Source organism: Harpegnathos saltator, unplaced genomic scaffold (genome assembly GCF_003227715.2).
Source record: "Harpegnathos saltator strain DR-91 unplaced genomic scaffold, Hsal_v8.6 scaffold111, whole genome shotgun sequence".
In the NCBI taxonomy this organism is placed as follows: Eukaryota; Metazoa; Arthropoda; class Insecta; order Hymenoptera; family Formicidae; genus Harpegnathos; species Harpegnathos saltator.
This window is the reverse complement of record NW_020229886.1, coordinates 767988-884691: the sequence shown is the minus strand read 5'-3', so window position 1 is coordinate 884691 and position 116704 is coordinate 767988. Positions and strand designations below refer to the sequence as shown.

General features: G+C 37.1%; 4 protein-coding genes and 2 long non-coding RNA genes across 13 annotated transcripts; 1 reads left to right on the top strand and 5 right to left on the bottom strand.

Moving 5' to 3' along the window:
• Positions 1–8503: 8503 nt before the first annotated feature.
• LOC105184292 (uncharacterized) lies at positions 8504–22588 on the bottom strand. Its single transcript, XR_849847.3, has 4 exons — positions 21776–22588; positions 13811–14247; positions 13301–13460; positions 8504–9100 (listed from the first exon to the last, which is right to left on the bottom strand). It is a non-coding gene; the product is annotated as an uncharacterized LOC105184292 (long non-coding RNA).
• A 1046-nt stretch (positions 22589–23634) lies between these two features.
• On the bottom strand, positions 23635–26129 carry LOC105184339 (uncharacterized). The gene is made up of 2 exons (XM_011143099.3): positions 25889–26129; positions 23635–25464 (listed from the first exon to the last, which is right to left on the bottom strand). The coding sequence occupies exon 2, from the start codon at positions 25411–25413 to the stop codon at positions 24871–24873; it is 543 nt and encodes a 180-aa protein (XP_011141401.2). The 5' UTR covers positions 25414–25464; positions 25889–26129; the 3' UTR covers positions 23635–24870.
• Positions 26130–32396: 6267 nt separating this feature from the next.
• LOC105182527 (uncharacterized) lies at positions 32397–34834 on the bottom strand. Its single transcript, XM_011140016.3, has 3 exons — positions 34721–34834; positions 32840–34654; positions 32397–32736 (listed from the first exon to the last, which is right to left on the bottom strand). Exons 1-2 carry the CDS (start codon positions 34832–34834, stop codon positions 33449–33451), a joined length of 1320 nt encoding a protein of 439 aa, XP_011138318.1. The 3' UTR covers positions 32397–32736; positions 32840–33448.
• Positions 34835–37169: 2335 nt separating this feature from the next.
• LOC112589106 (uncharacterized) lies at positions 37170–39965 on the top strand. Its single transcript, XM_025301134.1, has 2 exons — positions 37170–37812; positions 39472–39965. Exon 1 carries the CDS (start codon positions 37258–37260, stop codon positions 37798–37800), a length of 543 nt encoding a protein of 180 aa, XP_025156919.1. The 5' UTR covers positions 37170–37257; the 3' UTR covers positions 37801–37812; positions 39472–39965.
• Positions 39966–52834: 12869 nt separating this feature from the next.
• LOC112589107 (uncharacterized) lies at positions 52835–53460 on the bottom strand. The gene is made up of 2 exons (XR_003113283.1): positions 53295–53460; positions 52835–53219 (listed from the first exon to the last, which is right to left on the bottom strand). It is a non-coding gene; the product is annotated as an uncharacterized LOC112589107 (long non-coding RNA).
• Positions 53461–66970: 13510 nt separating this feature from the next.
• Positions 66971–104000, bottom strand: LOC105190868 (diacylglycerol kinase theta). 8 transcript variants are annotated; one of them, XM_025301104.1, is made up of 19 exons: positions 103618–104000; positions 102195–103196; positions 97742–97821; positions 96932–97034; positions 96549–96769; positions 91761–91932; positions 80125–80268; positions 78714–78842; positions 78494–78628; positions 76320–76437; positions 76033–76220; positions 75713–75925; positions 75488–75622; positions 75236–75410; positions 70507–70832; positions 69923–70250; positions 69664–69823; positions 68779–68886; positions 66971–67608 (listed from the first exon to the last, which is right to left on the bottom strand). In XM_025301104.1, the coding sequence occupies exons 2-19, from the start codon at positions 102328–102330 to the stop codon at positions 67495–67497; spliced, it is 2985 nt and encodes a 994-aa protein (XP_025156889.1). In that variant the 5' UTR covers positions 102331–103196; positions 103618–104000; the 3' UTR covers positions 66971–67494. The 8 variants fall into 8 exon arrangements, with proteins under 8 accessions (XP_025156889.1, XP_025156883.1, XP_025156893.1 ...); XM_025301098.1 differs by having other exon boundaries at positions 102195–103159; XM_025301108.1 differs by lacking the exon at positions 103618–104000 and adding an exon at positions 68247–68338 and having other exon boundaries at positions 102195–103309.
• Positions 104001–116704: the final 12704 nt, after the last annotated feature.

The window sequence follows — 116704 nt, the reverse complement described above, 5'->3', positions numbered from 1 at the left end:
TAGATGGATTTAGTTATCTGTATCTCGCGTTGTATAAGTCCGATCGGGTTCCACTAGATGGCGTTAGAAAGATGAGATTTCGTACTAAAAAAACTTTTTTGACAGTTTTGTGATTAGTTGACTCAGTTTTGTTTGAGCGCGCGTCAAAGATGGACACTAGCAAAGAGAAAATACGCTATATTTTATAGTTTTTCTTCGATAAAGGCGAAAACGCAAGCCAGGCGGCTGAAAATGTGAATAGTGTTTATGGTCCTGATATTGTAACAGCCAATCACGCGCAACTTTGGTTTCGTCAATTCCGTTCCGGTAATTTCGATGTCAAAGATGCACCACGCACTGGAAGGCCAATTGTCGAAAATATCGATAAAATCATGGACATTGTCGAGTCCGACCGTCATGTAAGCACTGTTTCGTTTGCCCAAGAGCTAAAGATTGCACAAAAAACCGTTTGGAACCATTTGAATAAGACTGGATACAAAAAGAAGCTCGATGTATAGGTGCCACACGAGTTAACGAAAAAAAACCTCATGGACCGAATTTCCATCTGCGAATCGCTGCTGAATCGCAACAAAATCGACCCATTTCTGAAGCGGTTGGTCACTGGTGATGAAAAGTGGATCACGACAATGTCAAGCGAAAACGGTCGTGGTCGAATCGCGGTGAGTCGGCGGAAACGGTGGCCAAGCCAGGATTGACGGCCAGGAAGGTTTTGCTGTGTGTTTGGTGGGATTGGCAGGGAATTATCTACTATGAACTGCTCCCCTACGGCAAAACTCTTAACTCGGAACTGTACTGTCAATAATTGGACCGTCTGAAGGAAGCAATCGCCCAGAAGCGGCCAGCTTTGGCCAATAGGAGAGGAATTGTGTTCCATCAGGACAACGCCAGGCCACACACACATCGATAGTAACTCGCCAGAAGCTCCGGGAGCTTGGTTGGGAGGTTCTTATGCATCCACCTTATAGTCCAGACCTGGTACCAAGTGATTACTATCTGTTCCTGTCCATGGCGAACAATTTTGCTGATGAAAAATTCGCTTCGAGAGGCTTGTGAAAATCGACTATCTCAATTTTTTGTCAATAGGGACGAGGGCTTCTATGAGAGAGGCATAATGAAATTACCTTCAAAATGGCAACAAGTTATCGAACAAAACGGCGCATATTTCACCTAAATCGGATCATTCTATGATAATTAAAGCCTTCAATTTCATGCAAAAATAATGGATTTCTTTTTACTACACCTGATACTTCAATGTGATATATCAATCTACAATATCGCAGAAATATTATAACAATTTTGCAGAATGATATATCTCCATTCCTCCGGCCACCCCTCCCCCTTCCACACCCTTTCACATATCTCCCCCAACCATCTTTGTACCTCCTGCCCCCCGTACTTCCACACCTCACTTGGAATTCCGTCTCCTCCTACCGCTTTCCCATCTTTTAATCTCTTTATCACCCTCCCTATCTCCTCTTGCTCCAGTCTTTCTTCCCCATCCTCCTCCCCTACTCTATTTATATCCCTCCTTATCCTTCCCTTCGCTCCTCCCAATATTCTCCTGAAATACTCCTCCCATTCTTCCATTTTTATCTCCTCATTCACTCCCGTCCTCCTCTTTCTTTCCCTATTTATCATCTTCCATACCTGCTGTTCTGTCCTAATCTCCCCTATCTCCTTCTCCCATTTCTCTTTTTGTTCCCTCTTCTTCTCCTCACATATCCTCTTGTACCTTTGTCTCACTTCCTTATATCTCTGTCCCTCTCCCCCCTTTCGTCTCCATTCCCTTAACTCCTCCCTCACTTTCTTTTTCGCCTCCCTACATTCTTCATCCCCCCTTTCTTTTTCTCTTTCCCTCTACCCAGTCCTCTCATCGTCTCCTTTATCTCTCCCTCCAAATTCCTCCATTCCTCCTGCACTCACTCTTCTCTTCCCCCTTCTCTCCTGAATTTTTTTCCAAATCCTTCTACTTCCTCCCTCGTCCATCTACTTTTTCCTCCTCTCCTCCCCCTCTCCCCCACTCTTCCCTTTCCCACCCCCCCTTTTCCTCTCTTTATCCATACCACTACCGGCTGATGGTCCGATTCCGCTCTCTCTCCCACTTCCATCCTTTCTACCCCTTCCACCGTCTCTATGTTCCCAATCACATAATCTATCACTGATATCCCCCTTCCTTCTACATATGCCCATTCCCCTTCCTCATCCCCCCTACATTTCCATTTAGAATCGACCATCCTCTCTCTCCTAAAAATTCGCATAACCTTCTCTCCTTCTTACATACTTTTCTATCCTTTGAGTTCCTACTCCCTTCTTCTCCTCCCTCCTCTTCGTCCCCTCCTACTATTTCCCCTCCCTCCCTCCCTGTTCTCACGTTCCAATCTCCCCCTATTACCATCTTTCCTTCTCCCTCTCCCTCCTCCATCTATCTCTTCATCCTCTCCATCTTTTCTTCTATATCTCGATTTATATATACCCCCACTACTCTCCACCATTCCCTCCTCACCTTCCTAACTATTATTCCTTCCACCTCTTCCTCTTCCTCTCTCCTCATCTCTATCCCCTCCCTTACTCCTACCACCATTCTCCCCATCGCTCTTCCCTTCCTGTTTCTTCTCCTCGCTTCCTGGCATTCCCACCTGTACCCTTTTGGCAACCTCCTTTTCATCCTTTCCCATCCCGTCCCATCTATCCATGTCTCACACAGTATCATCACATCCCATTCTTCTAGTTCCTCCCAAAAATCCCCATCTTTATTTCCCAACCCCGCCACGTTCCAGAAAGCCACCTTATATACTTTTCCCACTCTTCCCCCTCTCCTCTCCCACCTCCGTCCTTCCTCTCCCTTTGTCTCACCCCCTCCTAGTTTCCCACCCTTTCCCACCACTTCTCCTTTACTTCATCTCATTTCTGCATTCTCCCATTTACCCACATCCTCATATACCCTACCTGTACCTTCTTACCCTTCCTTCTCTCTACTTCTGCCTCTCTTTCTATCCTCCATTTTGTCTTCCTCTCTTCTGCTGTTAAATCATCTTCTATCCTTTCCTTTTTTTCTTTCAGTTTCTTCTTTGCCTCCATCACTTTCCTCTTCTCTTCTACACTTCCTAATTTTACTAGTACCATCCCGTCCCCTTTTTTCTCCTCCTTTCCTATCCTCTTCACTTCTCTCATTTCCACCTCTAGCTCCAACTTCCGCCATACCTCCTTCACTCCCTTCTCAACTCCTTTTTCCCCTATCTCCACCCCCCTTATCACTACATTCCTTCTCTTCTCTTCCCTTCCCCTTTTATCCTTATATCCAACTCTCTTATCTTTTCTCTCTCCTTCTCCCCTATTCCTCCTGCCTTTTCCCTTTCTCCTTTTCGTTCCTCCAATCTCCTCACCCTTTCCTCTATTTTCCTTATCTTTTCCTCCCGCTCCCCCCTCCTCCTCCTCCATTCTTCCCACTCTTTCCTCCTATCTTCTCTCTCTTTTCTCAGTTCCTCTCTTAATTCTCTAATCTCTCTTTCTCTCCTCTCTCCCTCCTTCTTCACTTCCTCCTTGAAACCTCTTACTTCTTCCATTAACTTCCATACCATTACTTTCACCTCCCCTTCTTTTATCCATCCTTCCCTCTTTTCTTCCCCTTCCTCTTTCTTTATCCCTCTCCTCCTCTCCCCCTCTGCCTCCACCTCCTGTCAACTTCCTGTATCCTTTGTATTCTTTTTCACTACTCTTTCCTCCTCCCTCTCTTGTCTTCCTTTTCCCCTCCCACATCAACTCTATCCCGTTTCCTATACTTCCCATGCTACTTGCACTGTCCCTTCTCAACCTTTCCGCATTTGTCGGTCTTCCCATCCTTTTTTCCATCTACCCTCCCCCCTCTGTTCCTCCCCTTCCTCCACCCTCCCTCTTCTTTCCTCCTCCATCCTCTCCCCCTTCCCCTCCTCCTCAATCACTACCTTCCTTTTCTTCAAGTTCTCCGCTTCCTTCTTTTAGTTCCCCTTTCCGCCATCAGTCCATGCCACCTCCTTCACTCGCTTACCTCTTTCTATCTTCCACACTCTCTCTGTTTCCTAACCTTATCTACCCACTCATTTCCTTAGCCCTCTATCACTTTTCCTCCACCTTCCCCTCCCCCACCCCTATTCTCCCTTTTCCCTGCTACTCCTCCACCACACCCCTCGCACCTCTCCACTCCTCCACCCTCACTGCCTCCCTTCGCAATCCTCACTCACTCTCTGCCCTGTCACACCCAGCACGCAATCCTTCGTCGCCGGAAACAGAAATCTCGAATAGTTAACAAGATATCATAAATTAAATGTTGGAAAAGTTACTAAGTTTTCCTTAAATATCTCAAAAAATATTAAGCAAATAAAAAGTTTCAGACAAAAGTTGTTCAAATTAATTGTTAGGAAAAGAAGATATAATAAAAAGTTGGGATTTTCATTTATAAAAATTGATAGTCAGTGAATATCTTGAAAGTGGCGCCATCTATTAACAAAATGCTATCGCTGTCTTATGTCCCCCTTCAAGTCAAACAACTTTTGTCTAAAACATTTTTTTATTTAACGCAGTGTTTCTAAAGCGTGGTCTATAATGGCCGTAAGCAATAAGAAGAAAGCGTGAACAGTAAGAAATGGACCAACCACAGTTGATTATTCTTGTCATAATCAACTGTGATTGGTTTATTTCTTACCGCTTACGCTTACTTCTTACTGCTTACTGCCATTGTAGACCACGCTTGAGATATTTTTGCGAGATTTATGCCTAGGACATTAAGTATTTTTGCAATATTGCTGTGATATTTATGTAATATTTCAGTAATATTCCTGCAATATTGCAGCAACATTTAAGAAATATTGTAGCAACATTCCTGCACGATTGCAGTAATATTTCGGCAATATTTTGCAATTTTTCTGCAGTATTGTGGCTATATTTCATAGGTATTCCTGCAAGATTGTGGCGATATTTCAACAATATTGTGGCAATAGTCCTGTGATATTGTGACAATATTCCTACAACATCATAACAATATTCCCGCAATATTTCTGCGAGACTTATGCCTAGGACATTAAATATTTCTGCAATATTGTTGTCATATTTATGCAATATTTTAGTAATATTCCTGCAACATTTCTGTAATATTCCTGCAATATTGCGGTGCTATGTGGGAATACATGATTTTTAAATGTGTACACATTTATTATATGTATTTATTATTTAAGTGTATTATTATTAAATGTATATATCTTTATTATTTTTATCATAATTATTCCAAGTATGTTATTGTTTTCTAAATCCAATATTTTCCGAATTCTGTCGTAAAGTATACATCGTATAAAATGACCTTAATATCATAACTCTCGTAACTCTCTATACATTGCGTGTCTTTCTATGTTCTATTCTTTATATCCGAGACGACATAACTTCCAAGAGACTTGAAAATACTCTAAAGATGTCCTCAGGACGTTGAACGTCCTCTGGACATCTTAGACTTTCTTTAGGATATCTCTTTAAAGTCCGTGTTTCTGGGATTTTTCTGTCTTCGCTTCTATCCATGTTTTATTTTTGTAGTTCCTTTTACTCTTTTTCTATCCTTTTTTTCTATATTTCTATCTAGTCTGTCTTCTTATCTTTTCTCTATTTCTGTCTTCCTATCCTTTCTCTATTCTCTTCTATCCTTCATCCTAACTTTCGAAAATGCAAATCTTTTTTTTTTTAATATTGTATTCCTTGTTATATTGCAACATATTTTTTATATTATAACATGTTTTATTTCTACATGTTATATTATGAGAAGATTATATGCATATAACAATTAATGCAATATTAAAAGAAACTAACGTTTTACATTTCTTTCTGACGGAAAAGACCACCACCTTCTCGCGGTTTCCGTTGAGCAACATTATGTACATAGACTATTAGTATAAGTGTAGAACTATTAGTGGAAAACTACATTTTTTATTACTTTTTACTACATGTAGTTGTTACACGCAAAGTAATACGTATATTAATAGAAGAAATATTTTTTATATAGCAAATATCATTTCATTTCATTTTATATTTAATTTTGTTTGAACAAACAATACGTAAGTGTTTCAATAACTACCAAAATTGTTTTTACGAAAATGACATATGTTGGCCAAGAGTGGATTTCTTTATTTCTTATTTCTGTTCCTTCTATCCTTCATATCTTTATTTCCTTTATATCGTTTAGGTAACGAATAAATATTTATATTGCATTTATATTGCAATTATATTGCATTCACCTTAAATTGCATTTTATATTTGATTTATGTAATAAGAGACAGTATGAAAAACAGGATATAGAAATGTGGCCATATAATCAAGCAATATAATCACTAGACTATGCTAGGAGGCACTACCGTTCTTGTATCGCGGTTGTTAAATAAGTTAATATTCCCGAGCACTGTGTATTTCAATAGAAAGTAACAGATGCTAACCGAAATCTAAAAATATTCGTTATTCCAAAACGCTTTTGGTGTATTTCTGAGTACGTTACGGATATTCTGCAGTGTGCCGGGCATTATTACTATTGTGTGTGACGGATTGCATAATTATATAACATTAATAATGCCCGGCATTTTTCACAGTATTTTTGAATGCAGTACTCAGAAATATAGCAAATACACGAAATATAGCAAATACACTTTCAAATACACGAAAATTCGGCGATTTCAGGCAAAATTCATTTATCTACTATTCATACAATATTCCTATAATGTCTACAATTTTAACAATGCATACTCTGAACGACATAAGAATTATTTTATAATGTTTCTAAATACGTGAGGTAAGCCTACGAGCGGCGAAATAACAAAAGAAGTCTATAGCACGAGATTCCCGCGGTCGGCGGAGTTAGCTATTGTTCTGTTCTTTGTAACTGCACTGCTGAACTGGTGCAATAAGCCAGAGTGAGAAAACCTATATTTGTCTCACTTTAACTTATTGTACCAGTTCAACAGTGCAGCTACAAAGAACAGACCATATATGTATCGCTCGGCGAAGACAGAGACAAGAGACGTCGTCTGCTCTTGCTAAAGCCGGACGCCGGCCGAAGCACCAAACGTTCACGGACACGGAGTCGCTCGTTGTGTGCGCTACCCCTCACGCGCTGTGCTATGCTACCGGATTGCGTTTCTGGCATCACTGCTGGCACGGGCTATATATGGTGAGAACTGTAACAAAAAAAATTGCTGTGACATTTTGCCTTTTACATATCTCATGTGCTTGTTTTGCAGACGCTGTAATGAAAATTATATTTCATTCTTGTTGTATATCTATGGAATCCAATATTCTAACGACAGTAATAATATACTGTTACTTGAGTATGTAGAGTAACTTTACCTAAAGCGCACGTCTTGTCCGGCCTCTCCAGACTCCGTCATGTACACAATACAGAACCACCATGCCGCTACGGAGCTAGTTCATAGTTCATAGTTCAATAAATGACTCCGAGCAGAACAGTTCTACTCCAACGCCAGTCATCGCCACGCTTGGAGCCTCATCAACCAGAACCAACTTTAACGCATATAAATACGTAACCACAGTATAAGCAGAGAGAAACCTGAGAGCGGCCATCAGGCCGGTTACGCTGGGACGCTTTTGCCGACGTGCCCCTGAGAAAATGTGTGCACACTACGTTCTGACGATAACGTACACGATTCTTGCTCACTCTACTTTTTTAAAGCAGAGAAAAGAAGGAGAAGTGTCATGTACTGCTTTTAGCCGAGCCCAATGCGAGCCGCGAGGCACCCTCTGTAGAACCGTGCACATGAACTACGATGCCACGACCAGAGCTGCCAGATTGTGTGTGACTTGATATGACTGATCCATAACCTTAAGAACAAGGTCAAGGTTGAAAACGTCATATCCGAACGTAAAATTTTTCAATCTTGACATTTTTAGGTCAAAAAAAAGTATGGATTATCTGTCCTAAAAAATTCCGGTTTGTCCTTAATAATAATCTTAACTCATGACCTTGAGAATAAGGGCAAGATCATGGCTGAATGTCCCTCGTTGACTTCTACATTCTTATTCTTATGCGTAACATTGCTCCCTAGCAGGTTCATTTTCGAAGATATTCGCGTTTTCAGCCTAAAACAGGCTTAGACCTTTATGTGACCTTCAGAAGTCAAATTTGGCAGTGTTCAAGGTCATATCCAAACGTAAAAATTTCCGCTCTTTTAATTTCTGGTGTCAAAAGTATGGGGTCCCATTTAAAAAAATTGACCTGACCTTGAAATGACCTTCAATGTCATTGTCAAGGTCAAATCCAAGGTCACCGTCAGATAGCCAGGAAAAAATCATAAAAACCCAGTACTTCTCATTTTTCTAGAACTCATATTTTTCAAGTTATTCTGCTCTTCCGGGACTTTTATAACACCCTATATATATATATATATATAACACCCTATATATAACACCCTATATATATATGTATTAAACACGTAAACATATATATTTTACAGTGATTATTAAACGAGAAAACAATTTTAATGATACTGTAACGCCGCAGCTGATTTCTTATATAGCGACGGGCCTGAGTGCACCACGATCGTCGCCCCGGCCGCTGAGCGCGGAGCGGTGCGAGGGGGACGGTAGGCGTCACCTACTGAATTTCGACCGAAATGTGCAGATCGTGGCCAGCTCTGGTGTAACCAATCAGAGGCGTTCCGCGCTTTCTATTACGCTGAATTGAATGTTTTTAGTGCACATGGAACATAAAACGGCAGCAACGTATCGCATACAACCAATGATATCTTGCTATTCTCTTAGAACATTCCAACAGAACATTCCAACAGAAATTCTAAATGTTACAATTCATTGGTTACGCGAATATGTACTACGCAAATTTTTTGTCCATGTGAACGATGAGATTTGAATGTCACGTAAAGTCATATATTTATAATACTACATTTCATATAATATACAAAATGATACATGTTCAGTTGGAATACTTATACCCACAGTAGCTACATTACTTTCGTCAAGATTTGTTGCATGTATGTTTTCATCATATTGCTTGAAGCATTAGTGTTCTAAAATTTTTTGATCCGCAAGCCAACAGCACACCGCAATATCCACATTTAATTTGCTGCAAAGAATAATAACTGCTGTTAAATAATGACAAACATTATTTTACTTTTATAAAGAGTATTTAAAATTTTATTTAATTGCATATTATATTTTACATTAGAAACTAGAACTAAAGAAAGATGCATAATAAACATAACCTATAAAATACATAAAACAAAATAAGAAAAAAGAAAGATATATAGAGAATTAAGATAAAATAAAATACAGAAAATGAAACAACTGTACAAATGTTTTTGTCGTAATTTTGACGAATAATAATATCTAAAGAATAACTTACAAATGCCTCCATGTCGGCTATACCGCTTTACGCGCAATAAACTCGCGTAATACGCAACTTTCTTGACAAGGGCGTAACAGAAAACGCGGAATGTCTCTGATTGGTTACACGATACGCATTACGCGGAAAATATCGGTCTATGGGATTGCAGCCTTATTCTAACATTTGTAGAATTATTTCTAAATGACAGCGTAGCGCAGCAGACTAGGCGCGGCACTGGTTCTCGCCAGGTTGCCTGTTCGCGCTTAGCTCTTGTTATTCTTTTTTTAATTTATGTTTTTTTATTCTTACGAATAAAAATATATATATTCCAGAAGAATAGGAAGATAAATTCATTATACAAATAACCTATATTCTATGACGGCGACCCAGGCCCATTCCTGGCGCGCCGTCTATGAATAAAATATAAACTTACATATCAAAAAACTTGGCATCGCTAGAGCGAATAATAATTATTAGGAGTACAAATAAGTTTCCGCTGTTTGACAAAAGATGGCTTCACCAGAAGCTTATGTTGAAATTGTCAGATGTAAAACGTAATATCGTAAGTTTGGACATCTGGTAACAACATAATCTTGAAGTATTAGTGACTCCGTATCAGCATCACATAATTTTTTTCGTGCGAAAATGTCAAGTTTTGTGCCGAATAAGCGTCATTTGCGGGAACTTTTGATTTACTTCTTTAATTTGAAGAAATCTGCAGCTGAGGTGCATCGATTGCTTGTAGAAGTATATACTTGTAGAAGCATATGAGACTGCTTTAAGTGAGAGAAGTTGTCGTGAGTGGTTTCAAAAGTTTAAAAACGGTGAGTTTGACGTGGAAGACAAAGAACGTAGTAGAAGGCCGAAAGTATACGAAGACACGGAATTGGAAGCATTATTGGAAGATTCGTGCCAAACGCAAGAAGAACTTGCACTTACTCAGTGCAAGTGACTCAACAAGCAATTTCACATCGTTTAAAATCGTTGGGAATGATTCAAAAACAAGGAAATTGGGTTCCATATGAACTGAAGCCGAGAGACGTTGAACGCCGATTTTGCATGTGTGAAATGCTGCTTGCCAGGCATAAAAGAAAGGGTTTTTTGCATCGTATAGTCACTGATGATGAAAAATGGATCCACTACGATAACCCAAAGAAGAGAAAATCATGGGGACTACCTGGCCATGCTTCAACATCGACAGCCAAACTGAATATTCATGGAAAAAAACTCATGCTGTGTATTTGGTGGGATCAGCTTGGTGTCGTGTATTATGAGTTGCTCAAACCGAGCGAAACCATTACTGGAGCTCTCTACCGAACATAATTAATGAGATTGAGCCGAGTACTCAAGGAAAAACGCGCCCATTACTACTCCAGACACAACAAAATTATTCTCTTACATGACAACGCTCGGCCATATGTTGCAAAACCGGTCAAAACCTATTTGGAAACACTTAATTGGGAAGTCCTACCCCACTCGCCGTATTCACCAGACATTGCCCCTTCCGATTATCACTTGTTCCGGTCGATGGCACATGGCCTGTCTAAGCAGCGCTTTACATCATATGAAGATACTAAAAATTGGGTCGATTCGTGGATAGCCTCAAAAGATAAAGAGTTCTTCCGACGAGGTATCCGAATGCTGCCAGAAAGATGGGGAAAAGTAGTGGCTAGTGATGAACAATACTTTGAATAAAACATAATGTACCGTTCTTTCACAATAAATTCCTAATTTTTGATAGAAAACGGCGTAAACTTATTTGTACTCCTAATAATTAAATTGATTCTTTCTTTCGACATCTTAGGATATTATTCGGTCGGCCTGGGTGGGCACTGGCCCTCCTGAAAATACGCTACCCCACTTTTTGGCCCACGCTAAAATTTTGAAAAATTTTAGCATAGTTATGCTGTCCTATTCTGTCTAAGTTTTCAGCGTTTTATATGAAATTATTTTTATAATTAAAATTCTATAATTAATTTTAAATTCTATCTTCATAGTTAATTTCTCCCAGAGACAAAGCGCGACGGTTAGAAACATTAACCTATTAACGCCCAAAAATCCTAAAACATTAGCCTTACTTTGCAATTGTATTTTATGTAGAGAAACATATTATATAAGGTTGGAGTAGCATTTCCTTATGTTTTCGGGGTTGTTTTACAAGATTCCGGCATCAGAATTTATTTAGATTTACAATAAAATCCAATATGGTGGAATTTTTGGAAAAAAAGTGAAAAATCGACAATTTTATTTTTTATAAGCTTGATTTTGTATCAAAAACGTTACTTTGATACAGATAAAAGTGTCACATCTTGTCACAAAAATGTTGAACTTTCAAGGTATGCATTGGTGAAAATGTGAATTCAAGATGGCTGTCTCAAAATGGTGGTTTGAGCGAAAAAAACTTAAAAAATAATGTATTTTTAGAATAACTTCGCAAAATCCTAATATTTAGCATCAATTTATTATCCACGGTACTGATTTTAAGATATTTGCTGACAACTAATTCATATTAGAGAATTTCAAAATGGCGGATCCAAGATGGTGACTAAAAGGCAAGAATAATTGTGAAAATTTCCCGATTTTCATGAATTTTCTTCTATTATTTTCATATTCATGAATTATTTTCGAGACGTACACACACACATATACAGGGTGGATAATTATAAAATTACAAACTTTATAAAAAACATAAAAAACATCGAGATAAGTACAACGGACGGGAATATAGAAATCAACTATGTAAAGTTTTGAGAAAAATTATTAAATAAATGAGCGAATAAATGCGCAATGGTCGGACATTGCGGGCCTGCTACTCCACAGCTTGGATCGGATTGACAGGCAACAACGGTGCGTACCGGTCCACTGTTGTTGTCTGCCAATCCGGCCCAAGCGTGCGGAATAGCATGCCTGCGATGCCCACAACATATGCTCACTGAGCGTTGAATGTTCAACATTTTTTAGACAAGATATGATACTAGTGTTTGTATCAAAGTAACGTTTTTGATACAAAATCAAGCTTATAAAAAATAAAATTGTCGATTTTTCACGTCTTTTTTCCAAAAATTCCACCATATTGGATTTTATTGTGAATCTAAACAAATTCTGATGCCGGAATCTTGTAAAACGACCCCGAAAACATAAGAAAATGCTATTCCAACCTTATATAATATGTTTCTCTACATAAAATATAGTTGCAAAATAAGGCTAATATTTTAGAACTTTTGGGCGTTAATGGGTTAAAATGAATGATAAAATAATATATAATATATAATAAAAATAGTTCACCCATATAAACGCTGGTCTACATGTGGCTCACCCGTATGAATAGTTCTGGCGCCGCTGATTTTATTGCATGTAATATTTTTTTATATTTTATTGAATGTCATATTTATGTTCAAGTCAATATTTTATTGGATATAACATTTTGAATGTCAAATATGATATAAATAATGTACAAATTTTCATTTTTATTTTGGCGCAACTTTTTGATATCACAACTTACAAAAAAATTGATTTAAAAGGGGATTCTCAACAGGTCTTAAAGGATAGCAACCTTTGACTTTGAGAGACCACCAGCTTGTACCACTAGGTACAAGTAACAATGTCTCTCCCTATAGTCGCCGTGCGCTCGAGATAGCACTAGAGATGTCGTTTCCGAACGACATCTCTTAACATTAGGGAGAGGAGAGTGTCGTGAGCGTGCAGCGTCAGGTAGCTCAGTGGTTTAGAGCAGTCACCCGGCAAGCGAAATACCCGGGTTCGATTCCCGGTCTAGCGAATACCGCGCTCTCGATATTTTTCTCTCTTCGGAACAAAAATAAGATGCAGGTCCCGAACGCACGGCATCCCGTCGCCACCTAGTACGCTCTTCTTCTTTCATAAAAATAAAGGTGATATTAAGGATTTTTTATTCAAAAACTATTTATTGAAATTACTTACACCTTTTTATATGATGAAATAGATGTTTAAAAAAGTAGAAGATAATTTTTGTAATGCAATATATATATATATATTTATATTTAGATATAGAAGCATGCTTCTAACCACTTCAGCAATGCAGGCACCAAATGGTGGAACATCTAGCTCCGACTATAGTAGTCTGAAACAAGCAAAACAAATTTGTTTATTTTACATCAAAACATAGCGACTATACCTAATATAATGTAAAAAAAAGTTGAAATTGATAAAATTGTAGCATACAGAGAAAAAGGTACGATTTTTCTATAAAAATCCATTTTGATCAAGCTATAAAAGTTATTTAAATTAAAAATATTGTTGCTATGACAAGTACAGTCGCTGAAAAAAACAATTTTTTAGAAACACACGTCAGGAGAACGCGATAGGTTAAGTAGTTTTTCAGCTCCGTTCCACCAGTTTAAAAAAAGTCGTTCTGAGAAAAACCTGTTTAAAGTTTTCGCTCAGGAAAAACATTAGTATTTAAATACTTACAGTTACTTTGAGCTAATCAGCAATTCCAAGGCCGTATAGTTATAGAAACCTTCCGATTCTTCGAAAAACTGCTGTTGTTCGATTTGCTGCAGTCTACGAGCAGCACGAGCTTCTTTGCTGCTGCTGATGCTGGCTCGCTCTAAGCGCTTGATTCGCGCGGCATCGTATGAATCGGCGTATTTTTTATATTGTGATCCAATTTTTATTTCCAAGACATCCATCAACTTTAGAATGGCAAAATAGCCTTCGTTGAATAAGCCCGCGGCAATATAAGCTGCGATTTCAACGGTTTTTATGCCTGATGCTGCACTCCTTATGAATGTTTGAAGGCTAAGTGTCAAACGATTGAGTTAAAACTCTCGTTTACGTTTTGCGTATGCCCTCTCTTCACTAGCTCAGGTTTCAACAAATCTTCATATACAGGGTGCACGATTTATCTGAAGACATTGAAATATCTCGAGAACTATGCATTGGATAAAAAAAAGTGGTTAATGAAAGTTGTTAGTCTCGAAGGAGGACATCCAATGATACCAAACTCGACCTCCCACCCCACCCCCTAGGGGTGGGGGTTGGGGGCAACTTTGAAATCTTAAATGGAAACCCCCATTTTTTATTGCAGATACGGATTCTACGCCATAAAATACGTAAATTTTGTCCGAAACTTTTTTTTTTATTCGTGATAGATGGCGCTGTAATCGCAAAAAATTATATTTTCCGCAATTCTCCAGAAATGATCATTGGGTTGAGAAATAAAAAATACCTGTTCAATATTTTTAAAGAACATAATAAAAGTTATCCCCCCCCATCCTCTCGGGGGGATATAGATAACTATCGATTTATATAAAAAAATGGGCTTTTTTAACCGGTTACACGAGAATCCTCTTTTAAACGGATTTTTGTACTATATGATTTTTTGTAATATATTCTTCATTAAAATTTTAACTTTTTGTAATACAGGGTGCGTATGGTATTTGAGGACAAATTGACATTAAAACTAATTTGTTCATATTTTTTGCAAAATTTATTATAATTCTATGAAATTTTTACACGACGTTAATTGACTCCTAGACTATACAATTACTCAATAAAATCCCCATTAACGGCAATAACGGACTCAATCCGAGGTCGGAAACAATTATATGCCCGAATCAAATGCTCTTTGTTCATTTTGATCATTATTGTTGTTATAGCATCCTTCAGTGATAAAATATTATTATGAAGATGTTTATTGGCCTCCCGCTCAACTACACCCCATACGTAATAATCCAGAGCATTAAGGTCTGGGGAGCTAGGTGGCCATAAGTTTGGGGTAATGTGGCCATAGAAATTTTCGGTCATCCAATCTTGTGTCGTCATGGCTTTGTGTGAAGGAGCACAGTCTTGCTGGAATATATATGGTCTGTCCCCACGTACACTATCAATCTAGGATTTCACAACTGTTTCTAAAACCTCGATGTAGGCGGCAGCATTCACCCAAAGCCCCTGACGAAAGAAGTGGGGTGGCATAACATGTCCTTCGTTGTTCACAACTCCTAAAACCATGACAGTTGCTGGAAACTTCGTGTGCATAACACGGGGAACCTCTGTAGGATGTGAGCATAACTACCTGTCACTTCTCCTATTGATTTTTTGGTCTTGGTCGAAATTTTTTTCGTCAGAAAAAAATCACAACATGTTAGGAACTTCAGGGTGCTTAAACTTGTTCAAAAGACGTTTTTCTCGGATAAGTCTCTATTCCCGAGTTTGTGCCGACATAAACTGTCCTCTGCGCATAACGTAGGACGTATAGCAGAGGTCTTCGTGGACAACTCGACGGATTAGGCTCTCAGAGACATTCAGGTCCCTCGCAATGGCCCTCATGGACTTTGAAGGGCTTTCGTCAACGATTTCTTGCACTTGTTGGACAAATTGTGTATTTTTAGTAGTGTCCGAACGTTCCTCATGTTTTTTGCGTTTTGCAATAGTTTCTACATCGCCAGCTAATGCTTCCAATTCACGACGAACCTTATCTACGAATGATCGGGCGCAATTGAGAAAATTGGAGATTTCTAAATCGGTTTCGCGCATATAGCGACGATAACTGCATGTCTCTTCATTTCTTGCGTTATTTTATAGTCCTCTATTCATGATCTGACAAGAAAAAAACAAACAAAATTGTTCTCCAGAAATTACATTCACATATATGAGTGTCCTCAAATACCGTACGCACCCTGTATATTTAACTAATAAACATTTTCACCTAGCGCATGTACTTGGCACCAGTTTTTTATTTTTTTTAGAAAGATAAGTTTTTTTAGGATTATATCACTCCTTTTTTTACCATATTATATACATATTATATACATTGGTATATATATTAATGCAGATTAATATTATCAATATTATTTTATCTATATAGGATATCTGTAAAGTCCGACCCCACCCCTGGATCTCGGAAACGGCCCTGGATATAGAAAAATATTTCAGACAAAAGTTGTAGGATATTGAGGAGGACATATGATAAAAATATGGACTTGACCTTGAGTGACTTTATCAAGGCCAGATCAATGCGATCGATGTTTTCTTAAATAGAACCTCCTATTTTTTATTGCATCTTTTTGTAGCCCTTGTCTAGACGTTTTCAAAACACTACCTATTTTTGTTTTTTGCGCAAGCCATTCCCAAGATATGAAGTTTCAAAGTTGACATACCGCCGGCATTCGCATTATCCAAGGTGTACGTACCGCGTGGAGATTGCACGGTCCGATTTACGCCTCTTCTGTGTGCGCGCGCGCGCGCGTGTGACAGTAGAGATAAGGACCCCACGATTTCAGTGCCCCCGGTGCTCATTTTGCAGTAACGGCAAGAAAATAACTAATATAAGGGGAAAGAGAAGAAGAATGATGGAGAGAGACAGTGAGAGAGAGAGAGAGAGAGAGAGAGAGAGAGAGAGAGAGAGAGAGAGAGAGAGAGAGAGAGAGAGAGAGAGAGAGAGAGAGAGAGGAGAGAATTTTGACTGAAGAAACACATACACACAAAATTGGCCCTTTTTAGGGCCACAACACACGCACACACACAGTGGAAAGAGTTTGGAGTCAAAAAATACTACGGGAGTGACGAACCGTGGGGTGCTTATCTCTACTGTGACACACACACGCACACATACATAAGAGGCATAAGTCGGACCGTGCAACCTCCACGCAGTACACCTTGGGTAATGCGAATGCCGGCGGTATGTCAACTTTGAAGCTTCATATCTTGGGAATGGCTTAAAAAAACAAAAATAGGCAGTATTTTGAAAATGTCTCGACAAGGACTACAAGAATATGTGATAAAAAATAGGAGGTTCCATTTAAGGAAACATCGATCACATTAACCTGGCCTTGATAAAATCACTCAAGGTCAAGTCCATATTTTTATCATGTATCCCTCTCAATATTCTACAACTTTTGTCTGAAACATTTTTCCATATTTAAAACCGTTTTCGAGATCCAGGGGTGGGATAGGATTTTACAAATATCCTGTATATACGATATAATATATAATTTATATATTATTTATATTTTATTTATAATATATAATTTATATTTTAATCAATCAAATTTTGAAATCTACAATATTGCAAATTTATATTATTAATATTAATTGCAATATTATAAATATTGATATTTATTTTATTAAAATATATAATTCACATATTATGTTATATAGAGAACAAACACTGAAACATTGAATATGAGTATAATAAAATTTAACTGCACATTAAATAGGAAACAATTAAAATATAGGGTTTTAAAATTTTTCTGGAATGAAAAATATAATACCCTTCTTTGAAAATATGGAAATCTTTTTCAGAAATATAGATATTCATGATTGAAAAGTCGCTTTTATCGAGTAAATCACTAGATATATAAATAACAAATTTTACAATTATTATCAATAAAAAGTTACAGAAAGAGATTAATTTTTACTTCACATTAGGCTTAATTGATAGCTTAGAGTTGAGTTATATGACGTATTTTTATTTTTGCTCTATGTATTCTAGAAGCTGAGATATTACGATGTATAGTTTCAATATGAAAATTTTTAAGTAAGAAATGTCGTCATTGGTTGTCCTTTTCGAATTTCTAACACAAGACAGTATCAGTAGCGCTTGCAATCGATAACGCGCGAAAAGTATATACTCTTACAGTCGATAATGCGCGAAAAACGTATATATAAAGAATCGCGTTTCAATTGTTTATTACATGTTATTCGTACAAGACATATTGCTATAAAAAACTACCTGTATTAGCTGAGTTTCGTAAAGCATTTATGTACTAACTAACATAACGTCAGCGCTTTCGAGAACTCAGCCAATTAAATAATAAAATAATTAACATACTTACGATATTATAATAATTTCGACTGTGTGCGTCTCAACAAATCCACAAATTCGATACATTGATAGTCACTAAACATATCAAGAGTAATAGACTATGAAACGCCATGACATACTATGATATGCAATAAACAATTAAAATGCGATTTTTTATGTACACTGGAGAGCAAAACGGTTTCGACAGTTTTTTTTTCTAGTGACATGGGTAATCCGTATAATTGTGAATTTGAGGATCACTACTTAACCAAACTGCACAAAATAAGCGCAATCATCCGCAAGCGTACACACTTTTCGTATGTATGTTATCGACTGCAAATGTACTAATACTATCTTATGTTAGGAATCATTATTTATCATTTATCACTTTATATATACAAGATATATATGCTATTGGATTGGAAGAAAATATCACCGATTAATTAAATCTGGAGACAAATCACATTTCCTTATTGTTACATGATCCTTATGAAGAAAGCGACGAAGAGTCCGAGTTGAGATCTATGATCATTGATGTAGACTTAGCTCATATAGCATTCGGTAATATTCAGAAGTATTACAGTCAGAAAAGATCGGCGGCTAAGAAAGAGTAGAAAACGATAGAGTCGCACGAGGAAGCCATGAAATCGGCAGAGAAAAAAATGAAGCAAACATTAAAAGAAGTTCAAACTATACACAGCATCATTAAGTTAAGAAAAGTGTACTGGAGAAGTGTACTGGAGGTGTACTTGAGAAATTTTATTGGTTTATTACATCTGAGAATTATTTAGGTAAATTTTTCCTCCCAACACATCAGTGTCAAAATTTAATTTACCGTAACCCAGTAAGCAAAATGCTAGCAGAATGCGCGCAGATTGGTGCCAATTTCGATCAGATCCCCACATCAAAACCATAGCCATTTGTGTCTTCATTAGGCTCGTGTTTTGTCGACAGGACCTGCGTGACAGGCCGTGCGAGCAAATTGTCGGCAGAAACCGCGTAAGTCCTGCTGCGAAACTACGTGCAGAGTCTGCGCGCAGAGTTTGCTCGGTTTCTACCGCCAATCTGCCGCCAATCAAATTACTGCAAGTCTTGCGCGGTTTTTGCTACAAATCTGTCGTCAAATATCCGACAACAGGATTTGGCGCATATTTGACTGCAGATTGATGACATAATTTGATATAACAGATTCTGCGTTAAATTTGTTGCCTATTTGCCATCAAACTATGATAGCAGGCTTTGCTCGAAATCTGCTCGCATAGGTTTGGCTATCTGGGTAACGTAAATATGCAATGATTGGCGGAAGAGATCAGCAGCGGAACGAGTTGATAGTGAAGAGATAGCAGAAGAGGACAGAAGATCTATTAGATAAATCGGAAAGTTCCGTCCGTTTAGCGACAAGTAGCTATAGCTAGAACTGTCGTTAACCTATAATGTCTAAACGAAGTTTAATAGTTAATTATTTTGACATCTGTCAATAACATTCTGTACATAAAAGTATATGTTTGCATCAATAACATTGTTTTTCATTGCATCGAAAATGTCGAAATTTGAGCCAAATAAGCGTCATTTGCTCGAAGTAATCTTTTGCTTCAATTGGAAGAAAACTGCAGCTGAAACTCATCGAATGCTTGTAGAAGTTTATGGTAATAATGCTCCTTCCGATAAAACATGCAGAAAATGGTTTCGACGCTTTAAAATTGGTGATTTTGATGTAGAGGACAAAGAGCGTTCTGGACGGCCAAGAGTATTCGAACACGAAGAATTGCAGGTATTGGTGGACGAAGACCCATGTCAAATACAAAAGCAACTTGCAGAAACATTAAATTGTGCTCAATCTGTCATTTCCGATCGTTTGAGAGCCTTAGGAAAGGTTTACAAGGAAGGAAAATGGATCCCGTATGAACTGAAACCAAGAGACATTGAAAGGCGAAAAACCACCTGCTGAAATTTTGCTCGCTAGGCAACACAGAAAGGGGTTTTCACATCGTACCATCACTGGAGATGAAAAATGGATTTATTTTGACAATTCTAAACGTCGGAAAACTATTTGCGATCCTGGCCAACCTTCAACATCGACGCCAAAGTGGAATATTCACGGAAAGAAGGTAATGCTGTATTTGGTGGGATCAGAAGGGTGTGCTGTACCATAAACTGTTGAAAAGTGGTCAAACAGTCACAGGGGATCTCTGCAGAGAACAAATGATCCGTTTGAGCCGAGCATTGCACGAGAAACGACGAGAATATGAAACGAGACAGCATAAAGTGATTTTGCTTCATGACAACGCTTGGCCTTACGTCACAAAATCTGTCAAGGAAACATTAGAAGCATTTCGCTGGGAAGTGTTACCCCATGCGGCTTATTCACCAGACTGTGCCCCTTCCGACTATTACTTGTTTCGGTCGATGGCACACGCACTTGCTGAGGAATGCTTCAATTCTTATGAAAACGTCGAAAAATAGGTTTCTGACTGGATAACCTCCAAAGATGAGTCATTCTTTCGCCGCGGAATTCGCTTACTGACCGAAAGATGGGGAAATGTCATCGCTAACGATGGACAATACTTTGATTGATGTACTGTTTTATTTCGTTTCTTAAATAAAGGCATACGTTTTGCAAGAAAATGGACGGAACTTTCCGATTGACCTAATACTTTCTGTGATGTAGATTTAGTAGAAATCTTTTGAATGGATGTGTTTTTCAACCCTAATTTTCCATTTGATTTGTGATGTAGTTTTTTTTTAACCAGTTATTAATATGTCTTTAAATTTTTCATAACATGGTGTTTCATTAAATTTCATGCTGCTTAATAAAGTCATAAATTTATGTATAAATTGTGGAACTGATCCAGGAAAACATTTGTCCAAAAAATTACTTATATTTCCGAAAGCTTTTTCCATTTCTTTCTGAATATTAACTTTATCAGACAATTTTTCCCACCGAAATGAACCACAGCCAAAGAATCATATTGTAAAACAAAATTTCAATATCACTATGCACTATTGGCACTAAAAGAAGAGATATGCATTTAGAATATGTTATTTTTCTAGTTAAGATTCAAGAAGGAACATATATTGCAATTAGAATTTTCCTCAATTGTTACCTCCCATATGAGCATCTCTGCTTGTATATTGTAAAGTTCCATTATGTGCCTTTTTTAGATCCACTTTTAATTCAGTGCTTGTTGTACAACGAGAAGCTAAGCTAAAATCCACTAAATAAACTTGATTGTAGGATTTAAATCTATTAACAAGTTTTCACCTTTATATCAGCATGCACATAACTTTACTAATATATCTATCAAGGAATTCATTAAAATATTGCCATGTAAATTATAACTTATCAAAATATAACAAGTTATGGGTATAAAATAAATATAAGCTTTAGTCATCTTACTATTCGCAAAGCTAGTTCATATACTGTATATTCTAGAAATTGTTTATTTACCTCAAAAATTTTCCACAAATCTGTTCTATATCAATCTATTACTAAAAATCGATATTTTGTATTTCTATATTCATGACTTCCAGAAGCAATGTATTTTTAAATTACATCATACATTACATCATCATATTACATTACATCATACATTAAATAATAAAATAAGGTAATTATGAAAAATACGGACCTTCTCATTAATTTCGCCGAAACTTTGCACAATTGTGTATTTTGATGCGTAGAACACGATTTTGAAAGAAAAAAGTGTCGCTCTCAAACGAATCGAAAGTTATGAAGTGATAAAAAATGGCTTAGTTTCCACCGAAAAATTACTTCGCATCTGTTGCGACGTAGAACCAAATTGTGGCAACCAACTTGTCCAATCCTCTAAATTCTGGTGATACTAAATGGCAACTCTGGACAGCACCAATTAGAGGGAGAGTGAGATTTCATTCCATATACTTACAAAAAACGAAAGAAAGAAACGGAGACGGTTATTGTACAAAGGCGAGATAAGACGCGAGTTGTCTGGCTGTGATAGAGTATTATTTAAGACTGTGTTAAATAAAGTATATGTTAATTACGTTTATTACGTTTATTACGATAAAAAGAGTCCGTATTATTCCGCACGGAGATCTTCGTATCTAGAGTAACCCTGACTGCACCGTACGTGGCAAGCACGTCGCTACAACGTAATGATATCACAGCGACATGCTTGCCATGTTCTTGCCACGTCTATGCAGACAGGGAAGGGACAGTACCCGAAAAATACGAAACGTAACGAACACGCCTTGTGGCGATATCTGCTATATACTTCGCATCTGTTGCGGCGTAAGACAAAATTTAAGCCGATGGAAACGCGTCACAATAAGATCGGGAGTAACATGAGCTTCACTCCCGCTTCGATCCATAAGTTTTATCGGAGTGGCAACGAATTGATATTCAAATTTAATCGATGGAAACGGTTGAAACTGATTGGAAGTACATAGTACTAACTTTTCTTAATCACTAGAGAAATTGGTGACGACTACAAAGTAACTTCATATAATTTAAAGTGCAAGCATTCCTTTATGAAACATGATTGCCATGACTTATCTCACATTATTAAAATTATTCAGGTAAGCAGTTACATTTATAGAAAATAAATGTCAACAACAAGATGTTCCGAACAAGAAATATATGGTCATTTAAGTTGGCTCTACTGAAATATCAATTCTTATTGGGTCTTCCTCATTTCTGCTCTGCTTCCACTGGAAACAGTACCCTAATTCGAACCTGCACCGAAGTAGAATTACGATGGAAACCAAACCAATGGTTGCGTCAGAGAGAAGAAGGAGAGGTGTCATAGGCTGGTATTCATAGTCAGGTCTTATATTTAAGACCGTCTTAAGTTCACTTTCAGATACTCTATAGCCAATGAAATGCTTTGTACAGAGTTTGAAAATAAACTTAAGACGGTCTTAAATATAAGATCCGACTATGAATACCGGCCATAGGCCGCTTTTAGCCGAGCCTAAAGTCACTAGATATATAAAGTACCACAATCGTCCTCCATTTTGGGGCCAAGGCAAGCGCGGGCATTCAAATCATATATTCGTTATAAACATTATTATGTGTATTATATATATAAAGCGATACATAGTTAAGTAATATATGCCATTATTTCTCATGAATATTCAAATTTAAAAGTTCTAAGCTATTTTGTTGAAAGAGATAATGATTTATAATGACTTTCTAACTTATGATATAGTGCATCTTTATAGCTAAGCCTTAAATAAAAATTCTGTTAAAGTAAAGTTTACTTGAAATTCATCGAAAAGAATAATTATTATCTATTTAGATCTCCAAAACATAGTGTACAAAAAAGCTTTATTTTGATCACTTATATCTCGTAAAGTATTGAAGAACTTAACATTTTCGTTCGGGACTTTTGTACTTACATTTTCATAAGAATAAACATTATATGCATAGTAGACGACAATTACTTAACATTCTGTAAATATGAATATAATTGTGCATGAGGAAAAAATCAATGATAATATTAAAATATATTTATTATTAATAATGTTTAACATTTGTAATAGCTGCTTTCATTCCAACACTTCGACTACTCTTATTAACTAAGGTAATAGTACTGTTATCTTTTTTCAATGAAAAGTGAGTTCTTGTTATCATAAATTTTTTTATAAGTTTATAAAATATATTATGATACTCCGGAATAGTTTTTGGACACAAGTGTAATAATTTATCTATAAACTCAGTAACATTTAAATTATTTGAGACTAAATGTATTTCATTGGATCGAAATAATAATTCGCACTTATACATTGTATTATACATTGTATTATACAGTTCCATGGTTGGAAAAAGTAATATATTTTCTTTATATTGTCGTAATTTAGTGAACGTACTTAGATTATTATTCGAATCATCTGCAGTGTTTGCAAGTGCATTAAAACAATGATCGCAATGCTTACAAGTTTTTTTAATTTTTGGTAATAAAGCACCTATTAAGTAATATAATGAGCTTTGTGTGTCATCGTTTAATCCAGATTCGTTTCCACTTAATGATCTAAATATTTCTTTATCCCATAAATTATTTTCCATATTCTCGAGATATTGTTCCTCAACAGACGTATGCTGAAAATCAACTTCTTTTATCTCTTTACAATATCGAATAAGATGTTCAGAGTCTTCAATGGAGTAATTGCCATGGTTAATGTGTGCATGAAATTGCGATAAACAAATCAGTCGTAATGCCTTTTTAAAATCATGTATATCGGGTACAACTTTTCTGCTTTGGATGACTGAAAATAAATATTCCAACGCATCCTACGTAAATCGTCCCAATAATAAATATTTAAAATTGTACCGATCTAAATATTCTGCTTGCAGATCTAAAACAGTCTACGTAAAAAGAATTAATCCGGTTTGAAAAGGTTTCCATGTTCCATTCTGTGTATTTCCAACAGTGATTCCTCGAATAATTTCTATAAAATCTTTCAAGAATGTTATATTATCGTCGTATATGTTTCCATTATAATGGGACAGTGCAAGTTTTTGATAGCGACTCGACATAAGTGTAAACCACTTATGCATAGTAGTGAGAAACCAGACAGTGGTACTATGTATATTTCTAATGTTACCTTTGTTTATATGGTAAGATATAGCTGCAGCAACACTATTATTTAATATTCCTACACTTAAGGCCACATTCATTTTATCGAAATGGGATGGGTATATAGCATTTTGTTTTAGATGCGGACACAGTTTTAACGTATCGTTTTAATCAAAGTTGTATATGTCGCGAATAGGAGTAATAGTTATTTCATTGTGCGGTAAATTGTATTGTTGAACTAATGTTGCATTTAAATAAAAAGTGTTTCCTGCTGTTAAAGAGCATGCAACATTTTTAAAGACGTGGACAGAATCTGGCATGATATATAATTTCTCTTTCTTATCACATGGATGTTGGATATAATTATTAACTGTGGTCCACTTTTTACCTGTAATATTCAAAATCTTCCACCAACTTCTGTTTAGCGCACTCATGGCGGAGATTACTACTTTAATGGTTAATCCAATAAAATGTGCTTTTTGAATAATTGTTTCAATCTCCTTAACCATTTCGTGTGGACAGAATGAATTTGCTGTAAATTTATAAGCAATTGTTTGTTTCCATTTAGTGGAAATACCGCATAGAATGAACACAAGACTATGTGTAGCTTGCTTGTTCGAACTATTAATTTCACCAGATAGTTTCATTGTGGATCGACCAATAACTGACGCACTGGAATTATCGTACTGCAAACCTGGCTTTATAGACATTTCATCAACCAACAATACTGCATGTCTCTCCTTCGGTTCAAATGTCTGTACCTGAAAATAAATTATGCTATAAACCAATATATATCTTACATTAAAGTTAGTTATGTATAGTAAATATATATACAGTAAAGACGTACACAATTACAAACTACATTCATAACCACATTCAAGCCTAATAAAAATATTTATACAACATAAAAATTACAGTGAACGAATGTCTTAGAATATTTATCATTTTATTAGATATCTTATGAATTTGTTCACTTTTGTGATTTTCGCTTTGCTCAAAGATCTTTCATTGACTCCCATATAAAATAAAAGTCCTAAAGATGTAAATATGTTCATAAAGCGTCAAAAGAATGTAAGACATTCTTTTGAATGTTTCTACATCTTTTAGACTATTATTTTAACTGGGTACAGTAATATATCATACAAACATTCAAATTCAACATATTAAACACATCCTCTAAAATACCTGACTTAAATATAAAGCCTTGTATACGGTGTTGCAGTGTACGAATACTTGGGTATGGTTTTGTCGGCGCACTTCCTCATATCCCTTCTGCCCACAAGCTATACAGGGTGTTATAAAAGTCACGGAAGAGCAGAATAACTTGAAAAATATGACTTCTAGAAAAAATACTAAGTATTGGGTTTTTATGATTTTTTCCTGGCTATCTGACGGTGACCTTGGATTTGACCTTGACAATGACCTTGAAGGTCATTTCAAGGTCAGGTCAATTTTTTTAAATAGGACTCCATACTTTTGACCCCAGAAATGAAAAGAGCGGAAAATTTTACGTTCGGATATGACCTTAAACACTGCCAAATTTGACCTCTGAAGGTCACATAAAGGTCTAAGCTTGTTTTAGGCTGAAAACGCGAATATCTTCGAAAATGCACCTGCTAGGGAGCAATGTTACGCATAAGAATAAGAATGTAGAGGTCAACGAGGGACATTCAGCCATGATCTTGCCCTTATTCTCAAGGTCATGAGTTAAGATTATTATTAAGGTCAAACCGGACTTTTTTAGGACTGAAAATCCATACTTTTGACCTAAAAGTGTCAAGAATGAAAAATTTTACGTTCGGATATGACGTTTTCTACCTTGATCTTGATCTCAAAATTATGCGTTTTACGTTACTTCTTCTGACCGTGAAGTCTACTGAAAGTAAAGCGTCTCGGAACACGGCCACTTAAGGCAAGGTGTCTCAAACCCGGCCACTTAACGCAAGGTGTCTCAAACCCGACCACTGAAGGCAAGGTGTCTTAAACCCGACCACTGAAGACAAGGTTCAGTTAGTCCCGGCCACCGAAGGCAAAGCATCTTGTAACTCGGCCTGAGATTACAAGAGATGTTCAAAATGTTCCCCATTGACCATTTGACAGTGTGCTAAGCGGACGTACAAATTGTCAGTCGCACTCCTTATCATTTCTGGAGGTATTGCAGCACATTCGTCTATGATCCGTTGTTGAAGCTCATCCAGGTTACGAGGTTTAGTGAAATAAACTTAATTTTTCATGTAGCCCCAAAGAAAGAAATCAAGTGGTGCAATATCGGGCGATCTCGGTGGCCATTCAATTGTTCCTCTTCTACCTATCCATCGATTAGGGAAAGTATCGTTTAAATAGTTCCGAACAATGCGTCCATAATGTGGCGGTGCCCCATCTTGCTGGAACTAAACATCATCAAAATTATTACCAACAATCTCCTGTATTGATGGAACAATTTGGTCTGGTAGAAGCTGCAGATAGGTTTCTAAGTTCAAATTCCCATTTATAAAAAAGGCCCAACCACTTGATTATCATAAAGACCTGCCCAAACATTCAATTTTTGAGGTCGCTGCGTATGTGCTTCAAGCATCCAATGAGGATTTTCGTTGTCCCAATATCTAAAATTATGATGGTTTACCTTACCAGTAATTTCAAAAGACGCTTCGTCTGAAAAAACGATATTATGCAAAAAGTTCGGTTGCTGATCAATTCTTTGTATCATAACTTCTGAAAATTGCACCCTGCGCTCAAAATAATCCTCATTCAACTCATGGTGGAGATGAATTTTGTAGGGGTGGAACTTAATGGTCTTTAGATTTTTGGAAATTGACAATACACTCCATTCGAAGCTGTTGAGATGCTTTTCTAATTGACAATCTGGGATTTTCAACAAATGATTGGGCTACTTCAAATTGTCGCTCTTCTGTCGTTTGGCACCTTGGCCTCCCAGACTTTTGGCGGTTTTAATCACTCCCCGTTTCTACAAATCGTCTGATGGTGTGAGATACTGTCGATATTGAAATATCCACACAGCACTGCAATATTGCAGCAATATTGAAGCAATATTATAATATCGTAGCAATATTACAAAATCACAAGACTATTATATAATATTCCAGCAATATTATCACAATATTACAGAGTGATATATCAGATTACAATATCACTGGAATCCCAGACAGCACATATGTCCAAAACTGGAACATAAGACGTCTTTAAGACGTCTTTAAGACGACTTAAAGATGTCTTATTTTCAGACATCTTTAAGTCGTCTTAAAGACGTCTTAAAGACGTCTTATGTCCCAGTTTTGAACATTGTGCTGTCTGGGATATTACTGCAATGTTACAATGTGACTATCGTATGGCAACATAATGATAATATTACAACAATATTGCGAGATGATAAATCTCATTGCAATATCACAGAAATATTGCCGCTATATTCTAGCATGATAGACCGCTACGTAATATTTCTGAATATCGCAGTAATACTTCTATATGATATATCAATCTACAATATCGCAGGAATATTATAACAATGTTGCGGAGTAATATATCAGATTACAATATCACTGGAATATTACTGCAATGTTACAATACGACTATCGTATGGCAACATAGTGACAATATTACAACAATATTGCGCGATGATAAATCTCATTGCAATATCATAGGAATATTGCTGCTATATTCCAGCATGATAGACCACTACGTAATATTTCTGAGTATCGCAGTAATAATTCAATGTGATATATCAATCTACAATATCGCAGGAATATTATAACAATGTTGCGGAGTGATATATCAGACAGATTGAATAAATCAGCATTATAAAGTGAAAAAACGTTAGAAAAGTCGATATAAGATGAAATTCGTGATTTCGGCTGCAATGTTGAGTCCGCCATATTGAAAAAAAATTTAGAAAAAAAACTACCCACATATTTTTAAGGTACAAATGTTAATAACGCGATTCCTGTAGTTTCCGGTATAAAATAACAACTTTTTTTAAGAAATCAATGATTTTCATAAAAGACAGACTGAAGAAAATACGCCGTTTTATTTAGATCTAAATGGTCAAATTGTAAAAAGCTTATCCGAAAACTCTTAAAAATTATTCCCGAAAAGAATTATTACCGATTTCTTTAATATCTGTTAGCTCAAAGTTTATAGTCACGCTATTGACGGTTGCTGTACTCAGTTTCAGAATCCTTTACTGAATAAGCCATAAAATTTTTCCGATTTGCGAAAAGTTCTTATTAAGAACTTTTATAAACATTATTCTTTATGCTATCATTATATTTATATTTCTACTATTGAAAATTGTCTTATATGTATATACGTTAATATTACATCTGTATTTTTATTATAAAAATGATAATAATAAGATACTGATTTTAATAAAAACTTTTTAGCAATTATGGTTTATAGCATCTTACAAATCTTATAAAATTTATGATTCTGAAGCTATGATTACCGAAAATATTTGCGTTTTGACTTAACAGATGAGCGATATATCAGACAATATCATTGGAATATTACAATATCACTGGAATATTACTGCAATGTTACAATGTGACTATCGTATGGCAACATACTGGCAATATTACAACATTTTTGCGCGATGATAAATCTCATTGCAATATCACAGGAATATTGCCGCTATATTCCAGCATGACAGACCACCATGTAATATTTCTGATTATCGCCGTAATACTGCAGTGTGAAACAATTTATATACAGGGTGTCCCCATTTTAATGTCACATCACAAATATCTCAGAAACACTGCGTCAAATAAAAAAATGTTTCAGACAAAAGTTGGTTGGCTTGAAGGAGGACAAGAAAGCGATAGCATTTTGTTTATAAATGGCGCCACTTTTGAGATATTCACTGACAATCAATTTTCATAAATGGAAATCCGAATTTTTTATTATATTTTCTTTTTCTATCAATTAATTAGAACAATTTTTGTCTGAAACATTTTTTTATTTGGTTAATATCTTTTGAGATATTTAAGGAAAACTTGGTAACTTTTTCAACATTTAACTTACGATATCTCGTTAACTATTCGTCGAAAGAAAAAATAGTATTAGACTTTTTTACTTTACTTACTATCAAGAATATATTATTATAATAGTGCCCTAACTTTTGTTAACTTATCGACCTTTGGAAATTTCAAAATTATTAAATTAACAAAAGTTAGGGCACTATTAATATATTCTTGATATTAAATAAAGTAAAAAAGTCTAATACTATTTTTTTGTCGACGAATAGTTAGCGAGATATCGTAAGATAAATGTTGGAAAAGTTACCAAGTTTTCCTTAAATATCTCAAAAAATATTAAGCAAATAAAAAATGTTTCAGACAAAAGTTGTTCAAATTAATTGGTAGGAAAAGAAGATATAATAAAAAGTTGGGATTTTCATTTATAAAAATTGATAGTCAGTGAATATCTTGAAAGTGGCGCCATCTATTAACAAAATGCTATCGCTGTCTTATGTCCCCCTTCAAGTCAAACAACTTTTGTCTGAAACATTTTTTTATTTAACGCAGTGTTTCTAAAGCGTGGTCTACAATGGCCGTAAGTAATAAGAAGAAAGCATGAACAGTAAGAAATGGACCAACCACAGTTGATTATTTTTGTCATAATCGACTGTGATTGGTTTATTTCTTACCGCTTACCCTTACTTCTTACTGCTTACTGCCATTGTAGACCACGCTTGAGATATTTTTGCGAGATTTATGCCTAGGACATTAAGTATTTTTGCAACATTGCTGTGATATTTATGTAATATTTCAGTAATATTCCTGCAATATTGCAGCAACATTTAAGAAATATTATAGCAACATTTCTGCACGATTGCAGTAATATTTCGGCAATATTTTGCAATTTTTCTGCAGTATTGTGGCTATATTTCATAGGTATTCCTGCAAGATTGTGGCGATATTTCAACAACATTGTGGCAATAGTTCTCTGATATTGTGACAATATTCCTATAACATCATAACAATATTCCTGCAATATTTCTGTAATATTGTTGTCACATTTATGCAATATTTTAGTAATATTCCTGCAACATTTCTGTAATATTCCTGCAATATTGCGGTGCTATGTGCGTACCTTCGCCTTCATTACGAAAGTTTTCATTGAACAGCAATCTCACTTCACTGTATGACCTTTGTCTATCCCCCCATCCTCTCATCATCAATAGCGAAACTCTCTCATGCTCTGTAAGAGAAGCCATTTGGAATTGAAAACAAAAAATTTGCAAAAATTTGGTATAAAAAATTCGGTTTCTTTACTTTTAAATAAAAATAATAAGTAATGTACCATTGATCGTTAATAATAATATGATAATTCAAAACGGACTAGAATGATATCAAAACTTGTTAAATCGATGAAAACTCAAAAACAATCTATTATAGTATCGCCATCTACAACTTTTTGGTCATTATGTGGACAGGGTATTGTATAGGTAAGAGAGGGAGTCGGACCTCCATATAGTTAGCAGACAAATTTGATATTCCCTATTATCAATTATACCAATCGCTTGGGAATTTTTTGGGCACATTTAGGAATATATATTCATAGTTTAGGAAATAATAATTTATTTATTATTAATTAAAATAAATTGAGCGTATAGTTAGCAGACATAAATTCGAAAATAAATTTTTTTAATAGTAATTAACGTTAAATTATTTGGGAAACACGTCTGTAATATTTTTAATGTTTGGGAAATAATTATTTCATTTGAAAATCAAATTTAAAGTACGCTTAAGTCGGATTCACACCCTGGCACAAGGTGCATAAGGTGCACAAGCCAATAAAAACTCGCACTGGTATGTAGTAAGCTTACTGAATAATAAACTTGGTGGTAGTAAACTTACTACCAACGCAAGTTCTGATTAGCTTCTACTTTTCTGCTTTTCTGCGGAGATGTGAATTCGCCCTTAGTGGATATCAGTTGGACAAATTTTACATTTTATATTTTTTATTAAATGTAAGTATTGACGAAAAGGAGCAAATACAACAAAATCAGCTTTAAAAGGGTTTTAAAAGAAAAAATATATATATATATATATATATACAGGGTGTTAAAAATGTGTCGCATATGCTTAGTGCCATTTGATAGAGAATGGAAATCTAAAAAAAAATGTCTAATACCATTTTTCAATGAATACTTTCGCCGCAATTAATTATTATAATCAGTAAATTTTTAGACATAAAATGTAAAATATCTTGTGAAATATTCAATTTTCAATTATGTGCTTAAAAATATTAAAGTAATATTACCGAAAATTGAATATTTCATAAGATATTTTACATTTCATGTCTAAAAACTGACTGATTAGAATAATTAATTGCGATGAAACTATTAATCACATTGATAAATGATATTAGATATTTATTCTTAGATTTCCATTCTTTCTTGAATGGCACTAAGCATATGCAACACTTTTTTAACACCCGATATATATATATATATTTCTAAAATATACTTATATAAATCATACAAAATTTATACGTTTATACAGAGTAAATCAATAATAATAATAATAATAATAATAATATTATTATTATTATTATTAACATATTTACTTCTAAAATTTTTACGTACCATCTGGACTTTCTTTCACTAATAAAGAGAGAGAGGTAGCTTTGATATATAAATCTTTCAAGCCATTTAATATTGACTTTAATATCATATTAACTATATTATGACTATTAACTATATTATTAAACATAATTATATACATAATGTAAAAGTGTAATCTGTAAAGTTAATGGAAAAAGGACATTTATGTGAGTACATATATATATATATATATATATTTCAATGAATTGCACTATATTTGATATTTTTTAATGAGTGACCGGCATATCAGATTTATTGTGTAATATAAATTGCCCCAATCGGTGTAATTACTGTTGCCTCATTACATGCTTCGATATTTAATTGCATGTCATCACATTTTAGCCATCGTCCTGAAGGTTTTCGACAGTAGCCAATAAAGTGACCAGAAATATGTTCGATGACACCTATCAAGCTGAAAATAATAAACAAATTTTCATTCCGATTTTTAAGCAAATAACACGATACATAATAAGTAATATCTATACATATTATTAAACAAACTGGTATTGTTTTACCAAATTTAGTTCAACTGGAACATCTGCTAACTGGCATTTGAGGCCATATGTTTTGTTGTAATGTGTTCTTATATCCAAATCAATAAATATGTGCAAATGTGGGCGAGTCGTTTCAATAACTGTTCCCGAGCAATTTTTTTGTCGGCATTTAATATTATAATAATGTTCATTGAATATAATAGCATCTTGCAATGCTTGTATACCTTTCTTGTTTATCACTTTATTATTTACTTCAAAGTATGGACATACGTTGGTAATGATGATATACATTCCGGATTATTACATTCAGACGATTTAATTGCACTTGGCTCAGTCGGTTTGAAACAACAAAAGAAATACTTCCATATTGCAGTAATCGAGTCTTCTGCAATCAGCTTATACGGTTTGATAGATGAAGCTCCAGGATCTTTTATAATCGGATAAGATAAATTTAAAAGAGCAATACGTTCACGAAGTATTTTCACAGTTGGGCCCATCTTCATAAATTTGCATACAAATTTTAATGCGCAATTATTTGATGACTGTATAGAAAAATGATATTGAGAATAAAAAAGTGCACCAAATTGCAATATATGGATAATGGCATCAAATCCACAAGTTCTTTGAAGATCAACAGCGATTACCAACTTTTATGATTCCTAATTTTAGTCCATTTCTCAACAGAAAACCTTTTTTTTCTCCATTATCAAGTCTCTCATTGAGAAATCGTATTTGTGGATATGATTGAAAATAGAAACCTACTTTCGCAGGTTTATTCTTACTGCATTTTGGATTCAAATTTTGCTGGTTATCTGTAGGAAATTCAATCGATACTTCTTCATCTGATAATTTTGAGTAATTATGGTCACTTAATGGCGTATTCGAGAAAGGTTTTTTTGACGTTGACAATTCAGCAGTTATTGTGGATCCATTTTCCACAAAAAGTTTGTCTTGCTCATCATTTACAGAAAAGACAGTATGCGTATTATTGTTTGGTTCAAAATAAACATTTTGATTCATGTTTGCAATGTCGTCGTTTTGAAGATCGAGTAACTCAGAGAGAATTTGAGAAGTATCTTGAATACTATTTGATTCTTCTTTTATTTCAAAACTTTCTTCATTAACGTCTACAAAACAGCTCTCTTCATTGATAAATCTTTTCCATGTTTCACCACTCTTCAAATCAGAATCATTTATCATGCGGGTCCTCTCGTGTAAAGTATTTATTAAATCGAAATTCACATTAATATATGGCTGTTGCGATGAGGATTTCGATTCTTCGTCTGCTGAATGTTGTGCTGATTTCTTTAGAGTGAGTTTAAGTCTTTTGTTTAGCGTACGTTGAATTACGGGTTTTTGCGAGGTTTGGAATTCTTTATTAACTTCACATGGAGTTGAAGTGGAATCTTGCAAGATTCCTAATTTATTATCGAGTAAATATGAAACTGATGTGGGTTCTTGTAAGAATTCTTCGTCAAATGAATATGGAACTTGAGGTTTTTGCGAAGCTGATTTTTTCTCTGGTATATGCGGAAATAGTACTGGCTGTCTGTGATTGTGATTGAAATGCTTTAATTTTGCTGCTACTTCATTAGTGCCAGAATGCAAGGCATCAATGTGCTCTTTCAAAAATTGATTTGCAGAACACGGCAAAGAGATACCTTCAAAAATTTTTGTCTTTAATTCAGCAAAATATCCTTCTTGAAAAGCTGTCAACGCATGCGTTTGTTTTCCAGGAAGAGCCGTTGCAGTCCATATAGGAAACTCTTTAGCAATTCGTTCAAGTGACTGTATGAATTCCGGAAAATAAAAACCGTTTACAGTTTTGCATTCTATCTTTTACTGATCAGAAGGTGTGGACATTGAAATAAGACTTTTGATCCATTGATGAGTGACGGTTACATTTTTATCATCTTCAATTGACAGTGAATTTAAAGTATTTTCAACTTCTTCATCAATTTCGATGTTCTGTATCGATGCTTCTAGTGTCTCGATAATCTGTTCACGTTCAGCCATATATTCTTCCAGAAGGCGTCCAGAAGGGTTCTTCAAAAATCGATATTTGTTTTCTTGACATCATTATACTTTGATCTTGATCAAGATGCAATGCAACAATGCATGTCAGTTGAAATATTTGTTCAAACTCTTGCATAGATTGACAATCAATCATTAATGCAATTGTACAAAGATAAAAACCTTTGACAACAGAATGGCGTAGGTCTTTAATACATTTCTACTTGGCAGCAGCAACCATTTGATGAGCCACATCTACTCTTATTAGAGTATTAAGTAGCCGGGGTATTTTATTTTTATCTTTTGTTGCCCATTTGAAAAGAACATCAATATATTCCTTTAGTGTCATGCGGTTAAATGCTTCACTTATGACCAGTAATAAAGCACGTCCTAAATCAGATATAGCTTCGTCTGGTATTGTCGCTCCATATGCTCGTATCCATTCTTGAAGCCAAAATGTGATGAAAACTGCGTCATGTTTTTCCGACAACATTTAGTACACAGGAAGAGTTTTTCCCTCGAAATTGATAGTAATTGTGTATAAGAATATGTGGCCAGTTTTTGTCCTAGTAAAATTTTAAATTTTTTTACGACTTTACCTGTGGCATCTAGACAAATTTGGGAAAATCTCTTTTTATTCGACAGTACTCTTTTTGGATGAAAATTTGTTCTGGGTTGCAGTAAAAAACATAGAACTATTTTGCTCCAATCTCACGGACAGCACTGCTATATTGGATGTCTTGTAACATATTACGGATACTAGTTATCATATCCATTTTCATACCTGATTTTGTGCCAAGCTCTTCTTTGTTCATTTCCATTTTTGCTTGTCTATAAATGTGACATTTCTGTACCCATGGTAGTTCATTCTCTCTAAATTCCATATTTTCTCCAAGTAAATTCTGTCGATGTCTTGCTACTCTTTTTCGTTTTAATTTTCGTCCAATTAAATTTCTTTCGGGACTATTCAATGGTCTTTTAACTTCTTCATGATAAACATTGCGAGTGTCACGTGTTGTGATCATCAAATGTAGTTTTCCGTTAACTGGTTTTTGTCGGCAACGCCACAATTTTGTTACTGCATTTTTTGCTTTTACATAATCCTTTGAATTTTAAATAAAAATCAGAAAATCCAATAACATCATTCTCATTTTCATCTTTATGTTCCATGCGTATGTACGACCATTTGCCCATAAAAGCACATGGGAATTTGTACATATTCCAAAATGCTCTTGTAATTATATTTTGCCAAACCCGTGATTTCAATCTCCTCTGATGACGATCAGAAATCTGATCGGCCTTTATCTGTTCCTACTCAGAATGTGTAAGAATTAGAGGAAATAAATCAGTATTAATATCAGAATCTTCACTCTTGTCATCATGATAAGATTTATCCAATTTAGAATCTTCTGATTCAAGTTCATCAATGGTATCAAATAGTGCATCTTCGATGATATTAGTTATTAATCTTGGAGATTGGATATTTATGCCCAAATTCTGACGAGCTGCTTCAAGATTTCCATTCTTATTGTCTCTCACATGTGTATAAACTGAATGTGGTTTCCATCTTCCATTAAGGGGGGAACCTGGTTTATAGGGTCAAGATTTTCGAATTTTTTTTTTTGCTTAATCGATAGTTAAACTATTCAAGAATATATTCCCAAAGTTTCAGAGCCCAATTCAAAGTATTTTAAAAGTTATAGAATACATGGTGAGTCAGCGTCGCGCAAGTATACGAGCGCTCGGCCGGAGTGGGCCGCACGCTCACCCGATACAGATACGTACTATATGCCGGCACGATATTTGATTACACATTCCTATAGATTGTCACGTAGGTATATGAGTGTATGCGTGTCTATGTGTGTGTACGTGTGTATAGTTTATAGTTTCAACGATCAGTCTTGCTCTGATTCTCGACGGGTAAAGAGTTTCTATTTAGCAAAAGTCGTTTGACAGTTTTAAATATGTATCCAAAAGGCTCAAGAAGTACTTCGCAGCGCATTTCGAAACCGCCGAAAAAAAGATTTCGTGGCAACCAGCATTCCAAGAATGAAAGTGATAATTTAGACGAGAGCATCAGTGCGAAAAAATTAAGTACAGCGGGTACTGATAATAATATTGTGAATCCATTACATTGTTATAGAATCATAGGAAAAGAAAAACTTATAAGTCCATTTTGACTTTGAATCCGTATGGCGAAGATTGCCCCGTAAAAAAAGTGAGTGCGTCGGACACGTTCAGAAACGGATGAGGACGCGGCTTCGAAATATAAAAAAAGGAGAAGCTTGGCGGCAAGGGGAGATTGACCGATCTCGTCATAAAAAAATTAACCACTTACTACGGTTTAGCCATAAGACGAAATGTAGATTCTGTGGGTGATAAGAAAAAAAGCATAATGGCAACACTCTACCACTATTGCTCGACCGATGAAAAGTCGAAACATAGAAATTGCCGCAGGCGCCGACAGTTGGTGCGAGTGGCGCAAAGCTGAAGCCGCCGGTCAACTCGTAAACTATAAACATCCTGCTCCAGTTATAAAGCCTGATATTGAGAAACACCTTACTTCGATCTATGAAGATCTTCCCAATGAAGATCTTTTGACTAGATGTTTAGGCGGGCACATACAAAATTCCAACGAATCCTTCAATTCGACTGTGTGGCGTATCGCTTCCAAACACCTCAATTCGGACTTTAAAATTGTTCAAATCGCTGCATATTTGGCTACTGGCATCTTTAATGAAGGCTACACTGCCATTTTATTAACAATGCAGTTATTAGAAATCAATATCGGCCAGCAATGCAAAATGTTCGCTGATAATTACGATGCGCAGCGAGTTACGAGAGGGGAGCGGCGCCGAAGCAGCACGACCAAGGAAGCTCGCACAGCTCGTAGACTGGAGCAAATGCAACGAAACGAGTTTTATGAAGAAGCTGAAGGCTTGCAGTATAGCCCCGGTATAGCTGATTAGCATAAGATTGCGGTAAGTCTCCAATAAATGATATTTTTTTGTACCACAAACTTTAAACGTGTTTTTCTCGAAATATTAGGTGTAGTAAAAAGAAATCCATTATTTTTGCATGAAATTGAAGGCTTTAATTACCATAGTTAGAATGATCCGATTTAGGTGAAATATGCGCCGTTTTGTTCGATAACTTGTTGCCATTTTGAAGGTAATTTCATTATGCCTCTCTCATAGAAGCCCTCGTCCCTATTGACAAAAAATTGAGATAGTCGATTTTCACAAGCCTCTCTTGAAGCGAATTTTTCACCAGCAAAATTGTTCGCCATGGACAGGAACAGATGGTAATCACTTGGTGCCAGGTCCGGACTATAAGGTGGATGCATAAGAACCTCCCAACCAAGCTCCCGGAGCTTCTGGCGAGTCACTATCGATGTGTGTGGCCTGGCGTTGTCCTGATGGAACACAATTCCTCTCCTATTGGCCAAAGCTGGCCGCTTCTGGGCGATTGCTTCCTTCAGACGGTTCAATTGTTGACAGTACAGTTCCGAGTTAAGAGTTTTGCCATAGGGGAGTAGCTCATAGTAAATAATTCCCTGCCAATCCCACCAAACACACAGCAAAACCTTCCTGGCCGTCAATCCTGGCTTGGCCACTGTTTCCGCCGGCTCACCGCGATTCGACCACGACCGTTTTCGCTTGACGTTGTCGTAAGTGATCCACTTTTCATCACCAGTGACCAACCGCTTCAGAAATGGGTCGATTTTGTTGCGATTCAGCAGCGATTCGCAGATGGAAATTCGGTTCATGAGGTTTTTTTGCGTTAACTCGTATGGCACCCATACATCGAGCTTCTTTTTGTATCCAGCCTTATTCAAATGGTTCCAAACGGTTTTTTTTGCAATCTTTAACTCTTGGGCAATCGAAACAGTGCTCACATGACGGTCGGACTCGACAATGTCCATGATTTTATCGATATTTTCGACAATTGGCCTTCCAGTGCGTGGTGCATCTTTGACATCGAAATTACCGGAACGAAATCGACGAAACCAAAATTGTGCGTGATTGGCTGTTACAATATCAGGACCATAAATATTATTCACATTTTCAGCCGCCTGGCTTGCGTTTTCGCCTTTATCGAAGAAAAACTGTAAAATATAGCGTATTTTCTCTTTGCTAGTGTCCATTTTTGACGCGCGTTCAAACAAAACTGAGTCAACTAATCACAAAACTGTCAGAAAAGTTTTTTTAGTACGAAATCTCATCTTTCTAACGCCATCTAGTGGAACCCGATCGGACTTATACAACGCGAGATACAGATAACTAAAGCCATCTATTGGAAAAATAATGGATTTCTTTTTACTACACCTGATATCATTTTCGTACTTTCTTAAAATCTGCTGGAAAGATGGAGAAAAAACTAATTGATCAATCAACTTGATTCAAAGTGCGTTAGCTAGAGAATGAACAACCATTCTATGTGAACCTCAAACATTGGTAAAAACATTAATTTAAATAATTGTTATTGCATAAAAACGGAGAAAATTTTTTCTCAAAACTGTCATTTTTTTGTTCAAGTGCTAAAAAGTTTTGTATTTTACGGTTTTTTAACCATGTTGTTGGTTCACATAGAATAAAAATACATGAAAATTAATAATCTTTTTGGTTTTTTTGTTTCAGATCAAAATTGCAGGCTACATTTTTCCCGCAGATTGGCAACTCGGTTGGCGAGGCGCTTTGATTAGAGATACACCATGGCGCCATTTTGCAATTATTTTACAACATAAAAATTTTTTTTACATCTTCAAATAGGCAGTTAAATATTATAAAAGTTTTAGGAACTTCAACTGCATCATTGTCAATAAAAAAAATTCATAAAAATCTTTTTTTAGCCTCTTAAACCAGGTTCCCCCCTTAAGCTCTTTGCTCATGTCTTTCCAAACTTTTGCAGAACTCGAAGGAAACTTGTTAGTATTAAAATAGTGCATATATTTCTGAATTAAAAGTATTGCTTCTTCGTTAGAAACATTACAAGGTCGTCCTATCTAAAAAAAAAAAAGAAACTCTTAAACTATTACTTTCAACTTTCAAAAGGTATCCATTCAAATAAAAAAATTCCCTGAGAATTCCCTGATCTCTCAAGTATTTTCGAAGACTTTTAAGTAAAATAAGAAAATTTGTGGATACAAATTATTAAATTAAGTATCTTTATTGCGTTTTCTAATATTTTTTATTCATACAATTGCAAAGTTATCAAGAGAGCAGTTTTTCCAGCATTTAATATTAATTTATTACTGTAAAATTAATTTTGATAACGAAGTGTACTATATCATTATATCTAAATGCTAAAAATATATGCAAAGATATAAGACAAAAATATAAAACAAATGATTATTTATTTTTCAAAAAATAATTTCATTTATTAAATTTATTAAATAAATAAATAAGGAATACTAATACATATAAATATTACTTATTAAATATTAAACAATTTTCTATAAAACTTACATAAGATCTTGATATTAAAAGTTATCGTCAATAAAACGATTTATATAAAAAATTTTAATTATATTTAAAACATAAATATTACCAAGACATATATTAGATATATATTTCTAAGTGCTGAATAAGAATAAAAATATTAAAAAGGCAATTTTTTATCCATTTTCCTATCGGAATGAATCCGATTTATTATCGTTTAATGTGAGATTATGATCATGAAAAATTATTAAAGATTACTAATACTATACTATTTCACTGTTTTTTTCTAACGAAAACTTACTTTCACGGTATTTATATATTCAATATAATATTTGTCCTTTTTTTACACTCAAACACTTTTACTTGCTCAATAATGAGATCTAGTAATAATGAACCGAAGACAACGAACAGAAGAAATCATAATTTTAATAGTCTTTTGTTTTCATTGTCTAATTTGGATTGTGTCGGTAAAATATAAAAAATTTAGGTCGGTAACTTACCATTATAAAGCTATTCATTGAAAAAATTAAATAAAATCAGAAACTGGACATTTAAAAATGCATGTCACTTTTATATTAACCACTAATTATATTGATCTTTAATAACATTAAATGATCTAACCTAACATCAATTATTTCTTTTACAATAAAATTCTAATACTACGCATTCTTACTGTAATTTAAATAATAGAATAATTTTATATATTATTTCATATTTTATAATATATTTTTTACACATATGTATGTATAGAGCATGACTAAATAATGCCAAAAGAGTGGATAAATCAAAATAAAATGTTGAAAAACATGATTGTTTAACTGTATAATAGAAACTGATTCTCACTCAAAATTAAAATGACATTTAAAAAATTAAAATTTTTTTATTGAATATCTGATCACGAAATGGACAAAATAAATACAAAATAAATATGCATAACTTTATATATAGACTTTATATATAGGCCGCTTTAAATATAGTCACTATATATATTTCTATTATTATGAGAATTAAATATAATTGTGACAAAAACTTTTATATACAAATTACTTACCAGTTCATCATTGTTTAAAAGCCACTGACTAATTATCCTAGACATCTGTAATCCGAAAAACATCTATGTCATCCGAAAAGAGCCAATATTTTTTAGTCAACTTTTTTCTACGTAATTCCACAATGCTTTATGAAAACCAAACTTCCATAGATGCACAAACTGAAAAGAATGCCATTATAAATTCCTCATTATAAATTGTCTTAATACTATAAACACAATGCTTTATTTAAAATAATCTTACAATAAAAAATATTAAATTACAGAAAACAGAGAATATGGATAAACTGTTAATACATTTTATACTAACCAATATAAATATATCTGTTGATACATGGCCAATTTTTTCGAAGTAATTCCATAATACTTTGTGAAAACCAAATTCCCACATGCACAAACTGAAAAGAATACTATTCCTCATTATAAATAAGTAAAAATGTAATCATATATTTTGCAACAAAAAAACCATAATCTTTTCCAAAAATTAATATGTAATTTGACTCTACACTTAATTTAATTAAACTAAACGCATTAGTCCCCAAAAATGATTTTTTAATATATATTTCACATCTTCTAGTATTGTAAAATATGAGTTTACTTGGTATTGAATACTTGAATGACTTGTTTGTTCTACCTATTAAGTTGATTCGCATGACCAGTAGTACCCAATTTCAATCCTTCCTAATACTAGCAGACTTTCGATGTAGATAATTTGTCCTCCGCTGCTGATTGTTAAAACTTTTGCCATTATCTTCTGCTGCTGCTATTGTTGGTGGTGATGAGGCAATTGCTGTATTTGCACAACAATTGGTTTTCCTCTGATTTGCGCCATTATATGTTGCACTCCCAGTCTGCTGCATAGGCTGCTATTGATTAGCTATAGCTCACTATTGTTGAAATTGCTGCTGCTGTTGTTGAAGTTGCTATTGTTGCTGAGATATTGAAACAAAATTAAAATATAAGTACAAATGTTATATATAATTTGCTTAAAATTAAAATTAATTTAAAAAAATTAAATAACATGATACCAAATTAACAAAAATACCTTTAGCTGTTGTTGCTGCTGCTGTTGTAATTGATGCATCATTTTTAAGCCAATTTTTATCGAAGTAATTCCATAATGCTTTGTGAAAACCAAACTCCCACATGCACAAACTAAAAAGATTACCGTTCTTCATTATAAAGAAGCAAAAATTTAATTATATATATATTAATTTGCAAAAAAAAAACAGAACTGCATAATTGAATCCACACAAAGAAAGTTCTTCATCTTCTTCTTTATTAGGCTGCATAAACTTTCTAGAAATTTGTTTAAACACAGAACACAGGACGCAGGCCGACGTCCAGGATGCAGGATGATAAAAAGACCGCAGCACATAAAAAAAACGTAACCAGTAAAACGTAAGGCTCGTCTACATTAGCTGTAAGAGTAAGGCTGTAAGGTTGCAAGACACGAAATGAAATATTTTCATTCGCTGACAGCTTACGTTACAGCCTTACAGCCTTACTCTTACAGCTATTGTAGACGAGCCTTTAGGCCTGGTCTATAACAGGTGTTGTAAGTTGTAAGCCGTAAGAAGTGGCTAATTATAGCCGATTATTTTTATAATAATTGACTGTGATTCGCCAATTCTTACGGCTTACAACTTACGACACGTATTGTAGACCAGGCCTTAGGCCTAGTCCACAATAGAGTCGTAAGTCGTAAGAAATTGATCAACCACAGTTGATTATTTTAAAAATAAAGCCAACGGCACACGGTACGATTTTTCATACTGAATATGCTAATATTTAGTAATATATTAAAAATATACCAATAAGAATGCAGCATTTCTAGTATCTTACTAAATATTAGCATTCCAGTACGAAAAATCGTACCGTGTGTCGTTGGCTTAATTTTAAAGGAAAAAAGATATTTTAAAGTTATGTCTGCTAACTATACGTTCTCAATCTATTTGCTCTAATTAAACATCAACTATTAGTTTTTAAACAATGCAAACATATTCTTAAATTTGCCTAAATAATTCCCAAATGATTGCAGTAATATGAAATAAAAAATATTAATATTTTATATCAAATATTAAATTTATCCAACCGATGTCCATCAAGCGTACTTTAAATTTGATTTTCAAATGAAATAATTGTTTCCCAAACATTAAAAATATTACAGACGTGTTTCCCAAATAATTTAACGTTAATTACTATTAAAAAAATTTATTTTCGAATTTATGTCTACTAACTATACGCTCAATTCATTTTAATTAATAATAAATAAATTATTATTTCCTAAACTATGAAAATATATTCCTAAATATGCCCAAACGATTCCCAAGCGATTGGTATAATTGATAATAGGGAGTATCAAATTTAGCTGCGTTCCATTTCACGCATCGAGCGCATTAACTGCATCAAGAACCGTTCCGTTTCAGCTAATGCATGCATCGGTGGCGTATAGAATTCTCTAGAATCCCCCCACCTCTATCGCATTAAGCGCATATCAGCTACTACAGCTCGGACTAGAAGCAGTTGATACGGACATGCGCAGATTAGTATTTATAATCTTTTATATAACCCTATTTAAATACTGACAACGTAACATGATGACTGATATATTTAACATACCGATATTTTTTTATTTCAAACATACAGATAATCACAGATACATACAATGGACAAAGTCGACAAAGTTGAATTCCCCGTATTAGTGGATAACGAAATGATCACTATGTTTCTCGAAAAAGAGATCGCGTTAAGAGCATCGAAAGGTAAAATTGAAATTTTAAAATTTTAAAAATAATTCAATTGTATTTTTAAATTAATGCATGTGTGTGAATATTTTTCTACAGATGAAGATTTCTTGATAAAATATAGACTCACTACTACTACTGCTATTACTGCTGCTAATTCTGTTGTCATCATTCACTAATGAAAATAAGGCTATTGTTGGCAATGTCCATTGTGACCATGGTAGCATCCATTTTTCCTTTCACATCAAACGCATCAAAAATCGTTCCGTTTCCAAAAGCGCATAGGCGCATTAACGAAAACAGAACGATATCAATGCACGCAACGCATTGGTTGCGATCGATACGCTCGATGCGTAAAACGGAACGCAGCCTTTGTCTGCTAACTATATGGAGGTGGAAGTCGGATAGGGATAGGGCTGATTTGAACTGCTCGTCTTCTATTTCTTGCTATATTCTATGCTATATTCTATACTAACAACAGTGCCTAGTTTCTAGTCTTTGGTAATATCACAGTCGCGTTCCTATTGGTTGGAAGCATCGAGAATCTTACAGCATCCCGTCCAATGGAATCTGGCCCAATGGCCACTCTCAAGGCCCATCTACAATGGCTGCAAGAATAAGGTTGTAAGCCTAAGGCTGCGTTCCGAAATTCACTGCCAGTACTGAAAATACATAGTTTGTGTTACGTATACTATAGAATTTCAGTGCTGGCAGTGAATATCGGAATGCAGCCTACGCAGTAAGAAATACAATCGATTATTATAAGAATAATCGATTATGGTTGATCCGTTTCTTACTGCTTACGCTTACAACCTTAAGGCCCATCTACAATAGCTGCAAGAATAAAGGCTCGTCTACATTAGTTGTAAGAGTAAAGGCTCGTCTACATTAGCTGTAAGAGTAAGGCTGTAAGATTGCAAGACACGAAATGAAATATTTTCATTCGCTGACAGCTTACGTTACAGCCTTACAGCCTTACTCTTACAGCTATTGTAGACGAGCCTTAAGAGTAAAGGCTCGTCTACTATACTGACCAATCAGAACGCAGTATTTTCATCCAGCAAGCAATCCAGCACGAAAACAAGCACCGTGTGCCGCTGGCTTTACTCTAAAGCCCGTATCAGACTATGGATTGGGATTGAGAATAGATTGAAATTTGACCAATTATAGCCGATTATTTTTGTAATAATCGACTGTGATTCGCCAATTCTTACGGCTTACAACTTACGACACGTATTGTAGAATGACCTTAAACAGTAAGAAATGGACCAACCATAATCGATTATTCTTATAATAATCGATTGTGGTTGGTCTATTTCTTAAGGCTCGTCTACATTAGCTATAAGAGTAAGGTTGCAAGACACGAAATGAAATATTTTCATTCGCTGACAGCTTACGTTACAGCCTTACAACCTTAAGCCAGTGGCACAGGGTGCTTGTTTTCGTGCTGGATTGCTTGCTGGATGAAAATACTGCGTTCTGATTGGTACTTTCCCGAAGATGGATGGAAATGCACCAATCAGAACGCAGTATTTTCATCCAGCAAGCAATCCAGCACGAAAATAAGCACCGTGTGCCGCTGGCTTTACTCTAAAGCCCGTATCAGACTATGGATTGGGATTGAGAATAGATTGAAATTTGACCAATTGAAAAAGAGAAAATAATCTCAAGTATAGTAAACTTACTCCTGATTGGTTAAATTTCAATCCAGTACTCAATCCCAATCCGTAATCTGATACGGGCTTTACAGCTATTGTAGACGAGCCTTAAGAACCTTATTCTTGCAGCCATTGTAGATGGGTCCTCAGGCTTCTATCTAATTATAGCAGAGAGGAAGGAGAGGTGTCATGGGCCGCCTTTAACCGAGCTAAGTGTGAAACGCTTTCTGTACAACCGTGCATATGAACTAACGACGCCAGTGTATATAATTCTTTAATGATTTCTCCCACCATACACGCACACATAGCCGGCTCGGTCTATCCGTGTCACATGAATAGACCGAGCCAGCTATGTGTACATGTGTGGTGGAGGAAATCAGTAAAGAACCGTGAATACTGGCGTTGTTAGTTCATGTGCATGGCTGTACAGAGAACGTTTCGCACTTGGCTCAACTAAAAGTGACCCATGACTCCTCTCTTTCTTCTCTCTGGGCTGCGTTCGAAAACGTTTCTCGGGTACACTCGTGAACTAAAAGATATGTGCACCGATTTTTTGTTGACTTCGGAACGCGCTCCAACTTGAGGAGAAAGACAACCACTGCTTCATACGTCAGCGCTGTCACTTATTACGAGAGCAGAAGGATGGCATATACGAGTGTCAAATAAGTAGTGATTGTGGCGTAGACACAAATGTCTTGGAGACTTTGTAACGCTATCATGATAACGTTACATACATATTCATTTAACGTCGATGGCAAATTTATAGCTATAAAATTATTAACATTAAAGAAATTATGGTTTATAACTTTCTTAACTTACACTCAAATTTAAAAATATTTTTCACTTAAAATATTATTAGACAATTAATACTCTGCTTTAATATGCTGTTTTACAAATTTTATGAAGCCTTTTGCCATTTTTCTTCACAATCACTATTTGTTTTCTTCATTTCTTCAATTATAACTCAAAGTCTCCAAGACATTTGTGTCTACGTCACAATCACTACTTATTTGACACTCGTATATGCCATCCTTCTGCTCTCGTAATAAGTGACAGCGCTGACGTATGAAGCAGTGGTTGTCTTTCTCCTCAAGTTGAAGCGCGTTCCGAAGTCAACAAAAAATCGGTGCACATACCTTTTAGTTCACGAGTGTACATCTGCTGCGTTGGTGTGAGAGAGACATAAAAATGAAATAAAGAAAGAGAGAGTATTCGACTGACGTTTCCGAACGCAGTCCTGGCAGTAAATACTAATCGTGAATGTTAAGCCCTAAATACAATGCCAGGCAACAGGCAATAAGAATAAAAATAGACCAATCACAATCGATTATTACAAGAATAATCTATTGTGATTGGTCTATTTTTATTCTTATTGCCTGTTGTCTGGCATTGTGTTTAAGGCTTTATTGGTTGCACCCAATGACATATATAACTAGACCACTGCAATATATATTACCTGGAACTAGAGATCCTCAACCAGAGATTGGCCGATGTGCCGCCATGGGATAAAATCGGATATGATGTGTTTGACGGCGGTCTATCTTGTATTTATATGAATATACAAGTGTTATGTCCTGCGGACTCCGCGTACTTTGAATTCGTTGTCAAATAGGGCGGATTGCATTTTATATTGTACGACCAAATGTTCATGTTCCACGACCCTCCGAGAACAATGACGTCACACACACAGATTTCTCTTTCTTTTTCTCTCTGCTTTAATCACCGGAGTTTCCCTATTTCCGTCAGAAAGATCCGCCGAGTTATTTTAGCCATATATCTCCTCTCCAAATAACCTTGAATAACTTTCTGTTCGGAGCAATAATTTTCTTTGAAGACGGACCGACCAGACAATCTTTCATGCTGTTATATGATATTACTAACCTTTGATCTTCGGAAACTCATGCGTTACCCACGTTATTCATAAATTTTTATCGCGCACAATCTCTGACTAACCCTAGCGGAACCTTGAAGTCTTTTACTGCCATAGATACCCGATCCTTTATTATACCCTAACAGCACAGATGTTCAGAGGACGTCCAAAGTACGTCTTAAGGACGTCCTGGGGACGTTTCTTCATCCTCAGGACGTCCATAGGACGTCCCCAGGAGATCATGTGTCTGGGTATTTATCTAAGAACCTCACTAAAACTCCATCTCCGAAAAGTTTGCAACAAAATCCTATACCCATATTTGGACATAAACTTTGGAGCCTGACGCAACTTCCAAAACCCCACCCTCTCGACGAACGAGGTGACGTTTTTAGTAAAATGAAAAGGCAATGCGACTTCTACTTCTCCTCTCGACCGACCCGCAGCCAGGACAGAGTCTTCTCTCCAACACCCCTTCAGAGTCCCTTAATAACCAAGCCTACTAGTGAGGCAGATCAGAGTTCTTCAGTTGTTAATTATTCTGTGCAACGATCTCGTGCGTTCTTGGGGCATTGCGAGCGATTCTGCTAAAACCAGTTTCTTGTTTTTGGCGCAAAACTTGGGTCCATCCTCACAGACACGTAGCAATTACACTTTTCATTGTCGACTAACATCATAGAGCCAGCAGTACGAGGGCGGTCCGATAAATACTTAGCCTCACCGCCCGATGGCGCCACTATCGCAAGAGAAATTTACTATCGTGTAGTACATTCTCGTAGACGGCTACTGTCGAAATTTCAGCCGAATCGAACTCGTAGTTTTGTTTTGACCGCATGTGGAAGCGGGCGTGTCCACGGATTTTAGAAAAATGGAAAAAGAGCAATATCGGTCGGTGATTCGATTCTTGTTTTTGGAAGGGAAATCGCGCAGCGAAATCAAAGAGCGCTTGGATGCTGTGTACGGTGTACGGTCTTCTCCTTCGATGGCGACCGTCAAAAATTGGTTTAACGAGTTTCAACGTGGTCGCAAGTCGGTTTTTGATGAGCCACGCCCAGGTGCCCCGAAAACGGCTACCACGGAGGATAACATGACAAAAATCCACGATCTCGTATTGGCAGACCGCCGATTGAAGGTGCGCGAGATAGCTGAGACAGTAGGCATCTCAAAAGACCGCGTGGGTCATATCCTGCATGAAATTTTGGGCATGAGAAAGCTGTCGGCGCGATGAATGCCGCGTTTGCTCACTCCGGACAACAAGCGCAACCGTGAGACCACTTCAGAGCAGTGTTTGACGCTGTTTAAACGCAATCCGAAGGAGTTTCTGCGTCGTTTCGTGACCGTCGACGAAACATGGATCCACTGGTACACATCAGAGACCAAGGAACAGTCGAAACAGTGGACTTCACCCGGCGAACGTGCTCCGAAGAAGGCGAACTGTCCTATCGGCCGGAAAGGTGATGGCCACGTTTTCTGGGATTCACAAGGTGTGATCTACATCGACTACCTGGAGAAGGGCAGAACGGTCACAGGGCTGCACTATGCCGAATTATTGGGCCGATTCGACGCCGAATTGCAGAAAAAACGGCCCCATTTGGCGAAGAAAAAAGTGCTCTTCCACCATGACAACACACCGGCTCACACCTCCGCCCTCGCCACGGTCAAATTGGTCGAATTGGGCTACGAACTGCTGCCCCATCCACCGTATTCTCCAGATTTGGCCCCGTGCGACTTCTTTTTGTTTCCAAACTTGAAAAGGCACTCGCCGGGCAGAAATTTGAGTCGAACGAGGAGGTCATCGCCGCCACGGAGGCCTACTTTGCAGACCTCGAGAAAACGTATTTTTCAGACGGGTTAAAGAAGTTGGAGCATCGCTGGGTCAAGTGTATCGAGCTAAAAGGAGACTATGTTGAGAAATAAATCGCCACTTTTCCAAAATTTTCGTTTTTCTTTTGTAGGCTAAGTACTTATCGGACCACCCTCGTAAGTTATTTATACTTTCTTTTGCCTTAGTGACCCCTGTCTTTTCATTTTCTTTTTTTCTTCTCTCTCTTTTCTTTTCCTTTCCTTTGCTTCCCTTTTTCTAGTCCCTTGACATTCCGCCTTAATTGTTAAATCAGGTGCCAGTGGCCAATCTTTTCGATCACAGTCGGACATAACGAACACGGAATTTTGCTCAGACCGCGATTGTTTATACATATATGTATACGTACACATTATAAAAGCTTATAAATTTTATTTCATTGTGAACATCCGTCTAATTACTAATAAAACAAGTTGTTTGTAATTGTAAGCCAATCAAGTTTTCCAAATAATTATTTTCAACAAAAAATTCTCCCTTCCCTCAACCGTCGCTCACGGTCCTATCCCAGGTAAAAGGATTCAGTTCCTTGACCTAAATAAAGGACCACCGACATACGTCCGCGCCAGATAAAGGGGTCATTCTGATCCTTGATCTGCACCGCAGACTTGCGAGTATGTCGGAGCTTGCGAAAACAAGCGTCAAGTTGCGTTCCTCCTCCAGGATGTAACACAAAAATAATATATACTTTTTCATTTTAACATGAGTATATCATGAATAGTGCTATTGTAATTATTATATTCTTATATTATACATTATGTATTATAAATATAATTTATTTATTGTATTTAGAGTTGTAGAAAAATAAATGCAGATTATAGACCCACATAACATTAGATCTCCAAAGTATATCCTTATTTGATCAAAATGATCTTATTATGATCCAAATGAAAAAATTATCTGTAGGAGTATCTGAGGATATGCATTAGCCACAAATTACACAAGATATCCGCATCCGTAGGATGTTCTAGTGTGTTAGTTGAGGTTTACTGAGGAACAGCGATACATTGTTTTTTTATGATGCAATATTTATTTGATACTGTGATCCATTCACATATAGTAATTAGTTTTTGTTTTTATTAATTAGATATTTAACATGTATTGTTCATGTCTGAACAATTGATTGATCCAAAAAGCATAAAGAATACAAAAAGAAGTTAATCTATATATTATCTATGTCTTATAATCTTTTATAATAACGACATGTAATACTTAGATAAATCACTTAATATCTTAATAGTCTAATACTTACTAAATATTTTATATTTTTATGATATATTTTTTTACTTAGCCTACAAAAGAAAAACGAAAATTTTGGAAAAGTGGCGATTTATTTCTCAACATAGTCTCCTTTTAGCTCGATACACTTGACCCAGCGATGCTCCAACTTCTTTAACCCGTCTGAAAAATACGTTTTCTCGAGGTCTGCAAAGTAGGCCTCCGTGGCGGCGATGACCTCCTCGTTCGACTCAAATTTCTGCCCGGCGAGTGACTTTTTCAAGTTTGGAAACAAAAAGAAGTCGCACAGGGCCAAATCTGGAGAATACGGTGGATGGGGCAGCAGTTCGTAGCCCAATTCGACCAATTTGACCGTGGCGAGGGCGGAGGTGTGAGCCGGTGCGTTGTCATGGTGGAAGAGCACTTTTTTCTTCGCCAAATGGGGCCGTTTTTTCTGCAATTCGGCGTCGAATCGGCCCAATAATTCGGCATAGTGCAGCCCTGTGACCGTTCTGCCCTTCTCCAGGTAGTCGATGTAGATCACACCTTGTGAATCCCAGAAAACGTGGCCATCACCTTTCCGGCCGATAGGACAGTTCGCCTTCTTCGGAGCACGTTCGCCGGGTGAAGTCCACTGTTTCGACTGTTCCTTGGTCTCTGATGTGTACCAGTGGATCCATGTTTCGTCGACGGTCACGAAACGACGCAGAAACTCCTTCGGATTGCGTTTAAACAGCGTCAAACACTGCTCTGAAGTGGTCTCACGGTTGCGCTTGTTGTCCGGAGTGAGCAAACGCGGCATTCATCGCGCCGACAGCTTTCTCATGCCCAAAATTTCATGCAGGATATGACCCACGCGGTCTTTTGAGATGCCTACTGTCTCAGCTATCTCGCGCACCTTCAATCGGCGGTCTGCCAATACGAGATCGTGGATTTTTGTCATGTTATCCTCCGTGGTAGCCGTTTTCGGGGCACCTGGGCGTGGCTCATCAAAAACCGACTTGCGACCACGTTGAAACTCGTTAAACCAATTTTTGACGGTCGCCATCGAAGGAGAAGAGTCACCGTACACAGCATCCAAGCGCTCTTTGATTTCGCTGCGCGATTTCCCTTCCAAAAACAAGAATCGAATCACCGACCGATATTGCTCTTTTTCCATTTTTCTAAAATCCGCGGACACGCCCGCTTCCACACGAGGTCAAAACAAAACTACGAGTTCGATTCGGCTGAAATTTCGACAGTAGCCGTCTACGAGAATGTACTACACGATAGTAAATTTCTCTTGCGATAGTAGCGCCATCGGGCGGTGAGGCTAAGTACTTATCGGACCGCCCTCGTACAAAATATGTACTAGGTAATATAATAATAATATGTGCGTGTATCTGTATGCATAAAAAAGTTTACTTGTTATTATTTGAGAAACGTATAATACATGTAATAATGTTAATGTTCCCCACACAACAATATGACGTCTAAAAGACGTCTTAAAATTTTTTAGACGTCTTAAAAAGTTGTCAGAATGACGCCTTTATGATGTCTTTAAGACGTCTTATGTCCCGATTTAAGACGTCTTTTAGATATTGTTTTAAGACGTCTTTTAGACATTAATTTAAGACGTCTAAACGACGTCTTATTTAAGATAATTTTAAGACGTTATAATCTAATAGTCGGTAATACAGGTAACTGTAATTTTAATAAATAATCGTAATTTTATATAATAAAATGTGATTTTATTTAATATAATATAACATAATATAATATAATATAATATAATATATATAATATAATATAATATAATATAATATAATTGATTTGGAAATGATCTGCACTATACGTTTGGCAAAGATCCGGATAACATTCCCTGACAACCAAATAACGAGGATACTGCTTTGTATTGCATTGCGCCTTGCACCTACACTCAGGAAATCTGTTCTAGCATTCGCTGCTGCACTAATAAAAGTTCTCGCAAAAGTTTTGTGCTTGTATACGTATATTTTTACTTTGATATTTTTATGTTTCGAGATGTCCATATAAAACTTGAACATATTTCAAAAAGTTCCTTTACCTATGTGCAAAACATCTCTATTACTAAAATTTTGCAAAATTGGGCAGACAAATGAAAATATAAAATTTAATTAAAAATAGAGAGACATACAAGTCAGGCAGTGCTTATTTCCTTTCTAATATTTCAGCTGTATGTATTCGCTTGATGCACCATTTATACATGTAAAAGTCCATATAATATATATACATATATTAGAGAAACACCATTTCTCGCTCGATACCGACGAATTTTAATTGTTCCGTTGGTCTATATCTGAAAATTATCGCATGATTTTAATTGTTTGCAATTAATAAATTAAACAAAACATTATAGCGACATACCTATAGTCAAAAAATAATTCTTCACTAGGTTGAATCGCTCTCTTAGCAAAAATACTTATTCTATGATCACCGTTTACCATCATTACTTTCGCATAACAATTTGGATTTATCGAGTGATTAGCAAACTTTATTTTATTCCCTTTCCGTGTCGCGTCTACAACAAAATCTGAAACCGACCAAAAACTTTTAATTTTTATTATTTTTCAACATTTAATTAACCATTATATCTATCTCTACTTACCATTGTTAAGATTAAAAAGGAAACTACACATATATTTATCATATACTTTTCCCCTCCTGTTAGCTTCGTCTTGACTGATAATTTCGCCGCAATATTCCGAAATGAATTCATTTTTTGCTGCTGATCTTTCAAATTGTATAAAGTATATTCCAAATTAAAAATTCTACTCATTATACTGATTATACTGATTTTCACTTTAATAAATTAAATTTTTCGATACTTATAAAATACACGTTGCACGCTGACATTTTTGCAAGATTTAGAATTTATTTGGAAATAATGTGCACCATATGTTTGGCAAAGATCCGGATCACATTCCCTGACAGCCAGATAACAAGGACATTGCTTTGTATTGCATTGCGCCTTGGACCTACACTCAGGAAATCTGTTCTGACATTCGCTGCTGCACTGATAAACTTCTCGCAGAAGTTTTATGCTTGTATACATGGGCATGAATTATCACACTGACGACCGGGATGATCACAAGGTGCAAAATTGTGCACATGATTAGCACTTATTCATTCAAATAAAACGTACGAATTAGAGGCAAATAAGATGAGGGGATAGTATAAAATTTAATATATCCGAGTCCTTAAGTTGTATTTTCCGGCAATGCATAGACCACAACCGATGCTTTTTTTCTTTTTTCGCGGCGGTGTGAAGTCCTTGAGATTTTCATTAGCAGGAATGTTCTTTCTGTGCAAATTCGTATACTTCCTTGCATGTTTTTGTTAATAATCATATTTACTTCTTAATCAATCACTGATGTTTAATAAAAAAATATCCTAATCAATCACTAATGTGTATCCCGCTGATGATGACGATGTACCGATGTTGCGTACTTAATATATGTATATATTCTTAATCAATCACTGATGTTTAATCAAAAAAGTCCTAATCAATCACTAATGTATATCCCACTGATGACGGTGCACCGATGTTGCGTACTTAATCCATTTTTTCCCAATGTTGCGTATACGTAACACGAAGTTTAACTTCACAAAATGCAGTCAAAATGAACTTATTTCACAATTAGTGTAACACTTCGTGAAAAAAAATAATTACTGACGTCAGTAATTAATTATATAAACTTCGTGTTGCATGTACGCAACATTGGGAAAAATAGATTAATGTATGTATACTACGTTATAAAAAAAATTGAAGAGCAACCTCCCTAGACAACGAGTCAATAAGCACCTCTCTCTCACTCTCTCTCGCTTGCTCGCTTGCTTGCATTCGCTGCTGTCTGCTCTTCAGCGCTCTCATAGCGCCCCTGCGATTCTTTAACTCGTTATTGGAGTTAACGACAGTTTCGTTATCGCTGTGCAGCTTTTCTACGGTATACAAAAGCTACGCAACGATAACGAAACTGTCATTAACTCCAATAACGAGTTACAGAATCCAGCTGCTGCGGCGCGATTCTTTAACTCGTTATTGGAGTTAACGAAACTGTCGTTAACTCCAATAACGAGTTAAAGAATCGCACCACTGGTGTCGGGAAAGCAATGTACACGTTTTGCCTCACTCCTTCGTGTCCGACGTTTCTTACTGAATCGAAATTTTCCGTGATTGGTCTATGCTCTTAGATCCAGTCAAGAATAAGAGCATACAATAATGTTAAATTGAATTAATTTTACTGATACTTCTAAGGACAGTTTGAAAAAATAAATAAAAAGCAGAATCATTTACCAGTGAGAAAGAGAGACATTTACCAGTGAGAAAGGAAAACACAAAGTTATCAGTCTGCGCACAGATTGTTTGTTGAGAAGGACATCTTTAAAAAAAATGTCATGATTACGTCATAATTCAAGTCTTTAAAATGTCTTAAAAATGACGTCATTTTTATGTAATAAATGATACGTCTGAGAAAAGACGTCTTTATGATATCATAATTTAAAAGTCTTTAAGACGTCTTAAAAAAGACGTAATTATGACGTAATAATTCATATGTCTAAAAGACGTCTGAAAAAAGACATCATTATGACATCATAATTTAAAAGTCTTAAAGACATCTCAAATAAAAAGTCTGAAAGACGTTTTAAACAAATCGTCTTAAAGACGTCTCAAATAAGAAGTCTAAAAGACGTCTTAAACAAATCGTCTCAAAGACGTCTCAAATAAGATATCTAAAAGACGTCTTAAACAAATCGTCTTAAAGACGTCTCAAATAAGAAGTCTAAAAGACGTCTTAAACAAATTGCCTTAAAGACGTCTCAAATAAGACATCTAAAAGACATCTTTTGAACAACGTCTTAAAGACATTTGAAATAAGACATCTTTCAGACATCTTTTGGGCAACGTCTTAAAGACATTCGAAATTAGACGTCTTTTAGACGTCTTTTGATAACGTCTTAAAGATGTCTAGGATAAAACGTCTTTAAGACGTCTTTTAGACATATGTGTTATGTGGGTTGTTTGTGTTGCATATAACGAATAAGATATATCATATATTCTACAATATACAGTCTATAAAGTAAGAGCGTGCACAGGTTAATGTATAGAAAAATTTATTTTTAATGATTTTTAAGTATATGGATTTGTTGTATTCCATGAGAAGAAAAATGCTATACCATTAATAATGAGTCTAGTCACCACCGGCATTGATAATTGCCTTGCATCTCCGAGGCATACTTTCCACTAAGTTAACTGCGTATTCGTTCGGTAAAAACCTCCAAATGAGACGAATTTGTCGTGTCAGCTGCTTCAAAGTGCACACTCTTTTTTCTCGAAGCTTGTGCTTGAGATATGCCCACACATTTTCAATGGGATTTGCATCTGGCGACTATGATGGCCAATCAAGTGTGACGATGCCAGACTGCTCTTTCCACTCGGTGCAAAGCTTGCTCCGGTGTTTTGAGTCGTTGTCTTCCTATAAGATCCAGTCTTCGTTTTTTTTATGAAGCATCGTTCAGCAGTCGGCAACAAACACTTCTCACAAATTTTAAGCATTTTCACAATTTTTTTTCCATATTCGGCGTCACTTTGCCTATCGAGCCACGTTCTGGCAAGTCATCGACATTTTTTATCTTCTTATATTGCTGAACCCACTTAGCGACGAACGATTTTGACTTTCCCATGTATTTAGCAGCCACTGCATATGACATTTTTGGTCCTTTGGGGTGGGAACAAAGGAACACAGCCTCGTAGCGCGATGCGTATGCGGCACTCATGGCGGTTAACGTGTTTCTCAGGTTAAAGTTCGACGCCAACTAAATCTTTTGTGACAAAGCATTCACGACAAAGATTTCATCTGTCGGCTCACAAAAAACTAGGACGATATTTGAAGCCAACTGCCATTTATGCCGTGTACGCTCTTATTTTACAGACTGTATATAACTATCACACAATATATAGCCCAATATATAGTTGACTCGATACTTCAAGTACACGCTTTAAATCGTCAATCGCCTATTTAAGGTCTTGAGAAAGAATAATAAAATTGTCCATATTTGTTAGAACAGTTGTTCGTAAAATCAGGTCTTTGAACACGGCGTTTATAAATTTCTGGAACATGGCAGGTGAGTTGCAAAGTCTAAACGGCATTCGTGTAAATTCATCTTGACCGGTAAGGATAATGAACGATGTGAATTCTCTACTTTCTTCAGATACTTCGACGTGGAAAAATCCATTCTCAAGACCTAATATACTAAAGCACTTCGCGCCTTGTAAACAATCCAATTGACCCTCGATCAGTGGTAACGGGTATCTATCTTTAATGATCTTGCAATTAAACTAATAGAAATCCATACAGATCCTTGTAGCACTGTTTTTTTTCTTTATCAATACTATAGGACTTGCATATTCTGAAATAAAAGGTCTAATAATATCGGTCTAATATCGTCATTTAACCACGTGTCTATTTGCCTGTTGACTTCAGCTTTTTCCGGTGGCGATAACCTGCATGATCTTTGATAGACAGGAATATCGTCTTTAAAATATAACGACATTTTAACACTAACTTCGCGCATCTTTTTAGGCTTATAATTTTTAGCAGTAGTCTCTACTTTTTGTCGGGTGTCTTATTCAGCAATATATGAAAAATCAAACGGATCTACATCCTCCATGTTAACTTTTAATACTTCAACTTTTAATATCTCTGAATTACTAGCCCCTTCTTGTGCTATTTTGCGAATCGTGACCCTACCTTTAACAGAATGTAACTCAACTTGATTCAAAAAGTCTGCGCCAATTAAAACTGCATGCTTCATCGTTCGATCGTCTATAACATGAAATACAATTTTATACACTTCATTATCGATAACAATTTTCGTTATAAAAGAATCGTATGACTTGTTCAACAGGCCTAATCCATCGAATTTAATTTCACTTCTTAATTTAGAATAACCTATTTTCTCGTAACACTCGCGATTTATTAAACTCAAATCACTACCTCAATCAATAAGCCAACGAAAGATTGATTCATGATCTCGACTGTCCTTTACACGACTTAGCGATATGTCCGAATTGATTGTATTTATAATACTTAGCGCCTTGGTTTCTTGCAGAACACATCTTGCCCAAATGGTCACTGCTGCCACAGCTGAAGCATCGTCTCGTTTCCTCTGATGCACTTGCATCTGATCGGGTCACCTTCTTCTTCTCATTCGGCTTAACCTTATGGGGACCTTATGATCCAGAGCGCTCAAAAATAAGGTAAGTTTAGGAATTTTGTCTAGGAAACTATTAGGAGTACAAATAAGTTTCCGCCGTTTGACAAAAGATGGCCCCACCAGAAGGTTATGTTGAAATTGTCAGATGTAAAACGTAATATCGTAAGTTTGGACATCTGGTAACAACATAATCTTGAAGTATTAGTGACTCCGTATCAGCATCACATAATTTTTTTCGTTAAAAAATGTCAAGTTTTGTGCCGATTAAGCGTCATTTGCGGGAACTTTTGATTTACTTCTTTAATTTGAAGAAATCTGCAGCTGAAGCGCATCGATTGCTTGTAGAAGCATATGGTGAGACTGCTTTAAGTGAGAGAAGTTGTCGTGAGTGGTTTCAAAAGTTTAAAAACGGTGAGTTTGACGTGGAAGACAAAGAATGTAGTAGAAGGCCGAAAGTGTACGAAGACACGGAATTTGAAACATTATTGGAGGAAGATTCGTGACAAACGCAAGAAGAACTTGCACTTACATTAGAAGTAACTCAACAAACAATTTCACATCGTTTAAAATCGTTGGGAATGATTCAAAAACAAGGAAATTGGGTTCCATATGAACCGAAGCCGAGATACGTTGAACGCCGATTTTGCACGTGTGAAATGCTGTTTGCCAGGCATAAAAGAAAAGGTTTTTTGCATCGTATAGTCATTGGTGATGAAAAATGGATCCACTACGATAACCCAAAGAAGAGAAAATCATGGGGACCACCTGGCCATGCTTCAACATCGACAGCCAAACTGAATATTCATGGAAAAAACTCATGCTGTGTATTTGGTGGGATCAGCTTGGTGTCGTGTATTATGAGTTGCTCAAACCGAGCGAAACCATTACTGGAGCTCTCTACCGAACACAATTAATGAGATTGAGCCGAACACTCAAGGAAAAACGCGCCCATTATTACTCCAGACATGACAAAATTATTCTCCTACATGACAACGCTCGGCCACATGTTGCAAAACCAGTCAAAACCTATTTGAAAACATTTAATTGGGAAGTCCTACCCCACCCGCCGTATTCACCAGACATTGCCCCTTCCGATTATCACTTGTTCCGGTCGATGGCACATGGCCTGTCTAAGCAGCGCTTTACATCATATGATACTAAAAATTGGGTCGATTCATGGATAGCCTCAAAAGATGAAGAGTTCTTCCGACGTGGTATCCGAATACTGCCAGAAAAATGGGAAAAAGTAGTGGCTAGTGATGGACAATACTTTGAATAAAACGTAATGTTCTTCCACAATAAATTCCTAATTTTTAATAGAAAACGGCGGAAACTTATTTGTACTCCTAATATAACTCCGATTAAATTGAAAATTAGTGAGACTTTTATACATATTTAACGAAGAAATAAAAATTTTTACAAAGCAGTTCATTAGATTTAGCTAAGTTATGCGCCGTTTCGCACGAGGCATCGTGTATTGTCACGATTTGAGATCCTAGTACACTGCTTGAATGATCTGGAGCACAAATATAAAGCATTTTTTTTATATGAATACCTCTTTAGCGTGAACCTCAATCCGGATAAGAAAAATATATGATTTCCTTAAAAAAAATTTATTTGGTTTAAAAAGGAGTCCGATTTTTCGTCAATTCTTTGACACTTTTTCAATAAAAAATAGTTTATTATTAATTTTTTATTGCTTTCATATGTTCACTCCAAAGATATAATTGTTATATTGAATTATCTAAAAGCTGAAGCTGACTCGATTATAAGTTTTTGAATTCTGATGTCAACCAATTTATAAAACATGGTTTCGAGAAAAACGCATTTAAAGTTTCGGTTACTATTTTTTCATTCTTATAGTATGTTTCTGACTAATCTATTTTTTTCCTGGCCCATAGAATAACCTTTCTGATTCTTCGTAAAAATCGTGTAATTTCTCTACATTGTTTTGGCTGGCCATACGAGCTTTCTTTAGTATTAGCACTTTTGATTTCCATATGTGTGAGTCGCCGTTTATCTGCGTAATCAACAAACAACTTACATTGCTGACCAATAATTATTCCTATCGTTTCCATAACTTTTAGAATGCTAATGTAATCCTCGTTAAATACTCCTACAGCCAAATATGTACAAGATTCGAGAAAAAACTGAGTTCAAACGATTATTAGAGATTACAATCTTGCTGAGGATATACACACATACAGAGTGTCCCATTCTAAAGTTTCCACTAAAATATCTCTTTAGGAAAGCATTTAAGAAAAAAAATGTTTTGGGCAAAAATTGTTTGGTTTGAAGGGAGACATAAGACAGCGATATCGTTTTATTTACAGATCGCGCCACTTTTGAGATATTCATTAATCATCCCTTTTCTTAGATGGAAATCTTAAATTTTTATTACATCATCTCTTTCTAATAATTAATTTGAACAACTTTTGTCTGAAACATTTTTTTATTTGCCTAATATTTTTTGAGATATTTAAGGATAACTTGGTAACTTTTTCAATATTTAACTTACGATATCTCACTAACTGTTTGTCGGAAGAAAAAATAGTACGGGACTTTTTTACTCTATTTGGTCTCAAGAACATATTGGTACAATAATGCTCTATTTTTTGTTCCGACAAACAATTAAAGATATCGTAAGTTAAATAATAAAAAATTATCAAGTTATCCTTAAATATCTCAAAAAATGTTAGGCAAATAAAAAATGTTTCAGACAAAAGTTGTTCAAATTAATTGGTAGAAAAGGGTGATATAATAAAATGTTGCGATTTCCGTTTAAGAAAATTTATGATCAATGAATATCTCGAAAATGGCATCATCTGTAAACAAAGTGCTATCGCTGTCTTATATCCCTCTTCAAACCAAACAACTTTTGTTTCAACAATTTTTATGTATTTTTAATTTTCTAAAAAATAATTAAGCATATCTACTTAAATCAGACATACTGTATATGCACATTCATCTATCTAACATCTTTATTTCGTGTAATAAGTTGCATGTTGTGTAAAATTAACTCTCTTGCATTTTGTAATATGAGGAAATATGCATAAGAGACATAAGAGAGTTATTATTGAATACAGCGCAATTGAAAGAAAATAACACAACGCCTATCTACAGCGCGGAATCTATAGCACGATATCATCTCATTTTCCTAAAAATTGATCATAACCATATTGTATTATTATACAGGGTGTCCCATTTAACCTGACAAATCGTAATATCTGGAAAACTATATGTCGGATCATAAAAAGTGGGTAATGAAATTTGTTCGTCTCGAAGGGGGACATCCAATTAAATCAAACTCGATCTCCCATCCCACTCCCGGGGGATGGGGGTGGGGGGCAACTTTGAAATCTTAAATGGGAACCCCCATTTTTTATTGCAGATTCGGATTCTACGCCACAAAATACGTAAGTTTCGTCCGAAACTTTTTTTTTATTCGTGATGGCGCTGTAATCGCAAAAAATTAGATTTTCTGCAATTCTCCAGAAATGATCATTGGATTGAAAAATAAAAAAATACCTGTTCAATATTTTTAAAAATATTTTTAAAAAACATAATAACAGTTATTCCCCCCCATCCCCTTGGGGTAGGGTGGGTGGTAACGTTCAAATCTCAAATAAGAACCCACATTTTTCATTGCAGAATTAGATTTTACGTGAAGTTTTTATGGGAACAATTTTTTTCATTCGTGATAGATAGCGTTGAATTTTTCCGAGAAACTATTGAAGTTCATTGAAGTTCAAGGTCATCATTTTGAGCATTTAATTTAATTAAATGGTGGAAGGTGAAGGGACTCACCTGAATCAAGCATCCCGATGGTAAAAGGCGAGGGGATTCACCTAAAACAAGCACCCCGATGGTGAGAGGCAAGGGGACTCACCTAAAACAAGCACCCCGAAGGGAACAGAAAGCTATTACGTCCTCGTCGTTGTTCCTGGGTAACGCTAAAAGTAGTTTCTCGGAAAAATTCAACGCTATCTATCACGAATGAAAAAAATTATTTCCATAAAAACTTCACGTAAAATCTAATTCTGCAATGAAAAATATGGGTTCTCATTTGAGATTTAAACGTTACCACCCACCCTACCCCGAGGGGATGGGGGTAATAACTGTTATGTTTTTTAAAAATATTTTTAAAAATATTGAACAGGTATGTTTTTATTTTTCAATCCAATGATCATTTCTGGAGAATTGCAGAAAATCTAATTTTTTGCGATTACAGCGCCATCTATCACGAATAAAAAAAAAGTTTCGGACGAAACTTACGTATTTTGTGGCGTAGAATCCGAATCTACAATAAGAAATAGGGGTTTCCATTTAAGATTTCAAAGTTGCCCCCCACCCCCATCCCCCGGGAGTGGGGTGGGAGGTCGAGTTTGATATAATTGGATGTCCCCCTTCGAGATGAACAAATTTTATTATCCACTTTCTTTGATCCGACATGTAGTTTTCCAGGTATTACGATTTGTCAGGTTAAATGGGACACCCTGTATATGGATGGATTTGGTATCAAATGCTCTTTAATTTTTGCCCTGATGAAATTTTTTAATTTTGCAAAATTAAAAGGATAGGGGGAAAGAAATTGAACGAATTGAATATCACTTTATGAGTATATTTTAATCCGTAACAGTGTTTAATATGAATTTCTTCACTTCTGACACCGTCAACCAAGAGTTCTACGGCGAAGGACTAGGGCTCTGAAAATCTTGATGTAAAATCACACAACAAATTTGAATGAAGGCAAAAAGAAATTCTTAATGTCTGGGTCGCCCGCAAAGAGCCACGAACTGAATTCTTTTGGCGCTTTTTGCCAAATTAAATCAACCATCCTCGATTAATTTAATCGGCCAATTATTTTATCAGAATTGACTAAACACATCTGTCGTTAAACAGACTTGACCAGTCACGGTTGATACGTAATTGTTAGGCCGAAGATAAAGTGAGAAATATTCATAGCTAAGATCCAATATGACTGACTGAAAACTTTTAGTAACTATCAGTAGGTATTCGCAGGGTCGAGTGTACAACCAGCAAATACCAAGTAACAGCAACATAACAGTTGGTCATAACTTTCCACTCGACAACGTAAATACAACGTAACACGTATGTTACATAAAAGTTACATTTCCGAGTGGGAAATTATAATTAACAGTTACATCAACTAGCGGTACACAAGCATAAGTAAGAAACATCGCTACGACACAATTCGGTCATGAACGTAACAGTAGATGTAAAGAGGGAGGTCGCAGAAAACGCAGGTTGACGTAAAAATCCAAGAGAACAAATAAATGAGCAAATAACCGTCTTTGTAGCACATACATTGATTTATTATACATAGATTATTCATAGCTTATTTTTTCTCTATTTTTTATAGCAACAGCAAATATATATATATATATATATATATATATATATAGTTTGGTCAGATTAACAAATGTTCACTCTCCAATCTACCGTTGATGCGCCATTCATGTATCGACACACCGGATATAAGAACATGAACGATTGAGCCCGCATCGCCGGCAGGTTGTAATACACGGAGGCCCGATCAATCATCCGGGCATGACCGCCTCCGTTTGAAATTTTGTAGCTTATAAATGATTAATTTCTTGATAATTATTTTCATAAATGAAAACATCCAAGAAAGGTCTAATTACATAATTAACTAAGTTCACAGCGCGTACTAAAAGCATACTAAGAGTCCTCTACCGTTTCTTCCTTTGATTTACTTTCTCACAGTATATCAAAGGTACGCGCTGTCTCCTCCTTTTGTCCTTCTTATCAACACTGACACAACGAGCAACAACGAACCGTATTGCGTAATTCAAAAAGGGTCCTTCCCCGCGAAGTAGAAAGTACTCCCCCTGCACTTCGCACGCGCACGTTGCATCATACATCTCTCTCTCTCTCTCTCTCTCTCTCTCTCTCTCTCTCTCTCTCTCTCTCTCTCTCTCTCTCTCTCTCTCTCTCTCTCTCTCTCTCTCTCTCTCTCTCTCTCTCTCTCTCTCTCTCTCTCTCTCTCTCTCTCTCTCTCTCTCTCTCTCTCTCGTCCTCTCTCTCTCTCTCTCTCTCTCTCTCTCTCTCTCTCTCTCTCTCTCTCTCTCTCTCTCTCTCTCTCTCCCCCTCCCTCCCTCCCTCTCTCTCTCTCTCTCTCTCTCTCACTCTTCTCCTTCGTCGTCCATCGACATTTTCGCATTAAATGCCATCGCGATTACACTGATATTTTATATAACAGTCCCTACACTTTTATAATACTATGTACAATTCTTTGGCACCGAAGTTGTCTTTTTTATTTTGTCTTTCTTTCTTCCCGGTCGCGCAATGCTAACGAAGGAAAATCCAATACGAACGTATTATCCCCAGCATGTGAGAGGGCGACATCAGAGCTTAAGTATATGTTCGTGTCGTGTGCTTCGAGAATCAGTAGATCACACTCGATGTATTGTGATAGTCATGTGCATGTGTGTATATAAGGTTCAGAATTTCTATTACACACTTCTAAGGGTTGTAGAGGGGACTTAGTAGATAAAGTTTTGATAAGGAACTCATGTCCGAAAATGTACCATAATTGATTCGATCTTATTATTGTAGCATTGAAACGGTACGTTTTCCAGACATGGATTCCTTATCAAAACTTTATCTACTAAGTCCCCTCTATAACCCCTAGAAGTGTGTAATAGGAATTCTGAATCACCCTGTATATGTATGTGTGTTGTGTGTGTTCGTTTAATGCACCAAGAGATATGGGAACTTTGGTAGCTCATAAACAATATATTGCCTTTGATTCGCGTGTCCTGTCTTCTCGTACATCACTCAATCCTGATGATCTTCGTTTTTGCTCTCTTTTTTCTCTTGTAGGTTCGTTAACATATTACAACGCCCCGCTCTTCTGTTGTCCTCCTCTCTTTCCTTTGGCATAGGTCGTGTATACAATATATTTCTGCGCTCTTCGCCCTTTTTCGTCATATTAGTAATGGAATGTGTGTTGTTGATAGCACTGCCAAACTTCGTCGTCGTGGGAGACTGTCAGAGCTCCGTCAGAGTTGCCAATCACATTGCCAATCCGACTCGGACGCTTTTTGCGTACACTGCCCGCCGTTACACACACACACACACACTCTCTCTCTCTCTCTCTCTCTCTCTCTCTCTCTCTCTCTCTCTCTCTCTCTCTCTCTCTCCCTCTCTCTCTCTCTCTCTCTGTCCTTTCTTCTCGTATTTCGTCCCCGCCGCGTAGAGACAGATCGGCAAAGCGTTTAGCATCCAAGTCGGATTAGCAAAGTGACTGGCAACTCGGAGCTCTGACAATCTCCCACGACGACGAAGTTTGGCAGTGCCATCAACAACACACATTCCATTACTAATATGACAAAAAAGGGCGATGAGCGCAGAAATATATTGTATACACGAACTATGCCAAAGGAAAGAGAGAAGGACAACAGAAGAGCGGGGCGTTGTAATATGTTAACGACCTACAAGACAACGTCCTACAAGAGGAAAAAGATAGCAAAAACAAAGATCATCAGGAAGATCATCGCAATGTGACCTTATCGTTTTACGAAAAAGATATATTAATTTATATCTGTGCTTATTAATCATACTTTAGGAAACTCTGACTGCCACTGGTTCTTAACGAATTCCAGACTGCCCAGCAGCCAGACATACACAACAATCAATTATCACAACTTAAAGTCGTACTAATACAATATTATGTAAATATATTAATATTAATATTTAATCATAAATACTCTATAATATGTCATTAACAACTGATCTGCTTGAATTTCTTTTTTATTCTTTTTTCTTTTTTATATTCGTCCAGAGTTTCACGTTTCGTATCGTAATAACTCTGTGTGTAGAAAAAGATCTGCAAAATACCATACGAAACGTAAATATACATTACACACGAATTCCCTTTCTCGTCATCAATTATGAAGCTTGGAACGTAAATATATAAATATATACATATACATATACAGGGTGTCCCATTTTAAAAAACGTATCTCGATAATTCTTCAACGAAGCATCTTCAGCAAAAATATTTCGGACAAAAGTTGTATGATTTCAAAGGGGACATAAAACAACTATACTATTTTGTTTACACATGGCACCACTTTCGAGATATTCACTGATCATTACTTTTCTTAAATGGAAATCCCAAGTTTTTATTACACCGTCTTTTTCTACCAATTAATTTAAACAACTTTTGTCTGAAACATTTCTTATTTGCCTACTATTTATTAAGATATTTAAGGAAAACTTAATAACTTTTTCAATATTTAACTCACGATATCTCGCGAACTATTTGTCGGAAGACAAAGTGGTATTAAACATTTCTGCTCTATTTAATCCCAAGAATATATTGTTATAATAGTGCCCTGACTTGTTAACTTACTGACTTTTGAAAATTTCAAAATCATCAAATTAACAAAAGTCAGGGCGCTATTGTAACAATATATTCTTGAGACCAGGTAAATAAAAAAAGTCTAGTACCACTTTTTCTTTCAACAAATAGCGAGGTACCGTGAGTTAAATATTGAAAAAGTTATCAAGTTTTCCTTAAATATCTAAAAAAAATATTAGGCAAATAAAAAAATGTTTCAGATAAAAGTTGTTTAAATTAATTGGTAGAAAAAGACAGTGTAATAAAAAATTGGGGTTTTCATTTAAGAAAATGATCAATAAATATCTTGAAAGTGGTACCATTTGTAAACTAATAGTATAGTTGTTTTATTTCTCCCTTGAAATCATACAACTTTTGTCCGAAATATTTTTGCTGAAAATGCTTCGTTGAAGAATTATCGGGGTGCGTTTTTTAAAACGGGACATCCTGTATATATATATTTATAAATTAATATCATCATGAGCACGCGTAAACGCGTAGCTTCCTCCAATACTGTTTAATGTGTTGTGTTTGCTTGTATATGTATATGTATGTGCGTACATTCATTGGCAGAACGGTTGAACACTCCCTTCGATGCATTTCGAAATGTAGCTGACATCCAACGGGACAATTGTTTAAATGATTCTTACAAAATGTCCCATTGACCGAGTCTTGAAAATATATAGAAGAAAAGTGTTTTCAAACCACTCTGTAAACAAGTGCGTGTATGCGTGTTTTGTGTGTATGTCGCGTGTGCCTATGGTCGTGTATGTATACCGTCAAGATCTATTATAATTTTACTAAAACAATATTGATTGGTAAGAGAGCTACGTACAGTGCTATAATTATTAACATTTAAAAATGAGATCTATTTTCTCCTTCCTATTAATGTAAGAACAAACATTAAGAATCATTATGAATTTTTTATGCTGTGTATATGTTTTACATGTGTCCGTGTAACTTGAAAATCTCATCTACCTGTCCCCCTCTGCTTTCTCGTCGAGTTTATTCGATTCTCATTTTTTCCTCTCGCGTTGTATTTGCCTTATGTTTAAGTTCGTGCAGGGCGCAACCGCCGTTGGACGATTTCAAAGGCCAATTATTACTGTGCTTAATCGAGATCGAGTCCTCTGCGCGGCTACGTGCTTGCGATCACGGCAACATATTCTCATTCACTTTCACATAATGTTTCTTCATTCACTCAGAAGGTTTCCGTGTCCGGTTCGTTCGGTGGTGCAGCCTGTAGCGCCAACTGCATGCTGGATTCAGTGTTCCGTCGCTTCATTTTACCCTTCGTCTTCTTCAGCATCGTCGCCTAGGAAGGGACAGGATCAAGGAATGCACAAAGGACTAGTCGATAAAAAATGTCAGTCAATGCCATTGACGAGATAGAAAATAGAAATAGAAATTACGAACTCAGGATCAACGAATCATGTCATATATAGAAAATGAAGGGAAAGAAATAGTAGAAGAAGAAGAAGAAGAAGAAGAAACGTTATTCTCATAAAAGCTAAATATTACTATCCGGTAATAGAATGCTCTAATCCACACATTACAAGCTCGAGCTAGTTGCGTTGGATTGAGGCATCATTACGACAATCATTACGGAAGTTGATCGGTTTTACATGCATCAACAAGGAGGGACCGGATATTTCCCTTTTTATTTTATTATCCTCTTGCTTCTTTTTCCATAGATGAATCGCTCAGACGGCACGTTCATTATGCCGAGGCTTCCGCTTTGCATATGCGCGTTCACGCGCACACATCGCGAAGAGCCTAGGCTGAAATCTCGCGCGCGCGCGTGTCCACAACAAGAGAGAGAGAGAGAGAGAGAGAGAGAGAGAGAGAGAGAGAGAGAGAGAGAGAGAGAGAGAGAGAGAGAGAGAGAAAGAGAGAGAGAGAGACTAAAAACGAGCGAGCAAGCGGTTATAAGCTGTGGCATGGTTGGATTACTCGTCCGTGCTCTTGCCCCCCTCCCCATTAGCAGGTAGAATCGATGGTTCGGTATTGCGACGCTTGATCTTATTTTTCTTCAACATGGTAGCCTGAAGTGAACAAAGGAACAAGGAAAATATTAGTCGAGTGCAATAAAGGAAAGGAAAGCATGCGCTGATGAGTGTCAGCAATCAGGTTACGCTTTCTTACGGAGAATATGTAGAGAGCATTGATGTAAAATGTGAAACGAAATAAAAGGATTATAAACCAATACATACAGATGCTTTTGTAAAAAGTATACGTGCCACAAAAAAAAGAACGTACGTTACGCCCCATTATTCTACGTAAACCCGAACAGTAAGAGAAAAGGGTGGTCACATTTTCTTTGTATACACTTCATACAGTTATCAGGGATTATCAACACATATATATTGATCTTGACATATTGCAAACCATTGTGTTCAACAGACATGTGATTCTACGTTACATTCTGTCGGTTATTTTTGTGGAATTATGGGGTTCTCGGTGAGATTCTACAACGAGATATTACCTTGAGCGCGGACTTCAGGACCATGACTTCTCCCGGACTCATGATCCACGGTTCACCGTCCACTTGTACAGGTATATCAGAGTTCAGGTTCATTCTTATGTGCCCGCCCTGTCGTTCGAAATGCGTCAAGAATGAGCGAGAATATACATCATATACAGGGTGTCCAAAAAATCCCGGACCCGTAAAATATCTCGAAAACCAAGCATTTTAGAAAAAAATTTGTTTCCAACAAAAGTTGTATGGTTTCAAGAGAGACATAAAACAACTATATCAATTTGTTTATAGATGGCTTCACTATCGAGATATTCATTGATCATTACTTTTTTTAAATAGAAACCTCATATTTTTATTACCGTCTTTTTCTATTAATTAATTTGAACAACTTTTTTTTATTTGCCTAATTTTGAGATATTTGAGAAAAACTTGATAACTTTTTTAATACTTAACTTACAGTAACTATTTGTCGGAAGAAAAAGTGATACTAGACTTTTTTACTCTATTTAGTTTTAAGAATATATTATTATAATAGCACCCTGACTTTTGTTAACTTATCGACTTGTGGAAATTTCAAAATCATCAAATTAACAAAAGTCAAGGCGATATTGTAACAATACATTCTTGAGACCAAATAGAGTAAAAAAGTCTAGTACCACTTTTTCTTCCGATATAGTTGTTTTATGCCCCCTTCCAATCATACAACTCTTATATGGAACATTTTTTCTGAAATATCTTATTTTCGAGATATTTTACCGGTCCGGAACTTTTTGGATACCCTGTATATACCCATGCACGCAGTTGCAGTTGCATCGATGACAAATTTTGTGATTATAATTTATCCGGGACTTTATTTCTTGAGCATTGGGCGACTTGGACCGAAATTCTCACCTGTGCTATCCTCATACCCGTGCGTAAGCCGGACTGTATTTGTCCAAGATGCATTACGCCGGTGACCCCGACGACTTCTAACATACCATCCCAATGATTGGGGGTATGAAACTGATCTTCTTTCGTATCGGGTCCCCAGGGATTAGCACCAGAGCCCCAACTAAATTGAAAGGAGAGAAAGAAAGAGAAAGCTCGTTTAAGACAAAAGATGCAATATACTCTTCTTCTTTTGTGGCGTTAAATAAAAAATAATAATTACTTTAAAATATTCAGAATGATGATTCCTTCCACTTGTGGTAAATCGACTAATTTACCATCTACTTCCAAACGAATTTCTTTGTGCAAATCTTTGCAAGGCTTACGCTTGACCATTTTGCGCAAGCCCATCGTCACATACACGCCTTTATTCCGTAATCTGCTTTTGAACTTATTAGGGTTCTCTTCTCTCGCGTTATGAAAGTCTAAACATAAATCAGCGTCTACGCCGAGGCCAAAATAATTATTCATTACAAACATTTGGGCATTATCTTCGCCACTCGATGCCCCTGGAATAAGTAAACGGCACCGTGACATTTTTTTCTTTTTCACTAAGAAAAAAATGCACGGCAACATTTTTTTCACCTTTTCTTTTTCTTCATCGAGAAATACGATCATATTTGTCGACGGTGTTCATAATCCGATCTTGTACTTGGGATCGCCTTAAGTTCGCACTCTCAGATGTAACAGCCATTTTATTAACTACAGAACTTAAGATGATCTTAAATATATGATTGGACTATAAATACCGTTCTGTAATCTCGATAATGAAATCCTGAAATGAAACGTTAGAATCACATCTCTCACCAGCTGCATTAGCGACTGCTTGAGCAGTGCCTACGTCTGTCTCTTGCGGGTGATAAACCACAGTCCACCTGTCCAATCTTATTTCTTCTGCATCGATAACGTCACGCAATAAATCTAGCGGGTCCTCGTCTCCGGTGTAACCCGAACCCCAACATAGTGTACGTGCGAGATCGTTCCCTGTTCCCAGGGGCACGATAGCGCATGCGGGAGAAGAACACTCGCTATCCTGACCAACATTGTCTAAACACTGTAACACCCAACCTATCGTTCCATCTCCACCACAGACCAGTATCTTGTAATCCTTTATATGCCGAAAAACGTAAAGTCTGCAACGCAAAGGAATGTATTTCTCTTTCTTTGTCTTTCTCCAACTTGCTCTCGTGATTGTATCACGTCTCGAGACATACAATCTATCATCGGATCCAGCAAACACAGAATATAATTGCTATGTAATATGAAATAAAACGTATAACGTTAGAATGCTTATATTGCTTATGTTGAAGTAACATGATCGATTTTGCATGTTTACGACATAACTGTGTTCTAAAACGGATATATTATTTTGTTATTTGCGAGTTAACTGGCAGAATAACGTCAATATAGTTTAAACACAATACGTTATAAAATGAATATAGTGTTTACGTCATTTGTACGTCATGTAATATTTTTCATGTACAAATGTCGCATGGTCCATTAGGTGGCTTTAGTTTTTGTGTGTAAAACACAAGGTGTCTCATTTTAAATGAACGAAGTAAAAAATGTCGAAAAATACGAAAGATATTAGAAAACTTTTCAGACAAAAGTTGTATAATTTTAGAACAAACTATATCATTTTATTCACGGATGGTGCCATTTTCGAGACATTCATAGATCATTATTTTTCTTAAATGGAAACCCAAATTTTTTATTATATCATATTTATCTATTAATTAATTATAACACTTATTTGAAATTGTCTTATTTGTCTAATATTTTTTTAGATTTTTATGGAAATTTAGTAACTTTTTATATTTAACTTTTTATTTTTATATTTAACTGATATCTCGCTAACTGTATCGGAAGAAAAAGTGGTACTAGACTTTTTCTACTCTACTTGGCCTCAAGAATATATTGTTACAATAGCCCTGATTTTTGTTAATTTGATGATTTTATTTCCAAAGATCGATAAGTTAACAAAAATTAGGCCATTATTGTAACAATATATTCTTGTGACTAAATAGGATAAAAAAGTCTAGTATTATTTTTTCCTTCAACAAATAGTTAGCGAGATACCGTAAGTTAAATGTTGAAAAAATTATCAAATTTTTTTCAAATATCTCAAAATATCTAAAAAAATATTAGACAAGTAAGAAAATGTTTCAGACAAAAATTGTTCAAATTAATTAGTAGAAAAAGATGATATAATAAAAAATTGAGATTTCCATTTAAGAAAAGTAATAATTAGCAAATATCTCGAAAATGGCGTTATCTGTAAACAAAATGATATAGTTGTTTAATTTCCCCTTTGAAACTATACAACTTTTGTCTGAAACGTTTCTTAGTATTTTTCATATTTTTCGAGATTGTTGCATGACTCATTTAAAATGGGAGATCCTGCATATATATTAATATATTTCTCCTAAAATATCGTTTATGGTGATAGAGATGAATACATTGTAACAAATGATTAATTTAGAACAGCAAGATAATTATATATTATTACTATTCAGTAGAGATGTGCGAATCAAGAATTTTTACGTCGAATCGAATCGAATCGAATCTCATTTTTTAAATCCGATTTCGAATCGAATCGAATCTATGAAATTTCACTCGAATTCGAATCGAATCGAATGAAATCGAATCGTATCATAAAAAAATTCAACATGACTATTAAACATGCAAATAATGATGGAAGATTTTAATATGAAAGGGAATATTGATATTGTAATATCATCTTAAAGTAAAATATATATTTAAATAATTAAAGTAATTTATAATTAAGTTATTAATTATAAGTTAAGTTAATTACAAGTTAAGGGTTCAAACATACAGGCCCAGATAGCCCGTTTTGTAGCTGATGCACGCAAATGATAATGTATTTGATTCCTATTTGAATTATTCGGATTCGAATCATAGGGATTCGGATTCGAATCGAATCTAATATAATTCGATTCGATTCAATTCGATTCGAATTCGAATAGTTCGCACATCTCTACTATTCAGGCAAGGAATCAGTTAGTTTATAAACAGAAAACTAAAGCTGAGACAAATTGTCGACTGGCTGTCTAGTTATTAACTGATCCTAGGTGTTATGTTTTTATGTCGATTCTTGACAATTCCGCGCGACTTTGCCTAATGGCTAATTTTAAGCCCGAGTTGGTTGCTGATGCATTTGCATGGACACCAGACGCTTCTCATAGTTTCATCGTCTCATTATACCGCTCTGCTTGCTATTTAATGGATCAGGCGATTTGACATACGCGTTAATGTGATAGTCGTAAACCGAGCACGCGTGAATTATTGTGAAGTGGATCCTGTGTTTTAGTTATTTGTTTAATAAATTAGCAATTCAACAACTCAAGCTTTATAGTTCACGGAATTTAATCATCTGAAATCAATCCTGTGCCTCTCTCTCTCTCTCTCTCGCTCTCTCCCTCTCTCTCGCCCCTCTTTCTCGCTCTCTCTCGAGAAGTCAGACGTGTCAACATCGCTCCGCAGAAAACGCAGTTTTTCTATGGAAAATATTGGGTCTGGGGAAAAGTTCGTGGCGTTTTTCCCGATAGATAGCGTCAATTGCAAATAACTCAGGAAACACAGATCGTAGCGACACCACTAAACGCTCGTTGGAAAGGTGACACTTCGAACGTTACTTTGAGTGTATAAACATCGAAATTGGTGCAATGGTTGGAAAGTTGTTTGCGTTTGAAAATGGAGAAAAGTAATAAAAAACTGTGCTACGTTTTGCAATATTATTACAACAAAGGGAAGAACGCTGCGCAGGCTTGTGAAAAAACTTGTGCTGTGTACGGTGAAGGTACTTTATCAAAATCTGCTGCGCGGAAATGGTTCGCTCGCTTTCGTTCTGGTAATTTTGATGTGAAAGATGAGTCACGCTCTGGTCGTTCAATCACTAAAAAAGCTAATGAAATTCTTGAAAAAGTCCAGCAAGATAAGCATATCAGCAGTGTCAATATTGGTATGGAACTAGGCATTGACCACAAAACTGTTTGGAACCATTTACACAAAGCTGGCTACAAAAAGAAGCTCGATATATGGGTTCCTCATGAGTTGAGCGCGAAGAACATGATAGACCGAATTAACATCTGCGATGCGCTGCTGAAACGCAATGAAATCGAGCCATTTCTGAAACATGTCATAACCGGTAATGAAGAATGGATCACGTACGACAATCGGAAGCGTAAAAGATCGTGGATAAGGGATGGTGAGCCGTCACAAGAGTGAAGCCAGGACGCGAAGCCAGAAAAAGGTGATGCTGTGTGTGTGATGGGACTGGAAGGGAATCATCCACCATGAGCTACTTCCAGTTGATCAAACCATTGATTCTCAACTCTACTGTAGACAACTAGAGAGATTACGCCAGGCAATTGAAAGAAAACGGCCCGAATTGAATAATAGGAAAGGTGTTGTCTTCCATCATGACAATGCCCGACCACACACTTCTTTGATGACCCGTCAAAAATTGCGAGAGCTTGATTGGGAAGTTTTGATGCATCCACCGTATAATCCAGACATAGCACCCTCTGACTATCACTTGTTCCGATCTCTGCAGAATTCTCTCAATGGAATTAAGCTGGTTTCAAAAGAAGTCTGTGAAAACCACTTGATTCAGTTTTTCAACCAGAAACCACAGAAGTTCTTCACGATGGCATCATGGCTCTACCCGAAAAATGGCGAAACACTGTCGATAATAATGGAGCATATTTGGTTTAAATAAATTCATTTTCGCACTATAAGAAAACCAGTTGAATTTTACTAAAAGAACGCCACGAACTTTTTCCCAGATCCAATATATTGTGAATAAATAGAAGAGTCATACCAAGTTCGGACTAGCACTGCACAAAAAAGCTTGTTCTACACAGGAATAAAGATGTATAATGAATTACCTTTAGAAATAAGAAGTAGAGCATTATAAAAGGAAATTCAAAGTATATATATTAGATGTAAGTTATTATTAAGTTAGCTATTATATTAAGTTATACTATTAAATGTATGCAAATAGCCGAGAAAGCTAATAAAGGCAAATCAATCAATCAATCTCTCTCTCTCTCCCCCCTCTCCCTCACCCTCTCCTTCCTTCCTCTCTCTCTTTCTCTCTCTCTCTCTCTCTCTCTCTCTCTCTCTCTCTCCCCCCTCTCTTTCTCTCTCTCTCTCCCTCTCTCCCTCTCTCTGACTACTATCCCGCCGGCATAACAAATTTGCAAGTAATTACGCTAAACATATATCATTTTTTATATAAAATTGTCGTTGCAATTCTGGAAACATTTCTACAAATTAAATGATATTTGACTAATCGTTTCTAACAAACGTACACAATTCTATACTTATAATTGGAAATGGGTAACATTTTAATAGATATGTTACATTTACGTTATTTCGTAAAATGTCTGGGAAATTACAACTGACATGTATGTTGCTTATAACTTACATGTCTTATTACGTTAAATCACGACAATATAATTGTTATATATTTGTGCTTGCTGGATATCTAAAATATACATATTTTACTCACCCGGGTAAAGGTCCACCATTTTCAAGATCAAACACCTGATAAGGATTTAAGAGTTTACGAAAACTAGAAAGTAGTTGAGGTCCTTGACAACCGCCAGATTTTAAGTTTACGAATATGAGCAATGGTTGAACGCCCGATGGCACCATACTCGGTTCGACATTCGGTAAAAGCATTACTAGCAGAAGAAAATACGTACGATATACATGTGTATCGACGTAATTTCAAAGAAATACATTAAAATGTAAATCATACCTAGAAGATGCTTGTCCTCGTGTTTCGATTCCCGCAACGTGTATAATGCTCTAACCGCCTTATTAGAATCTTCGTATATGATGACCATAGAACCAAATTCGTAATAAATTGGACCAATTGATGAGAATTTATTTTCTAAACAATCGAGAAAGTTCCATGTGTGAGGGCTTATTTTCGATTCTGTAGATGATGTGTGCGTCTAGTTGTTTCAGATTCACCACTAACCTTTCCCTAAAAATTCTATTAACATATTCTCGTAGCTTCTTTCAGAAAGATTGGGCGGCAAGTTGCCTATGAACAGAGCCAGATTAGGTCCATGTGGATCTTGTTTTAATTGAATGTAAAAGCGCATCAGCTCCATTTGTCTGATGGAATCCTTTCCCAGTTGCTTGACAATCTCCCAAGGTTTCTCGTCCCAGGACAAAACTCTCTCCGTCACTAAATATCGAGATCTGATTTAATCTCGCGTACAACGCGCAGACTAAGATTTCGGCGAACATTCGAGTGCGCGTTAATCATGCCAAGCTGAACAAAGTGAGACCTACCACCACGATCCAACAGAATCTCGCTGCATCTGTATTCGTCACAATTAAAATTTTGCAAACCGAACCTTTCCAGCGCCTCGTTTATCAAATCCGCGACAGTAGTCTTTTCAGTGACAGGTATTGTGCAGAAAGACTCTGACACTTGCAATTTATCAGGGTAAACTCGCACTTCCCCGCTGTTATTATTTCTGAAATCACGTAGAAATTGCATGTTTATTATTAAAATTCTCTTACTTCAAGTATGCAATGTATACGCACCAAAATCACCATTTAAAAAGTAAACTTACTTAAATCGTAAGAACACAGCCGGACGTTTGCCTTCTTTGCGATTTAAATTTAAAACAGGCGTTGGATCGCACAACTCGGTTTCGTCGGTGGCATACAGGTCAGTTAAGTAAAAATTGTCTAAATTTCGTTGACGGGGAAGAAGAAAAGCGAAAGAGAAAGACAGAAATTCATTAGATCGATGTTTCTGGCGAATTTATCAGACAAAATTTGCATATATATATACAAGGTGTCCGGGATCTTTTGGAAACGAAAAATTGCGAAGATTAATTATACCAAACTGAGAACAAAAGTCAAATACCATTTTGCAAAAATCGCAATAGTTATTAAGTTATTAAATAAATATAAAATAACCGCATCCAGTCTTTTTAATTGATAACTTGAAAATTTGAATATTTATTCATAAAATGGTAAACGGCTCTTTTGTTCAGAATTACCTAATCTATAATTATATAACGACTATTGTGCCTAACGACAAGTTCAAGATTCAGGAGTCAACCTACTCATATCTATCACTAAACACAATAGCTGTCATATAATTGTAAATTAGGTTATTCTGAACAAAAAAGTCGTTTACTATTTTGCAAATAAGCAAATTTTCAAATTGTTGATTAAAAGAGCCTCTACATATGGTTATTTTTAATCATTAATGGTTTAATAATTATTGCGATTTTTGCAAAATGGTACACGACTTTTTTCTCAGTTTAATCTGATTAGTTATTGAAAGAAAATGAGACATCTAATTCTAAACTAACCTATATCCTTCAATATAATAATTTTTATTTTCAGCGTGAGTCTTAAACTCTTCATGCTCTGCTCAATCTCGGTCCTTGCAACCAAAACTGAACCCTTGCGGTTCATTCGAGCTCAGCGCTCAACCTCGGTCCTTGCGAACAAAGCAAAACCTTGCAGTTCATTCGAATTCAGTGCTCAACCTCGGCTTAAATTCATAGCAAGCCCATCGAAATATTCGAGTCCACGACTCCTCGAGCTCAAAGCTCTTCATCACCGGCAACAGTGCCAAAATTTTAAAGATCTATCATATAGAAAGGACAACTCTACAGAGTCAATCTTTTCTAACCATCGTTTGTTCTTGACTCCTTGACAACAAAATATTTATATTAACGAGCGAATTCATGATCATCTTCCTAAAAACGATCTCTTCATTTAGTCTTCAACTTCTGAAGGATCCAGACGTCTTCAAAGCTCTTCTCCTGCATTCTTGCCGCCTGAGTTTCCTGAGATCTTACCGAGGTCTTCTCCTAGGTTCCTGCCGCCTGTTCCCTAAGATCTTACCGAAGTCTTCTCCTGTGTTACTGGCTCCTGAGTTCCTGCCGATGTCTACTCCTGTTCCTGTCTTCTAATTCCTGTGTCCCTGTTGAAGCCTTCTCCTGAGTTCCTGGTTCCTGAATTTTTACCAACATCTACTTCTGTGTTTCTGTCCTCTGATTCCTGTGTTTCTGTTGAAGCCTTCTCCTGAGTTCTTAGTTCCTGGTTCCTAGTTCCTGAGTTCCTACCAACGTCTACTCCTGTGTTCCTGCCTTTTGATTCCTGTGTTTCCTGTTGAAGCCTTCTTCTGTGTTCCTGATTCCTAGTTCCTTAGTCCCTGCCAGGGCTTTTCTTCTATTTTCCTGTTTGCTAGTTCTTATGTTTTTACCGAAAACTTTTCCTGTGTTCCCGCATATATTTCCTCAGCGTGTGCCCAAGCCGTCTTCTGTATTTCTACCACCAATTTTCTTCAAGTTTGCTAATATCTTACTATTATTTTCCTGACATCAACACACTGAGTGTATGCTATTATTTTTTTAAAATAAATTATTGTTTTCAATTTCTGTGCATTTATTAACACTTTTTTTCTGTTGCAAATTTCTTCGTATTTTACAATAAATAATACAATAAATAAATTTGACAATAAAAATTTTTCTTTGATTTGTTAATATCAATTTATATGAATTGTCTAACATTTGACAATCATATTTATAATATTTTTATATTCTCAAATTGTCATTAATATATAAAGAATTAATATTCTTTATGTTGATGTACGCAACTCTCAAACCAGTTATTTCATTTATTATTTCCTAACATTAGTCTTCACAATTTTTCGTTTCCGAAAAGATCCCGGACATCTTGTACATGCCTACTATGTTAATATATTACAAAATATCTCACGTACTGGGATCTTTAGTAATGTGAAAGGCGTGTAATGCCGATGTGAGAACCTCCTCTGTTGTAGCTTGTCTCGGCACCGAGATCACCTGAAATATCCGTCGCCTCAGAGAATTGTTGCCATCGTACACCTTAATCATCTCTGTGTAACAGCAATAATAATGTTCTCATGTTAAGGAAAGAAAAAAATCTTCGCGACCATTAATCGGAAGTTGCGTATGAAGTACCTTCGTCACCTCTTTCTTTATCGTCCTTCTCCTTGGGAGAACGCGGATCACGGCTGTGCGCACATTGTGCCGGTTCTCCGTTATCACGACATCTCGTATCGCTACTGAATTCTTCTGATATGCTCCGCGCTGTGAACAGATGAAGGTCACTTCGCACGTTACAACACCATCGAAACATAAGGTAGACAACGGAAAGAGGGTAAACCGTAAAATCTAAACGTAATAGATCTTCTTCCGTCGAGCGCATCTCTAGATTAAAATGTGCGATAAAAAAATGTTTTCCTTTTCTTCTGCAGCCATTACTCAGATAACATTAATGGTATCTATCGAGAAGCATTTCTAGTATCATGAATAACATGACATTCGATACAACTTTTACAATGATTTTACCTTCTAATCAGCAATTCCGTGTGTAAGCCATCATAACCATTTATCATTATGTTTTACCGGTTTTTTCCTTGTTAATATGACAACGAATGCATCGCAAATTTTGCGCACAAGTGTCGAAGAAGGAGATTCGTAAGTTACTCGAGAGAGAAAGCAACGAGTCTATACTCAAGAATAATTTACGAACAACAACATCCGGTAACGAGTCTGTTTATCATTCAAGAATAAATCACATCTCTTACCATCGATTATTTACGATGGGTTTGTAGAACACACACACGATAGGGAGAATTAGTCAGTAGTGTTCTTGAACTTCATTTCACTGCATAGTAGAGTGTGATAAGCATCATGGAATCTCATAGCATCCAGTGGGCTGAATGACAGTGCATGCAGCGAGAAGCGAGACATACATACATGCTAAAACGTAAACAGTATAACAAAATAACATCCATAAACAAAAAAACTGGTGCACCATTATATATATATATATATATGAGATATATATATGTATATGTATATAAATGCATGTCGCAATGTGTGACAGTTTATTACACATCCGATAGGCAATGTGACGATATCTACTGTACTTTTGACACATGTCATCTTTATCCTACTTCCTGAATTCAGTTCATGTAAATAGCATCGTATTGCTGTCGGAGTCGCCGGAACTAGAATGTAGAATGTTGCTCGATATTAGTATCGAAAATATGATAAAAGCCAGCTGCTGAATATACTCGCATAGCTTCACGCAAAATCAAGAAAAAAGAAGAAAAAATCCATAAATAAACACGGCTGTGTCTTTTGACGTAGCTCTCTTGGTAATGGTCGTGTATGTTGAGTGAATAGTTGTACGCAGAGGTAACAACAGCGCAATGATCACTACGACATATTCCAATTCACTTTGAGTTTTGTACAATCGGTATGTATGTATGTAAGTACGTATGTATGTAGTATATATATTTCATATATTATCAGAATCGAATACGTTCACACAAATGAATGACGGTGATAATATTCTAGATACCTCGAACATAGGGAGGGGAAGCATGACAATTTCCATGGCAGCTACGTGGCAAAACTAGCGAAAGACGCCTCAAAGCTTCGGCTAGGCGGCCTGCAGCCCCAATTTGTTCACTCTCAGCGAAATCGAATTGCTCTCCGATGTTATCTTCACATAGAAGCAAAGACCGAATATTTTAACGAGCCAAACATAGCTGAACGGCCACGATAACTTGTGTGTGAGAACTCCATAAAGATTTCGCTTCTTTGTCAATATTTTCGTAACGCTTTGTTATGTATTGTGTTCAATGTCTATAATTTACTTAATTGCGTCAGACGTTTGCTTTTTACCGTGTCAAAAACCTTCCAAAGTTTTCCAAGTTTTGTCAGCTTTGTGTTTATAATTCTCTTATACTGAACAAAATACATTATATTGTAAATTCCAGTATCCATCTAATTACAAAGCTCCGTAACATAAATATTGAATCTATAAAAGTAAGTTATGCCTATTAAAAGCACATTGAGAGTAGCGATTAATCGCAAGAGGAGCGACCAGCCACAAAAGCCATTGGGGATTTGTAATCATGAACAAAATATATAATTGAAATAACAGATATAGTTCTTTAACGTTGTTTATATGAAAAGCTCATACAATTACAGGTTTTAAATTTCCTTAATTTTGCATAAGAGAAAACTATACAACAGACAAATTTATATACATTTTTGGTCATTCGACAATGAGAGTTATTGTGTACCCAGTAAACACAGTTACATAACAGTTACATTGTCGTAATGTAATGAAATGTAATATGTAATATAACGTGTACGTTACAAGCATATACGTGTTAGTTGTAACTTCTCACTCATATAAAAAGTTGCAGTTATATAACAGAAATATTACATGTTACTAAAATGTTATATAGCTGTTATATAACTGTAATATAAAAAAGTTACTACTAATTTTCTCGTGTCTTGCGTCTGTCAATAGCTTCGAATTCCAAGCGGTCACACCATCCATATGTTGACCGCGCTAGGCTCTGCTTAACCTAACAATCGAGTGGCACGCAGTTATTCTAATGACTCCGACGATGTTCTTGTAACTTGTATTTAGTATAATATATTCTTACAATATTCACAGAACATTATAACCTTTCTTTTCAAAAATTAAAACAACGCAACAACATTCGATGTGCGACAAATATCAGTATAGGCTATGTTTCAAAATTATTGACAATGGAGTATTATAATGATTAACCCACAAAAAAATAGTTTGAAACAAATTCAAAGGAGTCTAAATAAAAAATTTTTATTACTAAATGTAAAAAACACTTGAAAATTATTATTTCAAATCCTGTTTTTCATCAACATGGTTTTTTTCAATGAAATAGAGTTTTTATTTTTAAAAATGATATAAAAATATAATATTTTAATGAAACAACTCAAAATCAAACAAGTAAGAATATTAAACCTAAAGAAATTTTTCTCTGTTTTGTATAATGAGTTTTGTATAATATACAAGCGTTCTTAAATGTTTAAATAGTTTAGTGTGGATATCCCCACGAAAACGGAAACATTGTATCCATGTGAAATCCATGTGGTTTTGTAGATTCCACGTGAATACAACGTGCGTTCCACGTGGATTCAATGTACGTTTTAGTGGGGATATATTGGGTGAGTGCAAAAGTTCGTGCGGAGTTTCAATAGATGGAGTTATAAGCGTCGTAAAGTGTTGTCATTAATACTTCCATCTACATATTATATAACGTTGGAAAGGTGACGTCTTCAGCTGTTATTAAAAAAAAAATCATTTGTTTTCATACAAACTGCTTCGAGAAATATCACTTTAAAAATGAGTATCGATAAGATGCATTTACGGCATGTTATGCTTTACGAGTTTCGAAAGGGAATAAACGTTGCCGCAGCCGTAAAAAACATTCAGGATGAAGCACCAGCTAAACGAACTGTGGAAAAATGGTTTGCTAAATTTCGGCGCGGAGAATTTAACCTTGAAGACGAGCCACGCTCTGGTCGACCTTCTGACATTGATGACGATGTTTTGCGTACTTTAGTGCTCAATAATCCGCGAATTTCAACAGAAGAAGTTGCTACAGCACTAAACGTTGACCGATCAACCGCTTTTCGGCGTTTAAAAAAGATGGGATTCGATTTGAAGCTCGATATATGGGTGCCCCATTTGCTGACCGAGAAGAACAAAATCAAGCGAATTTCTGCAGCCGTTTCTTTACTCGGGCGACTCAATAACGAGTCGTTTTTGGATCGACTAGTGACGGGCGATGAGAAATGGGTCCTCTACAACAATGTTCAGCGCAAACGGACATGGAAACAATCAGGTGAGCATGGTGACGCAACGCCAAAGGCCAGTTTGCACCCGATGAAGGTGATGCTCTCTGTTTGGTGGGATTGCAAGGGCATAATCTATTTCGAGCTTCTCCCCGCTGGCGAAACGATTGATTCGGACAAGTACTGTCGCCAATTAACCAATCTGAATCGAGAAATAAAAGAGAAACGTCCGATTTTGTCAAATCGCAAGGGAGTCGTCTTTTATCACGACAACGCCAGACCACACGTTTCGAAAAAGACGCTGCGCAAACTGAAGAGCCTGAAATGGGATGTCTTAACGCATCCACCGTATTCTCCTGATATCGCACCATCTGACTATCACTTGTTCCGGTCATTGCAAAATTATTTAAATGGAAAAAACTTTGACTCTTTGGAGACCTTAAAAAACGGCGTCTCTTCGTTCTTCGAATCTAAACCGCGCAATTTTTATGATCGAGGCATCCGTATGCTGCCAGAACGTTGGGAAAAGATTATAGAAAACGATGGAGAATATATCATTGATTGAATAAAGATTTTTGTTTGCCTAATCACTGTGTGACTTTTACTCACAAAAGTTCCGCACGAACTTTTGCACTCACCCAATACATATCAGCATACATTATAAACGTCAATATAAATAGGCAATATAGTCTGCTTAAACGCGATGAAGGCATTAAAAATACAGAAATACATAAAACTATACAACAAAGCATCCACAAAAAAGCGGAACGGAATTTCTGATTGATTAGTCTCCTACCATTTCTTTTATTTGTTACTATTCCACTTTGCTATTTCTTTCTCTATCGGAATACACCCTTATTCGCAATAAAAAGCATTTGCAGCTTTTAATGGATTGCATGAATAATTGTGTTATATAATATCAATGTAATATGAACGTAATTACTGTTATATAACGTGTTACATTACTGTTATATTATTATTATAATGTTATCTCCAGCTTATAATAAAACAATGTAACAGATATATAACACAATATTACAATTATGAAACCAAATTATATAACCTCAATACAGGGATGGAAAGTTACTTTTTAAAAGTAACTCGTTACCGTTACCGTTACTTGAAAGTAACGATATTTTATTTCGTTACTTTCCGTTATTTTTTTTGTTGTAAATCCAGGCTAATAAGAAAGGTGCTAAGACAAGATATAAATCGGACATAAGACGATTAGAAATATATATATATATATACAGGGTGTCCCATTTTAAAGGACTCACTCAAGTATCTCAGAAACACTGCGTTAAATCGAAAAATACTTAAGACAAAAGTTGTTTGGCTTGAAGGGGGACATAAGGCAGCGATAGCATTTTGTTTATAGATGGCTCCATTTTCGAGATATTTACTGATTATCAACTTTCTTAAATGAAAATCCAAATTTTTTATTATATCATCTTTTTACACCAATTAATTTGAACAACTTTTGTCTGAAACATTTTTTTATTTGCTTAATATATTGTGAGATATTTAAGGAGAACTTGATAACTTTTCCAACATTTACCTTACGATATCTCGCTAACTATTCCTCGAAAGAAAAAATAGTATTAGACTTTTTAATTTATTTACTATCAAGAATATACTACTATAATAGTGACCTAACTTTTCTTAATTTAATAATTTTGAAATTTCCAAAGGTCGATAGGTATCCCCATTTCCGGGAGGAAATGATTCTTTTTTGGCTCAAATTTCGACATTTTCGAATCAGATAATCACGATGTTATTGTTACAAACCCAAACGTTTACCAACTGAATATTATTGCTAGATATCAAAATTAAAAAATAAAGCTTTTTGCAGACATTAGAGGTTAGAAAATTACATAGTACAGCAATTGACCGCCAGATGGACCAAATTAATTTACACACCTAATATATAGCTACGGCCAATGGATGACAATATGTGAATCCATCTTTATTGGTCCTCACTAAATCCAGCATAAAACAAAAATGCATAGAAATTAAATACAATTAAGTTTAATTTTATAAAAATTAAAAAGTAACGATTAAAGTAACGGATATTTTGTTACTCGTTACAAAAAAATGTATCACTGTTATTTTTTCGTTACTGACACAAAAAAGTAACGGCGTTACCTAATCATTACTCAAAAAAATAACGATACTAGTAACGGCGTTACAAATAACGCGTTACTTCACAACCCTGCCTCAATATAACTAGAGTATAACATATGTTATATTATATATTACTCCTATGTTATATAACAGTTATATTCTGTGTTTGCTGGGTAAGTTTTCATATATATGATATATATCATATATATGATTTAGTGATAATTAATTGAATCGCGAGTTTTAGAATCGTGAATGTTGTCGATCCTACGTTTATTAAATAGTGCAGTCATATTTTATGTCATACAAAATGAAAATATATAATTAATCTCTATATGTGAATAATATATATTGTACATACATGGAAGGCTGAGAGTACGAGAAATTGCAAATAAAAAATACTTGTATTTGTGCAAAATATTGGATCGTGAAGTTCTGTAAAACAATGTTTGTGTAAAACAATTTGTCGTGATTTTGGCTATTAATAATGTAAGGGTTTTGTTATGATGATAAAGTACTCTTTTAACAAGATCGCGAGAAATGAAGAAAAACAGAAAAGAAAACGTTTATTAGCGTACAATGTTTCAGCCGACGTGATCACTTGTCTGTCTCATAAGCATTGTTCATCTGCTAGCCGTGTACATGAAGTTAACCCCACCATTTTTGAAAATTATATTTTTGAAAATTGTTCCAAGTTGTTCTAACTTTGTACCACATCATTCCAAAGCGATATTATTTTATTGCGAACAGTCCTCAAATAAAACGAGAAAAACTGTTTTTTAGCTGCCTCCCCCCTTTTTTAAATCGAATATTTTTTATCGTCACAGATTATTCTAGTTGTTTCAAACATTGTTCCAGAAGAACAATTCCGTAAGTCGAACCATAAGACCAGAACATTTTAAAAATGTTCGACATATAAATACTCTCCGATCAAGAGTAAACATATCCTTCCTTTCATGTTCCAATCGAGAGCTTTCTGTTCTGAGTTGTTCTAGGCCTAAATAACATAGTTTTGTAATATAAATCTCCTATCATCTACGGTTCTCACAAAATTCAAGAAAATCGATTTTTTAATGGTCACCATCGAAAGTAAACACATCTTTTCTTTTGTATCCCAATCGACAGCTTTTTGTTCTGAGTTGTTTTAGGTCTAGATAACATAGTTCTATAGTATAAATCTCGTATCATCTACGGTTCTCACAAAATTTGAGAAAATTTATTTTTTAACAGCACCATCAAAAGTAAACACACATTTTCTTTCGTGTCCCAATCGACAGCTTTTTTGTTCTGAGTTGTTCTAGATAACATAGTTCTGTAGTATAAAACTCGTATCATCTACGGTTTCCACAAAATTCGAGAAAATCCATTTTTTAACGGTCACCGTCAAAAGCGTAGATGATACGAAATTTATACTACAAAACTATGTTATCTAGGCCTAGAACAACTCAAAACAAAAAGCTGTTGATTGGAACATGAGAGGAAAGCTATATTTACTCTTGACAATGCTGTTAAAAAATCGATTTTCTCGAATTTTGTGAGAACCGTAGATGATACGAGATTTATATTACAGAACTATGTTATTTAAGCCTAGAACAACTCAAAACAAAAAGCTGTCGATTGGAACATAAAAGGAAGGGTATGTTTACTCTTGATCGAGGAGTATTTCGAACATTTTTTTAATTTGCTGGGTTTATGCTTCGACTTACGGAATTGTTTTTCTGGAACAATGTTTGGAACAACTAGAACAATCTGTAACGATAAAGAAATGTTCGATTTTTGAAAAAGAGGGGACCAGCTAAAAAACAGTTTTTCTCGCTTCATTTGAGAACTGTTTGCAATAAAATAATATCGCTTTGGAACAATGTGGTACAAAGTTAGAACAACCTGGAACAACTTTTAAAAGTATAATTGTCAAAAAAAGTGGGGCTAACTTCATGTACACGCTCTAGCCTCTTATATTCGCCTTGCATGAAAAACAAGAAAACTTTTCGCTTTTCTCGCTTCAACCATGACATGTTTATTGCTGTCTTTCTGCGCTTCATTGCTTACAAAATTTTTTAAAGAAACGACAATACTTAAATTTAATCCTATACTCGGCCATTCGGTATCTGACCTTAGATAACACATCGATCAATAAGTTCCGGGACTAACCAACAAATGGCGTCTCTAATAACAAATCCATACCATTCTCAGTTAGTACCAACCTTTAGAAGTTACGTGTCAAATTTTCATGACATTCCGACTTTGTGCCATTGAATTACAATGGTTTCAGTGACGCTACACCGTGTCACAAGTCGATGGTAACGATAGCCAAATTGCATGAATTGAAATTCGAATTGCTTCCGCACCCACCGTATTCTCCAGATTTGGCCCCCAGCGATTATTGGCTGTTCGCAAACCTCATAAAAAAGATGCTCCAGGGAAAGAGATTTGGCTCCAATGAAGAAGTGATTGCCGAAACTAACGCCTATTTTGAAACCAAAGATCGTTCTATACGGCTGGCATAAAAAAGTTAGGAAAGCGTTGGAATGAATGTGTCGCTCTTGAAGGAGACTATGTTGACGAATAAAGAAGAATTTTGGCAAACAAATGTTGTTTTAGTAGTTAGTCCCAGGACTTATTGATCGATATATTATCATCATCCGAATTGACGTTTTCTGGTAGAGGTTTTTTTCTAAAAATTGACCCACGGTTTCATATGATCAACGGCCACTGAAGTTGTTCGCGGGCTTTCTCTTTCGCTTAGTCTCTCCACGATATAACGATCGTTGCATAATACTCGTTTGATTCTCGTAAAAAGTCCTAGATATCTTGTACAGAGCTTAAGCCGTCTGCCTTTGTGTTCGTTGTATAGCTAGTACGTCTCCTTCGTTGTATATACTCAATGGTTTTCTCTTTTTATTATAATTCCATCTATTTTCCGCTTGGATTTTCTGGATTACGTTGCGTCCTCTTCTCATAAGTGCTTCTCTTGAAAAATGATAGCGTTTTCTGCTTCCAACATCTTTCGAATTTGAGGATCTTCTCGAAGTCTCATTCTTGTTTCGAATAAGAAATGGAATGGCGTCATTCCCGTACTTCTGGTAGGGACATGACTCAGATACTGTTGTGTACGTGCAACATGTTTATGCCATTGCATTGGCTGAAGCGCTGATAGCTTGGTCAGTAACGCAATGTACGATTAACTCGTTCGATCTGTCCGTTTCCTCATGGCGTGCCAGTAGTGATTAAAACGTACTCAATGCCCTCATCGTTGCAATAAGATTTAAAGTTGTGAGATGTAAATGCTGAACCTTGGTCTGAGATTATCCGCCTAGGATTTCCAAAAACGGCTGATTGTTTCATTAAATGGTTTAGAACTTTTATTGTCCCAGTATTTTTCGTTGGATAAAGCCATGTAAATTTCGTAAAGGCATCCACTACCGCGAATATATATTGATATCTCTTCTACGTTGATATGGGCATAGGCCCAAGATAATCTATGTGATGAGTATCCAACAAGGCTTCTTTGTCGATTAGATGCAACAGTCCTTCCTAGTTACCTGTCTTCTTCATCGCCATAATATACGTGAGACAATTTTGAATTATCTTTTCGACTTTTAAGCGCATATTTTTGAATCAGAAATCAGGCTTTAAAAATTGCTCCGTCTTAACACACGCGAAGTGGCCACGTGAATCCGTCGGATTACCAAGTTCTGCATTAACTTCGGTACAACAATTGGAATTTATCCATCGACCTCTTTGCATACTGGCCTGTTGACAATTATATATCCATTTGATTGGTTCTCTTCTACCTGCTTCCTGATATTTTTCAGTTCTTCGTTGGTTAGCTGATTTTAACAAAGCTGTCCCTGAGGACTATCCTCACATTCTTCTATTAACATAGCGGTAGGTAATGAATGTCGACTTAACGCGTCTATATGTCTCATACTATTTCCAGGATGATATACGATTAAGTGCTAGGAATCTTCAAGAAAGAATATCCATTGTGTCACCTATACACAAATGTCCTTTTTCTTCATAGTTTGCGTGAATACTTTGCAAACAGTGACTGTATAGTAAATGTATTCCAATTAAATACACCCTAAACTTTTTCAAGGCTTGGACAATAGTTAAAACTTCTAGTCTAGAACTATTGTATTTCGTTTCTGTAGGAGTAATCTCACCGCTCGCGTAGTATAGGATGAAGCATATGATCTTCGCTATCGCGTTGTAACAATATTGCACCAAATCCCAAGGCCGAAACGTCGGTGTGTAGTTCAGTCTCTACAATTAGACAATACAAGCGTAAAATAAGCTTTTCACTAAGAATCGTTTTTAGTTGATCGAAAGCACCTTTCTGTTCCTCTACAAAATTAAATCTCAGTCTTTTAATAACTCTGTTAGCGGTCATGCTATACGCACATATAATGGGATATAAACTTATGAAAGTAGTTTAGCCTAAACCTGTTAGGCCTAAAAAGCTTTGTACTGAGCGCACCGTCATCGGTCGTCGGTTTCGGAAAATGTTTTACAGCATTAGTTTTTTCATCAGACGGCGTGACTTTTTCACTTTCTATAATATGTTCAAGATATTCTACTTTTGACTTCAACATTTGACATTTTTTCCAGTTAAACAATAACCCGTGTTCGCTCGCCATTTTTAATAACTTAAGCCGTGATAATCCGTCTTGTAAATCTATCGAAGGTATGATCAAGTCATCCATATAAAACGCGATAATTCCTCTTATGGTCAAGTCATGAAAAACTGCATTAATATATTTTTGGAAATACGCCGAAGAATTGCAAAACCCAAATAGCATTTTCAAAAACTCACAATATCCGTTCGAAACAACAAAAACAGTGTACTTACGACTATTTTCACCCACCGCTACATGAAAAAATCCGTTTTCTAAATCTAAAATACTATATATCTTAGTTCCTTGTAAAAAATCCAACTGATCTTCGATTAAAGGATATTTATTTTTGATTATCTTTTCATTTAACCTTCGATAATCCACACATATTCTCGTCTTGCCGTTCTTCTTTTTCACCAATACTATTGGATTTCATAGTCAGAGCACGACGGTTGTATTATTTTTTCTTTAAGCCATACGCGAATTTGTGAGTCTACTAATTCTTTTTCCGCGACTGATAATCTACTCTCCTTAAGAGTAACTGGAATATCATCTTTTACAACTATATTTATCTGAACATTCACGTCTTTCTCTTTCTTAGGTTTATACTTTTTTATTAGATATCCTACTTCTTCTTTTATTTTTTCATCTTTTTATGAGACAATTCTATCATCATATCATCTTGTACTGCATCAATTTTATAGACTTCAGGTACTTCTATGGATTCGTCTATAATTTTAAACATATTTCCAACACCTTTTCTTATGTGCACATTAACGTTATTAAAAAATCAATCCCGATAAGCATATCGCGTAGAATCGTTCCGTTACTAATAACATGTATCACAATATCATAAATTTCTTGGTCGAGCTTTATTCGCATGTTACTTAACGTGGTATTTTCCCCTGAACCCGCGAAATTGTATCTTATGATTACCAAGAACGGGTAATCCGGTTTGTTTGTACTGATCGTTACACATTAAGGGGGGAACCCCCTTTATTGCCCGTCATCTTTAGCTTGCGTCCTCTAAGCTCTTCTTTTAGTTGAGCCACAGTCATCTCGTCGACTCGTCATGTATCGTCTTCATTATTATTTCGTCGTTCGTCACCCATTGTAATGTCTCCTTCTTCTTTTCCTTTCCAATTTCTTCACCTTGGTCTTGCTCTTACTCTCGATCTCTATCCCGGAGGAACCCTCAGTTGTAAGGGTTTGTTAAGGTGGTACAACAAAATCGCGAGAAGTAAAAAAAACAGGAAAGGAAATGTTTATTAACGTACAATCTTTCAGTCGACGTGATCGCTTGTCTGTCTCATGAGCGTAGCTCATCTGCTGTAGTCTTCTATATTTGCTTTGCATGAAAAATAAGAAAACGCGCTTTTCTCGCTTCAACCACGCTGTCTATCGCTGTCTCCCTGCGCTTCATCGTTTACAAACTTGTTTAAAGAAATAATAATACTTAAATTTAATCCTACAATAATGAACAATGAAAGGAAGATGTACAACTTCAATTTTATGATACAATGAAACGATGAAAATTTTAGGCGATAATCCCTCAAGATATAAATGGGACTTTTCTTGTCTGACATTGAAAAAGTTAACGTTGCATGCCTCGAAAAGAAGGAAGAACATGTATGCGTTTGCAAATTGACGATATTTATACACGCGTAGAAATACATATTCAAGTAATATCATGCAGAACTTTATAATCCAGAAATGGGTTATATCTTTATAGTATCAACTATCTCTACTAGCATATGAAAGAGAGAAAGAGAAAAACGTTTCATATATATTATACATTCTTTTAGATTTTAATACAATGTACAACATTTTTTTTACTATAAATTATCAGTGCATATATGTGTACGTGTACATGTGCTATGCATAGTAAAAATAGATATCAAATTTCATACGTGTGTAACTTATATATTTAATACCTAGTGTAGAAATAATTAATGTGTATCAATGAGTGGATATACTGTGCTTGAAAAAGAAGAAACGAAATACAGAGTAAAACAATGTCATAAAGCGCCAATCAATCGTGGAATTTACTATGCGCAAGTAAAAACGCAATAATCAATGAAATATTTATTTGAACGAAGCAGCTAAGAAAGCTTTCAATGTAACATCTTATCGCCATTATTTGTTATCTGAGTTTCATCAGTGTATCGATATTGCTTGTAGAAATATAGGCTCATCTTCCAGTTCGAAAACAGCTCATTTTTCCGCGCGTTATATACACGAAGCGCAAACAAAATCATAAACGACCACGTGTGTACCTACAATAACCGCATGCATTGGTAATTGTCAATGCGAGCATCCACTTTACGCATTTTGACACAGACTTCAAACAAGTTTCATATGTACAGCATTGATGTATTTATACAGCTACAATATCAAGTGCCTATTATTTCGTTAGAATGGGAAGAGATTTCTGTTATTTTAGCCTATCAATTAGCTCAAACTATTCTCTTGTGAATAAGAGCTGCTTCATTGACCAAAGTATATTTGTGTTGATTAACAAAATATTAAAGTGCTTCGCGGCACGTAATGAAGCGCAATTCCTCATTCCATTATTCTAATTACCTGTTAACACGCACATCATAATTACACGACAGACACTTACGACAAGAATACTCACGCGCCAGCACTTCTTTACGACGCACTTGAACACCGATGATGGCTTCCATGGGAACTTCGGTGCGCGGAATACTAACTGCATGTGGTGGCAGGTAAATTGGCTCCAAATTACCGAAAGTGCATTCTTGAGGAATATTCTTGTAACAATACGCGTGTAACTAAGAGAGACCATAAACCATATTTATAGTTAAATTGACTGTCCCAAGAACAGAGAAAGAGAGAGAGAGAGAGAGAGAGAGAGAGAGGGAGAGGGAGAGAGAAAAAATCTATGCAAGATATGCTAACATAATATAATTCTAGATACTAAATTAATGATAATGTTAATGCCTCAATTTAATTCTATTAACAAAAAGCTGGTCGTGGAAATAAGAGCAAAATCAATTTAATAAGACTGGGACATAACAAGCACACGCTGCGTATGTGCCATTTAACTTTATGTCATTATCTCTCAATCTCTTTTATTCTCCCCTCTTGCACTCTTTCTACATCATTTATCTTTTATTTCCTCATTTTCTCATTAACATTCTTTATTTACTTTCATTCTGTTTGCTCGTTCTGTTCCAATCTTTCCTCATTTTTCTTCTTCTCTATCATTCGCTTTCAATTTTCCTTGTTCTTTATTATTCTTTGCCATTTCATCTCCTTAGAAATTTCTCTCTTTCTCTGTGTCTTTCATCCCTTCTTCCAAATTTTGTTTAGCCTTTCGTATTTTCTCATTCTCCTCAAATTTCTTCTTATCTATTCTCATTTTCTCTTATTCTCTCACATTCTCTTTCTACCCTATTTTTATTCTTCCCTCATACTTATTCTTCTTTCCAAATCTTTCTCATCCTATCATATTTTATATTTTTACTTACTACTTTCTCTATCATTTTTTAACTCTTCACATTCTTTAACATATCCCTGCGTTCTTTCTTAATCCCTTTTAATTTTCTCCCTTTGCTTTCAGTCTTTCTCACTTTTTATTGTTCTCTTTCATTCTTTCATTTTGATTCTCATTTTCTTTTACTTCTCTTCAATTCTCATTACTTCCTCCCACTTCTTTTTCGTGTTCTTTCATGTTCTCTTATTCTCTTATTCATGTTTTTCATTTTCCTTCTAATTCTCTCTTAATTTTTTCTCAATTTTTCACGTTCTATTTTAACTTTTCTAATTCACTGTTCTAATTCTTCTTGTTTTCCCGTTCTTTTTCTAATTTTTATTCTTTTATTCATTTTTATCTTGATCTTATTCTAATTCAACTTTTCTCATTCTCTATTATCCCGTTTTATTTTCATTCGTTTTTTAATCTCTCTCATTACGATTTATTTTAGTTACTCTTTCTCATTCCTTTTTATTTTCTTTTGTTGAATTATATATTTTTTCTTTTTTAATTCTCTTTTACACACTGGTTTTTTATTTTTTTTTTTTTAGAATCTTTATTGTTTCTTATTCTCTATTAATCTCTTATTTTGTATTCCTTCTTTGAACATATTCTCTCTTCTTATTTCTCATTCTTCCTTATTCTTTCTCATTTTTCCTTATTATTTCTCAATCTCTTTTATTTTCTCATCTGTTCATATTGAATTTCCTTCTCACTCCCTCTTTCCTTTTTGTCTTGCAACACATACTTATTCTCTTATTTCCTTTCATTCTCTTATTCCTTTCATTCTCACTTGTTTTCTCTAACTCATTAATTGTATTTAACAGAGAAAATTACTTTGCAACGATTAAATTCATTATTGAATCTGATTGATATCGTGCTCTTAATCTCGGCTGAATCTAAGAATATACTCTGGATTTATCAATTTTACAACAGCTTTCTTTACGTAACGCCATTGTCATTCTCTCTCATTAGCTCTCATAATTTTCTATTTTTATCATTCACTTTTAATTCTACTTTTAATCTTCCTTGATATCTTCTCTCTATTCTCTCTTCTTGTTTTGTTTTTTTAATTTATCTTTTTTTCTCCATCACTTTATTTTGTCGTCGTGACATATATACATGTGAAAATTAAAAGATATACAGAGTATCCCACGGAAAGGTGCTGAAACTAAACGATTGGTTCTCGCCTTCATGACTTCAGAAAGAATCTTACGGTTAACGGTCGTCCACCTGAGGGTCTGCAATTTTATTCTGGCTGTGGTAGAAGCAAGTCCGTATGTGTTAAAATAAATAATCTAACGACGAAAGAAAAGATCTATCTTATCGATATGTTTCTTTTCCAGAGGAAAAATCTATAGCAGTGCTTATAGGGAATTTCGTACTAAATACGGGACATATAAAGTTATGAGCGAAAACAGACTGAGAAGGTTAGAATTCATTATTTGTTTTAAACTTATGTATTACACTCCATTTTTGGACAATAAATCTGCATTAAAATAATTTCTTATGTTATTTTTATCAGAATTATCGATAATTTTATGCAATGTGGAACTCTTCAAGACCGTAAACATGATATGTCAGATGCTGCCAGATTTAGTAATAGCTATTAGAAAGGTCGTCAGCGACATTGAAAACATGTTAGAAAAAGTTTTTACAAGTAAAAGAATTTTCGTAAAAGAATTGAATTTTATACAAATTCAGATTGTACACACTTTGAAAATATTTATCATTAGCTTACTTGATTATTAATATTACTTTCATCAGTAAAATAAACTAATGTACAAACATTTTGCTAAATTTTATTTACAGCCATTAGAAACTGCAGACTTTCCTCTTTCCAACGCAATTTTTGTTTTTTCAATAACTGCATACATTTAAAAATGACAGCTGATTCGTTTCCCATGGAATACCCTGTATATATACAGTCATGAACAAAATTAAATGGACACTGCATAAATTTTGGCAAACCTCTGTTTCATTCCAACATTATAAATAAATTTTAAATTTTGAACGTAAAATATTTTTGTTGACATGAAGGAACATTAATTTAGTATATATAATTGTAAAAACAGTGTTTCTGTAACTGTTTACATATATTTATTTATATGGTTAACATTTAGACCTTGGACAAAATTAAGTGGACAAACAGAAAATTTTATATTCAAAGTGGAATAATATAAACAAACATTGAGCTTTACCTAATATGTGATGTTATTGTGTCCTGAGTGTACCATTGATCCTTGTATCAGTACAATCAAAGTTAATAAACAGACATGTCTAAGTAAAGGAAAGAATTTTCCGTTTATCTGCGAAAACTTAATTATTTCAAACTGCAAAAATAAGCTAAGTTATCGTAAAATAGCCGAAAAATATAAAGTTTCGAAAAGCGCAGTTCATAAAATTTATACAAAATATTTACAACATAATACTGTCGAAAATGTACATGGTCGGGGATGGAGACGTAACACAAGTGCATACGATGACAGAAGAATTGTGAGAGAAGCTCAACGTAACCCATCGACGACGTCACGAAACATTGTTGAACAACTACTATTAAACATATCTTCAAGAACTGTGAGACGAAGATTAAAAGAGGTGGGTTTAAAAAGTTGTGTAAGTAGACGTAAACCATATATTAATAAAATGCATAAAAAGAAACGTTTAGCTTTTGCAAAAAAAATATGTAAATAAGCTATCGTCATTTTGGAAACGAATAATATGGAGCGATGAAAGTAAATTTGAATTATTGAATAAAAAAGAAAAGCACACGTGCGGAGGAAACCGAATGAAGCTCTAAAGAAGTAATATGTTGTACCAACAGTCAAGTATGGAGGAGGTGCAATAATAATATGGGCTTGTTTTTCGTGGTATGGGATTGGAAATTTAGTAGCTATATAGATGGAATCATGAATGCTGATAAATCAATTGACATTTTAAATGAAAACTTAGAAGAATCAATTCTAAAAATGAATCCCACTAGGGAATGGATGTTTCAGCAAGACAATGATTCGAAGTACACAGCAAAGAAAACGAAACAATTTTTCCAGAATTGTAAAACAAAAGTTCTTGAATGGCCTCCATTTAAAGTCCGGACCTTAACCCAATCGAAAATTTATGGAGTTTACTGGATGCAGAGATTCGATTAGAAAAACGCAATAATAAAGAAGAGTTGTTAAATGAATTGCAACTAAAATTTCAAAGAATTGATAAACATTATCTGGAAAAGGTTAAAAGTATGCCGCGACGTTTACAAGCAATAATAAAAGCAAAAGGCTACAATACAAAGTATTAATACTTACTTTGTATAAAGTGTTCGCTTAATTTTGACCATGTGCAGTTTTATGTTATTATCATTAATCAATAAAAATTCTAATATATTATTTGTTACAATTGGTTTTTCTTTATATTTTGTCAAATTATATTTCGTTAATTTAAATAAGCAATAGAGGTTTGATTGTTTGACATTATTAGTTAAATTAAATTAACCTTTTGTTATTTATGATACCTGTCCACTTAATTTTGTCCACGACTGTATATCCATTTTATAATTTCCGTATATTCTTCCCTAAATTTTAATATTTAAATTGTCAAAATTCAAACTCGACATGATCATATTGTTTTTAATATAGATTTAAATTGTTCTAAATGTATAAAATATACATATATTAATTATCGCTTATCGTTTTCTTGGTTTTGACACCTTTCCGTCAGCATTATAGTAAATTTGTCCATAGATAACTTCCAATTCTTAAAATTCACGATCCTTGCGATGACAGTCGCTTATGACACATTGTAAGCTTGTACAGCATACGTCGAGAGAACTAACCGGCATCGTGAGAAAGAGGCAACGATAAACTTGGATATCTTCAAAAAGACTCAACATGCTTTCTTTAACTAAGAAATATTTACCGTCATGCCGCACCACTCGCATCGAAATCCGGAGAGGCACTCGGCAGAACAGCAACCCTTCTTGCATACAGCACATTTCGAGCTGCTTGGAAGGTTGCCTTCCCGCCAATGGTGAGTGTGTCTTACCGCTGCTAGATCCTTCCCAAGAAAGTACGTAGCGTTCTCTTTGCAGTCTGCCAATGCGAAGTCTTGGCATTCTATGTGCACGAAGTACTCGCATACTACGGTAAACGAATGATTCCTCGTTTTACAACAGATATTTACATGACAGGTTTTACATAAGAAAAAATTCCATGACATATTAGGTTTAGAGACATGATGCAAACATTTTTAATTATGAAGCATAACGATGCCAAGTTAGTTATGCACAAACGTTGTCTTACTTTCGCAATGTATGGATAGATTATCATCCAATCGTTTTCGACAGACGTTGCAGAATTTCCTTTTCTGATGTACTTGTTCAGACCAGCAATGTGCAACAGGATTCTACAATAATATAGGAGAACTGTTACATATTCGCTGCATGTTGTGATAATATACATGTACTTTGTAATTATGTAAAATAAGCTACCGCAACAGTTGAGCAAGTAATACTGTTGTTCTCGAACATCACAGTTAGAAGAAGAAATTAACGTGAGTGACACAATTCTACAATTTTTCGATAAATTTGAAATCTCATAGAGAGGTACAATCACGAGCATAAACACTTAATACAATTTTATTTGTCGTTGATTGTGAAAACAAAATGTTGTTACCGAAGCAATGGCCGCGTTCAGCAGAAAAAGCTGCTTACTAAGCGCTTAATGATTATCATTCCTGATTGGTTCATTCCCCTAGATTTGTTAAAGATCTAAAAGAATACTCCAATCATAGATAATAATCACTAAGCGCTTAGTAAGCAGCTTTCTCTGCTGAACGCGGCCAATGACGCATGACGCTATGTCAAAAGCAAGTTGTATTACAAGAACGCTTCTTGCAATTCGTAGAATTCAGCGTGTAATTTTTGATACAACATTATACGCTATTGATTTGAAAACGATATATTTTTCTCGCAATTCACAGTTGATGTATGCCCTGACATTCCTCAGTTCAGCAGTTACACGATTCTCAGTCTTACACGCACACGCATAGGGTCGAAAATCGCATAAATAACTCTGGCTATAATGGTACACATGACGCAGTGTGTACCTTACCTTGATCAGGCTTGCCGCGATACTGGAGCAGGGAGAGACGACGGCCTTGAGACAGCGGTCGTGCACCACGAAGTTACACACTACAACAGAAAAGGAATGAACTTCCGAGGCACTGAGAAATGCACACGGGAGAGACCGTGTGAGGTTGTATCGTACAGAGAAATATGAAATAACATTACCGACCAAGCAGTGATGCACTTCGCAATATAAATCAATATCATCCACTCGTGACGTAATTTATAACAAGATCTGACCTTTTCGCGATGTGGGCAGAAACGCCGAGAATCGTACGTGATTTAGCAAAAATTGTTAGTCTTCCGGCTCGATACCTCCAACGTCAATCGTGCTCGCAGGTGTTTATTCAGCGGTTGATGAGATTTCTGTGTGGAGGCTAAGGTGAAGTTTCTCCTAAATAGTGATTCCTAAACAATCGTCGCGTATGAAGTCACGCGTTTCTTCGATTCGTTCACGAACGAACATGCTCTTTCGCGAATAATGCGCTTCATCCACTTTTGAAAGTATTTGACGAATTCTCTGAAGAAGTTCAATAGCCTGAGATATTTTTATATCACTGGCGTGAAAATGGAGAAATCCGAGATGGCATACATTTTCGCATATTTTCTGCGAAGGCAATAATGATCGAGCAGCCTCGCCGCGCTCTTGTGGCGCTAATCAGGCAAGATGTGGGAAATTTGTCGCATCGACGCGCAGGTGTATCCCGAAATAGTATTATGCATCCGCCTCGTTAAGAAGACGCCATCGGCCAACACCATCGACGATCGACCGTCGTGTCACGAATGTCGAGTTAACTTTAACTCTTCGAGTGGGTAGTTTATAAATCGAAAAGAAATATTTGTCATCATCACGAGAAAGGGAATCCGTCAGCGAGAAGCGCTGGAAGACGCTCAGAGTTCGCACGGTGGACGAATGTAGAAAAAAGCGGAAAAATCTATCAGTTCTTTCGCAAGGAACATTGCCTCGGCGATGTTGATTTCGCGTCTATATATTTCTAACAGGTTGCCGGAGAAAACGCGAGCGACAGGTAGATGCTGTATAATCTCGACTCGAGCAAGGCTGAACGTTGATCCTTTGTAGAGCTGCGTTTGAAAACACAACTCTGTGCAGATATGTATACCATATAAATATGGAAATCACGTTTTCCACGTAATATTCCTCTATCATCGGCAGCATTTGTCGATCAGCTCTAATCGCCACACAGCACGTCGACAGAGCGTTGCCTCGCGTTTGTCGCGGAAGAGTTCATTCGTGGCCATTATTAAGGCATTCATCACGTTCTTTACAATCGGATGATTAAAAGACACGACACTTCATCTCGACGAGCCTGGTCATGCATCTCTTATGCAGCGGAAAAGTGTGTTTCCCGTAGGTTGCCAAAAAGCAAACCGTCGCACAACGGGCCACATCACAAAATTCATCGAGGGAAAGTGTTGCAACCTCTAATCATTCTCCGACTGTACACGTGTACGTGTGTATCACACATTTCCGGCTTACTAAAAATAACTTCTTGTCTTTGAGAGGTGGACTAGCACCGCAGCTAGCGCGACTACAGCTTTTTTCTCCTGAAATTTTTTCCCGCAGCATGCGCGGCTATTAATAAGTGCAAGAGCCTCGTATTTTTTTGGGAGGGGAAATAAAAGATAACCTAATAAAACACTGTCCGCAGTATGGACATGCTTTTTAATTGGCAGCATCGATATGTGACGACACAACCGCATATAACCCGCGTGATCGTTTATCCAGTGAACTCTGTATAATATACCGGAGTGAGAGCCTTCAAGGAGACAAGTGGATGCTGCTTAAATCGCTATCAGCTTTGTCGCTAGCATCTTCAATACTTGAAATAAAACAGATGCATAGCAAGATATTTCAACGAAAGAAAGAAAAGAATCAAGTATAAAAGAAGCACGGCTGAAACGAGCGGACTTAATATTTTGCTATAGTTCGATATCTCTCGAAGGCTCACTCCAATATACTATAGAGCTCGCTGCGTTTATCCGATAAATATCAGACCTTCGACCACCATATATCGTACAGATGCGTACATAACGCAAGCATCAAGGAATTATAGCATCAAGGAATTAATTTTTATTCATAAAAATTACTCGACGTAGGAACTTCTGTCCGTGAAAGGACTCGCACAGACTCTCTCTCTCAAGACGGCCGAGACTCTCGTCGGACGATAGAAGCATCGCTCGCGTATCAAAAGATTCGTTCTGGGCTAGGACAAGCGGAGTCTACCTGAACCTGAACCTGAACATTCGCTGAACGTTTCACTCGCGTTGAGTAAACCTTCAGCGAGAGAGAGAGAGAGAGAGAGAATTTACTAAATCTACTTACATCCCTAGAAATATTTGTACACTACTTTCACAATCTCATCCTCTGCGGAGGATTCGATATAGTCGCCAATATCGCGCTTGATATATTTTAAACGGGTTGTTCCTTTTTTTCAGTGATATTGAAACGATCAGGATCACCAGTGTGCGATTGACGACTAACTTGCTCTACCAAAATAGGATCAAATCTCTCAAGCGATTTTTAGAGGTTATATTGCCACGGTACAGAGTGGTCTTGCTCTCAAGATAAAAAGCACGAGCAGGTTGAGACGTATGAGAACTGTATCGTACACGAAAAGGAGGAAGTTGGGTAAATTAGCATGACAATAGAGGAATCAAACGCGTTCGACTTGACGGGGGACACAATTTCCGGTTTCTTAAGACCGAATTCGACCCTCCGAAATTTTATTTTATCAATCATCGGTAGGACGTAGCGATATATGCTGATTCAACTCGTTAGCATCTTTTTATCTTTATTATCTGTATCACTTTCCTTATCTCCCTACTATCCCTATTATCGTTGCAGTGGGTGGTTGATTTCCTCCTATAGACAAGGATGATGAGGATAACGGTGGTGGGGGTGATGATTGCGATGGCTGTTGTAGCAATGATGATAAATATCTACATATTTTCGGCTCTCATATACTCTTATTATCATCATTGCTACAACAACCATTGCAATTATCACCCCCACCGTCATCCTCATCATCCTCGTCTATAGGAGAAAATCAACCACCCGCTGCAACGATTATCTACAATTTCATGTTATTTTCGTGGGCTCACCCGAGAGCGCTGAATAAATAACGCTCCCTCTCTCTCTCTCTCTCTCTCTCTCTCTCTCTCTCTCTCTCTCTCACGCGCGCGCGCGCGCGATCGAACGTTCCAATATATCCTAAAAAGAATGCAGAGCGGAACATGGCTCATTCGGTACGCGGCGTTACAACGAAGCTTCTTTACGCCTATTTGCCTGTCAGCGAGCTCTCACACTTGCCCCCACCTCGAGACAACCCTCTTTGCCACCGGACACCACCGCCGCTACCGCGGAGTGCCCGCACCCCTCTTCGCCATTCGGGCAACCTTATCCGTAGTCTTCTCAGCCGTACTACCCCACCCCTCGCGATCAATGCTCGTGAAAATGTAGGCGCATGTTCGCACTCGCGCCCTCTGCGCGCAATCCACGTACATCGTCGTCGTCGCCACTGCCTCCACCTCCTCCTTCACCCCTCTGCCAGCCGTCACCCCTGATGTTTTCTCTCCGTGCGAATCTCCCCCCCCCTCCGACTCTCACGCTCTATTACCACGGTTGGCGCATGTTGTTCGTTCATCACGAATGGGCGCCAGCGCGCAGAGAATATCGCAACCCCGCGAAGTACTCAAGGAGGAAACAAACGCACCCCTGTTCAGCAGCCAACCCTCCGCGAGCCTAAGTCACCCTGCCATTCATCGAATGGGCGAATCGCTAGCGGTCGATCGCTGATAATCTCGTCCTGTTTACCGCACGAGGGACTCTCCAAGCGCGCGATTATCGCTCCGTTACCGAGCGCGGTCGCGACTATCGATCGACGGTGTGTGTGTGTGTGTGTATGTGTGTGTGTATGGGTCTTGTCGGAAGCGCTCTCGCTTGAAATTTTAACGAGCGCGCCTTTCCGCGACGATCGACATCTTTCCGTCGCTCCCTCCTCTTTGATCTCGTTTTTCCGCCATCAGTTGTTTTTCCCTTTCCGCAACGGCAATCACGCGATAGGATAGACGATAATAGACCTAGGGAGCAACGGAGGCTCGTGGGGTAACTCGCTGTGAAAACGGACGTGCAGAGAGCGAGACTCTCAGGAGCTCACGAGTGCCCCCCGAAGAGCACGCTCTCGCGCTGTTCGCTCGGAGCTTTTTGCGCACACTCCAGCATGGACAAGACGACAATCGAGAGATACGTGCGCTACTCCCTGCGGAGATGTATCTAGAAAAGCTACTGCCGCTGCTGCTCTGGTCTCTCCCCCCTCTCTCTCTCTCTTTCTCTCTCATTCTCACTTCTCTTAACTACGCTCGTATTTGGCATCGCTCGAGCGACATGTTCGCCGCGTCGCTCGCAGAATAAGCCTTACCCTCGCAGATGTACCCCTGCTGTATCAGGCCCCAGAGCATGTCCGTGCAGCTGTGGCAGTACGTTGGTTTGTGAAATGTCTTCTTACTGAAGCTGTGCCCATGGCTGGCTGGAGTCTCGGCCGAGACCGACGCCATATTCCCCGTTCTACCGCGGAACCGCTCACGCCAGATTTTCACTGTGAATATTTACCGCACAGGTTGCGCCGCGCGATGACAACATAATTACACGCCGGCCACTACGTGATCTCGGTACCATACGACGCATGCATAATTGCGCTGCCGTTGCAGCTGCTGCGGTTGCGATAGTAATAGCAGTGGTCTTCGAGACTTGTTGTTCTCTCCGCCGTTCTTTCTCCTCGTCGTCCTCCTCGTCGTCGATGATGGCACACTACTACTCGCGTCGTACCGTCGTCGTCGTCTCGGTACTCGGCGCGTCTTAACGTCGTCGTCGTCGTCCTCGTGCCTAACACGCATTATTTCTCGGGCTGCGCCACTCGGTTCGACCTGCCGACGCGACCAACGCAGCCACGATCGCGCGCGTCAGAAGATGCTCCTCGCCGCTCGTCTTCCTAGTCCTCCTCGTCGCGCTCGCTAGCCGCGCGACTCTCCGCCGAACCACCACTACCGATTGCCACCACTCGCTGCTGTTGCTCTTGCTGCTCGCGGCCACTGCCGCGAGCATCACCGTGTTCTCCGTAGCCGCTTCCGCCGCTGAGCTCGCTTTTGTCCTCCTCGTTGTCGCTGTTGTCGTCGTCCTCGTCCTCGTCCTTGTCCTCGCAAGCAGTCCTGCTCGCCCCGTTCGCGGTACGTCGACGCCAATGCGTGCGTGCACGGTGTTGTCGTGTTCTCGCATCCGAACTGACGATCCAACTGAACTCCGCCGAGTGGCCGCACTGACATCAGCCCCTTTTCGTCACCGCCACCGGTGACCAGTGGCGGCGATTGCGCCTGCTGCCCTAGCGGCCTAAGTGGGGCGTCATGTGGGGGACCGCTGTGCCGAGCTGCCGAGCCGAAACGAGCGGCGAGAGAGCAAATCGCCCTCCACCGCCCTCTTCCGAGAGAGCCGCGCAAGGGCGTGCTCTCTTGCTCTCGCTCTCTTCCGTCTCTCACTCCTTCCCCTTTCTCTCTTTTCGCTCTCTCTCTCTCTCTCTCTCTCACTCTCTCTCTCTCTCTCTCTCTCGCTCTCTCGCACTCTCCCTTCACGTATGACGAAGCGTACGACGAGGTCTCATCGTTGTAGGTCGACACCGACCGGCCGTTTTCATCCTCCTCAGCTGTGGCCACGAGGATCAATGCAAGAGACACTCGAGTCAGGGATGTTGGAGAGACAAAGAGAGAGAGAGAGAGAGAGAGAGAGAGAGACAGAGAGAGAGAGACACAGAGAGAAAGAGAGAGAGGGAGAAAGAGAAACAGAAGGCTTACTTTCTCCGGCAGGCTTTCGCGCCGACGGTAGCCCCACGATGTCCTCTTCCTCGTAGCTAGCTCGTAGCACGACTCGTCTGTCACATCCACCGAATTCCCGGTGACATCATCCTGGGGGGCCGAGCTCGCGATGTTCGTCGGCGACACCCCGAGTGAACGACTCGCGGCGAGACGTCGCTTCGCGCGGCTGATACGAACCGTCCACGCGAATTCTCCGGTTGGTTTCCCGTGGTCGGCTCTGCTATGTCTTCTTGCAAGCACACGAGGATGCCATCATTCGTGTCCAGGTGTGTACGGTCGTCGATGTTCCGGCACGCGACGGCGAAAGAGACAGGGAGAGAGGGACAGAGACAGAGAAAAAGAGAGAGAAAGAGAAATAGAACGCGCGCGCGCGCGCGCGCGTACCGCTGGGTCTCTTCTTGCCGTGCGATGGTGTTCGACAACGGACGACGAGCGCGTCTCCCTCGAGAAAGAACGTCCTCCACCGTAGTCCCGACCTCCGGTATCTTTCTTTATTCCTCAGTGTCTCTCTCTCTCCCCCTTTCCCGCTTTCTCGCGTTACCCGCTCCCGCTCGTCCGCTTGTTCCTTCGGCGCGCGTTCCTTCGTCACCTTCGTGAAGTCAGTGAGCGATCGTCGCGGCGATGGTACACGTACGACGATGGCGATGGCGTCGGACGACGTCAGTGACGGCGAGGCGATATGCGGCGCGCGCTACGACGTCGACGTCGCAGCGTCTCGCTCTCTCTCTCTCTCTCTCTCTCTCTCTCTCTCTCTCTCTCTCTCTCTCTCTCTCTCTCTCTCTCTCTCTCTCTCTCTCTCTCTCTCTCTGTCTCTCTCTCTCTCGCTCTCCTCGCCGCTCCCGCGCGCCGACGCAGCGCGGCCCCGTCGATCTGCTCTTCGTCGTGGGCGCCGTCAAGTGCCGCTGCGGCAGCCTCCGCTGACGTCGTCGTCGACGACGACGTCGTTGAGCACGAGCCTCGCTCTCGTCGGTCTAAATCGAGGGGGACTCGAGTCCGCAGCGCGCTCGCGATCTGCGATTCATGCTTTCGCCTTCTCCGACCGCTGAGCGGGCCTCTCTCTCTCTCTCTCTCTCTCTCTCTCTCTCTCTCTCTCTCTCTCTCTCTCTCTCTCTCTCCCTCTCTCTCTCTCTCTCTTTTTCTCTCTCTTTCTCTCTCTCTATCTATCTATCTATCTATCTATCTATCTATCTCTCTATCTATCTGTCTCTTTCTCTCTTTCTGAAACTTCGCGCGTCTTCTCGCGTCCCGCTGCTCCTAAAAGACGTCGCGGAGCGAGCCGCAAACTCGCGCGTTCCATTTCATCGGCGCGCCTACCGCCTCCGTTGGCTCCTCCTCGATAATAGACGCGCGGCCTATTATCATCTGCGACGACCGTCGTCGCATTGTACATCGCGCCGCACGCCCGTGATACACGTCCGGGATATGCGCGATTGGCGACGCTTACAATGAGCCGCGCGTGAATCGGGGGAGAACCGCGCTGCACGCGCGTGGTGGAGCGAGAGAGAGCGAGTGAGATGGTGAGGGGAGAGGGAAGGAAGAGAGAACGCTTCGCAGGATTTTTCAATAACGGAAACGAGGGGGTGGCACGCATTTTCATCTCTGTTACGTCCGTTGTATTCATTAAACCGTCCGCCGCACATGCCTATATTGACGAACATTATAAAGTTATATCTCGCAACGCGCGTACTATTGTGCGATCGGGCGTGAATGAAACGGGTTTAAATTTCAATACGGCCGGCGTGTGCACGCTAAATGTATCAAACGCCGTTATTATAAACCGCCGCGTTGTGATCGCGACGGATCCTAGGCGATGCGTCGCCAAGAGACTGCATATTATATTGAGTTCTTCGTATTTTCTTTTTTCTTTTTCGAGACGTCCGCGCGCAAGGTGAGCGTCCCAATTAGTGACGGTGGCCCAATTGGCGACGATCGCTCTCGTTTCCTTTAGTAAGCCGGCTAGTCCAAAACGTATGTCCTCACTCTGGATTTGATGTGTTACCGGTTGTAGCAGGTTTCAAATTAAACGAAGTCGCGGTAGATCCTGGGATATCAAGTTCAGATTCAGGAACACAGCCCGTCAATGAGAAGAAACTAAACCATCACATCGTTAAATGGTACTAGTCATTTCTGTGAGAGAGAATATTACAAATTAAAATCTTTCTATGAATTACAAAAATGTGACACAAAGTATGAAATGTGGCACAAAGATTTCTGTCATTAATAACTCGATAATTATTGCGAATCTCGCAAAACGATATAGGACTTTTATGTTTGTTTTAAACCGATCTACCTTCACACTTGGCAACTAATTACCGGACACTCTGTATATTATAATGGCAATATACCATGTATAATATATCCAACTTAAATAATTAGTATGGCTGAAAATTTTAGGACTGGTGTTAGTTTATTGAAGAATAAATGTATGTACAAAAAGTGTGCCGTGCCGAGGTACTAAACCTATTTAGTTAGGACTGATGTAATAGAAACGATGTAAGTGGCATTATCTGTATGGCAAACGAAAACATATAGTCCAAAGTCTTCTAAATAGAAATTGCATCAATTTTCGTTGAGTTCTCACCAAAATACTACATTTTGTGTGTCGTGTGTTATTTGTGTTTGTCATGAAATTGTATTAGGTAAATCCGAAAGTTTCGTCCGTCTAACGACAAGTAGCTATAGCTAGAACTGTCGTTAACCTCTAATGTCTAAACAAAGCTTAATAGTTTGTTTTCACATCTGTCAATAACATTCAGTACATAAAAGTATACGTTTGCATCAATAACATTGTTTTTCACTGCATCGAAAATGTCGAAAATTGAGCCAAATAAGCGTCATTTGCGCGAAGTGTTAATCTTTTGCTTCAATTGGAAGAAAACTGCAGCTGAAGATCATCGAATGCTTGTAGAAATTTATGGTGATAAGGCTCCTTCCGATAAAACATGCAGAGAATAGTTTCGATGCTTTAAAATTGGCGATTCTGATATAGAGGACAAAAAACGTTCTGGACGGCCAAGAGTATTCGAAGATGAAAAACTGCAGGCATTAGTGGACGAAGACCCATGTCAAACACAAAAGCAACTTGCAGAAGCATTAAATTGTGCTCAATCTGTCATTTTCGACCGTTTTAAAGCCTTAGGAAAGGTTTACAAGGAAAGAAAATGGGTCCCATATGAACTGAAGCCAAGAGACATTGAAAGGCGAAAAACCACCTGCGAAATTCTGCTTGCTAGGCAACAAAGAAAAGGGTTTTTACATCGTATCATCACTGGGGATAAAAAATGGATTTATTTTGACAACCTGTAACATCGAAAAAGTATTTGCGACCCCGGCCAACCCTCAACATCGATGCCAAAACGGAATATCCACGGAAAGAAGGCAATGTTCTATATTTGGTGGGGTCAAAAGGGTGTGCTGTACCATGAGCTGTTGAAAAGTGGTCAAACAGTCACAGGAGATCTCTACAGAGAACAAATGATCGATCCGTTTGAGCTGAGCATTACACGAAAAACGACTAGAATATGAAACGAAACAGCATAAAGTGATTTTGCTTCATGACAACGCTCGGCCTCACGTCACAAAATCTGTCAAGGAAACGTTAGAAGCACTTCGCTGGGAAGTGTTATTCCATGCGGCTTATTCACCAGACTGTGCCCCTTCCGACTACCACTTGTTTCGGTCGATGGCACACGCACTTGCTGAGGAATACTTCAATTCTTATGAAAATGTCGAAAAATGGGTCTCTGACTGGATAGCCTCCAAAGATGAGTCATTCTTTCGCCGCGGAATTCGCTTGCTGACCGAAAGATGGAAAAAAGTCATCGCTAACAATGGATAATACTTTGATTGATGTACGTTTTCATTTTGTTTCTTAAATAAAGCCATACGTTTTGCAAGGAAACAGACGGAACTTTCCGATTGACCTAATACTTCATGGAACAAAGATGTGCGAACAGATTTTGTTTTAAAAATGGTAAAACTGCTGCCGAAATTTATCAAATGATGTAGAACGCATAATGGTGAGAAGTATTTGCTTCGGTCGGATATGTTTTTGTTGTTTGGTAAATTTCAAGACGATAGAGAGAGTATTCAGGTTGACGAGAGGATGAAGTGTCAGTGATGATCGCGCATCAGCTGAACTAAGGCGAACATCGAAGCTACCCGCGCTTTACTGAAAGACGACCATTGGTTGACAATCAGATTGTTCGCGAATTAAACATCGATAAAGAAAGTGTCCGTACGATCATCAACGAGGATTTGAGAAAAAGGAAGTTGTGTACACATTATGTTCCGCGCGCGCTGACAGCGAAAGGAGAAGCGCGTGGCTGCTTGTCAGGATCTTCTTCAAATGCGAGAAAACGATTCAGAGTTTTTTAATAAAATCATCACAGGCGACGAATCTTGGCGCTTCTTCTACGATCCAGGAACGGAAGGGCAGAGCGCGGAGTAGGTTGGTCTCGCCGAAGGCAAAGAAAATTCGCTTCCAAAAATCAAGAGCGAAGACAATGTTGGTGGCTTTTCTTGAATTTAGAGGAAACATTCACAAGGAATTCGTTCTTGAAGAACGAACAGTGAATGCAGCGTTCTACGTGGGTGTAATGATCAGAGCTGTGTTTAAAAACATCACTCTTTAGTGGTTTTAGTGGGAAGGTAGTAGAGGAATAATGTGCTCTCGAGTATCGAATGTCGCTGAACGCTTCCCAAGTAATATTTAATTTAAAATGGAGGAACATCGACGAATCATTTTGGCTGTAACTGCTGCAATAGCTAGAAATAATTTGTTATGATCTTTTATCGAAAGATCTCTATGGAAAGTAGTATTGACGATTTGATACATCGTTGAAGTTTGGAGTGTTCTTCGAGCGAAAATTGAAAATAGCCTTTATTTAAAAAAAACCACTTCATATAAATGTAAATGCATATAAAAGATAAATTTGTGTTAAATATGACATGACATTATAAGAAAGTTGTTCTTCCCGAAAATTACGCACATATAATCATTCATACAGATTATAATTATTTCCGGCACTCACATCGCTCTGTGCCAAAAACTGACAATACATTCTCACTCTCTGGCATGTGGGAAAATAGAAAAAAATTAGTTCAACAGCAATATCGTCCCGGAACACTATCGCTCTCCCCGAAAATTGTGTGCATACCACCATACTCAGACAGTTTATAATTATTTCCGGCACACACAGTGTTCTGTGCCAAAAACTGACAATGCATTTTCATTCTCTGGCATGTGGGAAAACAGAAAAAAATTAGTTTAATTGCAATTTCGTCCTGAGACATTTTCGTTCTCGTCGTATTCCGGAACGAAAGAGTTCCGGACGCGATTGCTGTTAAACAATTTTTGTTCTCTTGTCCCACATGCCAGAGAGTGAAAATGCATTATCAGTTTTTGACACAGAGCGCTGCTGAAAGTAATTATAATCTGTTTGAGTGTGGTGGTATGCACACAATTTTCAGGGAAAACGGAAGTGTTCCGGAACGATATTGCTGTTAAATTAATCTTTTTCTACTTTCCCACATGCCAGGGAGTGAAAATGCACTGTCAGTTTTTGGCACAGAGCACTGTGAGTGCCAGAAATAATTATAATATGTCTGAGTGTGGTAGTATACACACAATTTTCGGGGAGATCGAAAGTGTTCCGGGATGATATTGATGTTAAACTAATCTTTTCCTACTTTCCCACATGCCTGAGAGTGAAAATGCATTGTCAGTTTTTGGCACAGAGCACTGTGAGAGCCCGATGTATTTATAATCTGTCTGAGTTTGGTGGTATGCGCACCATTTTCGGGGAGGACGAAAGTGTTCCGGGACGATATTGATGTTAAATTAATTTTTTTCTATTTTCCCACATGCCAGAAAGTGAAAATGCATTGTCAGTGTTTGGCACAGAGCGCTGCGAGAGCCGGATGTATTTATAATTTGTCTGACAAGGGAAGGACGCATCGACCGGGAAACGGTTTGGAACGAAACTTACGGAGTTAATAGTACTTGACTACTAATAACTCATGGTAATAGCATACGACGCAATACCTCTTTATTTTCGAGAAAAAACGGTCTAAAGAAAAGAGTCAACAAAGTGTACGAGTTAGTTTGAAGGGTATTCAACGAAGCGGCGTAGCGCAGCAGCGAATGTAACGGACTACCGGGTGACAGCTGAGGTTCGATCCCTGCTGTATGGTTTTTTTTCTATTTTATAAGCATAAAAATGAAACAGAAAACTTTAATAAATAATAAAACTGCGTTTCTTAAATATATTAGTGTTTGTTAAATATACTATTAATGATTTAAATTGCAAAAAAACGCTAAATCTATAAAATCTATAAAATATATAGTGTGTGAGAAAATTTTTATATAATAATTGCAATGGAAATAGGAGTAAAAATATATATTTTCGCTGGAGGATTTTTCGATAATAATTCATTATTCTCGTAAATAGAATTCGCATATACGAGAGCATTAGTGAATTCACCTTTAAAATCTTCATTTTCAAAAGATCTTTCTTCTAGCAATTCTACACCAACTATTTTGCTTATTGAAGGATTCTCTGACATTGTTATGATATATGTAATTTAAATATAATCACCGAATTGCTCTGTATCACTAGTAAACGCACACTGCTGCTTGCTTTACTCACGACTGTTCCGATGCTCGAATCATTTCGTCATTCTTAACGATCGTTTAGAATGACACAAAGGAAGTTTTTGGAGGGGGATTGCCAAAAGAGGTAAATACACAACATAACTTCAACACAACACGACTTCAATATAACATAGAGAATTGTAACAGAAATAAATATTTTATATATACGATATAAGATTACGAAAAATTATCTCATACTAGTTTTACTCTTTGCGATCGGCTGATTTCGAAGAGATCGATAAACATGGATATCTGTAAGTTGATCTAAACATTTGAATCTAGCATCGGGAGGATAGTTTTCTTCCATTATCGCTAGCCTCATTTGCCGTGCCGCACGCCAGGCGATCATGAATGCCAGCCTGGCGGCATCGACTTCTACGACGACTTACGAATGCCGCCACTGTGGCGGCATCGACCGCAAAAGGTTAGTAGCATTCCTATATATTTCATAACAATATTTTTATTCCTATTTCCATTGCAATTATTATATAAAAATTTTCTCACACACTATATATTTTATAGATAAGATTTAGGGTTTTTTTGCAATTTAAATCATTAATAGTATATTTAACAAACACTAATATATTTAAGAAACGCAGTTTTATTATTTATTAAAGTTTTCTGTTTCATTTTTATGCTTATAAAATAGAAAAAAAACCATACAGCAGGGATCGAACCTCAGCTGTCACCTCGGTAGTCCGTTACCTTCGCTGCTGCGCTACGCCGCTTCGTTGAATACCCTTCAAACTAACTCGTACACTTTGTTGACTCTTTTTTTTAGACCGTTTTTTCTCGAAAACGAAGAGGTATTGCGTCGTATGCTATTACCATGAGTTATTAGTAATCAAGTACTATTAACTCCGTAAGTTTCGTTCCAAACCGTTTCCCGGTCGATGCGTCCTCCCCTTGTGAGTTTGGTGGTATGCACAACATTTTCGGGGAGAGCGATAGTGTTCCGGGACGATATTGATATTAAGCTAATTTTTTTCTATTTTCCTACATGCTAGAGAGTGAAAATGCATTGTCAGTTTTTGGCACAGAGCGCTGTGAGTGCCAGAAATAATTACAATCTGTCTGAGTGTAGTGGTATGCACACAATTTTCGGGGAGATCGGAAGTGTTTCAGGACGAGATTGATGTTAAACTAATCTTTTCCTACTTTCCCACAAGCCAGAGAGTGAAAATGTATTGTCAGTTTTTGGCACAGAGCGCTGTGAGAGCCGGATGTATTTATAATCTGTCTGTGTTTGATGGTATGCACACCATGTTTGAGGAGAGCGATAGTGTTGCGGGACGATATTGATATTAAACTAATCTTTTCCTACTTTCCCACATGCCAGAGAGTGAAAATGCATTGTCAGTTTTTGGCACAGAGCGCTGTGAGAGCCGGATGTATTTATAATCTGTCTGAGTTTGATGGTATGCACACCATTTTTGAGGAGAGCGATAGTGTTCCGGGACGATATTGATATTAAACTAATTTTTTTCTATTTTCCCACATGCCAGAGAGTGAGAATGCATTGTCAGTTTTTAGCACAGAGCGCTGTGAAAGCCGGATGTATTTATAATCTGTCTGAGTGTGGTGGTGTGCACACAATTTTCGGGGAGAACGAAAGTGTTCCGGGACGATATTGATGTTAAACTAATTTTTTTCTATTTTCCCACATGCCAGAGAGTGAGAATGAATTGTCAGTTTTTGGCACAGAGCGCTATGAGTGCCGGAAATTATTATAATCTGTATGAATGATTATATGTGCGTAATTTTCGGGAAGAACAACTTTCTTATAATGTCATGTCATATTTAACACAAATTTATATTTTATATGCATTTACATTTATGTTAAGTGGTTTTTTTTTAAATAAAGGCTGTTTTCAATTTCGCTCCAAGATCGCTCCAAACTTCAACGACGTCGATTTGATAGATGAAGTCAAGAGACAAATGTTATCTGCACAATAAAACAATAATTATGTAGTTTTGCCAATGGTAAACAATGACTATGTAACTATGAGCATTGAAAAACATGTTGTTTCGGATTTATACTTGAGTTACATTCAGTATCAAAAAAACAAACAAATAATTCTCGAATTTATAATTTATAATTTTATAATTTCTGTTTATGTAATTCCGATGTAAATGTATAAAATTGTTTCGTATATCTTGAATAAGTAAATTCCCGTCGGAATTAAACAGGGGGACATTTCCATTCGTTATTACTTGATGTCTTTTTATTAATGTTATAACATTTTTATTATTATCTATTATTCAATTTTTTTGTAAATAACGATAGGTTAAACAATCATGCCGCACTATTGAAGAGATACATACCGCCAGAACCCGCCACTACTTCCACCGACTTCTCTTGCTTTTTCAGCAAGAGACTTATAGTGGCACTCGATGTCACTCCCCAGCAAACACAGAATATAACTGCAATGAAACATTGGGAGTAACACGTAATATAACAGTTGTTATTTTTAGTTTATATTGGGATTATGTAGCTATCTTTAATTTATAACACTGTAACGAAATAATTATATTATCTGTTATTTTGTGGTAACAAAAAAATAACAGTAATATAACTGTAATGTACCATATGATGTAATAAAATAAATGTTGATGTTATTCTACTGTGACATAATATTGATATGCAATGTACAACTATCTATTTATTATATTTTATGATATATGTTATCATTTATATTATATTTTTTTAATTCACTGCCGGTATTGAAAATTGTTTGTCATGTATACATTTTCAATATTGACAGTGAATATTAGAACATACCTAGATCAGTACATCGGTGCAACAAGGCAATAATCAGCATAGATATTAAAACAGATATTGGGTCTGGGAAAAAGTTCGTGGCGTTTTTCCCGATAGATGGCGTCAATTGCAAATAACCTAGGAAACACAGATCGCAGCAACACCACTAAACGCTCGTTGGAAAAGTGACACTTCGAGCGTTACTTTGAGTGTTTAAACATCGAAATTGGTATAGTGGTTGGAAAGTTGTTTGCGTTTGAAAATGGAGAAAAGTAATGATAAATTGCGCTATATTTTGCAATATTATTACGACAAAGGGAAGAACGCTGCGCAGGCTTGTGAACAAATTTGTGCTGTGTACGGTGAAGGTACTTTATCAAAATCTGCTGCGCGGAAATAGTTCGCTCGCTTTCGTTCTGATAATTTTAATGTGAAAGATGGGTCACACTCTGGTCGTCCGATCACTGAAAAAGCTGATGAAATTCTTGAAAAAGTCCAGCAAGATAAGCATATCAACAGTGTCGATATTGGTATGGAACTAGGCATTGACCACAAAACTGTTTGGAACCATTTATACAAAGCTAGCTACAAAAAGAAGCTCGATGTATGGGTTCCTCATGAGTTGAGCGCGAAAAACATGATAGACCGAATTAACATCTGCAATGCGCTGCTGAAACGCAATGAAATCGAGCCATTTCTGAAACATGTCATAACCGGTAATGAAGAATGGATCACGTACGACAATCGGAAGCGTAAAAGATCGTGGATAAGGGATGGTGAGCCGTCACAAGAGTGAAGCCAGGACGCGAAGCCAGGATTAACGCTGAAAAAGGTGATGCTGTATGTGTGATGGGACTGAAAGGGAATCATCCACCATGAGCTACTTCCAGTTGATCAAACCATTGATTCTCAACTCTACTGTAGACAACTAGAGAGATTACGCCAGGCAATTGAAAGAAAACGGCCCGAATTGAATAATAGGAAAGGTGTTGTCTTCCATCATGACAATGCCCGACCACACACTTACAAATAATAACGAGGCTTTTCAACAAGTGGCAATGGAGGGTATTTTTCCCTCCGAGTGGAGGCGTGCGAGGCTCGTCCTAATTCCCAAAGGTGGCGCGGAACCGGCCGGGCCGCTCCGAGCCCGCCCCATCTGGCTCCTCAACGAGATCAGTAAGATCTTCGAGAGGGTGCTGGTAGGGCGAATGGAGTGCTAGATGGCGGATCATCCGTCGGCCTCCCTGTCCGATTCCCAGTATGGGTTGCGGGCGGGTAGGTCGACGGTGGACGCCCTCCTTCGGGTCCGCGATTTTGTGTCGCGTGCAGTGTCGGGCGGGGGTGCAGCCGTGGCGGTCGGGTTGGACGTGGTGAACGCGTTCAATTCAGTGCCGCGGTCGCACATTTTGCATGCTCTGTGGGAGAAGGGTTTCTCCCTCTACCTCCGGCACGTGGTGGGGTCCTACTTGTCCGAGAGGACGGTGGAATTTCCTGTCCGCGGCGGTGGTGTGAGGTCTCGGGATGTGGTGGCGAGTGTCCCCCAGGGGTCTGTCCTGAGCCCCCTCCTCTGGAATATGGTATACGGCGGTGACCGCGTGCTCAACACTCGTCTCGAGCCTGGGTGCGAGGTCATTTGCTATGCGGACGACACCTTGCTCCTGACTGCGGGCCCCTCCGTGAAAAGGGCTTCAGTCCGTGCCACCTTTCAGGTGACATTCACGGTGGGGTGTATCGCTTGCCTTGGGCTTAATGTGTCGGCGGGTAAGACGGTAGCAGCCATGTTCCACGGGAGGAGGGCCCGTGGACGGGCTCCTCCGGTGGAGGTATATGTTCGTGTGAGGGACGATTACGTTGCGGTTGGTGATCGTATGAAGTATCTCGAAGTGATCCTGGCAGGGTCGGGAAATAACGCTTTACTTGTAACGCCGTTACTGATATCGTTACTTTTTTAAGTAACGATTAGGTAACGCCGTTACTTTTTGGTGTCAGTAACGAAAAAGTAACGGCGATACATTTTTTTGTAACGAGTAACAAAACGTCCGTTACTTTAATCGTTATTTTTTAATTTTTATAAAAGTAAACTTAATTGTATTTATAATAATTTCTACGCATTTTTTTTGTGCTGAATTTAATGAGAACCAATAAAGATGGACTCCATTAATGTCATCCATTGGCCGTAGCTATACAGAAAAGTTTAAAAGAAAGGTAAGTTGGTGTAATTTGGTTAATATATATGTTCATCAAACAACATTCACCTAGTCAAAAAGAAAAATCAATATGTTCATATTTAATTTTATTGATTTAACTTTAGGTTTTATACTACACTCGAAAAAGAAGAATTGATAATTGCTAGCTGTTTGCATCCCAAATTGAGTTGGTTAGCTGAAGATAAGTGAAAACTAGCGCAAACATATTTAGAAGATTTATAAGGAATTCCTTCAATTAAAAATTTTTTGATGTCTGATAAGCACAATCATAACGATGACTTTTTTAATTTTAAATAGCAAACATCAAATGAGAAATCTGCCTATGATGAATGGCAAAGATTTTTAAAGTCAACAGGCACTAATGTCCAAATATTAAATTCATATCCATTAATTAAGAAACTTTTCATTAAGTACAATACTTAATAACATAAAATAATAAAAATATTTAAATATATATATATATATTTCTAATCGTCTTATGTCCGATTTATATCTTGTCTTAGCACCTTTCTTATAATCCTGGATTTACAACAAAAAAAAGTAACGGAAAGTAACGAAATAAAATATCGTTACTTTCAAGTAACGGTAACGCGTTATTTTTTAAGATCAGTAACGAGTAACGGTAACGAGTTACTTTTAAAAAGTAACTTTCCCAACCCTGGATCCTGGATAGTCGCATGACTTTCAGGCCTCACTTCGAGTATGTGCGGACGAAGGTCGCGACGGTCGCGAAAGCCCTGGGCAGGCTGATGCCCAATTTGCGGGGCCCCGGGGAGGCCCGGCGTCGGTTGTACGCAACCGTAATGATGTCCGTGGTTCTCTACGAGGCGCCGGTTTGGGTTGAAGCTTTTGCTGCAACTCAGCGAGCCCAGGTGGACCTGAGGCGCATTCAACGCCAAATCGCGCTGAGGGTGGTGTCCGGGTACAGGACGGTGTCGTACGTGGCTGCGACCCTCCTGGCTCGGATGCCGCCCGTTGACATCCTGGCGGCATCTCGTCGCCGGATGTACGAGAGGGCTCGCGATCTTCGTCTGTACGAAGGGTACTGAGGGTTGTAGACGTCCGAGGCGGTCGCGGAGGCCTGGGCTGCGGAGGAGCTGCTGGTCCGCCGGCAGTGGCTTCTGCAGCTCCGGACCCCGGGACTGCCTAGTGTTCGTGTTCGTGACGCGATCCTGCCAGAGTTTAATCTCTGGCTGGATCGTCCGCATCGTGGCGGCCTGACCTTTCATGTTACGCAGTTGCTGACGGGCCACGGGGTATTTGCGGAGTTTCTGAATAAAATAGGGAAGTATCTATCTTCGCAGTGTCATCACTGCGCGCGATGATGCGCAGCACACTGCCCTGCAGCACTGCGTGGCATGGCGGGTACAGCGCGAGGAGTTGGTGAGGGGGGTGGGCGGGGATTTGTCCCTGCCGGCGGTCGTGCGGGGAAGCCTCCGCTCT

Excerpts from the sequence above, each read along its gene's own strand:
- LOC105184339 (XM_011143099.3), bottom strand. The coding sequence starts at position 25,413 with ATGTCTATAAAGCCAGGTTTGCAGTACGATAATTCCAGTGCGTCAGTT.
- LOC105182527 (XM_011140016.3), bottom strand. The coding sequence starts at position 34,834 with ATGGCTGAACGTGAACAGATTATCGAGACACTAGAAGCATCGATACAG. Across the intron at positions 34,655-34,720 it reads CAATTGAAGATGATAAAAAT|ATAGAATGCAAAACTGTAAA; the intron begins GTAACCGTCACT and ends GATCAGTAAAAG.
- LOC112589106 (XM_025301134.1), top strand. The coding sequence starts at position 37,258 with ATGAAAAGTCGAAACATAGAAATTGCCGCAGGCGCCGACAGTTGGTGC.
- LOC105190868 (XM_025301104.1), bottom strand. The coding sequence starts at position 102,330 with ATGGCGTCGGTCTCGGCCGAGACTCCAGCCAGCCATGGGCACAGCTTC. Across the intron at positions 80,269-91,760 it reads GGCGCGTGAGTATTCTTGTC|ATAACATCGGAGAGCAATTC; the intron begins GTAAGTGTCTGT and ends TTCTATGTGAAG. Across the intron at positions 68,887-69,663 it reads CGGGTATGAGGATAGCACAG|GGCGGGCACATAAGAATGAA; the intron begins GTGAGAATTTCG and ends TTCGAACGACAG.